At 37.3% G+C, this 144179-nt stretch overlaps 10 protein-coding genes, 3 long non-coding RNA genes and 2 pseudogenes across 47 annotated transcripts; 4 read left to right on the top strand and 11 right to left on the bottom strand.

The window, feature by feature from the left end:
- The first annotated feature begins 7609 nt into the window (after positions 1 to 7609).
- Positions 7610 to 22446, top strand: LOC103960388 (disease resistance protein Roq1). Of its 4 annotated transcripts, none has more exons than XR_007256597.1 (6): positions 7610 to 8303; positions 11954 to 12009; positions 18830 to 19937; positions 20438 to 20719; positions 20808 to 22309; positions 22340 to 22446. XR_007256597.1 is itself a non-coding variant. In XM_048579708.1 (6 exons), the coding sequence occupies exons 1-6, from the start codon at positions 7764 to 7766 to the stop codon at positions 22212 to 22214; spliced, it is 3324 nt and encodes a 1107-aa protein (XP_048435665.1). In that variant the 5' UTR covers positions 7610 to 7763; the 3' UTR covers positions 22215 to 22446. The 4 variants fall into 4 exon arrangements, 3 of the variants coding, with proteins under 3 accessions (XP_048435665.1, XP_048435663.1, XP_048435664.1); XM_048579708.1 differs by having other exon boundaries at positions 20808 to 20862; positions 20932 to 22446; XM_048579706.1 differs by having other exon boundaries at positions 20808 to 22446.
- LOC125475205 lies at positions 8398 to 14824 on the bottom strand. The gene is made up of 2 exons (XR_007256622.1): positions 14560 to 14824; positions 8398 to 11275 (listed from the first exon to the last, which is right to left on the bottom strand). It is a non-coding gene; the product is annotated as an uncharacterized LOC125475205 (long non-coding RNA).
- Positions 22080 to 27409, bottom strand: LOC108868176. 6 transcript variants are annotated; one of them, XR_007256618.1, is made up of 5 exons: positions 27128 to 27409; positions 26347 to 27028; positions 24287 to 26258; positions 22897 to 23471; positions 22080 to 22217 (listed from the first exon to the last, which is right to left on the bottom strand). It is a non-coding gene; the product is annotated as an uncharacterized LOC108868176 (long non-coding RNA). The 6 variants fall into 6 exon arrangements; XR_007256619.1 differs by lacking the exon at positions 22080 to 22217 and having other exon boundaries at positions 22709 to 23471; positions 24287 to 25607; positions 26071 to 26258; XR_007256615.1 differs by lacking the exon at positions 22080 to 22217 and having other exon boundaries at positions 22709 to 23471; positions 26347 to 26459; positions 26901 to 27028.
- Positions 27410 to 34264: 6855 nt separating this feature from the next.
- Positions 34265 to 41694, bottom strand: LOC103960389 (annotated as a pseudogene).
- On the bottom strand, positions 40172 to 43434 carry LOC125468117 (pentatricopeptide repeat-containing protein At1g06710, mitochondrial-like). Its single transcript, XM_048580012.1, has 5 exons — positions 42479 to 43434; positions 42096 to 42428; positions 41911 to 41975; positions 41536 to 41801; positions 40172 to 40388 (listed from the first exon to the last, which is right to left on the bottom strand). Exons 1-5 carry the CDS (start codon positions 43335 to 43337, stop codon positions 40172 to 40174), a joined length of 1740 nt encoding a protein of 579 aa, XP_048435969.1. The 5' UTR covers positions 43338 to 43434.
- Positions 43435 to 43820: 386 nt separating this feature from the next.
- On the bottom strand, positions 43821 to 44464 carry LOC125468049. Its single transcript, XM_048579723.1, has 2 exons — positions 44161 to 44464; positions 43821 to 43951 (listed from the first exon to the last, which is right to left on the bottom strand). Exons 1-2 carry the CDS (start codon positions 44462 to 44464, stop codon positions 43851 to 43853), a joined length of 405 nt encoding a protein of 134 aa, XP_048435680.1. The 3' UTR covers positions 43821 to 43850.
- Positions 44465 to 57432: 12968 nt separating this feature from the next.
- On the top strand, positions 57433 to 72413 carry LOC103953642 (disease resistance protein Roq1-like). 7 transcript variants are annotated; one of them, XM_048579702.1, is made up of 6 exons: positions 57433 to 58268; positions 61913 to 61968; positions 68789 to 69896; positions 70397 to 70678; positions 70767 to 70821; positions 70891 to 72413. In XM_048579702.1, exons 1-6 carry the CDS (start codon positions 57729 to 57731, stop codon positions 72171 to 72173), a joined length of 3324 nt encoding a protein of 1107 aa, XP_048435659.1. In that variant the 5' UTR covers positions 57433 to 57728; the 3' UTR covers positions 72174 to 72413. The 7 variants fall into 7 exon arrangements, 6 of the variants coding, with proteins under 6 accessions (XP_048435659.1, XP_048435657.1, XP_048435658.1 ...); XR_007256596.1 differs by having other exon boundaries at positions 57435 to 58268; positions 70767 to 72268; positions 72299 to 72413; XM_048579700.1 differs by having other exon boundaries at positions 57435 to 58268; positions 70767 to 72413.
- Positions 58363 to 64783, bottom strand: LOC125475204. The gene is made up of 2 exons (XR_007256621.1): positions 64519 to 64783; positions 58363 to 61234 (listed from the first exon to the last, which is right to left on the bottom strand). It is a non-coding gene; the product is annotated as an uncharacterized LOC125475204 (long non-coding RNA).
- A 254-nt stretch (positions 72414 to 72667) lies between the features above and the next one.
- Positions 72668 to 77541, bottom strand: LOC108868174. Of its 9 annotated transcripts, none has more exons than XR_007256601.1 (5): positions 77060 to 77529; positions 76833 to 76930; positions 76278 to 76390; positions 76002 to 76189; positions 72668 to 73419 (listed from the first exon to the last, which is right to left on the bottom strand). XR_007256601.1 is itself a non-coding variant. In XM_048579724.1 (3 exons), exons 1-3 carry the CDS (start codon positions 77151 to 77153, stop codon positions 73303 to 73305), a joined length of 399 nt encoding a protein of 132 aa, XP_048435681.1. In that variant the 5' UTR covers positions 77154 to 77514; the 3' UTR covers positions 72668 to 73302. The 9 variants fall into 9 exon arrangements, 2 of the variants coding, with proteins under 2 accessions (XP_048435681.1, XP_048435682.1); XR_007256600.1 differs by having other exon boundaries at positions 76833 to 76960; positions 77060 to 77528; XR_007256603.1 differs by lacking the exon at positions 76278 to 76390 and having other exon boundaries at positions 76002 to 76068; positions 76833 to 76960; positions 77060 to 77541.
- A 6349-nt stretch (positions 77542 to 83890) lies between these two features.
- LOC125475198 (disease resistance protein Roq1-like) lies at positions 83891 to 96342 on the top strand. Its single transcript, XM_048579699.1, has 4 exons — positions 83891 to 84624; positions 92342 to 93449; positions 93938 to 94237; positions 94323 to 96342. The coding sequence occupies exons 1-4, from the start codon at positions 84050 to 84052 to the stop codon at positions 95925 to 95927; spliced, it is 3588 nt and encodes a 1195-aa protein (XP_048435656.1). The 5' UTR covers positions 83891 to 84049; the 3' UTR covers positions 95928 to 96342.
- A 1484-nt stretch (positions 96343 to 97826) lies between these two features.
- Positions 97827 to 101016, bottom strand: LOC125475202. 11 transcript variants are annotated; one of them, XR_007256605.1, is made up of 5 exons: positions 100674 to 101016; positions 99893 to 100574; positions 99617 to 99804; positions 98471 to 98673; positions 97827 to 98055 (listed from the first exon to the last, which is right to left on the bottom strand). XR_007256605.1 is itself a non-coding variant. In XM_048579726.1 (5 exons), exons 2-5 carry the CDS (start codon positions 99898 to 99900, stop codon positions 97995 to 97997), a joined length of 339 nt encoding a protein of 112 aa, XP_048435683.1. In that variant the 5' UTR covers positions 99901 to 100574; positions 100674 to 101016; the 3' UTR covers positions 97827 to 97994. The 11 variants fall into 11 exon arrangements, 1 of the variants encoding a protein (XP_048435683.1); XR_007256613.1 differs by having other exon boundaries at positions 99617 to 99683; positions 100447 to 100574; positions 100674 to 101008; XM_048579726.1 differs by having other exon boundaries at positions 99617 to 99683.
- Positions 101017 to 107647: 6631 nt separating this feature from the next.
- Positions 107648 to 114755, bottom strand: LOC103960426 (annotated as a pseudogene).
- Positions 114471 to 117642, bottom strand: LOC125475298 (pentatricopeptide repeat-containing protein At1g06710, mitochondrial-like). Its single transcript, XM_048580011.1, is given in 5 exon segments — positions 114471 to 114482; positions 114612 to 114631; positions 114634 to 115635; positions 115638 to 117038; positions 117248 to 117642. Coding segments are annotated over 4 exon segments (1983 nt in total). The 5' UTR covers positions 116587 to 117038; positions 117248 to 117642.
- On the bottom strand, positions 116785 to 117551 carry LOC125475297 (pentatricopeptide repeat-containing protein At1g06710, mitochondrial-like). Its single transcript, XM_048580010.1, has 2 exons — positions 117134 to 117551; positions 116785 to 117038 (listed from the first exon to the last, which is right to left on the bottom strand). The coding sequence occupies exons 1-2, from the start codon at positions 117549 to 117551 to the stop codon at positions 116785 to 116787; spliced, it is 672 nt and encodes a 223-aa protein (XP_048435967.1).
- A 10315-nt stretch (positions 117643 to 127957) lies between the features above and the next one.
- Positions 127958 to 138602, top strand: LOC125475200 (disease resistance protein Roq1-like). Of its 3 annotated transcripts, XM_048579711.1 has the most exons (5): positions 127958 to 128120; positions 128370 to 128880; positions 135662 to 136769; positions 137270 to 137551; positions 137640 to 138602. In XM_048579711.1, exons 2-5 carry the CDS (start codon positions 128393 to 128395, stop codon positions 138486 to 138488), a joined length of 2727 nt encoding a protein of 908 aa, XP_048435668.1. In that variant the 5' UTR covers positions 127958 to 128120; positions 128370 to 128392; the 3' UTR covers positions 138489 to 138602. The 3 variants fall into 3 exon arrangements, with proteins under 3 accessions (XP_048435668.1, XP_048435669.1, XP_048435667.1); XM_048579712.1 differs by lacking the exon at positions 127958 to 128120 and having other exon boundaries at positions 128129 to 128880; positions 135926 to 136769; XM_048579710.1 differs by lacking the exon at positions 127958 to 128120 and having other exon boundaries at positions 128129 to 128880.
- The last annotated feature ends 5577 nt before the right edge of the window (positions 138603 to 144179 follow it).

Genomic DNA, 144179 nt, shown 5'->3' with positions numbered 1-144179 from the left:
CCTGTTCCGGAATTTACGGAACGAAAGGGCATTTTGGTAACTTTATTTTGTTGGGATAGATATTTGGTTTTGTTGCTTTTTGGTCTTAATTGGTATGCCAAAGGGCCCACACTTTTTGACTTTGTCTCCAGCCCAATTCCACTTTCCCTCTTCTCTCTATGTACTCGGTTCTCTCTCTCACTCTCTAACTCTCTCTCAAAATATCTCAACTCTCTCTTCTCTCTCATTTCCTTTCACTCCCTCCCTACCCATGAGCAACACCTACCCACACATGCTTAGATCGTGTTTAGGAGTGAGTTTGTTATGTTTCTAAGTAGTGTTTGTGGTTTATGGATGAAGAACCCTCGGGGAAGACACTCCCCAGTTTTCCGGTGAGGAACCCGAAGCTTGCAGGCCATTTTTTGGCCAAACCATGGTGAGTTAGCTGTCTTCGTCTCGTCGAGAAGTATGATTTTTTTTTTTTCGAATCACTTGATTTCATCGAGTATTGAAGAAGTTATGAACATTTAAAGTTTTCCCAGTTTTCCGGCGAGCACCGTCACTTTCGAGGTGTTTTCCAACCAAACCATGGTGAGTTAGCCGTCGTGCAAGGCATTCTCTTCATTTCGTTGAGTACTACAACTTTGATTTTTGAATCACTTGATTTGATTGAGTATTGAAGAAGTTATGAGTGTTTGAAGCCCTACCTAGAAACCAGCCAACCCTTGGCCTGAAACTAGGTCGACCCGACCCAATAACCCTAAAACCCGACCCGTGACCCAAGGGTCCAACCCATAAGCCCAGGCCCAAACCCATAAACCAATTACCCAAGCCCAAAACCTAAGCCCAAACCCAAGTCCATAAACCAAGGCCAACCCAGAAACCAAACCTAGGCCATAAACCCAGGACCGGATCTAACCCGTTGACTGTTGACCGTTGACTTCTTGGTCAACGTTGATTTTTTGTTGACTTTTTTATGGTTTCAACTAGGACCCCTCCTAGACTAATTTCGACGTCCTGAGTCCGTTTACGACGTCTATTTTCCCAAATTCAATGGTTGTAGTATATTTTTATTAATTGGTCCATTTATGTGCTTATGTGCATTTGTTAGTGGTGTTTCCATCCACCCTTGCTTGCACGGCTCTGTGCCAAAGGTGTAAGGTGAGTGAACCCCTTTTAAAATGCATGATTTCACTATTAGAAATGCATACATGAAAAGCTTGATTTTATGGCTACGTTTTTTAGTAAATTGGTTTCACTCTTTATGAATTATTATGCTTTATCGATTCTACGTTCTTTGTGGTATATATGATGGATAAATATATACTCACTTATGAACATGGTTTTATGATATTACGTTTTAGTTATTAAGCTCCGATCTGAGATTGATATATATATACATATATATATGTGTGTGTGTGTATATATATATATATATATATATTAGAAGTAGTATATTAATGTTTTTATGTGCTTATACAGTGGTCCTACCTACGGGCAAATGATATCTATATGTGGCTTCGGTTGGGTGATGTAGGGGTCTATGGGTCAAATGATATCTATACATGGCTTCAGTCCGGTGATGTAGGGGCCTAAGGGTCGAATGAAGAGTTCTATATGCCTATAGGCGAATGAAGGCCTTCGGGCAATTTTGACACCACTACTAAGCTCACTATATATGATATATGTTTTACGAAGGTTTTATGGCAAGCCAGGGTTTTCGGAAAACCTATTACTTATTATGCTATATGAGTTTTCATAAATCTTGGGGTTAGTACGTTGTTGAATAACTATGTTAGTACTACTTATATATCAACTTGGTCCACTCATGTTTTGTTTTGTGCCCTCTTTAGGACTTAGAATCAAGGCGTACAATCTCGGTGTCAAGACACTCTTGCGTCGGCATCTTCGAGTCTTCTCGGTGTAGGGCCTATTCATTTGTTCATTCAATTTTATATTATTTATTTTTAGTGTCTTGGATTAGTTGTATGCTCTGAACACGTTCCTCAAGTGCATAATCATTGTATTTAAATTTATAAGTTTTAATTAGGTTCGTTACTTCTCATGCATGTTAGTATGGATTCGTCACCTTCAGGTGTCGGCCAGCACGTACCTACCCTGGTGTTTGGAGGATATCACGGTCAGGCATGTCACCAGAGGTTCAAAAAATTCCATTGAAGGTCCTCTAAGAATCTTTTGAACGCATGGTACGAGACTCTTTTGTGTTCACAAGTATTCTATAAAATACTTGTATCGCATATCTCAGCAACACTCGAGATCCCTTAAATTAGGACCCCTGGATAGTACTAGATCGAACAACGGTTGGTGGTGTTCAAAGAGAATGAAAATGAGTGCCAAACAACCAACTATTTCCTTTCCTTTTCGAAGAAAAAACCAACTATTTCTAAAAGAGAAGTTTATTTGTCTCCTTCCTTTGAAAATAGTCATTGTTCATTGCTATTTACCAGTCAATCACAATTTAACATATCTCCGTCATTTAATATTAAGATGTAGTGATGCTTTTTTTACTAGTAAATGAAAGATCTTAATTTTTACTCTCGTAAATAACAAGTTCGATACCAATTATCTCGAAATAAAAGAAATATGTGTCTAAATCAACAATAAAGAATGATTTCTTTTATATGCCGAGCTTTTTTTTTTCTTTTGTCGAAAAACAAGAAATTTCATTGATGAGAAAAGCCGAATACAATTACATTAAACTAGCCCAGTAAGGTGGGGATAACTGAAGCCCGTTCAACAAAAAGGCAAAAAAAAAAAAAAAATCCTAATCTTCAACCACAGAGGCTGACTGTGTCGCCTCCTTCACCTCGCCAGTGACCACAAGGGTAGCCACCCAAAAAAAAAAAAAAAAAAAAAAAATTAATTCCGCATTGTATTCAATGAAGGTATTCTGGTGCAAAACAATTCAACGTGCAGCAAAAACCACCACACCAACAAATCCGGGCCACAAACACAAGTCCCTACAAGTAGAACAAAAAGCCAAAAACACAAGGTAAGCAATGGGGCTAAAGGTGCATTTAAACACCGTCAAGTTATGCAACACGCTTGGGCCCTATTTTTTCCTTTACGCAATTTCTCCCCACTTCGGACCACAGCCAGCCAGAGACCAACTCCACCGCATTTTCTTCGCCTCTAGTCGTCGTCTAGTCTACAGATAGATGCCCCACAAGTCACCTAAAATATAAGTTCATTATTACATCAATAAATAGTTGCATACTATTATTTTTGTCATGAAAGAAATGATTAATATTATTTTATAATCCTTAGTGCTTAGTACATCAATTAATTTGTCAAAATGTTGTTCGGCCTTAACAATCATTTCATCTGTCAATTAATTAAACTAACACCTTTTCAGGTTTATCATGTTTTCACAAAATCCCCAAATGTTTGAATTATAACACTAACGCCCTGAGATTCTAACTGGCTTTCACATAACCCTTTTAAGGCTGACATCACCTTGAAACATTTTCTTAAAGACAAATTTGCCTTGATTTTTAATTACTTTAAAAATAAAAACAATTTTTTTAAAAATCAATATTGGGGTTAGGGCCTCCCCTCCGCATTCACCGCAATATAATAAAAATTCTTAACATGTTTCACCTCCTCCCTAGCCATCCTCCCATGAAGCTACTCCTTCGTCTTGGTTTTTCGATCAATCAACCTCTCCACAAGCTTGGCCTCACTCTCCGCCATAAAAAATATGAAAACCACCGAATTCCCAAGAATCTTCCTCACAAAATGCAAGTTGTCGTTGGAAACCTTGAATTTTTTTATGCCGAATTCTAGAGAAGATCCAAGTCCATGGTAGAAGAAGAAAGATAACTATATTTCATTAATTTTCTTTTTATTTATTTTTAATTATAATGAGAGCAAATTTGACCAGAAGGAGTTATGTGAAAGTGAACTAAAACCTTAAGGGGAATTAGTGTTATGTTTCAAACGTGAGGGGGTTTTGTGAAACATAATAAACCTGAAGGGGTGTTAGTGTAATTAATTCTTTTTTTTTTTTTTTTTAACAAACAATATTATCTATCATAAAAAGAAGGAGGGGAATGGGTCAAACCTCACAATGAGTTACCAATAATATGATTCAATTTGCTTTTGGCAAGAATTGAATCTAAGACCTCTCACTTACAAGTTAAGAAGAATATCACTAGATCGTATGTTTGAAATTATTACAATAATTTAAAAGAGAAGAAATTCAAACCCGGGACGCATGAGTATAAACCAACACCCTTCTTCAAACCGTGCGTGAATGATACACAAAATTCAATGCTTATTATTGAGATCCTATATAGTATGCATCACTATGTAGATAATTTCTCTGGAAAAAAAAAAATCAACACATGATCTATGAAATCTGTTGCTGGCTACTGGCACATTTTGGCGATTATTGAATTTGTAGAGATATTAAAGCCGTATGTATCGCTTCTGAGAAAACAAGAAAGTCGTGTGTATGAAGTATCGAAAATAATTTTGTGGTTTGTTGCAAGTTTTGGTGATTGTTTATTGCGTCCTGGCCACCTTGTCAGTGGTGTTGGTGATTGTTTGTTACAAGTTGCAGCATGAAGCTGCTATATAATTTCTCAATACAAATTGAATAATATGATGTCCATCAATGTTTCATCAATTCATCATGGCATCCTAGACTAATAATGCACGGATTAGGATCTTATCTGGATCAATTTTTGTGGGGATCCAGATGATCAATTAATTTTGTCCGTTCATCGTACATCGTGTAGTTAGAAATTATTTTGAATTTTTTATTTAAAATTGAACACAAATAATACCTAAAGAAAACTAGAATATAATGTACGATAAACGAATACGATTGATTGATCATCTAGATTCCCACAAAGAGAATCCAAAGCGGATCCTCATCTAACGCACCAGCAAGTACGTCATCCAAATGCTACAGTAGTTCTTGTTGAGATCAGATTACATTACATGCTCTGCTGAAGATGAAATCGAGCAACAAAGTTGGCACATAAAACGCGTAAGGCCCGGAAGGAGAGCCTATTGGCTTACTGTGTGTTTGCCACTGCCATTCACCGTGACTAGTGAGTAGTCAGCTAGCTTTACTAAAAGGTATGAACTGATGATGTCGTTCCCTTAATTTGTCTTTCTTCATGTGTGAACCCGTTGAATTTTTGTCCGCGGAAGGTAAAGGTGCTTGAGTCGGGGCATTTTTCTTTCTTCTCTTTTAGAAAGTCTGAGCACCATAAGTCCTTAAATCAATCTCATTCATCTCAAATATCCCGTTCTCTTTCTTTTGATACATTATCAAGCGTTCGCTTCTTTCTCTTCTTTTTTATTCGCAAGTTATCTATTGTTAGTTCCTTAAGAGAAACACAAATAGATGGATTGTATCATGACTATCTTGAAGAAACTATATTATCTATACTAAAGAATGAGAAAGTAGATTAAAGCGCTTGCTTCTTTCTCTTCTTTTTTATTTGCAAGTTATCTATTGTTAGTTCCTTAAGAGAAACACAAACAGATGGAGTGCATCATGACTATCTTGAAGAAACTATATTATCTATACTAAAGGATGAGAAAATAGGTTAAATCTCACAATAGGCATAAAAACCATAGAACCGCGAAACCAAATTGAACCGCGACAAAATAAACCCTAAAAAATCGGGTTGACAAAAAAAAGTCAACGTAGGTTCAATAACGGAACTGAACCTTTCATACCGATTCTGATTCTAGTTTTCATGTTGATAAAACTACTTAGAACCGAAATGAACCATGAATATAAATAATTAATTAAATTTAATAGTTGCATACAGATATCATTAAATGAGTGGTAAAAAGTGAAAACCAAACTGGTGTGGCTGCATGGGAGCATTTCGCAATTAGGTTTTTCGCTTGCATGTTCACCTATTGAGATAAGGCACATAATTGATAATAGAAAAAATAAAAATAAATAAATAAATAAATAAAGGGGGTCATTTTCTATCCTAGGTCTCCAAATTTGGAATTCAGATTTCAATTTCATATTTTTCTTGGATAGAATGATCTTAAGGTGATTTGCATCCTGTTTTTTTATTTCCCTTTTTCCTGGGCATTTTTTAAATCGCTTGATAAGTTCCTTTTAGGCTTAAATTATTGTATTCGTACTAAACATTCTTACTACACAGTGGATGTATTTGTATTATGAATTTATATGTTCCTTTTTCTTTTTCTTTTGGCTTGGTGTCAAGGACATTTGCATTTTGATTTAGTATTTGAAAATGATATGTTTGTTTGTAACTTTTGTATAACCATTTTAAAAGTTGTATTTAAATGCAAGCATGCAAAAACCACAAAAAGAAAACAAGTCAACTTTGAATACCATTTTGATTTGATATTCAAATATTCGGAACTGTAAACCGGCATAAACCGAACAGTGTAAACCAAATTGTATGGTTTTGATAATAAATTTAAGCGAAACCATACCAAACCAAACCTTTGATATTTTCCAGTTCAAGTTCCTATTTGAGACTGAAACCACACCGTACCCACGCCTAAGCAATAATGTGGTTTGATTAATATTATTATATACTCTGTAGTGCTTAGTCCACATCAATTAATTTGTCAAAATGTTGTTTTTCCTTAACAATTATTTTATCCCTCATTTAAACACTATAAAAAATAGTAGTTATTTATTTTTAGCAAACGATATTATCTACACTAAGAGGGTCAGGGTGGATTAAACCTCACAATGGGCTAGTAATAATATGATTCAAATTCTCTTTTGGCAAGAATCGAATCTAAGATCTCTCACTTACAAGTGAAGAGGAATACTACTAAATCGTAGTACTAAATGGCGTAATATTCTTCTTTACTTGTAGGTGATTAAGGCGTAATTTTATGACCGACTTTCAAATATAGTGAATTTGATACTAATTTATTGTAACCAACTGATTGAGCGATTTGCTCAAATTTCCTCACCATAGTGCAGTTGTATTAAAAACCCCAATAATTTACATTGCTTCAGTCCACAAAATTGTGAAGAATTCTTTTTTTTTTTTTTAAAGAATTTATTATTATTAGGAGGAAGGGAAAGGGTTCAAAATTATTATAATAATTTAAAAGGGGAAAAATTTGAACCCGGATGCATGGGTTACACCAGCACTTTCTTCAAACACTGCGTGAATGATACACAACATACAGAGTGCTTATTATTGAAATCATGTATATTATAAATTACTCTGTTTTGGTGATTGATTGTTGCGTCCTAGCACCTTGTCAGTACAAATTGAATGATATGATGTCCATCCATGTTACATCAACCCATCGTGGCATCCTGAACTACTAGTGCACCAACTTCGCCCAAATGCTACAGTAGTCCTTGTTGAGATCAGATCACATTGGATGCTCTGCTGATCAAAAGATGAAATCGAGCAACAAAGTTTGTACGTAAAACGCGTAAGGCCCCCGTCGCGGGGCCCGTGGGGCCCGCGGGGGAGGAGGGGTGGTGTGTGTGTTTTGTTGATGATGATGTACCCTTAGTTTGTCTTTCTTCATGTGTGAACGCGTTGAAGCTTTCTACGCGGAAGGTAAAGGTGCTTCAGTTGGGGTTCTTCTTTTTCCTCTCTTCGATGATTTTCTAGGAAAGGCCTGAGCACCATAAAATTTTCAATAACTTAATAAATCTCATTCATCTCAAATATTCCGTTCTCTTTCTTTGACATATTATCAAGCGCTCGCCTCTTTCTCTTCTTTTTTACTCACAAGTTACAAGTCTATTGTTAGTTCCTTGAGAGAGACACAAACAGATGGATGGTATTGAAGCTAATATCACCCCTCGTCGAGAAAAAAGACACAAACAGATGGATGAGATTGAAGCTAATATCTCTCCTCGTCGAGAAAAGAGACACAAACAGATGGATGGTATTGAAGCTAATATCCCCCCTGTTCAGGAAAAGTATGATGTGTTTGTCAGTTTCAGAGGTGAGGACACCCGCCGTGGTATTACCAGCCATCTTCATGCTGCCTTACTTCAGAAGAAAATTGAAACCTACATAGATTACAGACTTCAGAAAGGAGAAGAAATCGGACCTGCCCTTCTAGAGGCAATCGAGAAATCCACGCATTCGGTGATCATTTTCTCACAAAACTATGCTTCTTCCACATGGTGTTTGGATGAGCTTGTGCATATACTCGAATGCAAGGAAAGACATGGCCAGAAGGTTATACCCGTATTCTATGACATCAATCCATCTGATGTACGAAAACAACACGGGAGTTATGCGGATGCATTTGCTCAACTTGAAAAACGTTTCAAGGACAGTATTGATAAGGTGCACAAGTGGAGGGTTGCTTTGAAGGCTGCAGCCGATCTGTCTGGGTTTGATTATTCAAACAATCACGGGTAAGTAACTCATTATTTAACTTGTATAAAATTATAAATTTTATTTAAACTTGTGAGAATTTGATTAGATTTGGTAAAGCATTACTCTATTTTAAACTTGGGGAGGGGTGGGGCACTGTAGCTTTGCTGCAATGCAATTGAGGGGAGATTTTGGTTTTAACAAGACTTCATGCCCGTCCGTTGCTACAGGTCGAAAAATTTGTCATGTAATTAAATCAAATCATAAAGAAGAGTGGAATTTTTCTTGTAATTTAGAGAACAACATCACATCAAAGTAACATGTAATGTAACGAATGGAACAAAATAGAACATTTTAATAGACGGTGCAATCACAAAATATAATGTCTTTGCATCAGAAACAGATATAGAATGCAGTTCAATTAGCTTTTCGAACTTATTACAACAACTCTATTTACACATATTTACAGCAACTCTATCTGCACATATATGTACAATCATATTTACTATTATTTTTACACAAATACTAATCAGCTTTTTCAAACCTCCTTGGTCAACACACAGTTTGTTTTGCCCTCATATGCATGCTTCTATGTTACAAATTAAAAAATAGAAGTTGTTAATGTAAATCTAGGACATTTTAGTGAAGATGACGGAATAAAAGTGTAATTATTGAAAAGAGACTCTTAATTGCTAAAAACAATTGAATACTCAAGTACATTTAATATTTAATAGGGAAGTGTTATTGACACTCTAAAAATCTCGTTCTACATTCTTCAAAAGTGTATTTTTCTTTCTAAATATAGAAAGTTTGGAGTGTAAAATGAGATTTTTGGAGTGCTAATAGCAATTCCCTATTTAATATAGGTTAAAAACAAATATATGTTGATGTACGAATTTAAGTGTACCGGGAGAAGAAAAATAAAATTTCTTTTGCTCATGAATAATTAAAACTGACACATGTTAAAGCGTACATATGAAAGAAAGTGGACTTTTCAAATTGTTCATATCACATTTTCTATTAAGCTAACCACAATAGACTTTTCTATCACAATTATCTGCATCCAAGTATGAATAAAGGTTAACTAATGTGATTATTTTCATCCTATTGTAAATGGTAATATAACTTTCATTTTGCTGAATTGTAAACTGGGAGAAAAATATGCATAAATGTTGAAAAAGATTTATAAGATCTTAAAAATGTAGAAAATGAGTAGCAATTACCCTTCCAACTCAACTGGTAAACGAGAAGGAGGAAAAAGTAAACCAATGACTGAGTTTTCATTTTTTGTGTCATTGCTCTTATCATATTTGAAGCAAGCAACCAAATAGCATATAATAATTCCAATTTCGATCCACCCATCACAATCCCTGACCTGAAACTAATTACAACTCTGCAGTATGTACTTCCTAAAGAATATGAACATATAATTGTCACGCCTCGATCCCGACATACGTCTAGGATCGACACGTGACATAGAGACGTAGCGAACATCTTAACATACGTACAAGATACCAAATGAAATACTAGAACTAATACCACGAAATAAACACGATAGTGAACTCTCCCCCACAAAATATATACAAATCTGTACATTCAAAATACACAACCCTCATTAGGGCCAAGACATGACCATAGGCGGTCAAAATATAAGTTCCAAAAGAAATAATACAAAGAAAGATAAAAGGGCAACCTAATCACTCTAAATCTTTGATCTTTGCACTGCTACCCCTATCGGCTTCTTGTAAATCTCCTCAGGCTTGTCACATGTATAATTAGTGCCTAGACTTTGCGTTAACGCACCATAGCAAGTCAGAAAAGCTATCTTTTGTATGTCATCATCTTGGATCCTCAAGTGATGATAACCAATCCGCAAATCGAGCTTACTAAAATATTGAGCACCTTGAAGTTGGTCAAACAAGTCATCAATCCTCGATTGCGGGTACTTATTTCGCACTCACTCTATATCCATATTAAGCTCACGATAATTGATGCGCAAACACATGATCTGTCTTTTTTCTTCACAAAGAGAATGGCAGCACCCTAAGGTGAAACATTAGGTCGAATTAAACCTTTATCCATTAACTTCTGTAACTGCGCTTTGAGCTCTCTGAGTTTCAAAGGCGCCGTACGATATGGAGCCTTAGAAATAGGTGTTGTCTCTAGCATAAAGTCAATAGTGAACTCAATCTCCCTTACTGGATGCAAGCCATGTAACTCTGCAAGAAATACGTTAGGGAATTCTCCAACTACTGGAATGGCATTAATTTCACTATTTCCTTGCTCAACGGGTATGACATGAGCCAAGAAATAGGTGTTGTCTCTAGCATAAAGTCAATAGTGAACTCAATCTCCCTTACTGGATGCAAGCCATGTAACTCTGCAAGAAATACGTTAGGGAATTCTCTAACTACTGGAATGGCATTAATTTCACTATTTCCTTGCTCAACGGGTATGACATGAGCCAAATAATCCTGACATCCGTATCTCATGAGTCGTCTAGCCTTGGCAACTGATTCCATTACTGGTGGTGGAACAGGTTTATGAACTTTAGCAAACTAAAACGGAGGCCTGTCAAGTGGTCGAACAATTATCACTTTCTAAAAACAATTGAAATTCGCGCGATATATCGATAGGTAATCCATGCCTATAATGACATCTAGATCTCGCATCAGAATAATCATCAAATCTGCTGACATCTCACCCTGATCCACCTAAGCCTCACAAGATCAAACTACTTGGTCAACAATATGAGGCCTCGAAAAATGAGAGGAAATGGAGTATGTCACATCCATCGTCTCAATAGGTTTACCCAAAGACTTAACAAAAGTACTTGATGTAAAAGAATTCTCAGCTCCAAGATCAAACAATGGCCTAGCAGGGAGCGAATCAAGATGAATAGTACTTGTGACTATGTTAAGCTCAGCCTCGGCCTCCAAAGTGGATAATGCACAAACCTTGCCAACTCCATTGCTCCAGGCCCTAACTCGCTGAAAACTTCTTCCAAGCTGTCTTGTCGCTTTATTGTCTGGTCATTTGCTGTACAATCCTCTATTGAACTAAGTCAGAAGGTGTAACATCCCACATCGTCCAGGGGAGTGATCCTTAAAGGTATATTCCTATCCCTACCTAGCACGAGGCCTTTTGGGAGCTCACTAGCTTCAGGTTCCATGGGAACTCCGAAGTTAAGCGAGTAGCGCACGAGAGCATTCCCAAGATGGGTGACCCATCGGGAAGTTCTCGTGTAAGTTCCCAAAAACAAAATCGTGAGGGTGTGGTCGGGGCCCAAAGCGGACAATATCGTGCTACGGTGGTGGAGCAGACCCGGGAAGTGGTCAGCCCCGGGCCGGGATGTGACAATTTGGTATCAGAGCTTAACCCTGACCGCGTGTGTGCCGACGAGGACGTTAGGCCCCTAAGGGGGGTGGATTGTGACATCCCACATCGCCCAGGGGAGTGATCCTTAAATGTATATTCTCATCCCTACCTAGCACGAGGCCTTTTGGGAGCTCACTGGCTTCGGGTTCCATGGGAACTCCGAAGTTAAGCGAGTGGCGCACGGGAGTTATGCGGATGCATTTGCTCAACTTGAAAAACGTTTCAAGGACAGTATTGATAAGGTGCACAAGTGGAGGGATGCTTTGAAGGCTGCAGCCGATCTGTCTGGGTTTGATTATTCAAACAATCACGGGTAAGTAACTCATTATTTAACTTGTATAAAATTATAAATTTTATTTAAACTTGTGAGAATTTGATTAGATTTGGTAAAGCATTACTCTATTTTAAACTTGGGGAGGGGTGGGGTACTGTAGCTTTGCTGCAATGCAATTGATGGGAGATTTTGGTTTTAACAAGACTTCATGCCCGTCCGTTGCTACAGGACGAAAAATTTGTCATGTAATTAAATCAAATCATAAAGAAGAGTGGAATTTGTAATTTAGAGAACAACTTCACATCAAAGTAACATGTAATGTAAAGAATGGAACAAAATAAAACATTTTATTAGACGGTGCAATCACAAAATATAATGTCTTTGCATAAGAAACAGATGTAAAATGCAGTTCAATTAGCTTTTCAAACTTATTACAACAACTCTATTTACACTTATTTACAGCAACTCTATCTGCATATATATGTACAATCATATTTACTATTATTTACAAAATAGAACATTTTAAAAAATAGAAGTTGTTAACGTAAATCTAAGACATTTTAGTGAAGATGACGGAATAAAAGTGTAATTATTGAAGAGAGACTCTTAATTGCTAAAAACAATTGAATACTCAAGTGCATTTAATATTTAATAGGGAAATGTTATTAACATTTTAAAAATCTTATTATTTAAGTGTACCGGAAGGAGAAAAATAAAATTTCTTTTGCTCATGAATAATTAAAACTGACATATGTTAAAGCGTACATATGAAAAGAAAGTGGACTTTTCAAATTGTTCATATCACATTTTCTATTAAGCTAACCACAATAGACTTTTCTATCACAATTATCTGCATCCAAGTATGAATAAAGGTTAACTAATGTGATTATTTTCATCCTATTGTAAAATGGTAATATAACTTTCATTTTGCTGAATTGTAAACTGGGAGAAAAATATGCATAAATGTTGAAAAAGATTTATAAGATCTTAAAAATGTAGAAAAGGTGTAGCAATTACCCTTCCAACTCAACTGGTAAACGAGAAGGAGGAAAAAGTAAACCAATGACTGGGTTTTCATTTTTTGTGTCACTGCTCTTATCATATTTGAAGCAAGCAACCAAATAGCATATAATAATTCCAATTTCGATCCACCCATCACAATCCCTGACCTGAAACTAATTACAACTCTGCAGTATGTACTTCCTAAAGAATATGAACATATAATTGTCACGCCTCGATCCCGACATACGTCTAGGATCGACACGTGACATAGAGACGTAGCGAACATCTTAACATACGTACAAGATACCAAATGAAATACTAGAACTAATACCACAAAATAAACACGATAGTGAACTCTCCCCCACAAAATATATACAAATCTGTACATTCAAAATACACAACCCTCATTAGGGCCAAGACATGACCATAGGCGGTCAAAATATAAGTTCCAAAAGAAATAATACAAAGAAAGATAAAGGGGCAACCTAATCACTCTAAATCTTTGATTTTTGCACTGCTACCCCCATCGGCTCCTTGTAAATCTCCTCAGGCTTGTCACATGTATAATCAGTGCCTAGACTTTGCGTTAACGCACCATAGCGAGTCAGAAAAGCTATCTTTTCTATGTCATCATCTTGGATCCTCAATTGATGATAACCAATCCGCAAATCGAGCTTACTAAAATATTGAGCACCTTGAAGTTGGTCAAACAAGTCATCAATCCTCGATTGCGGGTACTTATTTCGCACTCACTCTATATCCATATTAAGCTCACGATAATTGATGCGCAAACACATGATCTGTCTTTTTTCTTCACAAAGAGAATGGCAGCACCCTAAGGTGAAACATTAGGTCGAATTAAACCTTTATCCATTAACTTCTGTAACTGCGCTTTGAGCTCTCTGAGTTTCAAAGGCGCTATACGATATGGAGCCTTAGAAATAGGTGTTGTCTCTGGCATAAGGTCAATAGTGAACTCAATCTCCCTTATTGGAGGCAAGCCATGTAACTCTGCAAGAAATACGTTAGGGAATTCTCTAACTACTGGAACGGCATTAATTTCACTATTTCCTTGCTCAACGGGTATGACATGAGCCAAATAACCCTGACATTCGTATCTCATGAGTCGTCTAGCCTTGGCAACTGATACCATTACTAGTGGTGGAACAGGTTTATGAACTTTAGCAAACTAAAACGGAGGCCTGTCAAGTGGTCGAACGGTTATCACTTTCTAAAAACAATTGAAATTCGCGCGATATATCGATAGGTAATCCATGCCTATAATGACATCTAGATCTCGCATCAGAATAATCATCAAATCTGCTAACATCTCACCCTGATCCACCTAAGCCTCACAAGATCAAACTACTTGGTCAACAATATGAGGCCTCGAAAAATGAGAGGAAATGGAGTATGTCACATCCATCGTCTCAATAGGTTTACCCAAAGACTTAACAAAAGTACTTGATGTAAAAGAATTCTCAGCTCCAAGATCAAACAATGGCCTAGCAGGGAGCGAATCAAGATGATAGTACTTGTGACTATGTTAAGCTCAGCCTCGGCCTCCAAAGTGGATAATGCACAAACCTTGCCAACTCGCTGAGAACCCATTTGAGACGTCCCAACTCCATTGCTCTAGGCCCTAACTCGCTGTGAACTTCTTCCAAGCTGTCTGTCGCTTTATTGTCTGGTCATTTGCTGTACAATCCTTTACTGAACCAAGTCAGAAGGTGTAACATCCCACATCGCCCAGGGGAGTGATCCTTAAATGTATATTCCTATCCCTACCTAGCACGAGGCCTTTTGGGAGCTCACTGGCTTCGGGTTCCATGGGAACTCCGAAGTTAAGCGAGTAGCGTACGAGAGCATTCCCAAGATGGGTGACCCATCGGGAAGTTCTCGTGTGAGTTCCCAAAAACAAAATCGTGAGGGCGTGGTCGGGGCCCAAAGCGGACAATATCGTGCTACGGTGGTGGAACAGGCCCGGGAAGTGGTCCGCCCCGGGCCAGGATGTGACAATTTGTTATCAGAGCCTAACCCTGACCGCATGTGTGCCGACGAGGACGTCGGGCCCCTAAGGGGGGTGGATTGTGACATCCCACATCGCCCAGGGGAGTGATCCTTAAATGTATATTCTCATCCCTACCTAGCACAAGGCCTTTTGAGAGCTCACTGGCTTCGGGTTCCATGGGAACTCCGAAGTTAAGCGAGTAGCGCACGAGAGCATTCTCAGGATGGGTGCCCATCAGGAAGTTCTCGTGTGAGTTCCCAAAAACAAAACCGTGAGGGCGTGGTCGGGGCCCAAAGCGGACAATATCGTGCTACGGTGATGGAGCGGGCTCGAGAAGTGGTCCGTCCCGGGCAGGGATGTGACAGAAGGTGCTCTAGAAGGCCTACTCTACGCCGAATATGCTACTGAGCCCCCAGCACTAGTAGCAGGTCTACCAGCTCTGTTAGCAGTAGTCTGTGGGCAATCTTAAAATAGTGACCAGTCTTGCCGCACTGGTACAAGTCTTAGAACCATCTCTACATGTGTCATAGTGTCGACGTCCTCAGTGAGTACAAATCCATGGAAGTGTCTTCTGTGGCTGGTATCGAGATCCTCTAAAATAAATTTTTGAATGCCTTTCAGAAAAAGTTTGGGGTCCTGCGCTATGAGTACCTCCTCGAAAACGACTCTGAAGACTCACCTCAACAGAATGTTGAGAGCCTTCTCTAACTTAGCTTGGAAATCTCCATGAAAAGTACCCTGATTTTCTCTATGTGACAATCCATGAGAACCACCAAACGAGAATCTCTGGCATTTTTTGGATATACCCGAAAACGCATCAGATGACTGGCCCTCTGACCAGGCCCTCTTCCTTTGTTTTCCACTCGCTCGTGCCTCCATTCCTCATTAAGCTCTGTTGTGCATGCACGATCAATCGACTGAGCGAATAAAGGCAATCCCTAACAGATAACAGATTCCTTATACTAGGCTTGAATGCCATAATAAGTTTCTTCGTTTTCTTTTCCTCATAGAGGTGTTGAGAGAAACAGTAAAGTTAACTAAAACGGGCCACATGATCAGCAACTGTGGTGGTGCCCTGCTCAATAGTGGCGAAATCTACCTCCAGCTCATCCCAAAATGACTCTGAAAAATATTGCCCAAAGATGCAGTCTGAAATCACTCCTAAGTTAAGGGTCCTCCGACTACCAATAAAGAACGAGTGATATGATGCCACTCGTAAGCCTACCTGTTAACATATACACTGCAAGGTCTACCTACTCCTCAGGTGAGCATCACAAAACGGTGAAAACTCTGGCGATCCAATTGGTCCAAGACTCAGTCGTTCATATATCAGTACTACCATTGAATGAAAGCAGTTTATAAGTACGAAACTCTCCATATAGAGACTTCTCCCTACTAGAAGTCGCACGTACGTGAGCCTGCATCAACTGTGTCAAATCATCAATGGCCTAAAAAGCACCATCGGGTCCATCATAATCGTGGCTAGCCTTTTTAATCAATAGCAGAAGTGTCGAGGACATCATCCCCAAGCGGCCGAATAACACCATGTGGGGTCGTCATAATATATCTAGTGCATGGAAGAATTCAACATAAGCATATACACGAAATTAGAGAAACGAATCCACACGACCTAATTAAGGTCTAGTACCCAACCTACCCAAGGCTTCCTCACTCTAAGGTTAAGGTATGGGAACCTAAACCTAAGCTTTGATACCACCAAAAGTTGTCACACCCCGATCCCGACGTACGTCCAGGATTGACACATGACACAGGTACGTAGGGGACGTCTTAACTACTTACAAGATACTAAATGAAATACTAGAACTAATACCTCAAAATAAACATGATAGTGGGCTCTCCCCCTCAAAATATATACAAATTTGTACTCTCAAAATACACAACCCTCACTAGGGCCAAGACATGCCCATAGACACTTAAAATATAAATCACAAAAGAAATAATACAAGGAGGGATAAAGGAGTAACCTAATCGCTCCAAGTCTCTGATCTTTGCACTTCTACCCCACCGGTTCCTCATAATCTACTCAAGCCTGTCACATGTACAATCAGTGCTAAAGTCCACGTTAGCGCACCCTAGCATGAATATCAAGACGTCACGTACTATCGTCGCCTAGGTCGAGGTCCAATTTGGCCGAGAAGTGGCCTGAAATCACCCAAGACCATCGGAATCCTAAGATGAGTGTTCTTCGAACCCCGAAACTCCAACCAATGCTTAGGCCTTGTTTTTAGGTTCAAGGACGGTCTATTGGTGGCGCTGGTCGAAAGAACAAGCTTCAGAAACGGCCAATCGCCATCGAATATTCACGGACCCGTTAGTGGAGTTTTTCGTGAAACCAAGGCAAAAATCTCGTCGAGCTTGTGGTGGAAGGTCGAGAAAAGCCAAACAAAATTGACAGAAATCACGCCGAAAATTGCAGAGGGTTCGAGTCAGAAGTCGGGTCACGAAGGGGGAATGGGTCATGCTAGGTTCCCTCCTCTCTTCTCTGATTGGTCACCTCACTATCACTCGCTCTCTCTCCAATTAGCCATTCCCCTAAATTAATGGGAGCTTCTAGTTATATATTAAACATTTTTATTTTATTTTCTTAATCGAACTTCAAGTGTCCGTAACATCTTCGTTATCACTCCAATTTGCGAACGGTTTTCGCCCACGCGCTCATGGAATTGAGTTTGATTCTAAAACACAAATTGTGACCTCGAAAGGTCTACAAATTTTGAAAGATTAATTACAAAAAGTCCTACCTTGTAACTATACAATTCAAATTCTAAAATTGACGGAATTAGAATAAAATAAAAATAATGTAAATACGAAATATGGAATTAAATAATAAAATGCATAATTAATAATGAAATTCTAGGAACGAAATTTCACATATACAATAAAGCAGCATGTTTGGTGAAATTTAGGGTTGTTTAATTGAACACCCAAAACGTTCAATCTTATACAAATGAATAGTGTTGCGACCTATAACCCATTCAAACATTCAATAAAGCAGCTCCCTCTCTTTCTCTCTATGTAACCCTTCCACTTACTGAATCACAAGTCTCGTACGAACAGGTCATACTTGCCCATGTTCACGGCTCCATCTCTCCTTCTCTCTCTGTAACACTTTCCTCAATCTCACCGACTGCAACCCGCACCTCTACCTATTCTAAAATGATAATTGCCTAGCCACCTTTTACCTCAGACCGTTGGATCTAAAATCCGGATGGGCATTACGGTCATTTGACATCTAATCAGGCCTTCCTCCTTAGCCACCCATAACAAAGCCCACTTTAGGCCCAAACACACCAATCATACCCCCGCGTATAGGAATTTTTTTCTCAAAGGATAGAAATTCTTTAAATAAATCAAAATCCCCAATTGAAATTGCCCTATAGCTTAGCTACAAGGCCACCCCTCCCAACTTTAGGCTAGGGTAATTACGAAATTGCCATTGCTTTGTGGGTTTGGGGAGGGGTGGCCTTGTTCCTTGGCCAAGCATATAATTAGTTGTAGTTCATTTAAACGTATCTGATTTCTCTTTAGGGTTAATGATTTCATTAGTGGGACAAGTTCATTTTCTTCAAAAAGATAGTGGGTTGAATGCTATAATACGCAAGCTTACTTAGTTGTATTGTTGTTTACCTAAAAACAAATGTATTTCTATTTTAATATTGCTTTAATTTTATTTTGAGGAGAAAATACACAAGATTTCTTTTCTTGCACAAATATACGGTGTTAAAACTTTTAGTATATTTCTTTTTTTACGTGACAACTTTTGCGACTAGCCTTTAAGGCTAACTATTGTTTTTTTCTACATAATCATACATGTATATATGCCAGGACGGAGGCAGATCTAATTAAGAATGTTGTCGATCAAATTTGGACAAACTTGAATTGTGAATCATCATGTGATTTAGATGGCTTGGTTGGAATTGAAAGCCGCATTCAACAAATTGAATTGCGACTGGGCATTGACTCAAAGGACGCTTGCATCACTATAGGTATTTGGGGCATGGGTGGTATTGGCAAGACCACCCTTGCTGAAACTGTATTTCACAAACTCTCTTCTAAATTCAAAGCTTCTTGTTTTCTTAAAAATGTCAAGGAGAAATCAGAACAACCAGATGGACTAGATTGCTTGCAAAAGAAACTTCTAAGTGACATTTTCAAGGGAGAAAGTCTATCCATAGAATCAACTATTGTTCGAAGGAGGCTTAGCCGCACAGAGGTCCTCATTGTTATTGATGATGTGAGTAGTCCAATGCAAATGCAACGTTTAGCTGGTGATCTTCAACGGTATGGCACTGGAAGTAGAATCATTATCACAAGTAGAGATAAGGACACACTTAGACAAATTGTTGAAGAGGAGAATATCTACGAAGTTGAGGTATTAAAATCGGATGACGCTTTTCAGCTCTTCTGTTTGCATGCTTTCAAGAATAACACTACTCGTAGAACAGATTATGAGGAGTTATCAAAAAAGATCGTGGATTATGCCAGAGGCGTTCCCTTAGATCTTATAGTTCTGGGGTCCTTATTTTTCAATTGCCAGAGTAAAGAAGAATGGGAAGATGAATTCAACAAATTAAAACGATTTCCTAGACAAGATATCCAGAAAGTGTTGAGAATAAGTTACAATAGATTGGAAGAAAATGAGAAGCAGATATTTTTGGATATAGCATGTTTTCATAAAGGGAAGGAAGTGAGTGAGGTAGAACGAATGTTACATGTTCGTGGATTCTTTGCAACATCGGGAATTAGAAATCTCCATGATAGATCTCTCATATCAATTTATTCAGACAAATGGGTAAGGAAAGTCATAGAGATGCATGATTCACTACAAGAAATGGGAAGGACAATTGTTCAAGAACAATGTATTGAAGATCCTGGTAAACGGAGTAGGTTGTTCACGAATGAGGAAATCTATCGTGTACTGAATAGTAACATGGTAAGAGCCAAATGCATTCAATGCTTTCTTTTCTTTTCTGTTTTTTTAAAGAAAAAATAAATAGCAAATCTGAGAAGATAACACAACAAAATAAAACTCATTTATAAAAAGAAGTCAGATTCTTAAAATATTAATTTTATTGAATTTTATTGCAAAAATGCTATTCTTAATATTTATTTATACCATTATTTGGATCATCTCTCTAATAGAGATGAGACCTCCATGCAATGACGGATCCTATCTTTATTAGAAAGATAGTACAAGTGATGGTACAACTAAGTGATAAGAAAACTCTACTATTTTTTTATTGTGATAGGAAGTCTATGTAGTCTTTGTTATTTTATTAAAATTAGCTTTGATATTTTACTAGAAACTTGTACATCATTACCATCGTAAATACTCTAGATTATTCTATAACTTTGTTGAATTCTTTTTCTAAACAAGCATTACATTTTAACATGTTGAAAATATATACATTTAAACTTTGTTCTTATTGTCAGGAAAGTCCAATTGTTGAAGCCATATTCCTTAAATGGCATAAGAGTGAAGAGCGACGACCATGGAACTTCAAATTGATGTCAAACCTAAGAATGCTATTTGTGCATAATTCTCAAATAATTGACTTCAAACCCACCACTTCTGTAGACCTTCCCGATGCTCTTCGCTACCTTGACTGGTTAGGATATCCACTAGAATCTTTGCCGTCAAAATTTTCGCCGGAAAATCTAGTTGAGCTTCATATGCCATGGAGCCGAGTTAAGAAGCTCTGGAAAGAAGACCAGGTATATTATATGCCTATTCTAACTCTTGTATAAAATTTAGTGTAGAAATCATATTAATTCTTGATATTTCTCTCTACTCTTGTTACAGAGACTTGTCAACTTACAAGTGCTCGATCTGCATGGCTCTATAGATCTAACTGAAGTTCCAAATCTCTCTGGGAGTCTAAAAATTGTGGACATAAATCTCTCTGGCTGTGGAAGTTTGGTTGAAATTCCAGAGATGCCAGGAAATATTAAATACTTGGATTTATCTTACACTGGTATAAAGGAGTTGACCCAGTCAGTTTGGTCTCACGAAAAAATTTCTTACTTGAATATAAGTCATTGCGGAGACCTTGAGAAACTTCCAAGCAACATGTGTAAGCTGAAAGTCTCTGGTTCTTTTAATCTAGATGGGTGCACATCTCTTGCCGAGTTTTCTGAGCTTCCGAGGGATATAACTAAATTATCATTGATTGATTGCAACAAACTTGTGAGTCTACCAACCAACATTTGTAAGTTGAAATATCTCAAGGAACTCAATCTCTCCGGCTGCTCTAAACTTGAAAACTTTCCAAAGATCTTGGAGCCAGTGGAACATTTGGAGTCTTTAAATTTAAGTGGAACAACGGTTCAAGAGCTACACTCATCAATCGAGTTTCTCCATGCTCTCAAAATACTTGATCTACATGGTTGCAAAAGGCTTTCAAGCATTCCAAAGAGCATTTGTAAGTTGAAATATCTCGAGAAACTCGATCTCTCTTGGTGCCCCAAACTTGAAAACTTCCCAGAGATCTTGGAGCCAATGGAACATTTGGAGTCTTTAAATTTAAGTGGAACAACGGTTCAAGAGCTACACTCATCAATCGAGTTTCTCCATGCTCTCAAAATACTTGATCTACATCGTTGCGAAGGGCTTTCAAGTATTCCAAAGAGCATTTGTAAGTTGAAATATCTCGAGGAACTCGATCTCTCTTGGTGCCCCAAACTTGAAAACTTCCCAAAGATCTTGGAGCCAATGGAACATTTGAAGTCTTTAAATTTAAGTGGAACAATGGTTCAAGAGCTACACTCATCAATCGAATTTCTCCATGCTCTCAAAATACTTGATCTACATCGTTGCGAAGGGCTTTCAAGTATTCCAAAGAGCATTTGTAAGTTGAAATATCTCGAGGAACTCGATCTCTCTTGGTGCCCCAAACTTGAAAACTTCCCAGAGATCTTGGAGCCAATGGAACATTTGAAGTCTTTAAATTTAAGTGGAACAATGGTTCAAGAGCTACACTCATCAATCGAATTTCTCCATGCTCTCAAAATACTTGATCTACATCGTTGCGAAGGGCTTTCAAGTATTCCAAAGAGCATTTGTAAGTTGAAATATCTCGAGGAACTCGATCTCTCTTGGTGCCCCAAACTTGAAAACTTCCCAAAGATCTTGGAGCCAATGGAACATTTGAAGTCTTTAAATTTATGGGGAACAGCGGTCACTGCTCCAGCGCGAAACGCGTTTTTATAACCACTGACAGATGTAAACAAGATCATAAAGTTAAGGGGTAGGGCAACTTATAGCTCCCAAAAGTCATGTTCATGGTCATACTATATAGGCTCATAACTGTAACCATGGACAGTGTTCATGCCTGCACTATCAGCTCGAAATGTCATATGCAATAACGACATGTTCTCTTTCAAGATAATGTGGCATGATGGATGGGTACTCATTCTATCAATCAAGATTGCACATTCACACATGACTCAATTTAATTGTATTTATGGATGTTTGTATGTCAATTGGCCAGCAAAAAATTACACCCAATTACAAATAAAATTTTATATCTACAAAGTACCCATGGCATACGTAAGTTTTTACATCTAAATACGAACACATTATGCAAAGGACGAACATCCAGCGGCAAAGCATCTCGCAGAAAAATATGCTTGATCTAGCCTGTTATGTTGAGGAATTCAAGCTAAACTCCAACAACTAAAACATTGTCAATCATCCACCACCCAGAAGAGGAAAAATAAACAACTTTAACTCCGGGATAGGGATAGTACAAGTTTTGCAAAGATACATCAGTTCAGTTAACAGCTAACATGAAGAGAAACAAACTGAAGAAAAGAGCTTCAATAAGCACATATATGGCACCTGTGCCTGTAAAACACAAGCCAAAAGATGAATAAAAAGAAAATAGGACTACCTCTTGGTCGTCCCTATTTCAGAAATAGGTCGCGGGTTTGTGCACCAGTGATCTTCCCATCTGTATGCGTCAACTTTCACAAAAATATTGGTGTACTTCTGAACATCAGTTTGCGTCAAACTAAGCCATGATATATGAGACTGACTAGAAGCAGAGTTCCCAGCACTGGATGAAACTCTAGTAGCACTAGTCTGAGACCTGCTGGTTTGCTTTTGCAAATGACCGGGCCTGCTGAGGCTGGCTACCAACCTGGGTACTTGGGCTAGCTGAAGACTGGGTCCCAACAAATACTGGTACAATGGCTGATGAGATAAGTACGTTGCCAGGAGGAAAATTCTGCTTTGGTTAAGATGGGGTTGCAGAAAACACATCATCTCCAAACGATGAGTCGGGTGTTGCTGCAAGATTTATCTTGGGTGCAGGTATTCTAGCTTCAGCCGGGCCATATCATGCTGCCTTCACCATTTCTGGCGTAAGTTCTCTCTTACTTGTGCCACAGTGACAATTCTAAGGGCATTGTAAAACTCTGCCTGACCAAGGAAACTAGTCTGCCCCGGGTCTGCACGTGCCGAAATCTGCCAATAAATGTAAGCAACCAATATTAAACTAAAACATATCCTCGTCCAAAACAAAAACTAGAACATATCCAAACTTCTGTTACAAAAAGATAATGAGAAAGTGCACTCATATAATCAATCTTTAACATATTATGCCCCCGGTTATCATTTGATTTGGAAATTCCTTCAGCAAAACAAATATAAAGCTCCAAGAACCTATTTGTCAATGTGGTCATGACCCAAGAACATTTCCCTTGTATGCTACAATCCTAACTATTCCGTAGTCATCTTATGCTGTAGGTTTTCACTACTACACAATTGTAATGTAATAAACAATTCTTGGGTCATATAAGTTTATAACACATTTCTAAAGTCTGCTTACCACCTGAGGTCGAAAGAATACACCAAAAAGTAAATTAATGACCTGATAACACAACTATCTCAAATTCACTAACTGTTGTATTAAGTCCTTCATCTTCTTATTTTCTACCATTTGAACATCAATTCCGCATTATACTACGATCGGGAGGGGCTAATTCAAACCCCTACGGTAAAATAAGAACAGCCCTGACGCAAAATAAAAATCTCAGCTTAGATCAGCGAATTACAACATCCCAAGCTCACATTAATCACTTCAACTACAATTAGACTAAAAGTTCAAAATCAATCTGATTTGGAACACATTTCCACCAGCATAAATCCCGATCAACCACTATAATTACACAAATATAATCATACACACTACAATATACATCCACTTATACATATAAATATATATAATATATATATACACACAAGCATATACATGTAGAGAGAGAGTAACTGCGCCAGACCTGTTTGGGGAGACCGGAGCCCTGGAAGAAAGCGACTGCTTCATTGCCACTAATCTGGCCATTGCGTTCCAAACTGGCTCGTCGAAAATACGCATTGAAGAGATCCACTTTTGTCGATTGGTTCTACACCGATGCAATCGCCACCGTCGGATTGCGATTCGCGGAAAATTAGACCATGGAATCAATCGAGACCTCCACGCGCTCAGGCTGCCGTACACGTGAGTAGCGCCTGGAAGAATCAGAAAACCACGAATTCGAAGGACAAAAGTTTCGATGCCTTAGAAAACGACGACGTACAACAGGGATTTGGTAGCCCTAAACCCTAAACTTTCAATATGTTAAATGTCTTATGCTTCTAAAACCAAAACCAGTATGCAATCTGACATGTGTATGAGGAAATTAGCATCATTGAGTGCTTGTTCCTAGGACACAACTGGGGGTGTTTATTCCTACCAATAATGTGACCGTATGCCAGATTTTAGGCCAGGCTTATTCCAGTTCCTCCTACAGATGTCAGATTGCATGCTGAGTTCAATCTGAGAAACATAAGATGCCTTCAAGTCACCAACCAACTGTTTGAAAGTTTTAGATTGCCGTTACAAAGTAAAGAGAACAGTCCATATGAAAAAACCTTTGAGTAGTTTCCTTGCTTGCACATGCCAACAAGTCTTTGAGTAGCCCTTATGAAAAAACGCCAACATAGATGGGAAGAAGAAGAAAAGGCATGCGCAAGCAAGTGAACAACGAGCATACATGGCTGATAAGCCCACGACCGCTCCTGAGGGTAGCTGGAGTAGGCGGGGCAGTCTAGGACCCCACTTCGGAGGGGTTCCCAAATTATACATACATACATATGTATATATATATATATATATGGGGATAATGTTAGGGATATCAAAATTTTAAAGGAGTTTTAATGAAACACTCCCGGTATTGTTCACTTTAACGAAAAATGACAATTTTACTCTAACAAGTCACTCCCGGCACTATTCACTTACAACACCTTTTTATCCTTTTAATTAAAACTCAAAGTTTTAAAGCCTTTTTCATTAGTTATCCAAAATTTTAAACCAAATTTGAAAATCAAATGATATGTCACCAATATGAAATACGCACGTTAATCAACACTTACGTGATAATCTAATCATCAACAACCACATATTTGGTTTGCAAATTGGTTTAATATTTTGGTTTCCCTATCATTACCTTATATATAAACTAATATTACAAACTTTGTCCATTCAAATAAGAAGTTTACCGACTTTGAGCCATTGATTATTTGCTTATAGAATTTTGTTAACCATACCAGTTACCATTGCCTCTGCAAAAAGAAGTTTTTCAAAATTAACGTTGATCAAATCTTTTCTTCAATCAACTATGTCACAAGAACTATTGAATGAGTAAGCTATTTTATGAATTACAAAAAGAATTGGTTGATTAGATTGTGTAAACTTAATTAGTACATTTGCGTCATAAAAAGCAAAACGTGTAATATTTAAGTAATGTTTGTATATCTTTCTTCAATTTATCATTGGTCTTACTCTAAAAACTAATTGTATAAACTACCATGTGAAGTTGCATTCCATAACATATATTTAGAGTTGCTGGTGACCCAACAAACCCAACAATGCTCGGGTATTCCATAACTTTTACACACGTTAATTTAGTTTCATATCTAATGTTTAAGAATCATTTTGATACCCATAAACACAATGTATGAGTTATCAAAGCTTCTTCAAATCACAAAGAAAGAACTATGCACAAGTGGGAGAGTACAAGTGCACCTTAAATGCTTCCTTGATAGCCATATCGACTAAATATTCCTCGGTCAAGATTTTAAGCTCATCCACCCTGCATCACAAACAAATGTAGACAACCATTAACAAACCTACTCCACTTTTGTTCATGGCCAGCGATTCTTCAAAAATGATGCCCACGCATCCTATTCCAAACCGCAGTGCCAAGGCAACTCCTGTATCATGAGTTTGTCTCATCAACTTAGCGTTGTAACAAAGCATCCTTTTTAAATGTGTACAATTATATGCTGAAGAAGTACTTACGAAATCATGGGAAAGGCACTTTTCAACAACCATGCTGGAAATAAAATGTTATCTAATTGGCAGCAACCCAGGATTGGTTAATTGCCACTACCCAGTTCCAGCTGCTGCAAATACTGCAATAGCTTTTAGCAAATCAGGCTTTGGCCGGTAACTGGCCTCAAATTCTTGCGAGCTCGTTTCATCAACCGAACATAGAGGATCACATGATCAAGAACTTAGAGTTCAACTCCTAATAATATGCTAAAAGGTGATTCAAAACTTTCAAGTTTCGACAATTCAGTTTTCAAACAGCATCTAATAGGCAATCCATGAGAAACCCATGTCTTAACCTATTAGGCAATTCCATTCCCATGAACTAATTACTAAAATTATGTGCAGGTGCAACTGATACATTTCAAATACTCATATTAACGACTTGATCAAACGGGCTTTCAAAGTGCTAATTTTCACAAGTTTATCCGAGTATATTAAACTTTTCAGGAATTACACAATTCAAATTTAGACAAAGTTTGCCAAAATTAACCAAAAAATATGGCAAAAATAGCAAAACTAACAACTGGGCACGGTTAAAAACGAGAGCTCCTGCTCCTCTTCCTTATCGCCACCAATATTGTTGGCACCGCCGCTGCGATTCTCCGCCAACATCTATCTGCTGCTAGCGTAAAACTCTAAGCTTTAATCGCTAGCGGAGTGCAGAAAAATCAATTCAAAAAGAAAATCCTAGAAATCACTTATGTTGTTATTGAATAAGAAAAGAGAGAAGATGATTCTAGTGCCTTACGAAATTTTCGATTGCGCTTCAGGATCTCCGATTGTGGTCCATAATTTCCGATGATTCTCCCAAAATCTCTGATTGGATGGATTAGGGCTCTCATTTTTCAGTCGAATATGAAAGATGAGAAGGTGGAGGGAGAGAAGAATGAAAGGCGCGCACGTTCTTTTTCGTCTGAAAAATAAAGCGCCTAATTGAAAACTTAAAACAACATTTAGGCGCTATATTATTATCAGCGACACCATTTGCGACGCATTTAAAAATCCTTGGATCCCTTACATCAGGACCCATTCTGGATACACCAATGGATGGTGCCATAGAGTAATTTTTCGGTGTACCCGGCACACCAAATTTTTTTGGTGTACCCTCACTCATAATGGTGAGGGTACACCAAAAAAATTTGGTGCACCCTCACTTTTTGTACACCAAAAAAATTCTAATGAGTGAGGGTACACCAAAAAAATTTGGTGTACCCGGTACACCTAAAAATTTTCCGGTGCCATGGTGGTGTTCAAAAAAAATAAAAATTGGGTAAAGTACAAAAAACTACCTTGGTGTCATGATATTTTCATATCTTATTTTTTAAAATTGATAATGTCATATCTCATCTTACGAATTTGTGCCAATGTCAGTTTTTCTGTTACTTTTTCTGTTAAATGCTAACGTGGCTAGAAACGGGATCCATTTTTATTAAAACAATAATTAAATATTAAAAAATTAAAAAAAAAAACAATAAACCAAAAAAAAAACCAATCAACCCGTGTGCCCCCCCCCCCCCAAAAACCCAGATCCCCTTCTCTGAGTTATCCCCCACCCAACCCTCTATCTCATCTTTCGCCTATCTCTCTTCTCTTTCCCTGCAACCTGCATCCCTAAAATCCCAAAACCCATAAACCATTCCCACCTGAGTGATCACCGTCGGCGAGCTCTCAATCCTTTGAGCCGACGATCGCGATTAACCACCTCCGCCACTCCCGCTGGCGTTAGAGCTCTCCTTCTGGCACCACAGGTGCTTCTGGTTCCCCCACTTCAAATACCAAGTCAAGTTGAAATTGTGCAAAGGCTTCGCCCTCTCAAAACCCATCGCGATGGACTTCACCTCCATTCTCTTTTCCTCATCCGACCCGCCTATATACACCATTTATTGGAAACTCATACCAAAGAGAGCCACTCTCAGATCACAACTCTCTCTCTCTCTATTTCTCGCACCTCCTCTGATTTTCTCGGAAAATCTGGGAATTTTCTAGGAAAAACAGAGAGTTTTTCTATTGGGATTGTTGTTGTTGTTATTATTGTTTTGTTTTTCTCTCGCAAATCGCCGGAGGGAAAACTCTGGGGGCGAAGAGGAGAAGGGAATGTTGTTGTGGAGGTTGTGGCTAGAGTCAGGGTTTGGGGGCGATTGGGGGTCGTGGCTGTCATTGCTAGAGTCAATGACAGAGGTAGGGTTCTCATCGGTGGGATCGGAGAGAAAGGTTGGGGGGGGGACGGGTGGGAAAGATTTTTGGGTTTTGGGATTTTAGGGATGCATGTTGCAGGGAGAGAGAAGAGAGAGAGAGAGAGAGGAGAGAGAGAGGGTTGGGTGGGAGAGAACTCAGATAAGGGGATCTAGGTTTTTGGGGAGGGGGGACACGGGTTGATGGGTTTTTTTTTTTTAATTTTTAATATTTAATTAATTTTTAAAATATTTAATTAATTTTTTAATAAAAAATGGGTCCCGTATCTGGCCACGTCAACATTTAACAGAAAAAATGACGGAGGTCTGACATTGGCACAAATTCATAAGATGAGGTATGACATTTTCAATTTTAAAAGATGAGGTATGAAAGTGTCATGACACCAATAGTTGAGGTAGTTTTTTGTATTTTACCCATGAAAATTTGATGCCCAACAACCAACTATTTATTTTCCTTTTAAAAGAAAAACCAACTATTTCTCAAAGAAAAAAAATATATGTCTTACTTTGTAAACAGTCATTTTTATTTACCTACTCACAGTTAAACATATCTTTGCCATTTAGTATTACAGTTTAATGATATTTTTCTTATTAATAATTAAATGATCTTAACTTTTGCTCTCATAAATAACAAGTTTGAAACAAATTATCTCAAAAATAAATAAATAAAATAAATAAAAAATAAAAATAAATAAATAAAAAGGAAAGGAAGAAATGTGTCTAAATCTAGAATAAAGAGTGACTTCTGCTATAAGCCAAGCTTTTTCTTCTTCTTTTGTCGAAAAATAAGAAATTTTATTGAATGAAAAATGTCTAATACAATTACATTAAACAAGCCCAATAAGGTGGGGATAACTAAAGCCCATTCAACAAAAAGGTAGAGAAAAAAAATCCTAATCTTCAACTCGCAAAAGCCGACCATTGGCGTCGCCATCACCTTGTTCACAACCACAAAGGTAGCCACCCGAATAAAATCAACTATGCATTAAATTCGATGAAGGTATAACAGCGCAAAACAATTGAACATGCAACAAAACCGTCACACCAAAGAAAAGCCAACAGATGTCGACCGCCAACACAAGCCCATGCAAGGAGAACAAAAAAACCAAAACAAATGGGAAGCAGATGGGGCTAAGGAGGCACCTAAACACCGTCGCTTTGGGAAAAGTTGCAACAAGCTCAGCCCTTGATTTCATAGATGGATATTAAATCCCTAGCATATTATCTTTCACTCTAATTTCATGAGTGCGTCTGGAATCCTACTAATACTCAATGTATGGATGCCACTAAGTGCGTCTGGATCTTTACATTTTGTTAAGTCTAAGTGTGTCTAGATCTCTACATTCTGTACAATTCCATCGGGTTCATCTGGAACCTTACATTTTGTTAGGTTCCGAGTGTGTTTAGATGCATTATGCGATTCTATTGGATGCGTCTAGAACGTTCATCTTATGGATTCTATAGAGTGAGTCTGGAATCCTACTTCTTATCTTGTATGTCAATTCTATCTAATTCCATGAGTGCGTCTGGAAGGCGAAACATTATGATTTATGTTAGTTCTTGTGTATTTGATCTATTTGATTTCATGAGATCTCGAATGTAGAATGTTTGCGAGTGTGTTGCTCCTATTATTTTAATGTATGTATGAAAGGAAAGCTGGTTGATTGTCTGTAAGGATTCTTCAATTAATTTTGTGAGTTAAGATATTTTATATATGCAAGGGATTGTCCATGTTTTATAAATGAGATCAATTGACTTTTCAATCACATGCGTTTACTATCATTCACACCATCTTTATAGCTTATTTGGGTTTTTGTTTTTTGCGATGTACTATTACCACTGTGTAGAGAGCCATTTTGAAGGTTCATAAATGTTGATATGTACAAGGTGTCTTGAGTAGCAATGCTAGGAAATGAATTAGGATTCTCTCTCATCCTCTTCCCAACCCCTTTCATCTCCTCCTCTCACATTATCTATTTTGTCTTTCTCATTCTATAAAAAATTAATATAAGATGTTGACGTGGTTTAACCGTGACCATTCAAATAGGAGGGAGAGAAGGCGAGAGAAGGGAAGAGAAAAAAAGAGGAGAGAGAATCCTACTCCCTGAGAAATTGAGCGCTTGGAGTGGTTAGGTTAACCTTTTACCTTACTGTCATAGTTTGCAGACTTTTTGCATTGTATGTAAGTGGGATAGACCTTACCAATATGTAAATTATGTTTTAAGTGTTTTGGTTGTATAAGTTATACAGTTACGTCTTAAAATTATGTGTCAATCCTAGACCTATCTTGAAATCGGGACATGACATTGTATCAAAAAGAACGTTAGACCATCTTCAAAGGAGATGTCAAATATGTCAAATAGGATAAAAAGACATTCAAGTGTTCTCCAATGGATATGTCATATATTATGTGGCATATGAGTCATTTGACTCCTTACTCTCTAGTTGCCATTTTTTTACATCAAACAAAGAAAGAGTCAAATAATTTAATTTAAATTTTTAATGCAGAGTCATGTTAACAACCAATAGAATAAAAACTAAAACTAATTTTGATTATTTTTTTAATAGTTAATATAACACTAGGCCCAATAAAATAATAAAATAAATATTTGACACATGCATTCGAAAAAAAAAGGATTTAGTACTTGTATTCAATTTGCCACATCAGTCATCAAATAAAATTTTGACATATTATATTTGACATCTCCTTTGAAGATACTCTTAGGAAGGTGTAGTCAAATTTGGATTTGATAGGACTTGATAGTATTTTAATAAGACTTTAAAATCCGGGTTTAGTCAATTAGATTTTAAAAGATTTTGAAATCCATGTATAGTCAAATTAATATTTTAAATGATTTTAAAGAATACATCCAAATTCATAGGTAGTCGATTATGATTTTAAAAAGTCCACAAGAGTCCAGGTGCAATGAAAAATTATATCAAAGATTTGCAAGGATTTTAGTGAATGATGGATTTTGATGGATTTGAGAGTGGGTGGTATAGATACCAAACACCTTAAATAATTCAAGCTCCACCCATAAGATTTCATTTCTCCTCTATTAAGGTCATCTCCAACCAAATGGTCCAGAGGACCGAAAATAGCCTGAAAATCGCCTCCAACCGAGGGCCAGGCCGGAGGGCTCGTGGGCCCCATAGAATCTAAAAGGGCCCAAGGGCTGACCCAATCCAGCTAGCCAGCTTGCTCGGGGCTAGCCAGAAATTTAAGAATTGTTGTCGGATATAACCGACAACATTGTTATTATTCTTGTCGGTTATATCCGATAGTATCCGACAACATTGTTATTAATCTTGTCGGTTATATCTGATAGGAATTCTTAAACAAATTTTTTAATCTAACGGCTAGCTGACGTCAACTAACTGTTATTTTTGAATTTTTTTTTTACAGTTTTTTTTTTATTTACAAATTTTTTTTCCTATAACTTCTATTTTTTAATTCTTTTTTTTTTTATAATCTCTATTTTACAAAATTTGTTTCATATTTTTTTTAAATTCCATTTTTTTCCTATAACTTCTATTTTACAAAATTTGTTTCATATTTTTTTTAAATTCCATTTTTTTCCTATAACTTTTATTTTACAAAATTTGTTTCATATTTTTTTTTAAATTCTCTTTTTTTTCCTATAACTTCTTAAGTCATTGTACAACATTAAATTAAATTAAGTAACATGAAACAACATTAAACAATGTGAAAAAACATTAAATAACATTAACCAACATAAAAAAAAACAGTAAACAACATGAAACTTAAACAACATTTTTTAAAACATTTAACAACATAAAACTTAAACGCGTACTCCATGCTTCTTCTGGCCCAAAGATGTGCAACAAGATCTTGTCGTAAGTACTTGTTTGTGGCACGGGAACGTATCATTTCATAGCCCCTCATGTACTTATTTACAGAGATACTACCAGTTCTTGGATTGAAAGGCAAATTAGGCCTATCATATATTTATAGAGATACTACCAGCCCACTCGCCTCCTCACTTTGCATCGCTGTCAGTGTCACGGTCGAGGGAAGGAGTAAATCAAGATCTAATGGTTAAAACATTCGGAGTAACATCTAAGAATTTTTGTTCCATCGACAGTCTTAACTAGATATTGGAGCTGTCGCATCCCGACCCGGGGTCCACCACATCCCAGGCCCGACCCGGAATGTCCACTAGGATCTCGAATCGAGCTATGCTAGCCGACACGCCTTGATTTCGGTCAGGGTGTATCAGGAGCAGTGGGGTTCCTCTGTATTTTTACTACAAGAGAACCTTGGCTTCCAGTTCCATTGTGACAGTGCAGAGATGACTCACACTAGTCTTACTCTTACAGATAGATTTGCAGTTTCATCAATTTCATAACCTTACCCTTTTTACATTTCATTGGCACCACAGATGAATTAGAGCATGACACCGACAGAGATCAAAGAGAACCCACAATTGAATACTCGAAGATAAACAACTCGCCACTCTAAGGAATCCACCAAAGAGATAAGAGTTTATGGATAGGAAGAAAAACACTCTTCACTAAACCAAGTTTAAAAGTAATTCTTAATTTCTGAATAATTGTATTTCCATACGTAAGTAGTGGTTTTACATAGTTAGGCATGGAACAACCTTCTACCTTCCATGAAGAGGTTACTAAGCATAAACTTAATGTAAGACTAATCATGAACTTAAATGAAAATATGAACCATTTTAAAATTAAATATGATGAATGCACCATGATAATTAGACGAGTCCAAATTCGGTGTCAAAGCATCTTGAAGAGATGCTGCAAAATAACCAAAATTCTATTTTTTGGAAAAACGATATAGTATCTACACTAAGAAGGGTGGAGGAGTAATGTGGTTTAAATTAAAGAGTCAAATTAAAAATAAAAATAAATAAATAAATAAATAAAACACATAACTTCATAAAAGAATCTCTCTTATGGCAAACTGAACAGTCACTTTTTAAATTTATAGAGTACATGTTCATCAGCTAAATATTAAAAAAATAATAAGACTCTAGCCTTGAGTTAGGAGAAAAAAAAGAGAAAGAAGATTGTTTTAGAAAATAAGTGGGTTGAGTTTGAATTGTTAACAGTAAAATATTCAAAGTTCGTTAAAATATAGAGTGTTGCTATAAATGAAAAGTTGAGTTGAGTAGCTAAATTAATTTTTTTAACATTGTTTATTATCTTGTTTAACGAAAATTTAGAGCTTCTCTTGGATATGCTCTTAAACAATGTAATCCAAGAATTATACTGCAGAACTCTAATCATTCATGATTAGTTATTACAAATGATAAAAAAAGAGAGTATAAAATTAAGAGCATGAAGCATTGAGATTAAGAGCTCGTTTGGAAGTGTTTTTAAAATAACCTATAACAAAAACACTTAAAAGTACAAAAAATGTTTCATATATATAATACAAAAAATAAAAAATAAAAACAAAAACAGTTAACAAACATACTTGACGATATCACATATTGTATTTCGGGCTTGTCTTCAATAATTGGAGACTACTGAGTAGTCCGGAAAATGAATGACAAAGATGAAAAAGATTTCTTAAAGTAACCCTTCACGCTTATTTCCTAGACTACTAAGCGGTCCGGAACTATTGAACAAAATTGTTGTATTTCACTTTGCTACAGGAGAGAAAAAGGCACAAGGAACAGCGAAAAAGAGAAGAAAAGATCAGGAAAAAGCAAAAAATGGGTTTATCAGGAAATGTCTTAACAAACAAGGGTTTCACATCACTGTACAAATTCTAAATTCTAATCAATCAGTGGCTTATTCCAACTTTAAACTTGGTTTATCAAACTAACCTACACACAAAAAATGGTTAAAAACAAAGAGTTCGTAAACTGCAACCTCAGAGCACTCTTTCTGCTTTTAACTTCTGAGAAAATCACATTGCCAACACTGATGGACAGCCCTTCGCCAAAAGGATCAAAAATAAGAATCCAGATATCCGTACGTATGCCTTCTGTTATACTGTAGCAAGCTGGCGTATGTTCGGTCCCAGATTCCTATATACAGAGACTCATCATCAGGACTCATTGATGCACCGGATATCTCCCCAAAGAAATCAATCTCTTGCCGCCCTTTGTAATCTGCCTTTGTGCTATATATATGCACAAAATATGCAGGTTCCACGACCACCATGAACTGACCATCTGATGAAAAGCGAATTGACCTAGCAGCACCAAAGTTATTCTTCAGAACGGCAACTGGCAATGAAAGATTTCTTATGTCCCAGACTCGGGAAGTCTTGTCCTGGTTTCCGGTGGCAAATATGCGACCATCAGGATGCCATGCTGACGCAAAAGAGTAATCCAGATGACCAAAGACCTTAGCAATAGTCTGGAATGACCAAAAAAAAAAAAAAAAAAAAAAAAAAAAAAAACAGAGTTGTATATAGTTAGAAAATGGTTCCCATCTTTGAAAATAAAACCTGGAAAATGTTTTTAGATGTAAATTGGGAATTTAGAAGCACAACTGCTCTGCTAACACGAAGTTAAGGTGTACTAAAAAATAAACAAAAAGTAGACATCTCCACGCTGAACAATTATAAAAACAACTGTGTAAGCAAAAATCTGTTATCGTATTAAAGATTACACTTGTATTGGTATTTTTCCACCATTAACCATTTCCTCAAAGTCTACATGTCTCGCGTTCAATTTTCAAACAGTTTACCTCATCTTGTTAGCAATAATATTGCCATGGAAAAAAATGCGACAAAATAAGTTGCAGACAAGAGTATCATGATCAGGAAAAAGATCTTGGTACCTTCCCATTCTGCAAATCCATGAGCAATGCATCTACTTGATCACCAACAACCGCAACAAGCCAACAATCTGGGCTTATTGATGTATGCTGCAAAAAAGGTCAGCTCCACGTTAGAAAAAGAGTTATGGGAGGAATAACCACAGAAACCAACACATTAAGCAATTGCGGATCACTTCCAGTTTAAGCAATTGCAGATCACTTGCAGTTTACAAGCACTTAAGTATATTGCACTCTTCTATTTCAAAGAGGTAATTTGTTTGAAGTCTGCAAAATATTTTCAATACTAGGATTGGCTCAATCAACATTTTGTGCTTTTAAGGAGACGGTCAATGAAGAAAAATTTTGGCAAGTGGTAGCGACCTTAGTTGGAGAGGAAAATTGTTCCTATGTCATTAGCTGAAAAGGAAAATTGCTTCAATTTATCTATAAAAGAACGAAATGTCCATCAAGCTAAACCAAAATATGAAATTAGTCTGTGACCTACACCAGTCACCATTTTCCTTTTATTTTAAAAATTGTCCTTGTCCTCAGCACAAACAATTGAACAAAATAAAACTGATTTGAAAGCTTGACTTCCTAGTTGACATCTCAACAATTTCCAAATATATCAGAAATAATACTCTTCAATGCACAACTTAGCCTTCTAATATTAATATCTAGGGAGGTTGGAGTCAATGAAAATCACAGAAAGTGAAAATGTAAAGACAAATATGTAGATTCTTAGTATAGAAATAGAAAAAGGCGGGTAAGTTTATCTGACCGAAACCATCAATATGAATTAAGTTCTTAGGATGACTCACATTCACTGGCCAAGGGAAACGAAAGTGATTCAAAAGCTGAAACTTCTCCATGTCATATTCTCTTATGCCACAGTCATTATTGGATGCCATGAAATGCATTCCACCCCTGGAAAAGCGTTTCTATATCAAGTTGTGTTTTCTTAAAAGAAAAAATTCAGACGAACAGATTTTCAGAACTAGCTAAAATACCCCAATCTATCGTATATTTGTGATGGCTTACTCCTTGTTTATCAAGAGACTGCAGATAAAGACAGAAAAATATGATTTAATACTTAACTGAACATTAACCAGAAAAATAATCCTTTAACAGACTAAAGCGCTAGTTTGCATCTGATAATGACAAATATAGAATTACAAGAAACAAATTACATCCAACAAGAAATGAGCGCCTAAAATGCCATCAGTAGCTACCACATCAGTTGAATTTAATCATTTCATTAACAAACCATTGCGGAAACCAAAGATATGAATGCACAGACTAGGTCAAACCATTCTTACTAGTAGTACAACAAAAGAGCAACAAAACCACTTTCCTTATCCAAAAACTGAGCTCAGTGCGGATCCTAGTACACCGTATTAGTTATGCACTTTCCTAATCTAATTCCTAACCAGCATTCGTTCCAGGTTCAAGTCCGGAAGGTGTCCCTTAAGTTGCCTATCCAAGAACAGCTTCCATTACCCTCAACCTCAAGACTATTCCAAAAAGTTTTCACATACTTCAACAAACACTTACTGGCACACTGTCACTGATATCCAATATTAGTCGGTTCTTACATTTCATTTAACTTAAATTCAGTCAAACATTTTACAAGATATTTAGACAATTCCCTGTCCATACTAGAATCTCAGCTTCTACATGCAACAATCTTGTGTACAAAATGGTACTCACACTCAATACAACGTGTAAAAAATAAATATTAACCACCCCTTTCACAAAAGTTAATAATATTATTACAAAATTCATTTTTGTTTTCCTAGGTAGAAAGTATTAATTTCAAGAAAGAAATTACAAGCACCACACAACATAGCTCATAATATAAAAACCAAGCTATTCATGTCCGACTCCCCTGAAAGCCGCTATTGCCAGTTGTTCTGATTGGTAAAGGACAAACGAAACTGGTGTTAAAACTCTGGTAGCGAGGTCATATCTCTACCCCAAAAAAGAAGTAATTTTCCAAGATCAAATACGGTAACCAAATTTCCAGCTAGCTAATGGCATTAGCTCTTTTCTTGACAAGTCAATGGCAAAGCAAAATCATCAGAATGGCAGGATCCCAGACAAGTCTAATTGTCAGATTTACCAAACAATACGTCTAATGTGGAAATACTTAACTCTCATCAAACAGCCATGCACTGTCAACATGCTATTGAGATGTAAACATTAGAAACTCACTTTACAAGTAAGCTCTCCTTAAAAGCCACCAGCAACAAGAAAATTGTCCTTGACTGCCAGTGTGCTTATCTGAGTCTGCATAAAACCCTCCAATAAACTTCCTGCATGTTTCTGCAAGACCATAGAACTTGGCAAACTTAAACTATGGACATAAGTAGAGGACAAATAGCAATTACAAGGAACACTTCAACGTATGTAAAATAATTGGGAGGGGGAAGGAGAGAGCATAAACCAACAAAAGCTGAAAAAAAATGAAAAACAATCCATTTGATTACTTTATTTTCTTTCAAAGAAACTAGATCATACAAATTATGTACAGGAGGTTGTACTACCTCTGTTGGGGCAACATGTCCTGCAAAATTGAGAACATTAGACAAATTCCCAGATAGAGAGGACCAATGCATGACTGAAAAGTTGGACATGAGGTAGACATCATGCTTTGAAGTGGCCCAAACCAAATTTCTCAGCTGCATGTAAAAATCAATAAAGAATGTCAAGTAGGATATAAAGGTAAACTTCATGAACATTATCGTGCAAAAGTTTTATGAACATTAGCTTGCGAAAACAGCTAAAAGGAGTGGATAACTTTATCTTGTTAGAATAAAAAAAAGTATCATTTAACTAAAGCAAAATTATCTAAGGCAATAAGTTCATACACACAAAACCCATGAATGAGAGAGAGAGAGAGAGAGCGGGATTAGTGGTGAAGTATACCTTCAAAAAATGTAAAACTAATAAACAGTTATGGCATTGCAGGTCCACAAACCTGGAAATAAAGGATTGTAGGTTTAACCAGTCCTGTATTATGGAAGAAGTCATAGTAGTTTCCACCTTTCTGCATTTGTTTGCACTCCTGGTCAAAGTTAACACATATTATCAGTGACGTCTGCTAACTTCAATAGTGACTTGCTAATTGGGGAAATGAAATGAAATGAAGAAAATGCTCGAGAACAAGAAGAAAACCTTGTCCACAGCTTCCCCAGATAAAGGGATGTTCTCATAATTCCTGTACTTTTCTAGCCTCGTCAATCTGTATTTTTCCCTTGTTATGTTCAATCTGTCCCATGGAATACCTTCAATGTCCTTTCCCTTTCTCGCTTGTGCAGATGACGTATCTGACACTTTGGTAAGCTGCTCAAACTCAAGAACAAGGGATTTCAAGTCCATTTAGTACAACAGGAAAAAACAAAGGATTGAACAATGGGAGCCAAGAGTTGATGGAAACAAACCATGTCATACTCGTCAAGACCCATATCTCCACCTTGATTTTCTTCCTCCACATCCTCGACAAAATCAGACATGTCCCCTTCATCCACCATATAATTGAACTGATAGCCCTGCCGGTAAGACATGCTCTATCTGCATTCAAGTTCACAATTTCAACATCTTCAATACAATTCCAGCACACTTAATAATCACCAAACACACCCAGACATACTTTTCTGGCATCATTGTCATTATGAGGAAGTTTGACTGGAGCTTCTCGCATCTGTATAATGCCTGCAATTTGAAATTAGACACCCTATGAGATCTTGCGGAGAATTTCCAAACGCAGCTCTGATCACATAATCCTTATTACACTCAATTCACAACTCATAAGTAATTGCTGTAAGAGTAACTAGGCAAAATAAGTTCAAGCTCATACAGAAATTTCATCCTGTAAACTGTTTTTCGAATAATACTGTTTTGTTTTCATGCATATCCTAGATACCAACAAAACTGTGAAATGGATATTTTAATAACACTACTACCTTGACATGATTGATTGGAAATCAAATACAACTTCCTGTGAACTCAATTCCACGTCACCAACCTGCTCACTCAACGAGCAACAACAGCAGTAAGTAATAGAGCTGCGCAATATCATTCTTGCCATGTTGAAGTAGCAAATAACATAGTGAATTATCTGTACCTAGTACATAAGTATGTGAACAACGATGCATTTAAACAAGTGCAGAGATATGAATAATAAAAACCTGAATTTCTGACCTTCTGATGATTTACCATGAAAATGGCTTTGGAGCAGTAAATAAATTCTAGCAGCAGAGACCTGCTGCATATTCTCATTAAGCAACATCATCTGAAAGCCTTGGTGCAGAACATCGAAACTGTGTCATATGGATACAATTTAGGAAATGTGAGTTGATACTGCAAAATCACAATTTTCCAAAAACTAGATATGAAGACCACAAGGAATATTACAATCAAGTAAGATCCTAACGAATTGTTTTGTTTTCATATTAACTTATTTAACATCTTAAAATGCCCACCAAGATGCCCTTTTTCAATCCTACCCCCCATTTCTTCTATAGAAATTTTACAAATAACCCCTTCTACTCTTGCTTGTATCCCTTGTGTATCCATTGTATATGGCTCACACATATCCATCCCATACCCAAAAATAAAAATTTCCAAGAAATTAACAAGATACAGGTTTGGAATATCTGATATCCATCAAGGCATCATGGGGATGTATTGGTATTGGATCCTGCATTCTCAAGATTTTTGGGGTAACCATGCTATGAAATTATATAAGATGACATACCTCCTTTGAATAGGTAGGAGATAAAAGTTCTAGTTTTCTTGAATTTCTAGCCGCTTTACAAAGTGGAGTAAAAATGTAGTCACTTCATTAAGCAAGCAACAGTCATTCGCATCCTCATGTTGCATATACTTGCACACGGACTCTGATAGAAATGCGCTCCACTCCTCAACAGAACCGTCAACCAGGTCACCAGGTCCAGTGAGTCATCAGATGGTGCATGAGTAACAAACAATGATGGTCTAGAAAACACACTAATTTCTGTCAGATGTCTCTTCTTGCATATGCCAATGGATATCCTGTGCAAATAATTGAGATATATAAGAACAATAAAAAACAAAAACAAATAATTTACAGTGACAAGCAGAGGCAATTAGATATCCGCAGCACCAACTGTTTCACACAGATCATTAAATAGAAATTTTGGGATAAAAAAAAAATTGTTCTGTTTTTTTATTTAAAAAAAAAGGAAAAAAAGAAGCCAACGTAAGAACTAGAGAGCAGAAGCAATCCTACTGGTTACTACTGTGGTATCAAAGATCTGTGTGATCATTATCTTTCAAAGATCTTTCCAAAATGAATCTAAAATTCTGGACTAACCTCTAAATGCTACAGAAAGGATCTTTACAAACCTTAAAAAAAGCACAAAAGACAACTTATGGTAGATACTGTAAATTTACAGCTTGAGGCAGCTCAATCACATACTGCAGCAAAGTAAGATAGGTCATCCACAACAAATCAGAAGGCACTTATGCGAAATGCTACCGAGACAGTAAGGCAAAGTTGAGAGATAAGAACAAAACTGCTCCTGAACAGACAAGTCGGCCAAACCATTCAACATAAGATACACAAACAAACAATTCATTCAAGTAGTTGTCCATGAGTTCCAATATTGTCACATTTTCTTAATTCATTCCTTTAAATAGTCAATAATGGCTTAATGGTCCATGCACAGATGTAAAATGCATGGCCACTCATAAAATTTACATGCTGATACAGAAACAAATAGACTTGTTACCGTGCTTCCTTAATTGTGCATGTGCTCACACAACACAAAGTGTCACATTAAATTCAACACTTCTCAAAATTAAAACCAGTATAGAAGAAGTAGTTCAACGTTTTATCTATGCAATATTTCTTAAATGCAAATTAGATGTTCTCTATGCACAATTCTTTATGAGCACTGGATTGAGGTTTATTTGGTTAGGGTTTGATTTTGGGACTTAGGGATAGAAAGGTAAAGGCCTAAGAAATAAAAGCCATAGGAATTTTTTTTTTTTTTCATTTTCTAGGGCATTAAATGTATCATATTCCCACCTAAAAGATAGAACCAAATAAAGAAAAGAAATGATTGAAAATATACATAAAGAGGAAAAAGACATTTTCATGTAAAAGAAATAGTTGAAAACTACAGTATGGAAGAAAAGACGAATTAGAGAGACAAACCATGTGGCATATGCTATCTGTAGTTGAAGAGCTTCATCCCAATTGTTAGCTTTAATAAGCCCTTTAATAAGATGAAAGAATGTATCCAGCTCTGGAAAACCACCATGCCTCATCATGTCTGCAAACATCTCCAGTGCCTTACCAACCTTATTTGCATGTGAAAGACTCTCAATCAATGAAGTGTACATATTCTTGTTCACAGATGTAAATGGTGAAGATGACGAAATCTCTTTAAGCAGCTCAAGAGCCACTTCCAACCTTCCAGCCTTTACAAAGAACTTCGTATATGTGAGTAATAGGCACTGTGTCACATTCACTCATCTCATTTAAAAGCCCAAGAGAGGTCATGAACTCTCTAATGTAACCTACAATAACATTACGGTAGCCTACCATATGCTTAGGCCAATGTGTTTGTTTCATTTCATCCAAAAGCTTATGAGCTTCATCCAGTAGTCCAGTTGAACAGCAATGATTTATCAAAACCCCGTAGGAGATAAAATTTGGAGCACAACCCTCAGAGCTCATTTGTTTAAAAAGCTCAACACACTTTTCGATATTACCTGCTTTCCCAAAGCCATCTATCATTGCGGTATAAGTCACAACATTCGGATAACACCCCTTTTCTTCCATCATCAGCATAAGCTTATAGGCTTCATCTGTTTTTCCAACTTTACACAGGGCATCAATCATCTCTGTGTAGATAACAACATTTGGTGCACATGAGTGTTCTAACATTTTGGACAAGACTTTTGAAGCGAGATCCAGTCTTTTATCCTTAAACAACCTATCAATCAAAGAACTGTACGTATACACATTTGGACTGTACCCTTGCTCTGACATCTTAGCAAACACCTCTTGTGCTTCATCTAGCTTCCCATACTTGCAAAATCCATCTACAAGAGCATCATAAATAATATGGTTAGGTTCACAACCTTCTTCTGACATAGCATGCAATAAATCACGGGCCTCTTTAACCTTGTGTGCTTTGCATAAACCATCCACCAAAGCCCCACATCAACATCAGGGACGTCCACATTACCTCTCATTCTCTCATATATCTGGCAAGCCTTTTCAATTCTACCAGCTTTACAATGACCATCAATTAAAGCAGTATAAGTAATAACATTAGGACTGCAACCTTCAGTCAACATCATCTCAAAGAGTTGATCAGCACCAGAGACCTTCTTTGCTTTAAGGTATGCATGTATAAGAGCAGTATATGTCACCACGTTTGGAGCACAACCATTTTGTATCATTTCATTAAACCAGCTCTGAGATTGTTCAATAAGACCAGCTTTACAAAAACTATCAATTAAAATAGTATAGGTATAGACATCAGGAACAATACTATTCCTTTTCATTTCTTTAAACAACAAAAATGCTTGTTCTACCTTGGAGGCATTACACAAAAAGCCAATAACATTAGCATACGTATTAGTGTCAGGAACAAAACCCCTGTTCATCATTTCGCTGACAACCTTATAGGCTTTCTCAAATTTTCCGGCACCGCAAAGACACCATGCAAAATTGCTCACATTGACCTTACTTAGCATAACCCCTGCATCAAGCATCTCACCATAAGCTTTTTCAGACAAATCTAACTTATTTGGGCTTGGTAATTCCTTGTTTCCACATATACCATCAATCAAGATATTGTAAACCACGTAGCCTGTCTGGCACTCACATCTTACCATTTTCTTAAGTAACTTATGAGCATAAGAGTAATCTCCGGACCTACAATAAGCATGTACAAGAGAACTAAATATCTGAGGGCTTGGAATACGACCTTCTGTGATCATCATACTAAGAATTCTCTTGCACCTACCGAGCTGTCTTTTCTTCAAACACCCACAAAGCAAAGTCCTATAGGTCACAACATTAGGAATGCAAGAATCGCATCACATTCCGTTCAAAAAATCCTTAGCTTCCTCAAAAAGTGAAGCTTCACACAACCCAGATATCATCTTCGTGTAAAGAATAGTATTGGGCGCAAACTCTTCCTTCTCAACCAATGCGAGAGCTTCCTTCCACCTCCCAGCTTTGCAAAGGGTGTAAACAAATGAACCAAATGTATACTCCTCCATCTTAAACCCTGAATCCAACATCTCCACATGGACCAAGTGTGCTGTGTCCAACTTATCTGCTTCTAGAACCACTTGAACTAAAGCATTGTAAGTTGCTTGAGTTGGCTTGTATCCGATATCCTTAAGCCTCCCCAGCTCTTCCAAAGCTACATTCCACAACCCATTTTGGCAGTACTTCCGAATCAACACATTAAGCAACTTCCTAAGCACCTCTCTATCATCACCCTTAATTTATTGCAGAAAATGATCCGCTACCCTCTTATTACCACACTCCAATAACTCTAACAACGGGTTGTACACGGGAGCAGTGTGACTATACCCAATTTGTTTACCTGCACATATGAAAAATTTCACACCCAATTCAGGATTTTGTATAAGCTTCAACACCCCCACCACCAGAGTTTCATTCAGAGTATCCCTAAACTGCCTAAGAAACTTCTGGGTTCATCAAACTCATCATTATTATTCCTGATAGCATTAGAAATCAAAATGGCATTGTTAGAAAACTTAGCTGATTCAAATTTTGGTATCGAAGACCCACCACCAGCACTGGTATCCAACACCGAATCGGGCAGAGAGGCGAATTCCTCTGCTGAAATAGACTCAACTCCAGAACTCTCCGGCTTGAACAAATAGTTGGGATCGAACAGACCATCGAGATTGTCCTGCCAAGAAGTGCAAAGTAATCTGGGAAAGCAAAGCTTTAGACTTTGGTGGGAGGATTTGAATGGAGAAGGGAATGGTTGTGATGGGTTTGTGGAGAAAAATGGGTTGGACTTCAGAGGGGACGGAGATATGGCGGAAATTGATTGCCAGAGGAGAGTTTTCAACCGCCTTGTGCTCATTTTTGAGCTGCGAGAAGCTTGGAGCGGGTGATTGTTTTCAGGGTTTATGCTGGGGTTTTGTTTTCAGGCCGGGTTTAAAACTGGTTTTGAAAAGACTAAAAAGCGCATTTACCTGTATTTGGAAGCAAAACACTGTGTCTTTAAAATTGACTGCATCTTTCAAGAAATATTTAAGTTTTTTTTTTTTAAGATTTAATAGCATTTTACTAAGAATTGTTTCAAAAAATATTTTCAGTCATTTTAAAAGCATATACAAATAAGCTCTTTAAGTGCTTTATTTAAAAGCACTTAAATATTTAACGGTTAACAACATTTTGCACGGTAGAGCATTTCCAACCGTTTTCTAAATGTAACTCTTCAAATATAAGTTTGTTGAACTATGTTGCAGTTTGACAACTAAAATTTGTTCATTCACAATTTTACTCCAACTGACTCCACACATTTTATAGTATTTTTAGGAGCTTTTGTAGTGTAATTACCATTTCTAAGAAAAACTTAAAAAAAAAAAAGGATATTTTTAGTTTAGGTACCAATTGAAAAATCAATCCAATCATCTTATAAATATCACTGTACTTCAAAATAATGGAATGATTGCTACTCAATCTCACTAAATTTTTTGGTAACTAGTAGCCGGCAAACCAACTTTCAGGTGACTTTTAGGGTAACCCTTGACTTTTTCGGTGATCGATTGGTCAACTATCCAGTGACTAGTGACCAGTAGATCAATTCTAAACCATTTTGAAAGAAAATATGATTTCAAAATGTCTTCAATAGGATTTGAACTTAAAACTATAAAATAAAACTATCAACAGACCAAAGTCGGATCGGATCAAACTTAATTCATATCCAGATCCATGTATAATCAAATTAATGGATTCAAATCATTAGATCTAACTTGTTAATCCATGTCCCATTTAGTATCGAATCAGATCAGATTAAGACATAGCAAAGATTAGAATATCATTAGCAACCTCATTCTTTTATTATATATTTTTTTATTTTTGAGTTTTATCACAAATGATACTTTATGTTTTGTCAATGCATCAATTTGGTCCCTTATATTTCAAACTCATCAATTTCGTCATTTATCTGTTACTCCATTTCATCAGTGTGATGTGTGGGACCCATAGGGGCCTATAAAGCCAATCATAATGATGCCATATGGACTAATCCTTCGTGTATTTTTTTTTTTTTTTGAACAAACGATATTCTCTATACTAAAGGGGTGGGGAAGTGGGCTAGCCATAATAATGTTGTTCAAATTCACCGTTGGCAAGAATCAAACATAAGACTTCTCAATTACAAATGAAGTTGAATACCACTAAACTGTAATACTAAGTGACTAATCCTACTTTTTTAAACATAATTTAAAATTCTGAAACAATGAACAACCACTCTCACTCCCTGTATCCACTTGTAAAGCCAATCATAAGGCATTCTAGTTTTGACAAACAAAAAAGTTGGAATTTTCAAATGCTAGTGTTTTTATCCCAAATGGTCCATTATATTATGTCAACTTATTAGTTTGGTCCTTTATGTTCTAAACTCATCAATTTCGTTCTTCATCTCTTGCTTTGGTCGTCAATGTTGTCATTCCATCTTACCTTGTTAATGAAATCCAGGAGTGTATGATGGGGCACCCATATGAGGCCCACAAAGCCAATTACGTAATGCCAAGTGGATTATGTGTAAAACAACAAATAATATAAATAAATAAAGATATAAACCCGGCCAAAATGAATTTAGGATACATTTTAAATGCAAATTCATTTGAATTTTAAGTAAGTAATAAAATCCTACATCGTCACTTAAAACAAAAATTATTGACATTGTGCGCTGGTCCCAATTTAAATATGACCGTTGTCTAAATGTGCCACATGGACAAATATTTTGAGGAATATCACATGTTATTGCCAGTCTACATACACCACATGGACAAATACTATAAGAGATATTGACATGTTACTGCCAATCTGCATACACCACATGGACAAATACTATAAGAGATATTGACGTGTTACTGCCAATCCGCATATAACACGTGTGCCTTAAACGTATTTGATGGTAATTCTATATAAATCTATTCGATGTTATTGCCAATCCACGCACATTCAGTCTTCCTCAAATCACTATGCATTGCAATTCATATTGCTTTGTAATCACTCTTGTTCTTTGCTTTTATGTTCGACCTTTGTGCCATTCTCGACATCTTGCCAAATTGGCTTGAGCTCCTTGAGCCATGAGGCTTGTTCAAATCCAATCACTGCAATCGGGTTCTAGGTTGGTAGAACAAGTTGTCTGAGGCAAGGGGTTTTTGCGGCTGCGTAGATCAAATGGTCATCGATTACAAACACACAGAAATGGAAAACCAAGGAAGATTAATTCCCCAGCCGAGACGTGAAGCACTCTTCAATATTCCTTTCAGTGTTTCGCTTGATTGATCATCGGACCAAGTACACAATCTTCGAGGAGCATTGGAGAAGTTGAACTTTGGCAGAGTCAGGTCAAGCTGCATTCCAAGGAGCTTCAGACCCGAGTTAGAGGTACGAAATCTAGAAAATATAAAGTGATGAATATTTTTAACAGCATATCATAGTCCATGTTTGCACAATTTTTAGCTCTGGATCTCTGTCATTTCAAAAGAGATTGTACCTCTACAATGACAGCTTGTCGATCCAAGTAGCTTAAAATTGGTGGTTCTCAACATAAATATATCTTGTCGTAGACTCGTAGAGAGTGTATCTTGGTGCTCTTTTGTTGTGGTTCTTAAGACTTTGTGACGACACATGCATGAAAGAAATGAGACAGGTTCTTATCGAGGGTATTTTAGGACTTAAAATTACAGAAAACTCCTTTGCTTTGTAACGGCAATCTAAACTTTCAATTTGTTGATTGGATACTTGAAGTGTTTATGTTTATGAAACTAAACCTTGCATGCAGTCTGAAATGTGTACGAGGAAACATAATGAAACTAGCAGGACTCCTCTCAATTGTGTTCTAAGAGCACACAATTGGGTGTTTATTCCTTCCAATAATGTGCCCATATGACACAATTGGGAGTAATACTAAGCACCATGACGCTAGGTTAATTCTAGTTCCTCCTACAGAAGTCAGATTGTATGTAGGCTTCAATCTAAGAAACATAAGACACTTCAAGTCTTCAAGTCTCCACCAACATATAGGAAGTTTTAGATTGCCGTTACAAAGCAAAGAGAGTTTTCTATAATTTCAAGCCTGGAACACCCTCTATAAGAACCTATCTCATTTCTTCCACGTATCATCACATAGTCCTCAGAGCTACAAAAAAATAGCACCAAGATATACTCTCTTAAGACTTGTAGCTCATAAGACTTGTGATGACACATGGAAGAAATGAGAAAGGTTCTTATAGAGGGTATCCTAGGACTTGAAATTGCAGAAAACTCATTTTGCTTTGTAACGACAATCTAAAACTTCCAATATGTTGGCGGGAGACTTGAAGTGTCTTATGTTTTTTAAACTGAAACCTGCATGCAGTCTAACATGTGTATGAGGAAATGGAATGAACCTAGCATCATGAGTGATTACTCCTCTCAATGGGCAAATATTGAGGACACAATTGGGTGCTTATCCCTACTAATAATGTGCCCATATGACATACTTGGGGGTCAGAATAAACATCCATGAGGCTAAGCTTTTCCAATTCCTCCTACAGATGTCAGATTGCATGCAGGGTTCAATCTGAGAAACATAAGATGTTTCAAGTCTCCAACCAACGATTTGAAAGTTTTAAATTGCCGTTACAAAGCAAAGAGAGTTCTCTGTAATTTCAAGTCTAAGGACATCCTCTTTTAGAACCTATCTCATTTCTTCCACGTCACTGTCATCACATAATCGTAAGAGACATAACAAAAGAGCATCAAGAAACACTCCGTGATCAGATGTATTTATGTTGATCATAATTCGAGCCACCAAATTTTAGCTACTTGGATGTACAAGTTGTCATTATTCAGGAACAATCTCTTCTACAATGGCAGAGGTCTAAAGTTTGAAACTGTGCGAATATGGACTACGCTATCCTCGTGCGAATATTCATCACTTCTAAATTATCTGAATTTGATATCCGTTTCTCGGGTTTGTAGGTCATGGAATGCAGCTTGCTGCAATCCAACCCATGGAAAAAAGCTTGACCTGATTGTGATCAAGATTATTTTGTTGCCTGAACATGCCAACAAGCCTTTGAGTAGTCCGTGAGAAGAAAGGCCAACATAGATGGAAAGAAGAAGAAAAGGCATGCTCAAGCAAATAAACAATGAGCATACAGTGGGTATGATATTCGAGTCTCCAATGTCCTTGGTGCATATATGCAGAATGGAATTGACTGAGAAAGCTGAGGCATTGCATCTGCACACATTGGAGAGAGACTGTCAACCAGATTATAAGACATGGGAGTTCCTTATGGAAGGAAGGTTGACAAGCCATAACATAACAAGGCCATTGAAGCGATGAAAAAGGAGTTTAGTATGTTGCAAGATTGTCATTGGAGACTATCGGACAATACTGTAATGGCCTTTGCTGATTATTTCGAAAAGCATGGGAACATTGAGGATGCCAATTGGTATACCAGATTGTGCATCGAAACAAATCCATTTTATGTTGTCACTAAAAAATTATGCACTGAAAAAATTCTTTTTAGATTGTGCACTGAAAGAAATCCTAAGAAATCCATGAAAGAAATCCTTACAAATTCATAGAAATCTATAATAAATATACTTGCAAATCTGCCAAAATCCATATGGGATTGTAAAGCCTATTAAAATCCTTCAAAATCTGTCACTTAAATAAAGTCCTTTAAAATCCTCTGAAATGCAAATTGACTATAGGGCCATGAACTTGGTGGCTCTTTTTTGTTTTTTTTTTTTTTTTTTTTCCGATAGTTTGTGTGTTTCTTGTTCCACTGCAATTGTCCTTTTGGGCACGTTATTTTGTTGCCTTATTTTTTCGTGGTGATAAAATTGACTTTAGTGCCAAGGACTCAGTAGTTTTTTTTTTTTTTTTTTTTCAAAGGAATTTATAGTTTGTGTGTTTCTTATCCACTTCAATTGTCTTTTTTGGGCACATTATTTTGTTGCCTTATTTTTCGTGGTGATAAAAAGTGAAACACAATACAACTATACTTGGTGGTAATGGTGGATGCACATAGGGACTAGGGTGGTACCATGACTCACCAAATGTAACAACCCGTTTCGGAATTTATGGAACGGAAGGGCATTTTGGTAACTTTATTTTGTTGGGCTAGATGTTTGGTTTTGTTGCTTTTTGGTCTTAATTGGTATGCCAAAGGGCCCACACTTTTTGACTTTGTCTCCGGCCCAATTCCACTTTCCCTCTCTTCTCTCTATATGCTCGGTTCTCTCTCTCACTCTCTAACTCTCTCTCAAAATATCTCAACTCTCTCGCTTCTCTCTCATTTCCTTTCACTCCCTCCCTACCCATGAGCAACACCCACCCACACACGCTTAGATCATGTTTAGGAGTGAGTTTGTGATGTTTTCTAAGTAGTGTTTGTGGTTTATGGATGAAGAACCCTCGAGGAAGGCACTCCCTAGTTTTCCGATGAGGAACCCGAAGCTTGTAGGCCATTTTTTGGCCAAACCATGGGGAGTTAGTTGTTGAGAAAAGTACCATTTTCTTCGTCTCGTCGAGAACTATGATTTTTTTAGTTTTTTTCCAAATCACTTAATTTCGTCAAGTATTGAAGAAGTTATGAACGTTTAAAGTTTTCCCAGTTTTCTGGCGAGCACCATCACTTTTGAGGCGTTTTCCGACCAAACCACGGTGAGTTAGCCGTCGTGCAAGGCATTCTCTTCATTTTGTTGAGTACTACAACTTTGGTTTTGAATCACTTGATTTGGTTGAGTATCGAAGAAGTTATGAGCCTTTGAAGCCCTAACTAGAAACCAGCCAACCCTTGGCCTGAAACTAGGTTGACCAGACCCAATAACCCTAAAACCCGACCCGTGACCCAAGGGTCCGACCCATAAGCCCAGGCCCCAAACCCATAAACCAATTACCCAAGACCAGAACCCAATCCCAAACCCAAGTCCAGAAACCAAGCTCAACCCAGAAACCAAACCTGGGCCATAAACCTAGGACCGGATCTGACCCGTTGACTGTTGACCCGACCCGTTGACCGATGACCCAACCCATTGACTGTTGACCGTTGACTTCTCGGGTTTCGATTGGGACCCCTCCTAGACTAATTTCGACATGCTGAGTCCGTTTACGACGTCCATTTTCCCAAATTCAATGGTTATAGTATAGTTTTATTAATTGGTTCATTTATGTGCTTAGGTGTGTTTGTTAGTGGCGTTTCCATCCACCCTTGCTTGCATGGCTCTGCGCCAAAGGTGTAAGGTGAGTGAACCCCTTTTAAAATGCATGATTTCACTATTGGAAATGCATACATGAAAAGCATGATTTTATGGCTACGTTTTTTAGTAAATTGGTTTCACTCTTTATGAATTATTATGCTTTATCGATTCTACGTTCTTTGTGGTATATATGATGGATGACTATATACTCACTTATGAATGTGGTTTTACGATATTACGTTTCAGTTATTGAGTTTCGATCTGAGATTGATATATATATTTATTTATTAGAAATAGTATGTTAATGTTTTCATGTGCTTATACAATGGTCTTGCCTACAGGCAAATGATATCTATATGTGGCTTCGGTTGGGTAATGTAGGGGTCTAAGGGTCAAATGATATCTATATGTAGGGGCCTGCGGGTCGAATGAAGGCCTATGGGTGAATGAAGAGTTCTATATGCCTATAGGCGAATGAAGGCCTTCGGGCGATTTTTATACCACTACTAAGCACACTATATATGATATATGTTTTACGAAGGTTTTATGGCATGCTAGGGTTTTCGGAAAACCGATTACTTATTATGCTATATGAGTTTTCATAAACCTTAGGGGTTAGTACGTTGTTGAATAACTATTTTAGTACTACTTATATATCAATTTGGTCCACTCATGTTTTGTTTTGCGCCCCTTCAAGACTTAGAATCGAGGCGTACAATCTCGGTGTCAAGAACTCCTGCATCGGCATCTTCGAGTCTTCTCGATGTAGGGCCTATTCATTTGTTCATTCAATTTTATATTATTAATTTTTAGTGTCTTGGATTAGTTGTATGCTCTGAACACATTCCTCAAGTGCATAATCATTGTATTTAAATTTATAAGTTTTAATTAGGTTCATTACTTCTCATGCATGTTAGTATGGATTCGTCACCTTCAGGTGTCGCCAGCACGTACCTACCCTGGTGTTTGGAGGATATCAGGGTCAAGCGTGTCACCAGAGGTCCGAAAAATTCCATTGAAGGTCCTCTAAGAATCTTTTGAACGCATGGTACGGGACTCTTTTGTGTCCACAAGTATTCTATAAAATACTTGTATCGCATATCTCAGCAACACTCGAGATCCCTTAAATTAGGACCCCCGGATAGTACTGGATCCAACAACAATTGGTGGTGTTCAAAGAAAATGAAAATGAGTGCCCAACAACCAACTATTTCCTTTCCTTTTTCAAAGAAAAAACCAACTATTTCTGAAAGAGAAGATTATTTGTCTCCTTCCCTTGAAAATAGTCATTGTTCATTGCTATTTACCAGTCAATCACAATTTAACATATCTCCGTTATTTAATATTATGATGTAGTGATGCTTTTTTTACTAGTAAATGAAAGATCTTAATTTTTACTCTCGTAAGTAACAAGTTCGATACAAATTATCTCGAAATAAAAGAAATATGTGTCTAAATCAAGAATAAAGAATGATTTCCTTCATATGCCGAGCTTTTTTTTTTCTTTTGTCGAAAAACAAGAAATTTCATTGATGAGAAAAGCCGAATACAATTACATTAAACTAGCCCAGTAAGATGGGGATAACCGAAGCCCATTCAACAAAAAGGCAAAAAAAAAAAAATCCTAATCTTCAACGACAAAGGCTGACCATTGCCGCCTCCTTCACCTCGCGAGTGACCACAAGGGTAGCCATCCAAAAAAATAAAATAAAATAAATTCCGCGTTGTATTCAATGAAGGTATTCTGGTGCAAAACAATTCAACGTGGAGCAAAAACCACCACACCAAAGAATAGCCAACAAATCCGGGCCACAAACACAAGTCCCTACAAGTAGAACAAAAAGCCGAAAACACAAGTAAGCAATGGGGCTAAAGGTGCCTTTAAACACTGTCACTTTATGCAACACGCTTGGGCCCTATTTTTTCCTTTACGCAATTTCTCACCACTTCGGACCACAGCCAGCCAGAGACCAACTCCACCACATTTTCTTCGCCTCTAGTCGTCGTCTAGTCTATAGATAGATGCCCCACAAGTCACCTAAAACATAAATTCATGATTACATCAATAAATAGTTGGATACTATTATTTTTGTCATGAAAGAAATGATTAATATTATTTTATAATCCTTAGGGCTTAGTACATCAATTAATTTGTCAAAATGTTGTTCGGCCTTAACAATCATTTCATCTGTCAATTAATTAAACTAACACCTTTTCAGGTTTATCATGTTTTCACAAAACCCCCTAACGTTTGAATTATAACACTAACACCTATTGAGATTCTAATTGGCTTTCACATAACTCCTTTAGGGCTGACATCACCTTAAAACATTTTCTTAAAGAAAAATTTGCCCTGATTTTTAATTACTTTAAAAATAAAAACAACTTTTTTAAAAATCAATATTGGGGTTAGGGCCTCCCCTCCGCATTCACCACAATATAATAAAAATTCTTAACATGGTTCACCTCCTCCCTAGCCGTCCTCTCATGAAGCTACTCATTCGTCTTGGTTTTTTGATCAATCAGCCTATCCACAAGTTTGGCCTCACTCTCCGCCATAAAAAATATGGAAACCACCGAATTCCCAAGAATCTTTCTCACGAAATGCAAGTTGTCGTTGGAAACCTTGAATTTTTTTTATGCTGAATTCTAGAGAAGATCCAAGTCCATGGTAGAAAAAGAAAGATAACTATATTTCATTAATTTTCTTTTTATTTATTTTTTAATTATAGTGAGAGCAAATTTGACCAGAAGGAGTTATGTGAAAGTGAACTAAAACCTTAAGGGGTATTAGTGTTATGTTTCAAACGTGAGGGGTTTTGTGAAACATAATAAACCTGAAGGGGTGTTAGTGTAATTAATTCTTTTTTTTTTTTTCTTTTAACAAACAATATTATCTATCATAAAAAGAAGGAGGGACATGGATCAAACCTCACAATGATTTACCAATAATATGGTTCAATTTACCTTTGGTGATAATCGAATCTAAGACCTCTTACTTACAAGTCAAGAAGGATATCACTAGAACGTATGTTTGAAATTATTACAATAATTTAAAAGAGAAGAAATTTGAACCCGGGACGCATGAGTATAAACCAACACCCTTCTTTAAACAGTGCGTGAATGATACACAAAATTCAATGCTTATTATCGAGATCCTATATGGTATGCATCACTATGTAGATATTATCTCTTAAAAAAAAAAAAAAAAAAAATCAACACATGATCTATGAAATCTGTTGCTGGCTACTGTCACATTTTGGCGATTGTTGAATTTGTAAAGATATTAAAGCCGTATGTATCGCTTCTGAGAAAACAAGAAAGTCGTGTTTATGATGTATCGAAAATAATTTTGTGGTTTGTTGCAAGTTTTGGTGATTGTTTATTGCGTCCTGGTCACCTTGTCAGTGGTGTTGGTGATTGTTTGTTACAAGTTGGAGCATGAAGCTGCTATATAATTTCTCAATACAAATTGAATAATATGATGTCCATCAATGTTTCATCAATTCATCGTGGCATCCTACACTAATAATGCACGGATTAGGATCTTATCTGGATCATTTTTGTGAGAATCCAGATGATCAATCAATTTTATCTGTTCATCGTACATCGTGCAGTTAAAAATTATTTTGAATTTTTTATTTAAAATTGAACACAAATAATATCTAAAGAAAACTAGAATACAATGTACGATAAACGGACACGATTGATTGATCATCTAGATTCCCACAAAGAGAATCCGAAGCGAATCCTCATCTAACGCTCCAGCAAGTACGTCATCCAAATGCTACAGTAGTTCTTGTTGAGATCAGATTGCATTAGATGCTCTGCCGAAGATGAAATCGAGCAACAAAGTTGGCACATAAAACGCGTAAGGCCCGGAAGGGGAGCCTGTTGGCTTACCGTGTGTTTGCCACTACCATTCACTGTGACTTGTGAGTAGTCAGCTAGCTTTAATAAAAGGTATGAACTGATGATGTTGTTCCCTTAATTTGTCTTTCTTCATGTGTGAAGTTTGAACCCGTTGAATTTTTGTCAGCGGAAGGTAAAGGTGCTTGAGTCGGGGCATTTTTCTTTCTTCTCTGTGATGATTTTCTAAGAAAGTCTGAGCACCATAAATTTGTTAATAAACTTAAATCAATCTCATTCATCTCAAATATCCCGTTCTCTTTCTTTTGATACGTTATCAAGCGTTCGCTTCTTTCTCTTCTTTTTTATTCGCAAGTTATCTATTGTTAGTTCCTTGAGAGAAACACAAACAGATGGATTGTATCATGACTATCTTGAAGAAACTTTATTATCTATACTAAAGGATGAGAAAGTGGGTTAAAGCGCTCGCTTCTTTCTCTTCTTTTTTATTTGCAAGTTATCTATTGTTAGTTCCTTAAGAGAAACACAAACAGATGGAGTGTATCATGACTATCTTGAAGAAACTATATTATCTATACTAAAAGATGAGAAAGTGGGTTAAATCTAACAATAGGCATAAAAACCGTAGAACCGCGAAACCAAATTGAACCGCGACAAAATAAACCCTAAAAAATCGGGTTGACAAAAAAAAAAGTCAACGTAGGTTCAATAACGGAACTGAACCATTCATACCAATTCTGATTCTAGTTTTCATGTTGATAGAACTGTTTAGAACCGAACTGAACCATGAATAGAAATAATTAATTAAATTTAATAGTTGCATACAATTATCACTAAATGAGTGGTGAAAAGTGAAAACTAAACTGGTTTCAACTAGTGCGGCTGCATGGGAGCATTTCTCAATTAGGTTTTTCACTTGCATGTTCACCTATTGAGATAAGGCACATAATTGATAAAAAAGAAAAAAATAAAAAATAAATAAATAAAAAAGGAGTCATTTTCTATCGTAGGTCTCCAAATTTGAAATTCAGATTTCAATTTCATATTTTTCTTGGATAGAATTATCTTAAGGTGATTTGCATCCTGTTTTTTTTTTTTTTTTCCCTTTTTCCTGGGCATTTTTGAAATTGCTTGATAAGTTCCTTTTAGGCTTAAATTATTGTATTCGTACTAAACATTCTTACTGCATAGTGGATGTATTTGTATTATGAATTTATATGTTCTTTTTTTTTTTTGGCTTGGTGTCAAGGACATTTGCATTTTGATTTAGTATTTGAAAATGATATGTTTGTTTGTAACTTTTGTATAACCATTTTAAAAGTCGTATTTAAATGCAAGCATGCAAAAACCACAAAAAGAAAACAAGTCAACTTTGAATACCATTTTGACTTGATATTCAAATATTCGGAACCGTAAACCGACATGAACTGAACAGTGTAAACCAAATCGTACGGTTTTGGTAATAAATTTAAGCGGAACCATACCAAACCAAACCAAACCTTTGATATTTTCCAGTTCAAGTTCCTATTTGAGACTGGAACCACACCGTACCCACGCCTAAGCAATAATGTGGTTTGATTAATATTATTATATACTCCTTAGTGCTTAGTCCACATCAATTAATTTGTCAAAATGTTGTTTTTCCTTAGCAATTATTTTATCCCTCATTTAATCACTATAAAAAATAGTAGTCTTTTATTTTTAGCAAACGATATTATCTACACTAAAAGGGTCGGGGTGGACTAAGCCTCACAATGGGTTAGCAATAATATGATTCAAATTCTCTTTTGGCAAGAATCGAATCTAAGATCTCTCACTTACAAGTGAAGAGGAATACCACTAAATCGTAGTACTAAATGACATAATATTCTTCTTTACTTGTAGGTGATTAAGTGCGTAATTTTATGACCGACTTTCAGATGTAGTGAATTTGATACTAATTGACTGTAACCAACTGATTGAGCGATTTGCTCAAATTTCCTCACCATAGTGTAGTTGTATTAAAAAACCCAATAATTTACATTGCTTCAGTCCACAAAATTGTGAAGAATTCTTTTTTCTATTTTTTTTTAAAGAATTTATTATTATTAAGAGGAGGGGGAAAGGTACAAAATTATTCAAAATTATTACAATAATTTAAGAGATGAGGGATTAGAACCCGAATCCATGGATTAAACCATCACTGTCTTCAAACAGTGCGTGAATGACACAACACATATAGAGTGCTTGTTATCGAAATCATGTATATTATAAATTACTCTATAAATATTATTTCTCAAAAAAAAAATCAATGTAAGCTATGAAAGCGTATGATGCATGGAAAATAATTTCGCGGGTTGTTGCAAGTTTTGGTGATTGAACGTTGCGTCCTGGCACCTTGTCACTGGTGTCGGTGATTGTTTGTTGCAAATTGGAGCATGAAACCGCTATATAATTTCTCAATACAAATTGAATGATATGATGTCCATCCATGTTACATCAACCCATCGTGGCATCCTGAACTAATAGCGCACCAACTTCACCCATATGCTACAGTAGTCCTTGTTGAGATCAGATTACATTGGATGCTCTGCTGATCAAAAGATGTAATCGAGCAACAAAGTTTGTACATAAAACGCGTGAGGTCCCCCGGGGGGGGTGGCGCCGGGGCCCATTGGCTTACTGTGTGTTTGCCACTATTATGCATTGTGATTTGTGAGTAGTCAGCTACTAAAAGGTATTCTTTCTTCATGTGTGAACGCGTTGAAGCTTTCTACGCGGAACTGATGATGATGTTCCCTTCTTTCTTCATGTGTGAACGCGTTGAAGCTTTCTACGCGGAAGGTAAAGGTGCTTCAGTTGGGGTTCTTCTTTTTCCTCTCTTCGATGATTTTCTAGGAAAGGCTGAGCACCATAAAATTTTCAATAACTTAATAAATCTCATTCATCTCAAATATTCCGTTCTCTTTCTTTGACATATTATCAAGCGCTCGCCTCTTTCTCTTCTTTTTTACTCACAAGTTACAAGTCTATTGTTAGTTCCTTGAGAGAGACACAAACAGATGGATGGTATTGAAGCTAATATCACCCCTCGTCGAGAAAAAAGACACAAACAGATGGATGAGATTGAAGCTAATATCTCTCCTCGTCGAGAAAAGAGACACAAACAGATGGATGGTATTGAAGCTAATATCCCCCCTGTTCAGGAAAAGTATGATGTGTTTGTCAGTTTCAGAGGTGAGGACACCCGCCGTGGTATTACCAGCCATCTTCATGCTGCCTTACTTCAGAAGAAAATTGAAACCTACATAGATTACAGACTTCAGAAAGGAGAAGAAATCGGACCTGCCCTTCTAGAGGCAATCGAGAAATCCACGCATTCGGTGATCATTTTCTCACAAAACTATGCTTCTTCCACATGGTGTTTGGATGAGCTTGTGCATATACTCGAATGCAAGGAAAGACATGGCCAGAAGGTTATACCCGTATTCTATGACATCAATCCATCTGATGTACGAAAACAACACGGGAGTTATGCGGATGCATTTGCTCAACTTGAAAAACGTTTCAAGGACAGTATTGATAAGGTGCACAAGTGGAGGGTTGCTTTGAAGGCTGCAGCCGATCTGTCTGGGTTTGATTATTCAAACAATCACGGGTAAGTAACTCATTATTTAACTTGTATAAAATTATAAATTTTATTTAAACTTGTGAGAATTTGATTAGATTTGGTAAAGCATTACTCTATTTTAAACTTGGGGAGGGGTGGGGCACTGTAGCTTTGCTGCAATGCAATTGAGGGGAGATTTTGGTTTTAACAAGACTTCATGCCCGTCCGTTGCTACAGGTCGAAAAATTTGTCATGTAATTAAATCAAATCATAAAGAAGAGTGGAATTTTTCTTGTAATTTAGAAAACAACATCACATCAAAGTAACATGTAATGTAAAGAATGGAACAAAATAGAACATTTTAATAGACGGTGCAATCACAAAATATAATGTCTTTGCATTAGAAATAGAATGCAGTTCAAATAGCTTTTCAAACTTATTACAACAACTCTATTTACACATATTTACAGCAACTCTATCTGCACATATATGTACAATCATATTTACTATTATTTTTACACAAATACTAATCAGCTTTTTCAAACTTCCTTGGTCAACACACAGTTTGTTTTGCCCTCATATGCATGCTTCTATGTTACAAATTAAAAAATAGAAGTTGTTAATGTAAATCTAGGACATTTTAGTGAAGATGACGGAATAAAAGTGTAATTATTGAAAAGAGACTCTTAATTGCTAAAAACAATTGAATACTCAAGTACATTTAATATTTAATAGGGAAGTGTTATTGACACTCTAAAAATCTCGTTCTACATTCTTCAAAAGTGTATTTTTCTTTCTAAATATAGAAAGTTTGGAGTGTAAAATGAGATTTTTGGAGTGCTAATAGCAATTCCCTATTTAATATAGGTTAAAAACAAATATATGTTGATGTACGAATTTAAGTGTACCGGGAGAAGAAAAATAAAATTTCTTTTGCTCATGAATAATTAAAACTGACACATGTTAAAGCGTACATATGAAAGAAAGTGGACTTTTCAAATTGTTCATATCACATTTTCTATTAAGCTAACCACAATAGACTTTTCTATCACAATTATCTGCATCCAAGTATGAATAAAGGTTAACTAATGTGATTATTTTCATCCTATTGTAAATGGTAATATAACTTTCATTTTGCTGAATTGTAAACTGGGAGAAAAATATGCATAAATGTTGAAAAAGATTTATAAGATCTTAAAAATGTAGAAAATGAGTAGCAATTACCCTTCCAACTCAACTGGTAAACGAGAAGGAGGAAAAAGTAAACCAATGACTGAGTTTTCATTTTTTGTGTCATTGCTCTTATCATATTTGAAGCAAGCAACCAAATAGCATATAATAATTCCAATTTCGATCCACCCATCACAATCCCTGACCTGAAACTAATTACAACTCTGCAGTATGTACTTCCTAAAGAATATGAACATATAATTGTCACGCCTCGATCCCGACATACGTCTAGGATCGACACGTGACATAGAGACGTAGCGAACATCTTAACATACGTACAAGATACCAAATGAAATACTAGAACTAATACCACGAAATAAACACGATAGTGAACTCTCCCCCACAAAATATATACAAATCTGTACATTCAAAATACACAACCCTCATTAGGGCCAAGACATGACCATAGGCGGTCAAAATATAAGTTCCAAAAGAAATAATACAAAGAAAGATAAAAGGGCAACCTAATCACTCTAAATCTTTGATCTTTGCACTGCTACCCCTATCGGCTTCTTGTAAATCTCCTCAGGCTTGTCACATGTATAATTAGTGCCTAGACTTTGCGTTAACGCACCATAGCAAGTCAGAAAAGCTATCTTTTGTATGTCATCATCTTGGATCCTCAAGTGATGATAACCAATCCGCAAATCGAGCTTACTAAAATATTGAGCACCTTGAAGTTGGTCAAACAAGTCATCAATCCTCGATTGCGGGTACTTATTTCGCACTCACTCTATATCCATATTAAGCTCACGATAATTGATGCGCAAACACATGATCTGTCTTTTTTCTTCACAAAGAGAATGGCAGCACCCTAAGGTGAAACATTAGGTCGAATTAAACCTTTATCCATTAACTTCTGTAACTGCGCTTTGAGCTCTCTGAGTTTCAAAGGCGCCGTACGATATGGAGCCTTAGAAATAGGTGTTGTCTCTAGCATAAAGTCAATAGTGAACTCAATCTCCCTTACTGGATGCAAGCCATGTAACTCTGCAAGAAATACGTTAGGGAATTCTCCAACTACTGGAATGGCATTAATTTCACTATTTCCTTGCTCAACGGGTATGACATGAGCCAAGAAATAGGTGTTGTCTCTAGCATAAAGTCAATAGTGAACTCAATCTCCCTTACTGGATGCAAGCCATGTAACTCTGCAAGAAATACGTTAGGGAATTCTCTAACTACTGGAATGGCATTAATTTCACTATTTCCTTGCTCAACGGGTATGACATGAGCCAAATAATCCTGACATCCGTATCTCATGAGTCGTCTAGCCTTGGCAACTGATTCCATTACTGGTGGTGGAACAGGTTTATGAACTTTAGCAAACTAAAACGGAGGCCTGTCAAGTGGTCGAACAATTATCACTTTCTAAAAACAATTGAAATTCGCGCGATATATCGATAGGTAATCCATGCCTATAATGACATCTAGATCTCGCATCAGAATAATCATCAAATCTGCTGACATCTCACCCTGATCCACCTAAGCCTCACAAGATCAAACTACTTGGTCAACAATATGAGGCCTCGAAAAATGAGAGGAAATGGAGTATGTCACATCCATCGTCTCAATAGGTTTACCCAAAGACTTAACAAAAGTACTTGATGTAAAAGAATTCTCAGCTCCAAGATCAAACAATGGCCTAGCAGGGAGCGAATCAAGATGAATAGTACTTGTGACTATGTTAAGCTCAGCCTCGGCCTCCAAAGTGGATAATGCACAAACCTTGCCAACTCCATTGCTCCAGGCCCTAACTCGCTGAAAACTTCTTCCAAGCTGTCTTGTCGCTTTATTGTCTGGTCATTTGCTGTACAATCCTCTATTGAACTAAGTCAGAAGGTGTAACATCCCACATCGCCCAGGGGAGTGATCCTTAAAGGTATATTCCTATCCCTACCTAGCACGAGGCCTTTTGGGAGCTCACTAGCTTCAGGTTCCATGGGAACTCCGAAGTTAAGCGAGTAGCGCACGAGAGCATTCCCAAGATGGGTGACCCATCGGGAAGTTCTCGTGTAAGTTCCCAAAAACAAAATCGTGAGGGTGTGGTCGGGGCCCAAAGCGGACAATATCGTGCTACGGTGGTGGAGCAGACCCGGGAAGTGGTCAGCCCCGGGCCGGGATGTGACAATTTGGTATCAGAGCTTAACCCTGACCGCGTGTGTGCCGACGAGGACGTTAGGCCCCTAAGGGGGGTGGATTGTGACATCCCACATCGCCCAGGGGAGTGATCCTTAAATGTATATTCTCATCCCTACCTAGCACGAGGCCTTTTGGGAGCTCACTGGCTTCGGGTTCCATGGGAACTCCGAAGTTAAGCGAGTGGCGCACGGGAGTTATGCGGATGCATTTGCTCAACTTGAAAAACGTTTCAAGGACAGTATTGATAAGGTGCACAAGTGGAGGGATGCTTTGAAGGCTGCAGCCGATCTGTCTGGGTTTGATTATTCAAACAATCACGGGTAAGTAACTCATTATTTAACTTGTATAAAATTATAAATTTTATTTAAACTTGTGAGAATTTGATTAGATTTGGTAAAGCATTACTCTATTTTAAACTTGGGGAGGGGTGGGGTACTGTAGCTTTGCTGCAATGCAATTGATGGGAGATTTTGGTTTTAACAAGACTTCATGCCCGTCCGTTGCTACAGGACGAAAAATTTGTCATGTAATTAAATCAAATCATAAAGAAGAGTGGAATTTGTAATTTAGAGAACAACTTCACATCAAAGTAACATGTAATGTAAAGAATGGAACAAAATAAAACATTTTATTAGACGGTGCAATCACAAAATATAATGTCTTTGCATAAGAAACAGATGTAAAATGCAGTTCAATTAGCTTTTCAAACTTATTACAACAACTCTATTTACACTTATTTACAGCAACTCTATCTGCATATATATGTACAATCATATTTACTATTATTTACAAAATAGAACATTTTAAAAAATAGAAGTTGTTAACGTAAATCTAAGACATTTTAGTGAAGATGACGGAATAAAAGTGTAATTATTGAAGAGAGACTCTTAATTGCTAAAAACAATTGAATACTCAAGTGCATTTAATATTTAATAGGGAAATGTTATTAACATTTTAAAAATCTTATTATTTAAGTGTACCGGAAGGAGAAAAATAAAATTTCTTTTGCTCATGAATAATTAAAACTGACATATGTTAAAGCGTACATATGAAAAGAAAGTGGACTTTTCAAATTGTTCATATCACATTTTCTATTAAGCTAACCACAATAGACTTTTCTATCACAATTATCTGCATCCAAGTATGAATAAAGGTTAACTAATGTGATTATTTTCATCCTATTGTAAAATGGTAATATAACTTTCATTTTGCTGAATTGTAAACTGGGAGAAGAATATGCATAAATGTTGAAAAAGATTTATAAGATCTTAAAAATGTAGAAAAGGTGTAGCAATTACCCTTCCAACTCAACTGGTAAACGAGAAGGAGGAAAAAGTAAACCAATGACTGGGTTTTCATTTTTTGTGTCACTGCTCTTATCATATTTGAAGCAAGCAACCAAATAGCATATAATAATTCCAATTTCGATCCACCCATCACAATCCCTGACCTGAAACTAATTACAACTCTGCAGTATGTACTTCCTAAAGAATATGAACATATAATTGTCACGCCTCGATCCCGACATACGTCTAGGATCGACACGTGACATAGAGACGTAGCGAACATCTTAACATACGTACAAGATACCAAATGAAATACTAGAACTAATACCACAAAATAAACACGATAGTGAACTCTCCCCCACAAAATATATACAAATCTGTACATTCAAAATACACAACCCTCATTAGGGCCAAGACATGACCATAGGCGGTCAAAATATAAGTTCCAAAAGAAATAATACAAAGAAAGATAAAGGGGCAACCTAATCACTCTAAATCTTTGATTTTTGCACTGCTACCCCCATCGGCTCCTTGTAAATCTCCTCAGGCTTGTCACATGTATAATCAGTGCCTAGACTTTGCGTTAACGCACCATAGCGAGTCAGAAAAGCTATCTTTTCTATGTCATCATCTTGGATCCTCAATTGATGATAACCAATCCGCAAATCGAGCTTACTAAAATATTGAGCACCTTGAAGTTGGTCAAACAAGTCATCAATCCTCGATTGCGGGTACTTATTTCGCACTCACTCTATATCCATATTAAGCTCACGATAATTGATGCGCAAACACATGATCTGTCTTTTTTCTTCACAAAGAGAATGGCAGCACCCTAAGGTGAAACATTAGGTCGAATTAAACCTTTATCCATTAACTTCTGTAACTGCGCTTTGAGCTCTCTGAGTTTCAAAGGCGCTATACGATATGGAGCCTTAGAAATAGGTGTTGTCTCTGGCATAAGGTCAATAGTGAACTCAATCTCCCTTATTGGAGGCAAGCCATGTAACTCTGCAAGAAATACGTTAGGGAATTCTCTAACTACTGGAACGGCATTAATTTCACTATTTCCTTGCTCAACGGGTATGACATTAGCCAAATAACCCTGACATCCGTATCTCATGAGTCGTCTAGCCTTGGCAACTGATACCATTACTAGTGGTGGAACAGGTTTATGAACTTTAGCAAACTAAAACGGAGGCCTGTCAAGTGGTCGAACGGTTATCACTTTCTAAAAACAATTGAAATTCGCGCGATATATCGATAGGTAATCCATGCCTATAATGACATCTAGATCTCGCATCAGAATAATCATCAAATCTGCTAACATCTCACCCTGATCCACCTAAGCCTCACAAGATCAAACTACTTGGTCAACAATATGCGGCCTCGAAAAATGAGAGGAAATGGAGTATGTCACATCCATCGTCTCAATAGGTTTACCCAAAGACTTAACAAAAGTACTTGATGTAAAAGAATTCTCAGCTCCAAGATCAAACAATGGCCTAGCAGGGAGCGAATCAAGATGATAGTACTTGTGACTATGTTAAGCTCAGCCTCGGCCTCCAAAGTGGATAATGCACAAACCTTGCCAACTCGCTGAGAACCCATTTGAGACGTCCCAACTCCATTGCTCTAGGCCCTAACTCGCTGTGAACTTCTTCCAAGCTGTCTGTCGCTTTATTGTCTGGTCATTTGCTGTACAATCCTTTACTGAACCAAGTCAGAAGGTGTAACATCCCACATCGCCCAGGGGAGTGATCCTTAAATGTATATTCCTATCCCTACCTAGCACGAGGCCTTTTGGGAGCTCACTGGCTTCGGGTTCCATGGGAACTCCGAAGTTAAGCGAGTAGCGTACGAGAGCATTCCCAAGATGGGTGACCCATCGGGAAGTTCTCGTGTGAGTTCCCAAAAACAAAATCGTGAGGGCGTGGTCGGGGCCCAAAGCGGACAATATCGTGCTACGGTGGTGGAACAGGCCCGGGAAGTGGTCCGCCCCGGGCCAGGATGTGACAATTTGGTATCAGAGCCTAACCCTGACCGCATGTGTGCCGACGAGGACGTCGAGCCCCTAAGGGGGGTGGATTGTGACATCCCACATCGCCCAGGGGAGTGATCCTTAAATGTATATTCTCATCCCTACCTAGCACAAGGCCTTTTGAGAGCTCACTGGCTTCGGGTTCCATGGGAACTCCGAAGTTAAGCGAGTAGCGCACGAGAGCATTCTCAGGATGGGTGCCCATCAGGAAGTTCTCGTGTGAGTTCCCAAAAACAAAACCGTGAGGGCGTGGTCGGGGCCCAAAGCGGACAATATCGTGCTACGGTGATGGAGCGGGCTCGAGAAGTGGTCCGTCCCGGGCATGGATGTGACAGAAGGTGCTCTAGAAGGCCTACTCTACGCCGAATATGCTACTGAGCCCCCAGCACTAGTAGCAGGTCTACCAGCTCTGTTAGCAGTAGTCTGTGGGCAATCTTAAAATAGTGACCAGTCTTGCCGCACTGGTACAAGTCTTAGAACCATCTCTACATGTGTCATAGTGTCGACGTCCTCAGTGAGTACAAATCCATGGAAGTGTCTTCTGTGGCTGGTATCGAGATCCTCTAAAATAAATTTTTGAATGCCTTTCAGAAAAAGTTTGGGGTCCTGCGCTATGAGTACCTCCTCGAAAACGACTCTGAAGACTCACCTCAACAGAATGTTGAGAGCCTTCTCTAACTTAGCTTGGAAATCTCCATGAAAAGTACCCTGATTTTCTCTATGTGACAATCCATGAGAACCACCAAACGAGAATCTCTGGCATTTTTTGGATATACCCGAAAACGCATCAGATGACTGGCCCTCTGACCAGGCCCTCTTCCTTTGTTTTCCACTCGCTCGTGCCTCCATTCCTCATTAAGCTCTGTTGTGCATGCACGATCAATCGACTGAGCGAATAAAGGCAATCCCTAACAGATAACAGATTCCTTATACTAGGCTTGAATGCCATAATAAGTTTCTTCGTTTTCTTTTCCTCATAGAGGTGTTGAGAGAAACAGTAAAGTTAACTAAAACGGGCCACATGATCAGCAACTGTGGTGGTGCCCTGCTCAATAGTGGCGAAATCTACCTCCAGCTCATCCTAAAATGACTCTGAAAAATATTGCCCAAAGATGCAGTCTGAAATCACTCCTAAGTTAAGGGTCCTCCGACTACCAATAAAGAACGAGTGATATGATGCCACTCGTAAGCCTACCTGTTAACATATACACTGCAAGGTCTACCTACTCCTCAGGTGAGCATCACAAAACGGTGAAAACTCTGGCGATCCAATTGGTCCAAGACTCAGTCGTTCATATATCAGTACTACCATTGAATGAAAGCAGTTTATAAGTACGAAACTCTCCATATAGAGACTTCTCCCTACTAGAAGTCGCACGTACGTGAGCCTGCATCAACTGTGTCAAATCATCAATGGCCTAAAAAGCACCATCGGGTCCATCATAATCGTGGCTAGCCTTTTTAATCAATAGCAGAAGTGTCGAGGACATCATCCCCAAGCGGCCGAATAACACCATGTGGGGTCGTCATAATATATCTAGTGCATGGAAGAATTCAACATAAGCATATACACGAAATTAGAGAAACGAATCCACACGACCTAATTAAGGTATAGTACCCAACCTACCCAAGGCTTCCTCACTCTAAGGTTAAGGTATGGGAACCTAAACCTAAGCTTTGATACCACCAAAAGTTGTCACACCCCGATCCCGACGTACGTCCAGGATTGACACATGACACAGGTACGTAGGGGACGTCTTAACTACTTACAAGATACTAAATGAAATACTAGAACTAATACCTCAAAATAAACATGATAGTGGGCTCTCCCCCTCAAAATATATACAAATTTGTACTCTCAAAATACACAACCCTCACTAGGGCCAAGACATGCCCATAGACACTTAAAATATAAATCACAAAAGAAATAATACAAGGAGGGATAAAGGAGCAACCTAATCGCTCCAAGTCTCTGATCTTTGCACTTCTACCCCACCGGTTCCTCATAATCTACTCAAGCCTGTCACATGTACAATCAGTGCTAAAGTCCACGTTAGCGCACCCTAGCATGAATATCAAGACGTCACGTACTATCGTCGCCTAGGTCGAGGTCCAATTTGGCCGAGAAGTGGCCTGAAATCACCCAAGACCATCGGAATCCTAAGATGAGTGTTCTTCGAACCCCGAAACTCCAACCAATGCTTAGGCCTTGTTTTTAGGTTCAAGGACGGTCTATTGGTGGCGCTGGTCGAAAGAACAAGCTTCAGAAACGGCCAATCGCCATCGAATATTCACGGACCCGTTAGTGGAGTTTTTCGTGAAACCAAGGCAAAAATCTCGTCGAGCTTGTGGTGGAAGGTCGAGAAAAGCCAAACAAAATTGACAGAAATCACGCCGAAAATTGCAGAGGGTTCGAGTCAGAAGTCGGGTCACGAAGGGGGAATGGGTCATGCTAGGTTCCCTCCTCTCTTCTCTGATTGGTCACCTCACTGTCACTCGCTCTCTCTCCAATTAGCCATTCCCCTAAATTAATGGGAGCTTCTAGTTATATATTAAACATTTTTATTTTATTTTCTTAATCGAACTTCAAGTGTCCGTAACATCTTCGTTATCACTCCAATTTGCGAACGGTTTTCGCCCACGCGCTCATGGAATTGAGTTTGATTCTAAAACACAAATTGTGACCTCGAAAGGTCTACAAATTTTGAAAGATTAATTACAAAAAGTCCTACCTTGTAACTATACAATTCAAATTCTAAAATTGACAGAATTAGAATAAAATAAAAATAATGTAAATACGAAATATGGAATTAAATAATAAAATGCATAATTAATAATGAAATTCTAGGAACGGAATTTCACATATACAATAAAGCAGCATGTTTGGTGAAATTGAGGGTTGTTTAATTGAACACCCAAAACGTTCAATCTTATACAAATGAATAGTGTTGCGACCTATAACCCATTCAAACATTCAATAAAGCAGCTCCCTCTCTTTCTCTCTATGTAACCCTTCCACTTACTGAATCACAAGTCTCGTACGAACAGGTCATACTTGCCCATGTTCACGGCTCCATCTCTCCTTCTCTCTCTGTAACACTTTCCTCAATCTCACCGACTGCAACCCGCACCTCTACCTATTCTAAAATGATAATTGCCTAGCCACCTTTTACCTCAGACCGTTGGATCTAAAATCCGGATGGGCATTACGGTCATTTGACATCTAATCAGGCCTTCCTCCTTAGCCACCCATAACAAAGCCCACTTTAGGCCCAAACACACCAATCATACCCCCGCGTATAGGAATTTTTTTCTCAAAGGATAGAAATTCTTTAAATAAATCAAAATCCCCAATTGAAATTGCCCTATAGCTTAGCTACAAGGCCACCCCTCCCAACTTTAGGCTAGGGTAATTACGAAATTGCCATTGCTTTGTGGGTTTGGGGAGGGGTGGCCTTGTTCCTTGGCCAAGCATATAATTAGTTGTAGTTCATTTAAACGTATCTGATTTCTCTTTAGGGTTAATGATTTCATTAGTGGGACAAGTTCATTTTCTTCAAAAAGATAGTGGGTTGAATGCTATAATACGCAAGCTTACTTAGTTGTATTGTTGTTTACCTAAAAACAAATGTTTTTCTATTTTAATATTGCTTTAATTTTATTTTGAGGAGAAAATACACAAGATTTCTTTTCTTGCACAAATATACGGTGTTAAAACTTTTAGTATATTTCTTTTTTTACGTGACAACTTTTGCGACTAGCCTTTAAGGCTAACTATTGTTTTTTTCTACATAATCATACATGTATATATGCCAGGACGGAGGCAGATCTAATTAAGAATGTTGTCGATCAAATTTGGACAAACTTGAATTGTGAATCATCATGTGATTTAGATGGCTTGGTTGGAATTGAAAGCCGCATTCAACAAATTGAATTGCGACTGGGCATTGACTCAAAGGACGCTTGCATCACTATAGGTATTTGGGGCATGGGTGGTATTGGCAAGACCACCCTTGCTGAAACTGTATTTCACAAACTCTCTTCTAAATTCAAAGCTTCTTGTTTTCTTAAAAATGTCAGGGAGAAATCAGAACAACCAGATGGACTAGATTGCTTGCAAAAGAAACTTCTAAGTGACATTTTCAAGGGAGAAAGTCTATCCATAGAATCAACTATTGTTCGAAGGAGGCTTAGCCGCACAGAGGTCCTCATTGTTATTGATGATGTGAGTAGTCCAATGCAAATGCAACGTTTAGCTGGTGATCTTCAACGGTATGGCACTGGAAGTAGAATCATTATCACAAGTAGAGATAAGGACACACTTAGACAAATTGTTGAAGAGGAGAATATCTACGAAGTTGAGGTATTAAAATCGGATGACGCTTTTCAGCTCTTCTGTTTGCATGCTTTCAAGAATAACACTACTCGTAGAACAGATTATGAGGAGTTATCAAAAAAGATCGTGGATTATGCCAGAGGCGTTCCCTTAGATCTTATAGTTCTGGGGTCCTTATTTTTCAATTGCCAGAGTAAAGAAGAATGGGAAGATGAATTCAACAAATTAAAACGATTTCCTAGACAAGATATCCAGAAAGTGTTGAGAATAAGTTACAATAGATTGGAAGAAAATGAGAAGCAGATATTTTTGGATATAGCATGTTTTCATAAAGGGAAGGAAGTGAGTGAGGTAGAACGAATGTTACATGTTCGTGGATTCTTTGCAACATCGGGAATTAGAAATCTCCATGATAGATCTCTCATATCAATTTATTCAGACAAATGGGTAAGGAAAGTCATAGAGATGCATGATTCACTACAAGAAATGGGAAGGACAATTGTTCAAGAACAATGTATTGAAGATCCTGGTAAACGGAGTAGGTTGTTCACGAATGAGGAAATCTATCGTGTACTGAATAGTAACATGGTAAGAGCCAAATGCATTCAATGCTTTCTTTTCTTTTCTGTTTTTTTAAAGAAAAAATAAATAGCAAATCTGAGAAGATAACACAACAAAATAAAACTCATTTATAAAAAGAAGTCAGATTCTTAAAATATTAATTTTATTGAATTTTATTGCAAAAATGCTATTCTTAATATTTATTTATACCATTATTTGGATCATCTCTCTAATAGAGATGAGACCTCCATGCAATGACGGATCCTATCTTTATTAGAAAGATAGTACAAGTGATGGTACAACTAAGTGATAAGAAAACTCTACTATTTTTTTATTGTGATAGGAAGTCTATGTAGTCTTTGTTATTTTATTAAAATTAGCTTTGATATTTTACTAGAAACTTGTACATCATTACCATCGTAAATACTCTAGATTATTCTATAACTTTGTTGAATTCTTTTTCTAAATAAGCATTACATTTTAACATGTTGAAAATATATACATTTAAACTTTGTTCTTATTGTCAGGAAAGTCCAATTGTTGAAGCCATATTCCTTAAATGGCATAAGAGTGAAGAGCGACGACCATGGAACTTCAAATTGATGTCAAACCTAAGAATGCTATTTGTGCATAATTCTCAAATAATTGACTTCAAACCCACCACTTCTGTAGACCTTCCCGATGCTCTTCGCTACCTTGACTGGTTAGGATATCCACTAGAATCTTTGCCGTCAAAATTTTCGCCGGAAAATCTAGTTGAGCTTCATATGCCATGGAGCCGAGTTAAGAAGCTCTGGAAAGAAGACCAGGTATATTATATGCCTATTCTAACTCTTGTATAAAATTTAGTGTAGAAATCATATTAATTCTTGATATTTCTCTCTACTCTTGTTACAGAGACTTGTCAACTTACAAGTGCTCGATCTGCATGGCTCTATAGATCTAACTGAAGTTCCAAATCTCTCTGGGAGTCTAAAAATTGTGGACATAAATCTCTCTGGCTGTGGAAGTTTGGTTGAAATTCCAGAGATGCCAGGAAATATTAAATACTTGGATTTATCTTACACTGGTATAAAGGAGTTGACCCAGCCAGTTTGGTCTCACGAAAAAATTTCTTACTTGAATATAAGTCATTGCGGAGACCTTGAGAAACTTCCAAGCAACATGTGTAAGCTGAAAGTCTCTGGTTCTTTTAATCTAGATGGGTGCACATCTCTTGCCGAGTTTTCTGAGCTTCCGAGGGATATAACTAAATTATCATTGATTGATTGCAACAAACTTGTGAGTCTACCAACCAACATTTGTAAGTTGAAATATCTCAAGGAACTCAATCTCTCCGGCTGCTCTAAACTTGAAAACTTTCCAAAGATCTTGGAGCCAGTGGAACATTTGGAGTCTTTAAATTTAAGTGGAACAACGGTTCAAGAGCTACACTCATCAATCGAGTTTCTCCATGCTCTCAAAATACTTGATCTACATGGTTGCAAAAGGCTTTCAAGCATTCCAAAGAGCATTTGTAAGTTGAAATATCTCGAGAAACTCGATCTCTCTTGGTGCCCCAAACTTGAAAACTTCCCAGAGATCTTGGAGCCAATGGAACATTTGGAGTCTTTAAATTTAAGTGGAACAACGGTTCAAGAGCTACACTCATCAATCGAGTTTCTCCATGCTCTCAAAATACTTGATCTACATCGTTGCGAAGGGCTTTCAAGTATTCCAAAGAGCATTTGTAAGTTGAAATATCTCGAGGAACTCGATCTCTCTTGGTGCCCCAAACTTGAAAACTTCCCAAAGATCTTGGAGCCAATGGAACATTTGAAGTCTTTAAATTTAAGTGGAACAATGGTTCAAGAGCTACACTCATCAATCGAATTTCTCCATGCTCTCAAAATACTTGATCTACATCGTTGCGAAGGGCTTTCAAGTATTCCAAAGAGCATTTGTAAGTTGAAATATCTCGAGGAACTCGATCTCTCTTGGTGCCCCAAACTTGAAAACTTCCCAGAGATCTTGGAGCCAATGGAACATTTGAAGTCTTTAAATTTAAGTGGAACAATGGTTCAAGAGCTACACTCATCAATCGAATTTCTCCATGCTCTCAAAATACTTGATCTACATCGTTGCGAAGGGCTTTCAAGTATTCCAAAGAGCATTTGTAAGTTGAAATATCTCGAGGAACTCGATCTCTCTTGGTGCCCCAAACTTGAAAACTTCCCAAAGATCTTGGAGCCAATGGAACATTTGAAGTCTTTAAATTTATGGGGAACAGCGGTCACTGCTCCAGCGCGAAACGCGTTTTTATAACCACTGACAGATGTAAACAAGATCATAAAGTTAAGGGGTAGGGCAACTTATAGCTCCCAAAAGTCATGTTCATGGTCATACTATATAGGCTCATAACTGTAACCATGGACAGTGGTCATGCCTGCACTATCAGCTCGAAATGTCATATGCAATAACGACATGTTCTCTTTCAAGATAATGTGGCATGATGGATGGGTACTCATTCTATCAATCAAGATTGCACATTCACACATGACTCAATTTAATTGTATTTATGGATGTTTGTATGTCAATTGGCCAGCAAAAAATTACACCCAATTACAAATAAAATTTTATATCTACAAAGTACCCATGGCATACGTAAGTTTTTACATCTAAATACGAACACATTATGCAAAGGACGAACATCCAGCGGCAAAGCATCTCGCAGAAAAATATGCTTGATCTAGCCTGTTATGTTGAGGAATTCAAGCTAAACTCCAACAACTAAAACATTGTCAATCATCCACCACCCAGAAGAGGAAAAATAAACAACTTTAACTCCGGGATAGGGATAGTACAAGTTTTGCAAAGATACATCAGTTCAGTTAACAGCTAACATGAAGAGAAACAAACTGAAGAAAAGAGCTTCAATAAGCACATATATGGCACCTGTGCCTGTAAAACACAAGCCAAAAGATGAATAAAAAGAAAATAGGACTACCTCTTGGTCGTCCCTATTTCAGAAATAGGTCGCGGGTTTGTGCACCAGTGATCTTCCCATCTGTATGCGTCAACTTTCACAAAAATATTGGTGTACTTCTGAACATCAGTTTGCGTCAAACTAAGCCATGATATATGAGACTGACTAGAAGCAGAGTTCCCAGCACTGGATGAAACTCTAGTAGCACCTGCTGGTTTGCTTTTGCAAATGACTGGGCCTGCTGAGGCTGGCTACCAACCTGGGTACTTGGGCAAGCTGAAGACTGGGTCCCAACAAATACTGGCACAATGGCTGATGAGATAAGTACGTTGCCAGGAGGAAAATTCTGCTTTGGTTAAGATGGGGTTGCAGAAAACACATCATCTCCAAACGATGAGTCGGGTGTTGCTGCAAGATTTATCTTGGGTGCAAGTATTCTAGCTTCAGCCGGGCCATATCATGCTGCCTTCACCATTTCTGGCGTAAGTTCTCTCTTACTTGTGCCACAGTGACAATTCTAAGGGCATTGTAAAACTCTGCCTGACCAAGGAAACTAGTCTGCCCCGGGTCTGCACGTGCCCAAATCTGCCAATAAATATAAGCAACCAATATTAAACTAAAACATATCCTCGTCCAAAACAAAAACTAGAACATATCCAAACTTCTGTTACAAAAAGATAATGAGAAAGTGCACTCATATAATCAATCTTTAACATATTATGCCCCCGGTTATCATTTGATTTGGAAATTCCTTCAGCAAAACAAATATAAAGCTCCAAGAACCTATTTGTCAATGTGGTCATGACCCAAGAACATTTCCCTTGTATGCTACAATCCTAACTATTCCGTAGTCATCTTATGCTGCAGGTTTTCACTACTACACAATTGTAATGTAATAAACAATTCTTGGGTCATATAAGTTTATAACACATTTCTAAAGTCTGCTTACCAACTGAGGTCGAAAGAATACACCAAAAAGTAAATTAATGACCTGATAACACAACTATCTCAAATTCACTAACTGTTGTATTAAGTCCTTCATCTTCTTATTTTCTACCATTTGAACATCAATTCCGCATTATACTACGATCGGGAGGGGGCTAATTCAAACCCCTCGGGTAAAATAAGAACAGCCCTGACGCAAAATAAAAATCTCAGCTTAGATCAGCGAATTACAACATCCCAAGCTCACATTAACCACTTCAACTACAATTAGACTAAAAATTCAAAATCAATCTGATTTGGAACACATTTCCACCAGCATAAATCCCGATCAACCACTATAATTACACAAATATAATCATACACACTACAATATACATCCACTTATACATATAAATATATATAATATATATACACACAAGCATATACATGTAGAGAGAAACTGCGCAAGACCTGTTTGGGGAGACCGGAGCCCTGGAAGAAAGCGACTGCTTCATTGCCACTAATCTGGCCATTGCGTTCCAAACTGGCTCGTCGAAAATACACATTGAAGAGATCCACTTTTGTCGATTGGTTCTACGCCGACGCAATCGCCACCGTCGGATTGCGATTCGCGGAAAATTAGACCAAGGAATCAATCGAGACCTCCACGCGCTCAGGCTGCCGTACACGTGAGTAACGCCTGGAAGAATCAGAAAACCACGAACTCGAAGGACAAAGGTTTCGATGCCTTAGAAAACGACGACGTACAACAGGGATTTGGTAGCCCTAAACGCTAAACTTTCAATATGTTAAATGTCTTATGCTTCTAAAACCAAAACCAGTATGCAATCTGACATGCGTATGAGGAAATTAGCATCATTGAGTGCTTGTTCCTAGGACACAACTGGGGGTGTTTATTCCTACCAATAATGTGACCGTATGACAGATTTTAGGCTAGGCTTATTCCAGTTCCTCCTACAGATGTCAGATTGCATGCTGAGTTCAATCTGAGAAACATAAGATGCCTTCAAGTCACCAACCAACTGTTTGAAAGTTTTAGATTGCCGTTACGAAGTAAAGAGAACAGTCCATATGAAAAAACCTTTGAGTAGTTTCCTTGCTTGCACATGCCAACAAGCCTTTGAGTAGCCCCTATGAAAAAACGCCAACATAGATGGGAGGAAGAAGAAAAGGCATGCGCAAGCAAGTGAACAATGAGCATACATGGCTGATAAGCCCACGACCGCTCCTGAGGGTAGCCGGAGTAGGCGGGGCAGTCTAGGACCCCACTTCGGAGGGGATCCCTAATTATACATACATACATATATATATATGGGGATAATGTTAGGGATATCAAAATTTTAAAGGAGTTTTAATGAAACACTCCCGGTATTGTTCACTTTAATGAAAAATGACAATTTTACTCTAAAAAGTCACTCCCGGCACTATTCACTTACAACACCTTTTTATCCTTTTAATTAAAACTCAAAGTTTTAAAGCCCTTTTCATTAGTTGTCCAAAATTTTAAACCAAATTTGAAAATCAAATGATGTGTCACCAATATGAAAGACGCACGTTAATCAACACTTAAGTGATAATCCAATTATCAACAACCACATATTTGGTTTGCAAATTGGTTTAATATTTTGGTTTCCCTAGCATTACCTTATATATAAACTAATATTACAAACTTTGTCCATTCAAATAAGAAGTTTACCGACTTTGAGCCATTGATTATTTGCTTATAGAATTTTGTTAACCATACCAGTTACCATTGCCTCTGCAAAAAGAAGTTTTTCAAAATTAACGTTCATCAAATCTTTTCTTCGATCAACTATGTCACAAGAACTATTGAATGAGTTAGCTATTTTATGAATTACAAAAAGAATTGGTTGATTAGATTGTGTAAACTTAATTAGTACATTTGCGTCATAAAAAGCAAAACGTGTAATATTTAAGTAATGTTTGTATATCTTTCTTCAATTTATCATTGGTCTTACTCTAAAAACTAATTGTATAAACTACCATGTGAAGTTGCATTCCATAACATATATTTAGAGTTGCTGGTGACCCAACAAACCCAACAATGCTCGGGTATTCCATAACTTTTATACACGTTAATTTAGTTTCATATCTAATGTTTAAGAATCATTTTGATACCCATAAACACAATGTATGAGTTATCAAAGCTTCTTCAAATCACAAAGAAAGAACTATGCACAAGTGGGAGAGTACAAGTGCACCTTAAATGCTTCCTTGATAGCCATATCGACTAAAAATTCCTCGGTCAAGATTTTAAGCTCATCCACCCTGCACCACAAACAAATGTAGACAACCATTAACAAACCTACTCCACTTTTGTTCATGGCCAGCGATTCTTCAAAAATGATGCCCACGCATCCTATTCCAAACCGCAGTGCCAAGGCAACTCCTGTATCATGAGTTTGTCTCATCAACTTAGCGTTGTAACAAAGCATCCTTTTTAAATGTGTACAATTATATGCTGAAGAAGTACTTACGAAATCATGGGAAAGGCACTTTTCAACAACCATGCTGGAAATAAAATGTTATCTAATTGGCAGCAACCCAGGATTGGTTAATTGCCACCACCCAGTTCCAGCTGCTGCAAATACTGCAATAGCTTTTAGCAAATCAGGCTTTGGCCGGTAACTGGCCTCAAATTCTTGCGAGCTCGTTTCATCAACCGAACATAAAGGATCACATGATCAAGAACTTAGAGTTCAACTCCTAATAATATGTTAAAAGGTGATTCAAAACTTTCAAGTTTCGACAATTCAGTTTTCAAACAGCATCTAATAGGCAATCCATGAGAAACCCATGTCTTAACCTATTAGGCAATTCCATTCCCATGAACTAATTACTAAAATTATGTGCAGGTGCAACTGATACATTTCAAATACTCAAATCAACGACTTGATCAAACGGGCTTTCAAAGTGCTAATTTTCACAAGTTTATCCGAGTATATTAAACTTTTCAGGAATTACACAATTCAAATTTAGACAAAGTTTGCCAAAATTAACCAAAAAAATATGGCAAAAATAGCAAAACTAACAACTGGGCACGGTTAAAAACGAGAGCTCCTGCTCCTCTTCCTTATCGCCACCAATATTGTTGGCACCGCCGCTGCCATTCTCCGACAACATCTATCTGCTGCTAGCGTGAAACTTTAAGCTTTAATCACTAGCGGAGTGCAGAAAAATCAATTCAAAAAGAAAATCCTAGAAATCACTTATGTTGTTATGGAATAAGAAAAGAGAGAAGATGATTCTAGTGCCTTACGAAATTTTCGATTGCGCTTCAGGATCTCCGATTGTGGTCCATAATTTCCGATGATTCTCCCAAAATCTCTGATTGGATGGATTAGGGCTCTCATTTTTCAGTCGAATATGAAAGATGAGAAGGTGGAGGGAGAGAAGAATGAAAGGCGCGCCCGTTCTTTTTCGTCTGAAAAATAAAGCGCCTAATTGAAAACTTAAAACAACATTTAGGCGCTATATTATTATCAGCGACACCATTTGCGACGCATTTAAAAATCCTTGGATCCCTTACATCAGGACCCCTGGATAATTCTGGATACACCAATGGATGGTGCCATGGTGGTGTTCAAAGAAAATGAAAATTGGGTAAAGTACGAAAAACTACTTAGTGTCACGATATTTTCATACCTTATTTTTTTAAATTGATAATGTTATATCTTATCTTACGAATTTGTGCCAATATGTCAGTTTTTCTGTTAATTTTTTTGTTAAATGCTGACATAGCTAAAAACGGGACCCATTTTTATTAAAACAATAATTAAATATTAAAAAATTAAAAAAAAAACAATAAACAATAAACCAAAAAAAAAAACAATCAACCCGTGTGCCCCCTCCCCAAAAACCCAGATCCCCTTCTCTGAGTTCTCCCCCACCCAACCCTCTATCTCATCTTTCGCCTCTCTCTCTTCTCGCTCCCTACAACCTGCATCCCTAAAATTCCAAAACTCAGAAACCATTCCCACCTGAGTCGTCACCGTCGGCGAGCTCTCAATCCTTTGAGCCGACGATCGCCGATTAACCCCAAACCTTTCCCCGCCACTCCCGCTAGCGTCAGAGCTCTCCTTCTGGCACCACATGTGCTTCTGGTTCCCCCACTTCAAATACCAAGTCAAATTGTAATATCCCAAAAGGCAAATATAATCTACATGCAGATTATACAGAAACAAATAGACTCGTTACTGTGCTTCCTTAATTGTGCATGTGCTCACACAACACAAAATGTCACATTAAATTCAACAATTTTCAATATTAAAACCATTAACATAGAAGAAGTAGTTCAATGTTTTATCTATTCATTATTTCTTAAATGCAAATTAGATGTTCTCCGTGCAATTCTTAGTTTGAGCACTGGATTGAGGTTTATTTGGTAAAGGCCTAAGAAATAAAAACCACAGGAATTTTTTTTTCATTTTCTAGGGCATTAAATGTATCATATTCACACCTAAAAAATGGAAGCAAAGAAAAGAAAAGAAATGGTTGAAAATGTACATAAAGAGAAAAAAGAAATTTTTATGTAAAAGAAATAGTTGAAAACTACATTATGGAAGAGAAGACGAATTAGAGAGACAAACCATGTGGCATATGCTATCTGATAGTTGAAGAGCTTCATCCCACTTGTTAGCTTTAATAAGCCCTTTAATAAGATGAAAGAATGTATCCAGCTCTGGAAAACCACCATGCCTTATCATGTCTGCAAACATCTCCAGTGCCTTATTATTTGCATGTGAAAGACTCTCAGTCAATGAAATGTACATATTCTTGTTCACAGATGTAAACGGTGAAGATGATGAAATCTCTTCAAGCAGCTCAAGAGCCACTTCCAACCTTCCAGCCTTTGCAAAATTATCAATCAGAACTTTGTATATGTGAGTAATTGGCACTGTGTCACATTCACTCATCTCATTTAAAAGCCCAAGAGAGGTCATGAACTCTCGATTGTAACCTTCAATAACTTTACGGTAGCCTGCCATATGCTTAGGCCAATGTGTTTGTTTCATTTCATCCAAAAGCTTATGAGCTTCATCCAGTAGTCCAGTTCAACAGCAATGATTTATCAAAACCCCATAGGTGACAAAATTTGGAGCACAACCCTTAGAGCTCATTTGTTTAAAAAGCTCAAGACACTTTTCGATATTACCTGCTTTCCCAATGCCATCTATCATTGCAGTGTAAGTCACAACATTTGGATAACACCCTTTTTCTTCCATCGTCAGCATAAGCTTATAGGCTTCATCTGTTTTCCCAACTTTACACAGGGCATCAATCATCTCTGTGTAGATAACATCTGGTGCACACGAGTTTTCTAACATTTTGGACAAGACTTTTAAAGCGAGATCCAGTCTTTTATCCTTAAACGGTCTATCAATCAAAGAACTGTACGTATACACATTTGGACTGTACCCTTGCTCTGACATCTTAGCAAACACCTCTTGTGCTTCATCTAGCTTCCCATACTTGCAAAATCCTTCTATAAGAGCATAAAAAATAATATGGTTCAGTCACGGGCCTCCTTAACCTTGTGTGCTATGCATAAACCATCCACCAAAGCCCCATAAGTATAGACATTAGGTTCTCTAATACTCTGATCATCACTCCCAAAATACTTATCAACATCAGGGATGTCCACATTACCTCTCATTCTCTCATATATCTGGCAAGCCTTTTCAATTCTACCAGCTTTACAATGACCATCAATTAAAGCAGTATAAGTAACAACATTAGGATTGCAACCTTCAATCAACATCATCTCAAACAGTTGATCTGCATCAGACACCTTCTTTGCATTAAGGTACACATGTATAAGAGCAGTATATGTCACCACGTTTGGAGCACAACCATTTTGTATCATTTCATTAAACCAGCTCCGAGATTGTTCAAAAGGCCAGCTTTACAAAAACTATCAATTAAAATAGTATAGGTATAGACGTCAGGAACAATACTATTCCTTTTCATTTCTTTAAACAACAAAAATGCTTGTTCTACCTTGGAGGCATTACACAAAAAGCCAATAGCATTAGCTTCCCGATCCATGTAGGCTTTCTCGATCCATGTACGATTAGCATCAGATTTGGATTAGATGGGACTAAGACCTAGAAATAGGGATGATAATTCTAACCGTTAAACCCGATAACCGTGAATAACCATCTGAATAGAACGGATTTGGATATGGAAGTTTGGGTATATTTTGGATATGGGGAAAAACCGTTTATATTATTCGGTTATGGTTTTGGATATGGTTATAGGGATCCCCAAACCGTATCCATAACCGAATCCGACCCGAATAGTAAACAATATAATTCATATATAATATAATAGTATAATATATATATATGTATGTAGTTGTATATCCATTATTCTCCGAACCATTACCTTGAGAATACACAAGTTGCATTTTGTAGGAAAGTAAAGTTTTGAAGTGCTTATGAGAGATATCAAAGACAAGCCAACATCATCAATGTTTTAATTTTTATACTCAACAAAATCCATTCATTGGATCATTTTATACATCAAATGTTTAATAATGAAATTAATACCTACAAACTTATAATGTCTCAACTAAACGAATATATTTTTTGTATTGACGAAGATGGATATACCCATTATGATACACCCTGACCTGGAATGTCCACCTAGACTCCGAATCAAGCTGTGCTAGCCGTCATCAAGAGGGTGACGAAGCCATAAAGTGTAGTGATGTGGAAAAGTGTAGTGATGTGAAAAACAAGGGTGAGTGGGCCTAAAAATAAAGTTTTGTAAAAACCTTTTTGAAAACATAATAACCCCTCACCGTAAAACAAGTATAGTTTCCAAATATAAATATTACGTTTAGTAAGAAAATATTTACTGAGCCTGCAACATCTTGAGAACTCAAAATGTCAGTAAAATTCGTAAAGAAGCATATAACTTCTAGAAATCACCAAATCTTGAAGAAATAAATATATCACATCGAGTGCTCATCGACACAAGCTGACACACGAGTTCATGCAAAGGTATTTTGACATGAATAGGATTAGGTGTAATAAGGATTTACGCTCTAGTACTACAATCACGTGAAGACTGGCGCTACAAGCATCACATACGATTCCTAATTGCCTATAGCAATCTAGGACAGGACTGGCACCTACAATGGATCCAAAGTGAGCGTGTGGTGCAATGTGAACATACACGTGAAAGACTAGCCCTAGCCCAGGCGAGTACTAACACCAGTGCAGCACACAATGAGCAGATAACGTAAATATGATTATGCCACAGTAAATTGATAATTTGATAATTCTAATCAATACAATGATATTCATTACCGTAAATTCAATTTAAGGCATAAATAAGACTATGCATACATGTACATCCCGTAGGGTGTTGTATAATTTCATAATTTCCTTTAATACGCTAATTCTTATACATGTCACGATAATCTACGCATATTGTAGAAAACTCTTTATGAAATGTGTAAATGGAAACTAACAAATATATACACACACACACACACACTATAGAAAAGAAAAAACCCACTCACAGATACCGACAAAGACATAGCCGTTCGAACTAGGAAAGTCAAAGTCTCCGATAGTAATTGCACCTAAGTACAACATTGGAACCCGTTAGTAAAACTTGATTTAAATGTTTGAATTTGGGAAAACGGGGTGCGGATTTAAAATCAGAGAGTCGAAATACGCTAAAGAGAGTCCATGGAAATTTTCGTAAAAAGTCAACAGTCAACCCTAAAAAGTCAATTAAGATGTCCCGGTGATCAACTACGTTAAAACTTTGGAATTTAACTTTGGTATTTTATGAGTGCGTTTGCGATGTGTAATGTTGTGAGTCAAGCCTATGTTGTTCTCCTCACTTTTTTTACTTATTCCTCCCCCCCCCCCCAAAAAAAAAATTCTCCCTCAGTAATTTGTCCCCAGTTTGGACCCGCCAAATAATTTCTTTCCAGTTTGGACCACAGCCGGCCTCAGACCAACTCCACCGCGTTTTCTAGGTCAAAAGTAATCACAAGTTAACTAAAATATAATTCGTGATTACATCAATAAATAGTTGCGTACTATTATTTTTGTCATGAAAGACACAATTAATATTATTATATACTCCTTATTGCTTAGCCCACATCAATTGATTTGTCAAAATGCTCTTCGGCCTTAACAATTATTTTATCTGTAGGTGATTAAGTGCGTAATTTTATGACCGACTATTAAATACTAACTTATTGTAGCCCACTGATTAAGAGATTCGCTCAAACTTTTGAAGCATGGGTATAGACAAACACCTGTCTTCAAACACTGCATGAATGATACAAATTTCAATGCTTATTATCGGGATCAGTATATTATAAATCACTTCGTAAATATTATCTCTGAAAATAAAAAATAAAAAAAATTCAACATGAGCTATGAAATATGTTGCTGGCTACTGGCCCATTTTCATGATTATTGAATTTGTTGAGATACTAAAGCCGTATGCATCGCTCCAGAGAAAAAACAAGCGTGCGGTGCAATGTGAACATACACGTGAAAGACTAACCCTGACTCGAGCGAGTACTAACACCAGTGCAGCACACAATTAGCAGATAACGTAAATATGATTATGCCACAGTAAATTGATAATTTGATAATTCTAATCAATACAATGATATTCATTACCGTAAATTCAATTTAAGGTATAAATAAGACTACGCATACATGTGCATCAAGTAGGGTGTTGTATAATTTCATAATTTCCGTTAATACGCTAATTCTTATACACGTCACGATAATCTAGGCATATTGTAGAAAACTCTTTATGAAATGCGTAAATGGAAACTACACACACACACACTATAGAAAAGAAAAATCCCACTCATAGATACCGGTGAAGACATAGCCATTCGAACTAGGAAAGTCGAAGTCTCCAATAGTAATTGCACCTAAGTACAACATATGGACCCATTAGTAAAACTTGATTAAAATGTTTGAATTTGGGAAAACGGGGTGCGGATTTAAAATCAGAGAGTCGAAATACACTAAGGAGAGTCTAGGGAAATTTTCGTAAAAAGTCAACGGTCAACCTTAAAAAGTCAATCGAGGCGTCTCGATGATTAACTACGTTAAAACTTTGGAATTTAACTTTGGTATTTCATGAGTGCGTTTGTGATGTGTAACGTTGTGAGTCAAGCCTTTGTTGTTCTCCTCATTTTTTTACTTATTTACCCCTCCCCCCCCCCCCCCCCCCAACCCCCTCCCCAAAAAAAAAAAAAAATTCTCCCCCACTAATTTGTCCCCAGTTTGGACCACCCGGCCAAATAATTTCTTTCCAGTTTCGACCACAGCCGGCCACAGACCAACTCCACCGCATTTTCTGGGTCAAAAGTAATCACAAGTTAACTAAAATATAATTCGTGATTACATCAATAAATAGTTGCGTACTATTATTTTTTTCATGAAAGACACAATTAATATTATTATATAATTCTTATTGCTTAGCCCACATCAATTAATTTGTCAAAATGTTGTTCGGCCTCAACAATTAATTTATCTGTAGGTGATTAAGTACGTAATTTTATGACCGACTTTTAGATACTAACTTATTGTAGCCCACTGATTAAGAGATTCGCTCAAACTTTTGAAGCATGGGTATAGACGAACACCCTTCTTCAAACACTGCATGAATGATATAAAGTTCAATGCTTATTATCAGGATCAATATATTATAAATCACTTCGTAAATACTATCTCTGGAAAAAAAAAAAATTTCAACATGAGCTATGAAATCTGTTGCCGGCTACTGGCCCATTTTCGTGATTATTGAATTTGTTGAGATACTAAAGCCGTATGCATCGCTCCAGAGAAAAAAACAAAAGCCATGTGTTGCGTCCTGGCATCTCGTCACTGACGTTGGTGATTGTTTATTGCAAGTTTAAGCATGAAGCTACTACATAATTTCTCAATAAATTGAATAATATTATGTCCATCAATGTTTCATCAACCCTAGCGGGCAGCCCTTGGCCTTACCTGTTGTCTTGGCTTTGAACGCGTTGAATTTTTGTACGCGGAAGATAAAGGTGCTTGAGTTGGGGTTTTTTTATTTCTTCTCTTTAACGATTTTCTAAGAAAGCCTGAGCGTCATAAAATTTTCAATAACCTAAATATCCCTTTTTCTTTCTTTCATATATTATCAATCGCTTGCTTCTTTCTCTTCTTTTTTACTCACAATTTACAACTCTATTGTTAGTACCTTGAGAGAAACACAAAAACAGATGGAGTGTATCATGACGATCTTGCAGATTTGCTGCAGATGGTTAACATTTTCTTCTCCGTCATCTGCTGCTGCTGGAGATGATGATGATGATGGTATTGTAGCTAATATCCCCCCTCGTCGGGAAAAGTATGATGTGTTTATCAGTTTCAGAGGTGAGGACACCCGCCGTGGTATTACCAGCCATCTTCATGCTGCCTTACTTCAGAAGAAAATTGAAACCTACATAGATTACAGACTTCAGAAAGGAGAAGAAATCGGACCTGCCCTTCTAGAGGCAATCGAGAAATCCACGCATTCGGTGATCATTTTCTCACAAAACTATGCTTCTTCCACATGGTGTTTGGATGAGCTTGTGCATACACTCGAATGCAAGGAAAGATATGGCCAGAAGGTTATACCCGTATTCTATGACATCAATCCATCTGATGTACGAAAACAACACGGGAGTTATGCGGATGCATTTGCTCAACTTGAAAAACGTTTCAAGGACAGTATTGATACGGTGCACAAGTGGAGGGTTGCTTTGAAGGCTGCAGCCGATCTGTCTGGGTTTGATTATTCAAACAATCACGGGTAAGTAACTCATTATTTAACTTGTATAAAATTATAAATTTTCTTTAAACTTGTGAGAATTTGATTAGATTTTGCTGCAATGCAATGCAATGTAGCTTTGCTGCAATGCAATTGCGGGGAGATTTTGGTTTTAACAAGACTTCATGCCCGTCCGTTGCTACAGGTCGAAAAATTTGTCATGTAATTAAATCAAATCATAAAGAAGATTTTAATAGACGGTACAATCACAAAATATAATGTCTTTGCATAAAAAACAGATGTAGAATGCAGTTCAATTAGCTTTTCAAACTTATTACAACAACTCTTTTTACACATATTTACAGCAACTCTATCTGCACATATATGTACAATCATATTTACTATTATTTTTACACAAATACTAATCAGCTTTTTCAAACTTCCTTGGTCAACACAGAGAGTTTGTTTTGCCCTCATATGCATGCTTCTATGTTACAAATTAAAAAATAGAAGTTGTTAATGTAAATCTAAGACATTTTAGTGAAGATGACGGAATAAAAGTGTAATTATTGAAGAGAGACTCTTAATTGCTAAAAACAATTGAATACTCAAGTGCATTTAATATTTAATAAGGAAGTGTTATTGACACTCTAAAAATCTCATTCTACATTCTTCAAAAGTATATTTTTCTTTCCAAATATAGAAAGTTTGAAGTGTAGAATGAGATTTTTAGAGTGCTAATAACAATTCCCTATTTAATATAGATTAAACACAAATATATGTTGATGTACGAATTTAAATGTACCAGGAGGAGAAAAATAGAATTTCTTTTGCTCATGAATAATTAAAACTGACATATGTTAAAGCGTACATATGAAAAGAAAGTGGACTTTTCAAATTGTTCATATCACATTTTCTATTAAGCTAACCACAATAGACTTTTCTATCACAATTATCTGCATCCAAGTATGAATAAAGGTTAACTAATGTGATTATTTTCATCCTATTGTAAATGGTAATATAACTTTCATTTTGCTGAATTGTAAACTGGGAGAAAAATATGCATAAATGTTGAAAAAGATTTATAAGATCTTAAAAATGTAGAAAATGAGTAGCAATTGCCCTTCCAACTCAACTGGTAAACGACAAGGAGGAAAACGTAAACCAATGACTGGGTTTTCATTTTTTGTGTCACTGCTCTTATCATATTTGAAGCAAGCAACCAAATAGCATATAATAATTCCAATTTCGATCCACCCATCACAATCCCTGACCTGAAACTAATTACAACTCTGGAGTATGTACTTCCTAAAGAATATGAACATATAATTGTCACGCCTCGATCCCGACATACGTCCAGGATCGACACGTGACACAGAGACGTAGCGAACATCTTAACATACGTATAAGATACCAAATGAAATATTGGAACTAATACCACAAAATAAACACGATAGTGGACTCTTCCCCACAAAATATATACAATTATATACATTCAAAATACACAACCCTCATTAGGGCCAAGACATGACCATAGGCGGTCAAAATATAAGTTCCAAAAGAAATAATACAAAGAAAGATAAAGGAGCAACCTAATCACTCTAAATCTTTGATCTTTGCACTGCTACTCCCATCGGCTCCTTGTAAATCTCCTCAGGCTTGTCACATGTATAATCAGTGCCTAGAGTTTGCATTAACGCACCATAGCGAGTCAGAAAAGCTATCTTTTCTATGTCATCATCTTGGATCCTCAATTGATGATAACCAATCTGCAAATCGAGCTTACTAAAATATTGAGCACCTTGAAGTTGGTCAAACAAGTCATCAATCCTCAATTGCGGGTACTTATTTCGCACTCACTCTATATCCATATTAAGCTCACGATAATTGATGCGCAAACACATGATCTGTCTTTTTTCTTCACAAAGAGATTGGCAGCACCCTAAGGTGAAACATTAGGTCGAATTAAACCTTTATCCAATAACTTCTGTAACTGCGCTTTGAGCTCTCTGAGTTTCAAAGGCGCCATACGATATGGAGCCTTAGAAATAGGTGTTGTCTCTGGCATAAGGTCAATAGTGAACTCAATCTCCCTTACTGGAGGCAAGCCATGTAACTCTGCAAGAAATACGTTAGGGAATTCTCTAACTACTGGAATGGCATTAATTTCACTATTTCCTTGCTCAACGGGTATGACATGAGCCAAATAACCTTGATATCTGTGTCTCATGAGTCGTCTAGCCTTGGCAACTAATACCATTACTGGTGGTGGAACAGGTTTATGAACTTTAGCAAACTAAAACGGAGGCCTGTCAAGTGGTCGAAAGGTTATCACTTTCTAAAAACAATCGAAATTCGCTCAATATATCGATAGGTAATCCATGCCCATAATGACATCTAGATCTCGCATTAGAATAATCATCAAATCTGTTGGCATCTCACCCTGATCCACCTAAGCCTCACAAGATCAAACTACTTGGTCAACAATATGAGGCCTCGAAAAATGAGAGGAAATGGAGTATGTCACATCCATCGTCTTAATAAGTTTACCCAAAGACTTAACAAAAGTACTTGATGTAAAAGAATTCTCAGCTCCAAGATCAAACAATGGCCTAGCAGGGAGCGAATCAAGATGAATAGTACTTGTGACTATGTTAAGCTCAGCCTTGGCCTCCAAAGTGGATAGTGCACAAACCTTACCAACTCGCTGAGAACCTATTTGAGACGTCCCAACTCCATTGCTCTAGGCCCTAACTCGCTGAGAACCTCTTCTAAGCTGTCTGTCGCTTTATTGTCTGGTCATTTGCTGCACAATCCTCTACTGAACCAAGTTAGAAGGTGCTCTAGAAGGCCTACTCTACACCGAATATGCTACTGAGCCCCCAGCACTAGTAGCGGGTCTACCAACTCTACTAGCAGTAGTCTGTGGGCAATCTTAAAATAGTGACCAGTCTCGCCGCCCTGGTACAAGTCTTAGAACCATTTCTACATGCGTCATAGTGTCGACGTCCTCAGTGAGTACAAATCCATGGAAGTGTCTTCTGTGGTTGGTATCGAGATCCTTTAAAATAAATTTTTGAATGCCTTTCAGAAAAAGTTTGGGGTCCGCTCACGTATGCGCCATGAGAACCTCCTCGAAAACGGCTCTAAGGACTCACCTCAACAGAATGTTGAGAGCCTTCTCTAACTTAGCTTGGAAATCTCCATGAAAAGTACCCTGATTTTCTCTATGTGACAATCCATGAGAACCACCAAACGAGAATCTCTGGCATTTTTTGGATATACCCGAAAACGCATCAGATGACTGACTCTTTGACCAGGCCCTCTTCCTTTGTTTTCCACTCGCTCGTGCCTTCATTCCTCATTAAGCTCTGTTGTGCATGCACAATCAATCGCCTGAGCGAATAAAGGCAATCCCTAAACAAATAACAGATTCCTTATACTAGGCTTAAATGCCATAATAAGTTTCTTCGTTTTCTTTTCCTCATAGAGTTGTTGAGAGAAACAATGAAGTTAAGTAAAACGGGCCACATGATCAGCAACTGTGGTGGTGCCCTGCTCAATAGTGGCGAAATCTGCCTCCAACCCATCCCAAAATGACTCTGAAAAATATTGCCCAAAGAATGCAGTCTGAAATCGCTCCCAAGTTAAGGGTCCTCCGACTACCAATAAAGAACGAGTGATATGCCGCCACTCGTAAGCCTACCTGTTAACATATACACTGCAAGGTCTACCTACTCCTCAGGTGAACATCGCAGAACGGTGAAAACTCTGGCGATCCAATTGGTCCAGGACTCAGTCGTCCACATATCAATACTACCATCGAATGAAAGCAGTTTATAAGTATGAAACTCTCCATATAGAGACTTCTCCCTACTAGAAGTCGCACGTACGTGAGCCTGCGTCAACTGTGTCAAATCATCAATGGCCTAAAAAACACCATTGGGTCCATCATAATCGTGGCTAGCCTTTTAATCAATAGCAGAAGTGTCAAGGACATCATCCCCAAAAGGCTGAACAACACCATGTGGGGTCGTCATAATATATCTAATGCATAGAAGAATTCAACATAAGCATATACACGAAATTTGAGAAACGAATCCACACGACCTAATTAAGGTCTAGTACCCAACCTACCCAAGGCTTCCTCACTCTAAGGTTAAGGTATGGGAACCTAAACCTAAGCTTTGATACCACCAAAAGTTGTCACACCCCGATCCCGACGTACGTCCAGGATCGACAAGTGACACAGGTACGTAGGGGACGTCTTAATTACTTACAAGATACAAAATGAAATACTAGAACTAATACCTCAAAATAAACATGATAGTGGGCTCTCCCCCACAAAATATATACAAATCTGTACTCTCAAAATACACAACCCTCACTAGGGCCAAGACATGCCCATAGACGCTCAAAATATAAATCACAAAAGAAATAATACAATGAGGGATAAAGGAGTAACCTAATCGCTCCAAGTCTCTGATCTTTGCACTTCTACCCCACCGGTTCCTCATAATCTACTCAAGCCTGTCACATGTACAATCAGTGCTAAAGTCCACGTTAGCGCACCCTAGCATGAATATCAAGACGTCACGTACTATCGTCGCCTAGGTCGAGGTCCAATTTGGCCGAGAAGTGCCCTGAAATCACCCAAGACCATCGGAATCCTAAAATGAGTGTTCTTCGAACCCCGAAACCCCAACCAATGCTTGGGCCTTGTTTGTAGGTTCAAGGACAGTCTATTGGTGGCGCTGGCCGAAGGAACAAGCTTCAAAAACGGCCAATCGCCATCAAATATTCACGGACCCGTTAGTGGAGTTCTTCGTGAAACCGAGGCAAAAATCTCGTCGAGCTTGTGGTGGAAGGTCGAGAAAAGCCAAAAAAAATTGACAGAAATCACGCCGAAAATTGCAGAAGGTTCGAGTCAGAAGCCGGGTCACGAAGGGGGAATGGGTCATACAACTTTTGCGACTAGCCTTTAAAACAAATGTATGGAAATCTGCCTCCAGCTCATCCCAAAATGACTGAAAAATATTGCCCAAAGAATGCAGTCTGAAATTGCTCCCAAGTTAAGGGTCATTCAACTACCAATAAAGAACGAATGATCTGCCGCCACTCGTAAGCCTGCCTGTTAACATATACGCTGCAAGGTCTATCTACTCCTCAAGTTAGCATCGCAGAACGGTGAAAACTCTGGCGATCTAATTGGTCCAGGACTCAGTCGTCCACGTATCAGTATTACCATCGAATGAAGGCAATTTATGAGTATGAAACTCTCCATATAGAGACTTCTCTCTACTAGAAGTCGCACGTACATGAGCCTGCGTCAACTGTGTCAAATCATCAATGGCCTGAAAAACACCGTCGGGTCCATCATAATCGTGGCTAGCCTTTTAATCAATAACAGAAGTGCCCTCATTGAGGACATCATCCCCAAGCGGCCGAACAACACCATGTGGGGTCGTCATAGTATATCTGGTGCATAGAAGAATTCAACATAAGCATATACACGAAATTTGAGAAACGAATCCACACGACCTAATTAAGGTCCAGTACCCAACCTACCCAAGGCTTCCTTACTCTAAGGTTAAGGTATGGAAACTTAAACCTAAGCTTTGATACCACCAAAAGTTGTCACACCTCGATCCCGACGTACGTCCAGGATGAACACGTGACACAGGTACGTAGGGGACATCTTAACTACGTACAAGATACAAAATAAATTACTAGAACTAATACCTCAAAATAAACATGATAATGGGCTCTCCCCCACAAAATATATACAAATCTGTACTCTCAAAATACACAACCCTCACTAGGGCCAAGACATGCCCATAGACGCTCAAAATATAAATCACAAAAGAAATAATACAAGGAAGGATAAAGGAGTAACCTAATCGTTCCAAGTCTCGGATCTTTGCACTTCTACCCCACCGGCTCCTCATAATCTACTCAGGCCTGTCACATGTACAATTAGTGCCTAAAGTCCACGTTAGTGCACCCTAGCATGAATATCAAGACATCACGTACTATCGTCGCCTAGGTCGAGGTCCAATTTGGCCGAGAAGTGGCCTGAAATCACCCAAGACCATCGGAATCCTAAAATGAGTGTTCTTCGAACCCCGAAACCCCAACCAATGCTGGGGCCTTGTTTGTAGGTTCAAGGACAGTCTATTGATGGCGGTGGTCGAAGGAACAAGCTTCAGAAACGGCTAATCGCCATCGAATATTCACGGACCCATTAGTGGAGTTTTTCATGAAACCGAGGCAAAAATCTCATCGAGCTTGTGGTGGAAGGTCGAGAAAAGCCAAAAAAATTGATAGAAATCACGACGAAAATTGCAGAGGGTTCGAGTCAGAAGTCGGGTCATGAAGGGGGAATGGGTCATGCTAGATTCTCTCCTCTCTTCTCTGATTGATCACCTCACTATCACTCGCTCTCTCTCTAATTAGCCCTTCCCCTAAATTAATGGGAGCTTCTAGTTATATATTAAACATTTTTATTTTATTTTCTTAATCGAACTTCAAATGTCCATAACATCTTCGTTATCACTCCAATTTGCGAACGGCTTTCGCCCACGCGCTCGTGGAATTGAGTTTGATTCGAAAACACTAATTGTGACCTCGAAAGGTCTACAAATTTTGAATGATTAATTACAAAAAGTCATACCTTGTAACTATAAAATTCAAATTCTAAAATTGACGGAATTAGAATAAAATAAAAATAATGTAAATACGAAATACGGAATTAACTAATGAAATGCATAATTAATAATGAAATTCTAAGAACAGAATTTCACATATACAATAAAGCAGCATGTTTGGTGAAATTTAGGGTCGTTTAATTGAACACCCAAAGCATTCAATCTTATACAAATGAATAGTGTTGCAACCTATAACCCATTCAAACATTCAATAAAGCAGCTCCCTCTCTTTCTCTCTATGTAACCCTTCCACTTACCGAATCGCAAATCTCGTACGAACAGGTCATACTTGCCCATGTTCACGGCTCCATCTCTCCTTCTCTCTCTGTAACACTTTCCTCAATCTCACCCACTGCAACCCGCACCTCTACCTATTCTAAAATGATGATTGCCTACCCACCTTTTACCTCAGACCGTCGGATCTAAAATCTGGATGGGTATTATGGTCATTTGCACATCGAATCAGGCCTTCCTCGTTAGCCATCCACAACAAAGCCCACTTTAGGCCAAAACACACCAATCATACCCCCGCGTATAGGAATTTTTTTTTCAAAGGATAGAAATTCTGTTAATAAATCAAAATCCCCAATTGAAATTGCCCTATAGCTTAGCTACAATGCCACCCCTCCCAACTTTAGGCTAGGGTAATTACGAAATTGCCATTTTTTTGTGGGTTTGGGGAGGGTGGCCTTGTTCCTTGGCCAAGCATGTAATTAGTTGTAGTTCATTTAAACGTATCTGATTTCTCTTTAGGGTTAATGATTTCATTAGTGGGACAAGTTCATTTTCTTCAAAAAGATATTGGGTTGAATGCTATAATACGCAAGTTTACTTAGTTGTATTGTTGTTTACCTAAAAACAAATGTATTTCTATTTTAATATTGCTTTAATTTTATTTTGAGGAGAGAATACACAAGATTTCTTTTCTTGCACAAATATACGGTGTTAAAACTTTTAGTATATTTCTTTATTTACGTGACAACTTTTGCGACTAGCCTTTAAGGCTAACTATTGTTTTTTTTTCTACACAATCATACATGTATATATGCCAGGACGGAGGCAGATCTAATTAAGAATGTTGTCGATCAAATTTGGACAAACTTGAATTATGAATCATCATGTGATTTAGATGGCCTGGTTGGAATTGAAAGCCGCATTCAGCAAATTGAACTGCGACTGGGCATTGACTCAAAGGACGCTTGCATCACTATAGGTATTTGGGGCATGGGTGGTATTGGCAAGACCACCCTTGCTGAAACTGTATTTCACAAACTCTCTTCTAAATTCGAAGCTTCTTGTTTTCTTAAAAATGTCAGGGAGAAATCAGAACAACCAGATGGGCTAGATTGCTTGCAAAAGAAACTTCTAAGTGACATTTTCAAGGGAGAAAGTATATCCATAGAATCAACTATTGTTCGAAGGAGGCTTAGCCGCACAAAGGTCCTCATTGTTATTGATGATGTGAGTAGTCCACTGCAAATGCAACGTTTAGCTGGTGATCTTCAACGGTATGGCACTGGAAGTAGAATCATTATCACAAGTAGAGATAAGGACACACTTAAACAAATTGTTGAAGAGGAGAATATCTACGAAGTTAAGGTATTAAAATCAAATGACGCTCTTCAGCTCTTCTGTTTGCATGCTTTCAAGAATAACACTACTCGTAGAACATATTATGAGGAGTTGTCAAAAAAGATCGTGGATTATGCCAGAGGCGTTCCCTTAGATCTTATAGTTCTGGGGTCCTTGTTCTTCAATTGCCAGAGCAAAGAAGACTGGGAAGATGAATTCAACAAATTGAAACGATTTCCTAGACAAGATATCCAGAAAGTGTTGAGAATAAGTTACAATAGATTGGAAGAAAATGAGAAGCAGATATTTCTGGATATAGCATGTTTTCATAAAGGGAAGAAAGTGAATGAGGTAGAACGAATGTTACATGTTCGTGGATTCTTTGCGATATCGGGAATTAGAAATCTCTGTGATAGGTCTCTCATATCAATTTATTCAGACAAATGGGAAAGGAAAGTCATAAAGATGCACGATTCGCTACAAGAAATGGGAAGGACAATTGTTCAGGAACAATGTATTGAAGATCCTGGTAAACGGAGTAGGTTGTTCACGAATGAGGAAATCTATCGTGTACTGAATGGTAACATGGTAAGAGCCAAATGCATTCAATGCTTTCTTTTCTTTTCTTTTTTTAAAAGAAAAAATAAATAGCAAACTTGAGAAGATAACACAACAAAATAAAACTCATTTATAAAAAGAAGTCAGATTCTTAAAATATTAATTTGATTGAATTTTATTGCAAAAATGCTATTCTTAATATTTATTTGTATCATCTTTCTAATAGAGATGAGACCCCCATGCAATGACGGGTCCTACCCCTATTAGAAAGATAGTACAAGTGATGGTACAACTAAGTGATAAGAATAACTCTACTATTTTTTAATTGTGATAGGAAGTCTATGTAGTCTTTGTTATTTTATTAAAATTATCTTGGATATTTTACTAGAAACTTGTACATCATTACCATCGCAAATACTCTAGATTATTCTATAACTTTGTTGAATTCTTTTTCCAAATAAGCATTACATTTTAACATGTTGAAAATATATACATTTAAACTTTGTTCTTATTGTCAGGAAAGTCCAATTGTTGAAGCCCTATTCCTTAAATGGCATAAGAGTGAAGAGCGACGACCATGGAACTTCAAACTGATGTCAAACCTGAGAATGCTATTTGTGCATCCTTTTCCTATATTTGACATCATATCCACCGCTCCTGTAGAACTTCCTGCTTCTGTAGACCTTCCCGATTCTCTTCGCTACCTTGACTGGTTAGGATATCCAATGGAATCTTTGCCGTCAAAATTCTCGCCGGAAAATCTAGTTGAGCTTCATATGCCATGGAGCCGAGTTAAGAAGCTCTGGAAAGATGACCAGGTATATTATATGCCTATTCTAACTCTTGTATAAAATTTAGTGTAGAAATTATATTAATTCTTTTTTCTCTCTACTCTTGTTACAGAGACTTGTCAACTTACAAGTGCTCGATCTGCATGGCTCTATAGATCTAACTGAAGTTCCAAATCTCTCTGGGAGTCTAAAAATTGTGGACATACATCTCTCTGGCTGTGGAAGTTTGGTTGAAATTCCAAAGATGCCAGGAAATATTAAATACTTGGATTTATCTTACACTGGTATAAAGGAGTTGCCCCAATCAGTTTGGTCTCACGAAAAAATTTCTCACTTGAATATAAGTCATTGCGGAGACCTTGAGAAACTTCCAAGCAACATGTGTAAGCTGAAAGTCTCTGGTTCTTTTAATCTAGATGGCTGCACATCTCTTGCCGAGTTTTCTGAGCTTCCGAGGGATATAACTAAATTATCATTGATTGATTGCAAGAGACTTGTGAGTCTACCAACCAGCATTTGTAAGTTGAAATATCTCAAGGAACTCAATCTCTCCGGCTGCTCTAAACTTGAAAACTTTCCAAAGATCTTGGAGCCAATGGAACATTTGGAGTCTTTAAATTTAAGTGGAACAACGGTTCAAGAGCTACACTCAGCAATCGAGTTTCTCCATGCTCTCAAAATACTTGATCTACATGGTTGCGAAAGGCTTTCAAGCATTCCAAAGAGCATTTGTAAGTTGAAATATCTCGAGAAACTCGATCTCTCTTGGTGCCCCAAACTTGAAAACTTCCCAAAGATCTTGGAGCCAATGGAACATTTGGAGTCTTTAAATTTAAGTGGAACAACGGTTCAAGAGCTACACTCATCAATCGAGTTTCTCCATGCTCTAAAAATACTTGATCTACATTGTTGCGAAAGGCTTTCAAGTATTCCAAAGAGCATTTGTAAGTTGAAATATCTCGAGAAACTTGGTCTCTCTTGGTGCCCCAAACTTGAAAACTTTCCAAAGATCTTGGAGCCAATGGAACATTTGGAGTCTTTAAATTTAAGTGAAACAACGGTTCAAGACCTACACTCATCAATCGAGTTTCTCCATGCTCTCAAAATACTTGATCTACATGGTTGCAAAAGGCTTTCAAGCATTCCAAAGAGCATTTGTAAGTTGAAATATCTCGAGGAACTCGATCTCTCTAGGTGCCCCAAACTTGAAAACTTCCCAGAGATCTTGGAGCCAATGGAACATTTGAAGTCTTTAAATTTAAGTGGAACAACGGTTCAAGAGCTACACTCATCAATCGAATTTCTCCATGCTCTCAAAATACTTGATCTACATCATTGCGAAGGGCTTTCAAGTATTCCAAAGAGCATTTGTAAGTTGAAATATCTCGAGGAACTCGATCTCTCTTGGTGCCCCAAACTTGAAAACTTCCCAGAGATCTTGGAGCCAATGGAACATTTGAAGTCTTTATATTTAAGTGGAACAACGGTTCAAGAGCTACACTCATCAATCGAATTTCTCCATGCTCTCAAAATACTTGATCTACATCGTTGCGAAGGGCTTTCAAGTGTTCCAAAGAGCATTTGTAAGTTGAAATATCTCGAGGAACTCGATCTCTCTTGGTGCCCCAAACTTGAAAACTTCCTAGAGATCTTGGAGCCAATGGAACATTTGGAGTCTTTAAATTTATGGGGAACAGCGGTCACTGCTCCAGCGTGAAACGCGTTTCTCCCCGTGCTCCAATATATTTCATGTTCTTCCAGCGAAGGAAAAGATTTCGGTTAAGTAGAACATTGGTTGAACAGCTGTCAAAAATCCCTTTTTAAAACCACTAAGATGTAAACAAGATCATAAAGTTAAAGGGTAGGGCAACTTATAGCTTCCAAAAGTCATGTTCATGGTCATACCATATAGGCTCATAACTGTAACCATGGACAGTGTTCATGCCTGCACTATCAGCTCGAAATGTCATATGCAATAACGACATTTCTCTTTCAAGATAATGTGGCATGATGGATGGGTAATCATTCTATCAATCAAGATTGCACATTCACACATGACTCAATTTAATTGTATTTATGGATGTTTGTATGTCAATTGGCCAGCAAAAAATTACACCCAATTACAAATAAAATTTTATATCTACAAAGTACCCATGGCATACGTAAGTTTTTACATCTAAATACGAACACATTATGCAAAGGACGAACATCCAGCAGCAAAGCATCTCGCAGAAAAATATGCTTGATCTAGCCTGTTATGTTGAGGAATTCAAGCTAAACTCCAACAACTAAAACATTGTCAATCATCCACCACCCAGAAGAGGAAAAATAAACAACCTTAACTCCGGGATAGGGATGGTACAAGTTTTGCAAAGATGCATCAGTTCAGTTAACAGCTAACATGAAGAGAAATAAACTGAAGAAAAGAGCTTCAATAAGCACATTTATGGCACCTGTGCCTGTAAAACACAAGCCAAAAGATGAATAAAAAGAAAATAGGACTACCTCTTGGTCGTCCCTATTTCAGAAATAGGTCGGGGGTTTGTGCACCAGTGATCTTCCCATCTGTATGCGTCAACTTTCACAAAAATATTGGTGTACTTCTGAACATCAGTTTGCGTCAAACTAAGCCATGATATATGAGACTGACTAGAAGCAGAGTTCCCAGCACTGGATGAAACTCTAGTAGCACTAGTCTGAGACCTGCTGGTTTGCTTTTGCAAATGACTGGGCCTGCTGAGGCTGGCTACCAACGTGGGTACTTGGGCTAGCTGAAGACTGGGTCCCAACAAATACTGGCACAATGGCTGATGAGATAAGTACGTTGCCAGGAGGAAAATTCCGCTTTGGTTAAGATGGGGTTGCAGAAAACACATCATCTCCAAACGATGAGTCGGGTGTTGCTGCAAGATTTATCTTGGGTGCAGGTATTCTAGCTTCAGCCGGGCCATATCATGCTGCCTTCACCATTTCTGGCGTAAGTTCTCTCTTACTTGTGCCACAGTGACAATTCTAAGGGCATTGTAAAACTCTGCCTGACCAAGGAAACTAGTCTGCCCCGGGTCTGCACGTGCCCAGCTGCAGGTTTTCACTACTACACAATTGTAATGTAATAAACAATTCTTGGGTCATATAAGTTTATAACACATTTCTAAAGTCTGCTTACCACCTAAGGTCGAAGGAATACACCAAAAAGTAAATTAATGACCTGATAACACAACTATCTCAAATTCACTAACCTTAGTATTAAGTCCTTCATCTTCTAATTTTCTACCATTTGAACATCAATTCCGTATTATACTACGATCGGGAGGGGCTAATTCAAACCCCTCGGGTAAAATAAGAACAGCCCCAACACAAAATAAAAATCTCAACTTAGATCAGCGAATTACAACATCCCAAGCTCACATTAACCACTTCAACTACAATTAGACTAAAATTCAAAATCAATCTGATTTGGAACACATTTCCACCAGCATAAATCCCGATCAACCACTATAATTACACAAATATAATCATACACACTACAATATACATCCACTTATACATATAAATATATATAATATATATACACACAAGCATATACATGTAGAGAGAGAGAGTAACTGCGCAAGGCCTGTTTGGGGAGACCGGAGCCCTGGAAGAAAGCGACTGCTTCATTGCCACTAATCTGGCCATTGCATTCCAAACTGGCTCGTCGAAAATACGCATTGAAGAGATCCACTTTTGTCGATTGGTTCTACGCCGACGCAATCGCCACCGTCGGATTGCGATTCGCGAAAAATTAGACCATGGAATCAATCGAGACCTCCACGCGCTCAGGCTGCCGTACACGTGAGTAGCGCCTGGAAGAATCAGAAAACCACGAATTCAAAGGACAAAGGTTTCGATGCCTTAGAAAACGACGACGTACAACAGGGATTTGGTAGCCCTAAACCCTAAATTTTCAATATGTTGGCTGGAAACTTTAAATGTCTTATGCTTCTAAAACCAAAACCAGTATGCAATCTGACATGCGTATGAGGAAATTATCATCATTGAGTGCTTGTTCCTAGGACACAACTGGGGGTGTTTATTCCTACCAATAATGTGACCGTATGACGGATTTTAGGCTAGGCTTATTCCAGTTCCTCCTACAGATGTCAGATTGCAAGCTGAGTTCAATCTGAGAAACATAAGATGCCTTCAAGTCACCAACCAACTGTTTGAAAGTTTTAGATTGCCGTTACAAAGTAAAGAGAGCAGTCCATATGAAAAAACCTTTGAGTAGTTTTTCTTGCTTGCACATGCCAACAAGCCTTTGAGTAGCCCTTATGAAAAAGCGCCAACATAGATGGGAGGAAGAAGAAAAGGCATGCGCAAGCAAGTGAACAATGAGCATACATGGCTGATAAGCCCACGACCGCTCCTGAGGGTAGCCGGAGTAGGCGAGGCAGTCTAGGACGCCACTTCGGAGGGGTTCCCTGATTATACATACATACATACATATATATATATGGGGATAATGTTAGGGATATCAAAATTTTAAAAGAGTTTTAATGAAACACTCCCGGTATTGTTCACTTTAACGAAAAATGACAATTTTACTCTAAAAAGTCACTCCCGGCACTATTCACTTACAACACCTTTTTATCCTTTTAATTAAAACTCAAAGTTTTAAAGCCCTTTTCATTAGTTGTCCAAAATTTTAAACCAAATTTGAAAATCAAATGATATGTCACCAATATGAAATACGCACGTCAATCAACACTTAAGTGATAATCCAATCATCAACAACCACATATTTGGTTTGCAAATTGGTTTAATATTTTGGTTTCCCTATCATTACCTTATATATAAACTAATATTACAAACTTTGTCCATTCAAATAAGAAGTTTACCGACTTTGAGCCATTGATTATTTGCTTACAGAATTTTGTTAACCATACCAGTTACCATTGCCTCTGCAAAAAGAAGTTTTTCAAAATTAACGTTGATCAAATCTTTTCTTCGATCAACTATGTCACAAGAACTATTGAATGAGTTAGCTATTTTATGAATTACAAAAAGAATTGGTTGATTAGATTGTGTAAACTTAATTAGTACATTTGCATCATAAAAAGCAAGACGTGTAATATTTAAGTAATGTTTATATATCTTTCTTCAATTTGTCATTGGTCTTACTCTAAAAACTAATTGTATAAACTACCATGTGAAGTTGCATTCCATAACATATAATTAGAGTTGCTGGTGACCCAACAAACCCAACAATGCTCGGGTATTCCATAACTTTTATACACGTTAATTTAGTTTCATATCTAATGTTTAAGAATCATTTTGATACCCATAAACACAATGTATGAGTTATCAAAGCTTCTTCAAATCACAAAGAAAGAACTATGCACAAGTGGGAGAGTACAAGTGCACCTTAAATGCTTCCTTGATAGCCATATCGACTAAATATTCCTCGGTCAAGATTTTAAGCTCATCCACCCTGCACCACAAACAAATGTAGACAAACATTAACAAACCTACTCCACTTTTGTTCATGGCCAGCGATTCTTCAAAAATGATGCCCACGCATCCTATTCCAAACCGCCGTGCCAAGGCAACTCCTGTATCATGAGTTTGTCTCATCAACTTAGCGTTGTAACAAAGCATCCTTTTTAAATGTGTACAATTATATGCTGAAGAAGTACTTACGAAATCATGGGAAAGGCACCTTTCAACAACCATGCTGGAAATAAAATGTTATCTAATTGGCAGCAACCCAGGATTGGTTAATTGCCACTACCCAGTTCCAGCTGCTGCAAATACTGCAATAGCTTTTAGCAAATCAGGCTTTGGCCGGTAACCGGCCTCAAATTCTTGCGAGCTCATTTCATCAACCGAACATAAAGGATCACATGATCAAAAACTTAGAGTTCAACTCCTAATAATATGCTAAAAGGTGATTCAAAACTTTCAAGTTTCGACAATTCAGTTTTCAAACAGCATCTAATAGGCAATCCATGAGAAACCCATGTCTTAACCTATTAGGCAATTCCATTCCCATGAACTAATTACTAAAATTATGTGCAGGTGCAACTGATACATTTCAAATACTCATATTAACGACTTGATCAAAGGGCCTTTCAAAGTTGCTAATTTTCACAAGTTTATCCGAGTATATTAAACTTTTCAGGAATTACACAATTCAAATTTAGACAAAGTTTGCCAAAATTAACCAAAAAAATGGCAAAAATAGCAAAACTAACAACTGGGCACGGTTAAAAACGAGAGCTCCTGCTCCTCTTCCTTATCGCCACCAATATTGTTGGCACCGCCGCTGCCATTCTCCGCCAACATCTATCTGCTGCTAGCGTAAAACTTTAAGCTTTAATCGCTAGCGGAGTGCAGAAAAATCAATTCAAAAAGAAAATCCTAGAAATCACTTATGTTGTTATTGAATAAGAAAAGAGAGAAGATGATTCTAGTGCCTTACGAAATATTCGATTGCGCTTCAGGATCTCCGATTGTGGTCCATAATTTCCGATGATTCTCCCAAAATCTCTGATTGGATGGATTAGGGCTCTCATTTTTCAGTCGAATATGAAAGAGGAGAAGGTGGAGGGAGGGAAGAATGAAAGGCGCGCCCGTTCTTTTTCGTCTGAAAAATAAAGCGCCTAATTGAAAACTTAATACATTTAGGCGCTATATTATTATCAGCGACACCATTTGCGACGCATTTAAAAATCCTTGGATCCCTTACATGACCCCTGGATAATTCTGGATACACCAATGGATGGTGCCATGGTGGTGTTCAAAGGAAATGAAAATTGGGTAAAGTATAAAAAACTACTTTAGTGTCACGATATTTCATACCTTATTTTTTTTTAAATTGATAATGTCATACCTCATTTTACGAATTTGTGCCAATGTCAGATCTCCGTCAGTTTTTCTATTAATTTTTCTGTTAAATACTGACGCGGCTAGAAGCGGGACTCATTTTTATTAAAAAAATAATTAAATATTAAAAGATTAAAAAATAAACAATAAACAATAAACCAAAAAAAAACCAATCAACCCATGTGCCCCCTCCCCAAAAACCCAAATCCCCTTCTCTGAGTTCTCCCCCACCCAACCCTCTATCTCATCTTTCGCCTCTCTCTCTTCTTCTCCCTGCAACCTGCATCCCTAAAATCCCAAAACCCAGAAACCATTCCCACCTGAGTCATCACCGTCGGCGAGCTCTCAATCCTTTGAGCCGACGATCGTCGATTAACCCCAAACCTTTCCCCGCCACTCCCGCTAGCGTTAGAGCTCTCCTTCTGGCACCACAGGTGCTTTTGGTTCCCCCACTTCAAATACCAAGTCAAGTTGAAATTGTGCAGAGGCTTCGCCCTTTCAGAACCTATTGCGATGGACTTCACCTCCACTCTCTTTTCCTCATCCGACCCGCCTATATACACCATTTATCGAAAACTCATACCAAAGAGAGCCACTCTCATACCACAACTCTCTCTCTCTCTCTATTTCTCGCACCTCCTCTGACTTTCTCGGAAAATCTCAGAATTTTCTGGGAAAAACGGAGAGTTTTTCTATTGGGATTGTTGTTGTTGTTATTATTGTTTTGTTTTTCTCTTGCAAATCACCAGAGGGAAAACTTTGGGGGCGAGGAGGAGAAGGGAATGTTGTTGTGGAGGTTGTGGCTAGAGTTAGGGTTTGGGGGTGATTGGGGGTCGTGGCTGTCATTGCTAAAGTCAACGACAAAGGTAGGGTTGTTGTCGGTGGGATCGGAGAGAAAGGTTGGGGGGGGACGGGTGGGAAAGATTTCTGGATTTTGGGATTTTAGGGATGCAGGTTGCAGGGAGAGAGGAGAGAAAGAGGGTTGGGTGGGAGAGAACTCAGATAAGTGGATCTGGGTTTTTGGGGAGGGGGGACACGAGTTGATGGGTTTTTTTTGTTTTTTTTTTTTAATTTTTAATATTTAATTAATTTTTTAAAATATTTAATTAATTTTTTAATAAAAAATGGGTCCCGTATCTGGCCACGTCAGCATTTAACAGAAAAACTGACGAAAGTCTAACATTGACACAAATTCGTAAGATGAGGTATGACATTGTCAATTTTAAAAGATGAGGTATGAAAGTGTCATGACACCAATAGTTGAGGTAGTTTTTTGTATTTTACCCATGAAAATTTGATGCCCAACAACCAACTATTTTATTTTCCTTTTAAAAGAAAAACCAACTATTTCTCAAAGAAAAAAAATATATGTCTTACTTTGTAAACAGTCATTTTTATTTACCTACTCACAGTTAAACATATCTTTGCCATTTAGTATTACAGTTTAATGATATTTTTCTTATTAATAATTAAATGATCTTAACTTTTGCTCTCATAAATAACAAGTTTGAAACAAATTATCTCAAAAATAAATAAATAAAATAAATAAAAAATAAAAATAAATAAATAAAAAGGAAAGGAAGAAATGTGTCTAAATCTAGAATAAAGAGTGACTTCTGCTATAAGCCAAGCTTTTTCTTCTTCTTTTGTCGAAAAATAAGAAATTTTATTGAATGAAAAATGTCTAATACAATTACATTAAACAAGCCCAATAAGGTGGGGATAACTAAAGCCCATTCAACAAAAAGGTAGAGAAAAAAAATCCTAATCTTCAACTCGCAAAAGCCGACCATTGGCGTCGCCATCACCTTGTTCACAACCACAAAGGTAGCCACCCGAATAAAATCAACTATGCATTAAATTCGATGAAGGTATAACAGCGCAAAACAATTGAACATGCAACAAAACCGTCACACCAAAGAAAAGCCAACAGATGTCGACCGCCAACACAAGCCCATGCAAGGAGAACAAAAAAACCAAAACAAATGGGAAGCAGATGGGGCTAAGGAGGCACCTAAACACCGTCGCTTTGGGAAAAGTTGCAACAAGCTCAGCCCTTGATTTCATAGATGGATATTAAATCCCTAGCATATTATCTTTCACTCTAATTTCATGAGTGCGTCTGGAATCCTACTAATACTCAATGTATGGATGCCACTAAGTGCGTCTGGATCTTTACATTTTGTTAAGTCTAAGTGTGTCTAGATCTCTACATTCTGTACAATTCCATCGGGTTCATCTGGAACCTTACATTTTGTTAGGTTCCGAGTGTGTTTAGATGCATTATGCGATTCTATTGGATGCGTCTAGAACGTTCATCTTATGGATTCTATAGAGTGAGTCTGGAATCCTACTTCTTATCTTGTATGTCAATTCTATCTGATTCCATGAGTGCGTCTGGAAGGCGAAACATTATGATTTATGTTAGTTCTTGTGTATTTGATCTATTTGATTTCATGAGATCTCGAATGTAGAATGTTTGCGAGTGTGTTGCTCCTATTATTTTAATGTATGTATGAAAGGAAAGCTGGTTGATTGTCTGTAAGGATTCTTCAATTAATTTTGTGAGTTAAGATATTTTATATATGCAAGGGATTGTCCATGTTTTATAAATGAGATCAATTGACTTTTCAATCACATGCGTTTACTATCATTCACACCATCTTTATAGCTTATTTGGGTTTTTGTTTTTTGCGATGTACTATTACCACTGTGTAGAGAGCCATTTTGAAGGTTCATAAATGTTGATATGTACAAGGTGTCTTGAGTAGCAATGCTAGGAAATGAATTAGGATTCTCTCTCATCCTCTTCCCAACCCCTTTCATCTCCTCCTCTCACATTATCTATTTTGTCTTTCTCATTCTATAAAAAATTAATATAAGATGTTGACGTGGTTTAACCGTGACCATTCAAATAGGAGGGAGAGAAGGGAAGAGAAAAAAAGAGGAGAGAGAATCCTACTCCCTGAGAAATTGAGCGCTTGGAGTGGTTAGGTTAACCTTTTACCTTACTGTCATATTTTGCAGACTTTTTGCATTGTATGTAAGTGGGATAGACCTTACCAATATGTAAATTATGTTTTAAGTGTTTTGGTTGTATAAGTTATACAGTTACGTCTTAAAATTATGTGTCAATCCTAGACCTATCTTGAAATCGGGACATGACATTGTATCAAAAAGAACGTTAGACCATCTTCAAAGGAGATGTCAAATATGTCAAATAGGATAAAAAGACATTCAAGTGTTCTCCAATGGATATGTCATATATTATGTGGCATATGAGTCATTTGACTCCTTACTTTCTAGTTGCCATTTTTTTACATCAAACAAAGAAAGAGTCAAATAATTTAATTTAAATTTTTAATGCAGAGTCATGTTAACAACCAATAGAATAAAAACTAAAACTAATTTTGATTATTTTTTTAATAGTTAATATAACACTAGGCCCAATAAAATAATAAAATAAATATTTGACACATGCATTCGAAAAAAAAGGATTTAGTACTTGTATTCAATTTGCCACATCAGTCATCAAATAAAATTTTGACATATTATATTTGACATCTCCTTTGAAGATACTCTTAGGAAGGTGTAGTCAAATTTGGATTTGATAGGACTTGATAGTATTTTAATAAGACTTTAAAATCTGGGTTTAGTCAATTAGATTTTAAAAGATTTTGAAATCCATGTATAGTCAAATTAATATTTTAAATGATTTTAAAGAATACATCCAAATTCATAGGTAGTCGATTATGATTTTAAAAAGTCCACAAGAGTCCAGGTGCAATGAAAAATTATATCAAAGATTTGCAAGGATTGTAGTGAATGATGGATTTTGATGGATTTGAGAGTGGGTGGTATAGATACCAAACACCTTAAATAATTCAAGCTCCACCCATAAGATTTCATTTCTCCTCTATTAAGGTCATCTCCAACCAAATGGTCCAGAGGACCGAAAATAGCCTGAAAATCGCCTCCAACCGAGGGCCAGGCCGGAGGGCTCGTGGGCCCCATAGAATCTAAAAGGGCCCAAGGGCTGACCCAATCCAGCTAGCCAGCTTGCTCGGGGCTAGCCAGAAATTTAAGAATTGTTGTCGGATATAACCGACAACATTGTTATTATTCTTGTCGGTTATATCCGATAGTATCCGACAACATTGTTATTAATCTTGTCGGTTATATCTGATAGGAATTCTTAAACAAATTTTTTAATCTAACGGCTAGCTGACGTCAACTAACTGTTATTTTTGAATTTTTTTTTACATTTTTTTTTTATTTACAAATTTTTTTTCCTATAACTTCTATTTTTTAATTCTTTTTTTTTTATAATCTCTATTTTACAAAATTTGTTTCATATTTTTTTTAAATTCCATTTTTTTCCTATAACTTCTATTTTACAAAATTTGTTTCATATTTTTTTTAAATTCCATTTTTTTCCTATAACTTTTATTTTACAAAATTTGTTTCATATTTTTTTTTAAATTCTCTTTTTTTTCCTATAACTTCTTAAGTCATTGTACAACATTAAATTAAATTAAGTAACATGAAACAACATTAAACAATATGAAAAAACATTAAATAACATTAACCAACATAAAAAAAAACAGTAAACAACATGAAACTTAAACAACATTTTTTAAAACATTTAACAACATAAAACTTAAACGCGTACTCCATGCTTCTTCTGGCCCAAAGATGTGCAACAAGATCTTGTCGTAAGTACTTGTTTGTGGCACGGGAACGTATCATTTCATAGCCCCTCATGTACTTATTTACAGAGATACTACCAGTTCTTGGATTGAAAGGCAAATTAGGCCTATCATATATTTATAGAGATACTACCAGCCCACTCGCCTCCTCACTTTGCATCGCTGTCAGTGTCACGGTCGATGGAAGGAGTAAATCAAGATCTAATGGTTAAAACATTCGGAGTAACATCTAAGAATTTTTGTTCCATCGACAGTCTTAACTAGATATTGGAGCTGTCGCATCCCGACCCGGGGTCCACCACATCCCAGGCCCGACCCGGAATGTCCACTAGGATCTCGAATCGAGCTATGCTAGCCGACACGCCTTGATTTCGGTCAGGGTGTATCAGGAGCAGTGGGGTTCCTCTGTATTTTTACTACAAGAGAACCTTGGCTTCCAGTTCCATTGTGACAGTGCAGAGATGACTCACACTAGTCTTACTCTTACAGATAGATTTGCAGTTTCATCAATTTCATAACCTTACCCTTTTTACATTTCATTGGCACCACAGATGAATTAGAGCATGACACCGACAGAGATCAAAGAGAACCCACAATTGAATACTCGAAGATAAACAACTCGCCACTCTAAGGAATCCACCAAAGAGATAAGAGTTTATGGATAGGAAGAAAAACACTCTTCACTAAACCAAGTTTAAAAGTAATTCTTAATTTCTGAATAATTGTATTTCCATACGTAAGTAGTGGTTTTACATAGTTAGGCATGGAACAACCTTCTACCTTCCATGAAGAGGTTACTAAGCATAAACTTAATGTAAGACTAATCATGAACTTAAATGAAAATATGAACCATTTTAAAATTAAATATGATGAATGCACCATGATAATTAGACGAGTCCAAATTCGGTGTCAAAGCATCTTGAAGAGATGCTGCAAAATAACCAAAATTCTATTTTTTGGAAAAACGATATAGTATCTACACTAAGAAGGGTGGAGGAGTAATGTGGTTTAAATTAAAGAGTCAAATTAAAAATAAAAATAAATAAATAAATAAATAAAACACATAACTTCATAAAAGAATCTCTCTTATGGCAAACTGAACAGTCACTTTTTAAATTTATAGAGTACATGTTCATCAGCTAAATATTAAAAAAATAATAAGACTCTAGCCTTGAGTTAGGAGAAAAAAAAGAGAAAGAAGATTGTTTTAGAAAATAAGTGGGTTGAGTTTGAATTGTTAACAGTAAAATATTCAAAGTTCGTTAAAATATAGAGTGTTGCTATAAATGAAAAGTTGAGTTGAGTAGCTAAATTAATTTTTTTAACATTGTTTATTATCTTGTTTAACGAAAATTTAGAGCTTCTCTTGGATATGCTCTTAAACAATGCAATCCAAGAATTATACTGTAGAACTCTAATCATTCATGATTAGTTATTACAAATGATAAAAAAAGAGAGTATAAAATTAAGAGCATGAAGCATTGAGATTAAGAGCTCGTTTGGAAGTGTTTTTAAAATAACCTATAACAAAAACACTTAAAAGTACAAAAAATGTTTCATATATATAATACAAAAAATAAAAAATAAAAACAAAAACAGTTAACAAACATACTTGACGATATCACATATTGTATTTCGGGCTTGTCTTCAATAATTGGAGACTACTGAGTAGTCCGGAAAATGAATGACAAAGATGAAAAAGATTTCTTAAAGTAACCCTTCACGCTTATTTCCTAGACTACTAAGCGGTCCGGAACTATTGAACAAAATTGTTGTATTTCACTTTGCTACAGGAGAGAAAAAGGCACAAGGAACAGCGAAAAAGAGAAGAAGAAAAGATTAGGAAAAAGCAAAAAATGGGTTTATCAGGAAATGTTTTAACAAACAAGGGTTTCACATCGCTGTACAAATTCTAAATTCTAATCAATCAGTGGCTTATTCCAACTTTAAACTTGGTTTATCAAACTAACCTACACACAAAAAATAGTTAAAAACAAACAGTTCGTAAACTGCAACCTCAGAGCACTCTTTCTGCTTTTAACTTCTGAGAAAATCACATTGCCAACACTGATGGACAGCCCTTCGCCAAAGGGATCAAAAATAAGAATCCAGATATCCGTACGTATGCCTTCTGTTATACTGTAGCAAGCTGGCGTATGTTCGGTCCCAGATTCCTATATACAGAGACTCATCATCGGGACTCATTGATGCACCGGATATCTCCCCAAAGAAATCAATCTCTTGCCGCCCTTTGTAATCTGCCTTTGTGCTATATATATGCACAAAATATGCAGGTTCCACGACCACCATGAACTGACCATCTGATGAAAAGCGAATTGACCTAGCAGCACCAAAGTTATTCTTCAGAACGGCAACTGGCAATGAAAGATTTCTCATGTCCCAGACTCGGGAAGTCTTGTCCTGGTTTCCGGTGGCAAATATGCGACCATCAGGATGCCATGCTGACGCAAAAGAGTAATCCAGATGACCAACGACCTTAGCAATAGTCTGAAATGACAAAAAAAAAAAAAAAAAAAAAAAAAAAAAAAAGAAAAGCAAAGTTGTATATAGTTAGTAAACTGTTCCCATCTTTGAAAATAAAACCTGGAAAATGCTTTTACGTGTAAATTTGGAATTTAGAAGCACAACTGCTCTGCTAACACGAAGTTAAGGTATACTAAAAAATAAACAAAAAGTAGACATCTCCACGCTGAACAATTATAAAAACAACTGTGTAAGCAAAAATCTGTTATCGTATTTTTCCACCATTAACCATTTCCTCAAAGTCTACATGTCTCGCGTTCAATTTTCAAACAGTTTACCTCATCTTATTAGCAAAAATATTTCTACGGAAAGAAACGCAACAAAATAAGTTGCAGACAAGAGTATCATGATCAGAAAAAAGATCCTTCCCATTCTGCGAATCCATGAGCAATGCATCTACATGATCACCAACAACCGCAACAAGCCTACAATCTGGGCTTATTGATGTATGCTGCAAATAAGGTCAGCTCCACGTTAAGAAAAGGAGTTATGGGAGGAATAACCACAGAAACCAACACATTAATTCCAGTTTAAGCAATTGCAGATCACTTCCAGTTTACAAGCACTTAAGTATATTGCACTCTTCTATTTCAAAGAGGTAATTTGTTTGAAGTCTGCAAAATATTTTCAATACTAGGATTGGCTCAATCAACATTTTGTGCTTTTAAGGAGACGGTCAATGAAGAAAAATTTGGCAAGTGGCATCGACCTTAGTTGGAGAGGAAAATTGTTCCTATGTCATTAGCTGAAAAGGAAAATTGCTTCAATTTATCTATAAAAGAACCAAATGTCCATCAAGCTAAACCAAAATATGAAATTAGTCTGCGACCTACACCAGTCACCAATTTCCTTTTATTTTAAAAATTGTCCTTGTCCTCAGCACAACCAATTGAACAAAATAAAACTGATTTGAAAGCTTGACTTCCTAGTTGACATCTCAACAATTTCCAAATATATCAGAAATAATACTCTTCAATGCACAACTTAGCCTTCTAATATTAATATCTAGGGAGGTTGGAGTCAATGAAACTCACAGAAAGTGAAAGTGTAAAGACAAATATGTAGATTCTTAGTATAGAAATAGAAAAAGGTGGGTAAGTTTATCTGACCGAAACCATCCATATCAATTAAGTTCTTAGGATGACTCACATTCACTGGCCAAGGGAAACGAAAGTGATTCAAAAGCTGAAACTTCTCCATGTCATATTCTCTTATGCCGCAGTCATTATTGGATGCCATGAAATGCATTCCACCCCTGAAAAAGCGTTTCTATATCAAGTTGTGTTTTATTAAAAGAAAAAATTCAGACGAACAGATTTTCAGAACTAGCTAAAATACCCCAATCTATCGTATATTTATGATGGCTTACTCCTTGTTTATCAAGAGACTGCAGATAAAGACAGAAAAATATGATTTAATACTTAACTGAACATTAACCATACTTAACTCAACATTAACCAGAAAAATAATCCTTCAACAGACTAAAGCGCTAGTTTGCATCTGATAATGACAAATATAGAATTACAAGAAACAAATTACATCCAACAAGAAATGAGCGCCTAAAATGCCATCAGTAGCTACCACATCGGTTGAATTTAATCATTTCATTAACAAACCATTGCGGAAACCAAAGATATGAATGCACGGACTAGGTCAAACCATTCTTACTAGTAGTACAACAAAAGAGCAACAAAACCACTTTCCTTATCCAAAAACTGAGCTCAGTGCGGATCCTAGTACACCGGATTAGTTATGCACTTTCCTAATCTAATTCCTAACCAGCATTTGTTCCAGGTTCAAGTCCAGAAGGTGTCTCTTAAGTTGCCTATCCAAGAACAGCTTCCATTACCCTCAACCTCAAGACTATTCCAAAAAGTTTTCACATACTTCAACAAACACTTACTGGCACACTGTCACTGATATCCAATATTAGTCGGTTCTTACATTTCATTTAACTTAAATTCAGTCAAACATTTTACAAGATATTTAGAAAATTCCCTGTCCATACTAGAATCTCAGCTTCTACATGCAACAATCTTGTGTACAAAATGGTACTCACACTCAATACAACGTGTAAAAAATAAATATTAACCACCCCTTTCACAAAAGTTAATAATATTATTACAAAATTCATTTTTGTTTTCCTAGGTAGAAAGTATTAATTTCAAGACAGAAATTACAAGCACCACACAACATAGCTCATAATATAAAAACCAAGCTATTCATGTCTGACTCCCCTGAAAGCCGCTATTGCCAGTTGTTCTGATTGGTAAAGGACAAACAAAACTGGAGTTAAAACTCTGGTAGCGAGGTCATATCTCTACCCCAAAAAGAAGTAATTTTCCAAGATCAAATACGGTAACCAAATTTCCAGCCAGCTAATGGCATTCGCTCTTTTCTTGACAAGTCAATGGCAAAGCAAAATCATCAGAATGGCAGGATCCCAGACAAGTCTAATTGTCAGATTTACCAAACAATACGTCTAATGTGGAAATACTTAACTCTCATCAAACAGCCATGCACTGTCAACACGCTATTGAGATGTAAACATTAGAAACTCACTTTACAAGTAAACTCTCCTTAAAAGCCACCAGCAACAAGAAAATTGTCCTTGACTGCCAGTGTGCTTATCTGAGTCTGCATAAAACCCTCCAATAAACTTCCTGCATGTTTCTGCAAGACCATAGAACTTGGCAATCTTAAACTATGGACATAAGTAGAGGACAAATAGCAATTATAAGGAACACTTCAACGTAAGTAACATAATTGGGAGGGGGAAGGAGAGAGCATAAACCAACAAAAGCTGAAAAAAAATGAAAAACAATCCATTTGATTACTTTATTTTCTTTCAAAGAAACTAGATCATACAAATTATGTACAGGAGGTTGTACTACCTCTGTTGGGGCAACATGTCCTGCAAAATTGAGAACCTCAGACAAATTCCAAACCTGGAAATAAAGGATTGTAGGTTTAACCAGTCTTGTATTATGGAATAAGTCATAGTAATTTCCACCTTGCTGCATTTGTTTGCACTCCTGGTCAAAGTTAACACATATTATCAGTGACGTCTGCTAACTTCAATAGTGACTTGCTAATTGGGGAAATGAAATGAAATGAAGAAAATGCTCGAGAACAAGAAGAAAACCTTGTCCACAGCTTCCCCAGATAAAGGGATGTTCTCATAATTCCTGTACTGTTCTAGCCTCGTCAATCTGTATTTTTCCCTTGTTATCTTCAATCTGTCCCATGGAATACCTTGAATGTCCTTTCCCTTTCTCGCTTGTGCAGATGACGTATCTGACACTTTGGTAAGCTGCTCAAATTCAAGAACAAGGGATTTCAAGTCCATTTAGTACAACAGGAAAAAAAAAGGATTGAACAATGGGAGCCAAGAGTTGATGGAAACAAACCATGTCATACTCATCAAGACCCATATCTCCACCTTGATTTTCTTCCTCCACATCCTTGACAAAATCAGACATGTCCCCTCCATCCGCCATATAATCGAACTGATAGCCCTGCTGGTAAGACATGCTCTATCTGCATTCAAGTTCACAATTTCAACATCTTCGATACAATTCCAGCACACTTACTAATCACCGAACACACCCAGACATACTTTTCTGGCATCTTTGTCATTATGAGGAAGTTTGACTGGAGCTTCTCGCATCTGTATAATGCCTGCAATTTGAAATTAGACACCCTATGAGATCTTGTGGAGAATTTCCAAACGCAGCTCTGATCACATAATCCTTATTACACTCAATTCATAACTCATAAGTAATTGCTGTAAGAGTAACTAGGCAAAATAAGTTCAAGCTCATACAGAAATTTCATCCTGTAAACTGTTTTTCGAACAATACTGTTTTGTTTTCATGCATATCCTAGATACCAACAAAACTATGAAATGGATATTTTAATAACACTACTACCTTGATATGATTGATTGGAAATCAAATACAACTTCCCGTGAACTCAATTCCACGTCACCAACCTGCTCACTCAACGAGCAACAACAGCAGTAAGTAATAGAGCTGCGCAATATCATTCTTGCCATGTTGAAGTAGCAAATAACATAGTGAATTATCTGTACCTAGTACATAAGTATGTGAACAACGATGCATTTAAACAAGTGCAGAGATATGAATAATAAAAACCTGAATTTCTGACCTTCTGATGATTCACCATGAAAATGGCTTTGGAGCAGTAAAAAAATTCTAGCAGCAGAGACCTGCTGCATATTCTCATTAAGCAGCATCATCTGAAAGCCTTGGTGCAGAACATCGAAACTGTGTCGTATGGATACAATTTAGGAAATGTGAGTTGATACTGCAAAATCACAATTTTCCAAAAACTAGATATGAAGACCACAAGGAATATTACAATCAAATAAGATTCTAACGAATTGTTTTGTTTTCATATTAACTTATTTAACATCTTAAAATGCCCACCAAGATGCCCTTTTTCAATCCTACCCCCCCATTTCTTCTATAGAAATTTTACAAATAACCCCTTGTACTCTTGCTTGTATCCCTTGTGTATCCATCGTATATGCCTCACACATATCCATCCCATACCCAAAAATCAAAATTTCCAAGAAATTAACAAGATACAGATTTGGAATATCTGATATCCATGAAGGCATCATGGAGATATATTGGTATTGGATCCTGCATTCTCAAGATTTTGGGGTAACCATGCTATGAAATTATATAAGATGACATACCTCCTCTGAATAGGTAGGAGATAAAAGTTCTAGTTTTCTTGAATTTCTAGCCGCTTCACAAAGTGGAGTAAAAATGTAGTCCCTTCATTAAGCAAGCAACATTCATTCACATCCTCATGTTGCATATACTTGCACACGGACTCTGATAGAAATGCACTCCACTCCTCAACAGAACCGTCAACCAGGTCACCAGGTCCAGTGAGTCATCAGATGGTGCATGAGTAACAAACAATGATGGTCTAGAAAACACCCTAATTTCTGTCAGATGTCTATTCTTGCATATGCCAATGGATATCCTGTGCAAATAATTGAGATATATAAGAACAATAAAAAACAAAAACAAATAATTTACAGTGACAAGCAGAGGCAATTAGATATCCGCAGCACCAACTGTTTCAGATTACAGCTTCCCATACTATTGAAGTTTGCACCAAACAAGCATAGATTACCTCTTGATAATAGTTTTAAAAATTGATAAAACAAAATAAATAAAGCATATCATCTAAAGTCATTAAATAGAAATTTTGGGATAAAAAAAAAATTGTTCTGTTTTTTTAAAAAAAAAAAAAAAAGGAAAAAAAGAAGCCAACGTAAGAACTAGAGAGCAGAAGCAATCCTACTGGTTACTACTGTGGTATCAAAGATCTGTGTGATCATTATGTTTCAAAGATCTTTCCAAAATGAATCTAAAATTCTGGACTAACCTCTAAATGCTACAGAAAGGGTCTTTACAAGCCTTAAAAAAGCACAAAAGACAACTTATAGGTAGATACTGTAAATTTACAGCTTGAGGCAGCTCAATCACATACTGCAGCATAGTAAGATAGGTCATCCACAACAAATCAGAAGGCACTTATGCGAAATGCTACCGAGACAGTAAGGCAAAGTTGAGAGATAAGAACAAAAATGCTCCTGAACAGACAAGTTGGCCAAACCATTCAACATAAGATACACAAACAAACAATTCATTCAAGTAGTTGTCCATGAGTTCCAATATTGTCACATTTTCTTAATTCATTCCTTTAAATAGTCAATAATGGCTTAAAGGTCCATGCACAGATGTAAAATGCATGGCCACTCATAAAATTTACATGCTGATACAGAAACAAATAGACTTGTTACCGTGCTTCCTTAATTGTGCATGTGCTCACACAACACAAAATGTCACATTAAATTCAACACTTCTCAAAATTAAAACCAGTATAGAAGTAGTTCAATGTTTTATCGATGCAATATTTCTTAAATGCAAATTAGATGTTCTCTATGCACAATTCTTTATGAGCACTGGATTGAGGTTTATTTGGTTAGGGTTTGATTGTGGGGCTTAGGGATATAAAGGTAAAGGCCTAAGAAATAAAAGCCATAGGAATTTTTTATTTTTATTTTTTTGTCATTTTCTAGGGCATTAAATGTATCATATTCCCACCTAAAAGATAGAACCAAATAAAGAAAAGAAATGATTGAAAATATACATAAAGAGGAAAAAGACATTTTCATGTAATAGAAATAGTTGAAAACTACAGTATGGAAGAAAAGACGAATTAGAGAGACAAACCATGTGGCATATGCTATCTGTAGTTGAAGAGCTTCGTCCCAATTGTTAGCTTTAATAAGCCCTTTAATAAGATGAAAGAATGTATCCAGCTCTGGAAAACCACCATGCCTCATCATGTCTGCAAACATCTCCAGTGCCTTACCGACCTTATTTGCATGTGAAAGACTCTCAATCAATGAAGTGTACATATTCTTGTTCACAGATGTAAACGGTGAAGATGACGAAATCTCTTTAAGCAGCTCAAGAGCCACTTCCAACATTCCAGCCTTTACAAAATTATCAATCAGAACTTCGTATATGTGAGTAATTGGCACTGTGTCACATTCACTCATCTCATTTGAAAGCCCAAGAGAGGTCATGAACTCTCTATTGTAACCTTCAATAACATTACAGTAGCCTACCATATGCTTAGGCCAATGTGTTTGTTTCATTTCATCCAAAAGCTTATGAGCTTCATCCAGTAGTCCAGTTGAACAGCAATGATTTATCAAAACCCCATAGGAGATAAAATTTGGAGCACAACCCTCAGAGCTCATTTGTTTAAAAAGCTCAACACACTTTTCGATATTACCTGCTTTCCCAAAGCCATCTATCATTGCGGTATAAGTCACAACATTCGGATAACACCCTTTTTCTTCCATCATCAGCATAAGCTTATAGGCTTCATCTGTTTTTCCAACTTTACACAGGGCATCAATCATCTCTGTGTAGATAACAACATTTGGTGCACAAGAGTGTTCTAACATTTTGGACAAGACTTTTGAAGCGAGATCCAGTCTTTTATCCTTAAACAACCTATCAATCAAAGAACTGTACGTATACACATTTGGACTGTACCCTTGCTCTGACATCTTAGCAAACACCTCTTGTGCTTCATCTAGCTTCCCATGCTTGCAAAATCCATCTATAAGAGCATCATAACTAATATGGTTAGGTTCACAACCTTCTTCTGACATAGCATGCAATAAATCACGGGCCTCTTTAACCTTGTGTGCTTTGCATAAACCATCCACCAAAGCCCCACATCAACATCAGGGACGTCCACATTACCTCTCATTCTCTCATATATCTGGCAAGCCTTTTCAATTCTACCAGCTTTACAATGACCATCAATTAAAGCAGTATAAGTAATAACATTAGGACTGCAACCTTCAGCCAACATCATCTCAAAGAGTTGATCAGCATCAGACACCTTCTTTGCTTTAAGGTATGCATGTATAAGAGCAGTATATGTCACCACGTTTGGAGCACAACCATTTCGTATCATTTCATTAAACCAGCTCCGAGATTGTTCAATAAGACCAGCTTTACAAAAACTATCAATTAAAATAGTATAGGTATAGACATCAGGAACAATACTATTCCTTTTCATTTCTTTAAACAACAAAAATGCTTGTTCTACCTTGGAGGCATTACACAAAAAGCCAATAACATTAGCATACGTATTAGTGTCAGGAACAAAACCCCTGTTCATCATTTCGCTGACAACCTTATAGGCTTTCTCAAATTTTCCGGCACCGCAAAGACACCATGCAAAATTGCTCACATTGACCTTACTTAGCATAACCCCTGCATCAAGCATCTCACCATAAGCTTTTTCAGACAAATCTAACATATTTGGGCTTGGTAATTCCTTGTTTCCACATATACCATCAATCAAGATATTGTAAACCACGTAGCCTGTCTGGCACTCACATCTTACCATTTTCTTAAGTAACTTATGAGCATAAGAGTGATCTCCGGACCTACAATAAGCATGTACAAGAGAACTAAATATCTGAGGGCTTGGAATACGACCTTCTGTGATCATCCTACTAAGAATTCTCTTGCACCTACCGAGCTGTCTTTTCTTCAAACACCCACAAAGCAAAGTCCTATAGGTCACAACATTAGGAATGCAAGAATCGCATCGCATTCTGTTCAAAAAATCCTTAGCTTCCTCAACAAGTGAAGCTTCGCACAACCCAGATATCATGTTCGTCTAAAGAATAGTATTGGGCACAAACTCTTCCGTCTCAACCAATGCAAGAGCTTCCTTCCACCTCCCAGCTTTGCAAAGGGTGTGAACAAATGAACCAAATGTATACTCATCCATCTTAAACCCTGAATCCAACATCTCCACATGGACCAAGTGTGCTGTGTCCAACTTATCTGCTTCTAGAACCACTTGAACTTAAGCATTGTAAGTTGCTTGAGTTGGCTTGTATCCGATATCCTTAAGCCTCCCCAGCTCTTCCAAAGCTACATTCCACAACCCATTTTGGCAGTACTTCCGAATCAACACATTAAGCAACTTCCTAAGCACCTCTCTATCATCACCCTTAATTTCTTGCAGAAAATGTTCCGCTACCCTCTTATTACCACACTCCAATAACTCTAACAGCGCGTTGTACACAGGAGCAGTGTGACTATACCCAATTTGTTTACCTGCACATATGAAAAATTTCACACCCAATTCAGGATTTTGTATAAGCTTCAACACCTCCACCACCAGAGTTTCATTCAGATTATCCCTAAACTGCCTAAGAAACTTCTGGGTTCATCAAACTCATCATTATTATTCCTGATAGCATTCGAAATCAAAATGGCATTGTTAGAAAACTTAGCTGATTCAAATTTTGGTATCGAAGACCCACCACCAGCACTGGTATCCAACACCGAATCGCGCAGAGAGGCGAATTCCTCTGCTGAAATAGACTCAACTCCAGAACTCTCCGGCTTGAACAAATAGTTGGGATCGAACAGACCATCGAGATTGTCCTGCCAAGAAGTGCAAAGTAATCTGGGAAAGCAAAGCTTTAGACATTGGTGGGAGGATTTGAATGGAGAAGGGAATGGTTGTGATGGGTTTGTGGAGAAAAATGGGTTGGACTTCAGAGGGGACGGAGATATGGCGGAAATTGATTGCCAGAGGAGAGTTTTCAACCGCCTTCTGCTCATTTTTGAGCTGCGAGAAGCTTGGAGCAGGGGATTGTTTTCAGGGTTTATGCTGGGGTTTTGTTTTCAGGCCGGGTTTAAAACTCGTTTTGAAAAAGACTAAAAAGCGCTTTTAGCTGTATTTGGAAGCAAAACACTGTGTGTCTTTGACTGAAATTGGTTTTAGAGAAATTTCTGATGCTTCTTCCAAGAAATATTTAAGTTTTTTTTTCAAGATTTACTGGCATTTTACTAAGAATTGTTTCAAAAAATATTTTCAGATATATTAAAAACACATCCAAATAAGCTTTTCAAGTGTTTTTATTTAAAAATGTAACTCTTCAAATATAAGTTTGTTGAACTATGTCGCAGTTTGACAACTAAAATTTGTTCATTCACAATTTTACTCCAACTGACTCCACACATTTTATAGTATTTTTAGGAGCTTTGTAGTGTAATTACCATTTCTAAGAAAAACTTCAAAAAAAAAAAAAAAAGGATATTTTTAGGTTGGGTACCAATTGAAAAATCAATCCAATCATCTTATAAATATCACTGTACTTCAGAATAATGGAATGATTGCTACTCAATCTCACTAAATTTTTTGGTAACTAGTGGCCGGCCAACCAACTTTCAGGTGACTTTTATGGCAATCCTTGACTTTTTCGATGATCGATTGGTCAACTCTCTAATGAATGATGACCAGTAGATCAATCCTAAACCATTTTGAAAGAAAACATGATTTCAAAATGTCTTTAATAGGATTTGAACTCAAAACTACAAAATAAAATTATCAACAAACCGAATTCGGATCGGATCAAACTTAATTCATATCCAGATCCATTTATAATCAAAATAATGGATTCAAATCATTAGATCTAACTTGTCAATCCATGTCCCATTTAGCATCGAATCAGATCAAATTAAGACCTAGCAAAGTTAGAATATCATTAGCAACCTCATTCTTTTATTATATATTTTTTTATTTTTGAGTTTTATCACAAATGGTACTTTATGTTTTGTCAATGCATCAATTTGGTCCCTTATATTTCAAACTCATTTATCTGTTACTCCAATTCATCAGTGTGATGTGTGGGACCCATAGGGGCCTATAAAGCCAATCATAATGATGCCATATGGACTAATCCTTCGTTTTTTTTTTTTCTTTTTTTTTTTTTTTCTGAACAAACACTATTCTCTATACTAAAGGGGTGAGTTAGTGGGCTAGCCATAATAATGTTGTTCGAATTCACCGTTGGCAAAAATCAAACCTAAAACTTCTCAATTACAAATGAAGCTGAATACCACTAAACTGTAATACTAAGTGACTAATCCTTCTTCTTTTTTAAATAATTTAAAATTCTAAAATAATAAACAACCACTCTCACTCCTTGTATCCACTTGTAAAGCCAATCATAAGGCATTCTAGTTTTGACAAACAAAAAAGTTGGAATTTTCAAATGCTAGTGTTTTTATCCCAAATGGTCCATTATATTATGTCAACTTATTAGTTTGGTCCTTTATGTTCTAAACTCATCAATTTCGTTCTTCATCTCCTGCTTTGGTCGTCAATGTTGTCATTCCATCTTACCTTGTTAATGAAATCCGGTAGTGTATGATGGGGCAACCATGTAAGGCCCACAAAGCCAATTACGTAATGTCAAGTGGATTATGTGTAAAACAACAAATAATATAAATAAAAAAAGATATAAACCCGGCCAAAATGAATTTAGGATACTTTTTAAATGCAAATTCATTTGAATTTTAAATAAGTAATAAAATCCTACAACGTCACTTAAAACAAAAATTATTGACATTGTGCGTTGGTCCCAATTTAAATATGATCGTTGTCTAAATGTGTCACATGGACAAATATTTTGAGAAATATCACATGTTATTGCTAATCTGCATACACCACATGGACAAATACTATAAGAGATATTGACGTGTTATTGCCAATCTGCATACACCACATGGACAAATACTATAAGAGATATTGACGTGTTACTGCCAATTCGCATATAACACGTGTGCCTTAAACGTATTTGATGGTAATTCTATATAAATCTATTCGATGTTATTGCCAATCCACGCACATTCAGGCTTCCTCAAATCACTATGCATTGCAATTCATATTGCTTTGTAATCACTCTTGTTCTTTGCTTTTATGTTCGACCTTTGTGCCATTCTCGACATCTTGCCAAATTGGCTTGAGCTCCTTGAGCCATGAGGCTTGTTCAAATCCAATCACTGCAATTGGGTTCTAGGTTGGTAGAACAAGTTGTCTGAGGCAAGGGGTTTTTGCGGCTGCGTAGATCAAATGGTCATCGATTACAAACACAGAGAAATGGAAAACCAAGGAAGATAAATTCCCCAGCCGAGACGTGAAGCACTCTTCAATATTCCTTTCAGTGTTTCGCTTGATTGATCATCGGACCAAGTACACAATCTTCGAGGAGCATTGGAGAAGTTGAACTTTGGCACAGTCAGGTCAAGCTTTTTCCAATGGATTGTCTTGCAGCAAGCTGCATTCCAAGGAGCTTCAGACCCGAGTAAGAGGCATGAAATCTAGAAAATATAAAGTGATGAATATTTTTAACAGCATATCATAGTCCATGTTTGCACAATTTTTAGCTCTGGATCTCTGTCATTTCGAAAGAGATTGTACCTCTACAATGACAGCTTGTCGATCCAAGTAGCTAAAAATTGGTGGCTCTCAACATAAATATATCTTGTCGTAGACTCGTAGAGAGTGTATCTTGGTGCTCTTTTGTTGTGGTTCTTAAGACTTTGACGACACATGCATGAAAGAAATGAGACAGGTTCTTATCGAGGGTATTTTAGGACTTAAAATTACAGAAAACTCCTTTGCTTTGTAACGGCAATCTAAACTTTCAATTTGTTGATTGGATACTTGAAGTGTTTATGTTTATGAAACTAAACCTTGCATGCAGTCTGACATGTGTACGAGGAAACATAATGAAACTAGCGGGACTCCTCTCAATTGTGTTCTAAGAGCACATATTTAGGACACAGTTGGGTTTTTATTCCTTCCAATAATGTGCCCATATGACACAATTGGGAGTAATAATAAGCACCATGACGCTAGGTTAATTCTAGTTCCTCATACAGAAGTCAGATTGCATGTAGGGTTCAGTCTAAGAAACATAAGAATGAAAATGGCTCCTTCTTTAGTAAGATTATATGAACAAATGCCTGAACCAAAATATGTTATTGCTATGGGAGCATGCACAATTACAGGGGGGATGTTCAGTACCGATTCTTATAGTACTGTTCGGGGAGTTGATAAGCTAATTCCTGTGGATGTCTATTTGCCGGGCTGTCCACCTAAACCGGAGGCCGTTATAGATGCTATAACAAAACTTCGTAAGAAAATTTCTCGAGAAATCTATGAAGATCGAATTAGATCTCAACAGGAAAATCGGTGTTTTACTACCAGCCATAAGTTTCGTGTTGGACACAAGTCTTCAAGTCTCCACCAACACATAGGAAGTTTTAGATTGCCGTTACAAAGCAAAGAGAGTTTTCTATAATTTCAAGCCTGGAACACCCTCTATAAGAACCTATCTCATTTCTTCCATGTATCATCACATAGTCCTCAGAGCTACAAAAAAATAGCACCAAGATATACTCTCTTAAGACTTGTAGCTCATAAGACTTGTGATGACACATGGAAGAAATGAGAAGGGTTCTTATAGAGGGTATCCTAGGACTTGAAATTGCAGAAAACTCATTTTGCTTTGTAACGACAATCTAAAACTTTCAATATGTTGGCTGGAGACTTGAAGTGTCTTATGTTTTTTAAACTGAAACCTGAATGCAGTCTGACATGTGTATGAGGAAATGGAATGAACCTAGCATCATGAGTGATTACTCCTCTCAATGAGCAAATATTGAGGACACAATTGGGTGCTTATCCCTACCAATAATGTGCCCATATGACATACTTGGGGGTCATAATAAACATCCATGAGGCTAAGCTTTTCCAATTCCTCCTACAGATGTCAGATTGCATGCAGGGTTCAATCTGAGAAACATAAGATGCTTCAAGTCTCCAACCAACGATTTGAAAGTTTTAAATTGCCGTTACAAAGCAAAGAGAGTTCTCTGTAATTTCAAGTCTAAGGACATCCTCTTTTAGAACCTATCTCATTTCTTCCACGTCATTGTCATCACATAATCTTAAGAGACATAACAAAAGAGCACCAAGAAACACTCCGTGATAAGATGTATTTATGTTGATCATAATTCGAGCCACCAAATTTTAGCTACTTGGATGTACAAGTTGTCATTATTCAGGACCAATCTCTTCTACAATGGCAGAGGTCTAAAGTTTGAAAGTGTGCTAATATGGACTACACTATCCTCGTGCGAATATTCATCACTTCTAAATTATCTGAATTTGATATCCGTTTCTCGGGTTTGTAGGTCATGGAATGCAGCTTGCTGCAATCCAGCCCATGGAAAAAAGCTTGCCCTGATTGTGATCAATATTATTTTGTTGCTTGGACATGCCAACAAGCCTTTGAGTAGTCCGTATGAAGAAAGGCCAACATAGATGGAAAGAAGAAGAAAAGGCATGCTCAAGCAAATAAACAACGAGCATACAGCGGGTATGATATTCGAGTCTCCAATGTCCTTGGTGCATATATGCAGAATGGAATTGACTGAGAAAGCTGAGGCATTGCATCTGCACACATTGGAGAGAGACTGTCAACCAGATTATAACACATGGGAGTTCCTTATGGAAGGAAGGTTGACAAGCCATAACATAACAAGGCCATTGAAGCGATGAAAAAGGGGTTTAGTATGTTGCAAGATTGTCATTGGAGACCATCGGACAATACTGTAATGGCCTTGGCTGATTATTTCGAAAAGCATGGGAACATTGAGGATGCCAATTGGTATACCAGATTGTGCATCGAAACAAATCCGTTTTATGTTGTCACTAAAAAATTATGCATTGAAAAAATTCTTTTTAGATTGTGCACCGAAACAAATCCTAAGAAATCCATGAAAGAAATCTTTACAAATTCATAGAAATCTATAATAAACATACTTGCAAATCTGCCAAAATCCATATAGGATTGTAAAGCCCATTAAAATCCTTTAAAATCTGTCATTTAAAGAAAGTCCTTTAAAATCTTCTAAAATACAAATTGACTATAGTGCCATGAACTTGGTGGCTTTTTTTTTTTTTTTTTTTTTTTTTTTTTTTTTTCTATACTTTGTGTGTTTCTTGTTCCACTACAATTGTCATTTTGGGCACGTTATTTTGTTGGCTTATTTTTTCGTGGTGATAAAATTGACTATAGCGCCAAGGACTCAGTAGTTTTTTTTTTTTTTTTTTCAAAGGAATTTATAGTTTGTGTGTTTCTTATCCACTACAATTGTCTTTTTTGGGCACGTTATTTTGTTGCCTTATTTTTCGTGGTGATAAAAAGAGAAACACAATACAACTATACTTGGTGGTAATGGTGGATGCACATAGGGAATATGGTGGTACCATGACTCACCAGATGTAACAACCCGTTCCGGAATTTATGGAACGGAAGGGCATTTTGGTAACCTTAATTTGTTGGGCTAGATATTTGGTTTTGTTGCTTTTTGGTCTTAATTGGTATGCCAAAGGGCCCACACTTTTTGACTTTGTCTCCAGCCCAATTCCATTTTCCCTCTCCTCTCTCTATGTACCCGGTTCTCTCTCTCACTCTCTCTCAAAATATCTCAGCTCTCTTGCTTCTCTCTCATTTCCTTTCACTCCCTCCCTACCCATGAGCAACACCCACCCACACACGCTTAGATCGTGTTTAGGAGTGAGTTTGTGATGTTTCTAAGTAGTGTTTGTGGTTTATGGATGAAAAGCCCTCGAGGAAGACACTCCCCAGTTTTCCGATGAGGAACCCGAAGCTTGTAGGCCATTTTTAGGCCAAATCATGGGGAGTTAGCTGTTGAGAAAAGTACCATTCTCTTCATCTCGTCAAGAAGTATGATTTTTTTTTTCGAATCACTTAATTTCGTCGAGTATTGAAGAAGTTATGAACGTTTAAAGTTTTCCCAGTTTTTCGGCAAGCACCGTCACTTTTGAGGCGTTTTCCGACCAAACCACGGTGAGTTAGCCATCGTGCAAGGTATTATCTTCATTTTGTTGAGTACTACAACTTTGGTTTTGAATCACTTGATTTGGTTGAGTATCGAAGAAGTTATGAGCCTTTGAAGCCCTACCTAGAAACCGGCCAACCCTTGGCCTGAAACTAGGTCGACCAGACCTAATAACCCTAAAACCTGACCCGTGACCTAAGGGTCCGACCCATAAGCCCAGGCCCAAACCCATAAACCAATTACCTAAGCCCAAACCCAAGTCCAGAAACCAAGCCCAACCCAGAAACCAAACCCGGGCCATAAACCTAGGACAGGATCTGACCCTTTGACTGTTGACCCAACTCGTTGATCGATGACCCAACCCATTGACTGTTGACCGTTGACTTCTCAGGTTTCGACTGGGACCCCTCCTAGACTAATTTCAACGTCTCGAGTCTGTTTACGACGTCCATTTTCCCAAATTCAATGGTTATAGTATAGTTTTATTAATTGGTCCATTTATGTGCTTAGGTGCATTTGTTAGTGGCGTTTCCATCCACCCTTGCTTGCACGGCTCTACGCCAAAAGTGTAAGGTGAGTGAACCCCTTTTAAAATGCATACATGAAAAGCATGATTTTATGGCTACGTTTTTTAGTAAATTGGTTTCACTCTTTTATGAATTATTATGCTTTATCAATTCTACGTTCTTTGTGGTATATATGATGGATGAATATATACTCACTTATGAACGTGGTTTTACGATATTACGTTTCAGTTATTGAGTTTCGATCTGAGATTGATATATATATATATATATATATATATATATATTAGAAATGGTATGTTAATGTTTTTATGTGCTTATACAATGGTCCTGCCTACGGGCAAATGATATCTATATGTGGTTCGGTTGGGTGATGTAAGGGTCTACGGGTCAAATGATATCTACACGTGGCTTCGGTCGAGTGATGTAGGGGCTTGCAGGTCGAATGAAGGCATATGGGCGAATGAAGAGTTCTATATGCCTACAGGCGAATAAAGGCCTTCGGGCAATTTTGATACCACTACTAAGCACACTATATATGATATATGTTTTACGAAGGTTTTATGGCATGCTAGGGTTTTCGGAAAACCTATTACTTATTATGCTATATGAGTTTTCATAAACCTTGGGGGTTAGTACGTTGTTGAATAACTATGTTAGTACTACTTATATATCAACTTAGTCCACTCATGTTTTGTTTTGCGCCCCCTTCAGGACTTAGAATCGAGGCATACAATCTCGGTGTCAAGACACTCTTGCATCGGTTTCTTCGAGTCTTTTCGGTGTATGGCCTATTCATTTGTTCATTCAATTTTATATTATTTATTTTTAGTGTCTTGGATTAGTTGTATGCTCTGAACACGTTCCTCAAGTGCATAATCATTGTATTTAAATTTATAAGTTTTAATTAGGATCGTTACTTCTCATGCATGTTAGTATGGATTCATCACCTTCAGGTGTCGGCCAACACGTACCTACCTTGGTGTTTGGAGGATATCAGGGTCAAGCGTGTCACCAGAGGTCCGAAAAATTCCATTGAAGGTCCTCTAAGAATCTTTTGAACGCATGGTACGGGACTCTTTTGTGTCCACAAGTATTCTATAAAATACTTGTATCGCATATCTTAGCAACACTCGAGATCCCTTAAATTAGGACCCCCGGATAGTACTGGATCCAACAACAATTGGTGGTGTTCAAAGAAAATGAAAATGAGTGCCCAACAACGAACTATTTCCTTTCCTTTTTCAAAGAAAAAACCAACTATTTCTAAAAGAGAAGTTTATTTGTCTCCTTCCTTTGAAAATAGTCATTGTTCATTGCTATTTACCAGTCAATCACAATTTAACATCTCTGTCATTTAATATTACGATGTAGTGACGCTTTTTTTACTAGTAAATGAAAGATCTTAATTTTTTATCTCGTAAATAACAAGTTCGATGCAAATTATCTCGAAATAAAAGAAATATGTGTCTAAATCAAGAATAAAGAATGATTTCTTTTATATGCCGAGCTTTTTTTTTTCTTTTGTCCAAAAACAAGAAATTTCATTGATGAGAAAAGCCGAATACAATTACATTAAACTAGCCCAGTAAGGTGGGGATAACTGAAGCCCATTCAACAAAAAGGCAAAAAAAAGAAAAAAAAAATCCTAATCTTCAACCACAAAGGCTGACCGTTGTCGCCTCCTTCACCTCGCCAGTGACCACAAGGGTTGCCACCCAAAAAAAAAAAAAACATAATTCCGCGTTGTATTCAATGAAGGTATTCTGGTGCAAAACAATTCAACGTGCAGCAAAAACCACCACACCAAAGAATAGCCAACAAATCCGGGCCACAAACACAAGTCCCTACAAGTAGAACAAAAAGCCGAAAACACGAGGTAAAGGTGCATTTAAACACTGTCACTTTATGCATCACGCTTGGGCCCTATTTTTTCCTTTACGCAATTTCTCCCCACTTCGGACCACAGCCAGCCAGAGACCAACTCCACCGCATTTTCTTCGCCTCTAGTCGTCGTCTAGTCTATAGATAGATGCCCCACAAGTCACCTAAAACATAAATTCATGATTACATCAATAAATAGTTGGATACTATTATTTTTGTCATGAAACAAATGATTAATATTATTTTATAATCCTTAGTGCTTAGTACATCAATTAATTTGTCAAAATGTTGTTCGACCTTAACAATCATTTCATCTGTCAATTAATTAAACTAACATCTTTTCAGGTTTATCTTGTTTTTACAAAACCCCTTCACGTTTGAATCATAACACTAACATCCCTTGAGGTTCTAACTGGCTTTCACATAACCCTTTTAGGGTTGACATCACCTTAAAACATTTTCTTAAAGACAAATTTGCCCTGATTTTTAGTTACTTTAAAAATAAAAACAACTTTTTTAAAAATCAATATTGGGGTTAGGGCCTCCCCTCCGCATTCACCACAATATAATAAAAATTCTTAACATGTTCCACCTCCTCCCTAGCCGTCCTCCCATGAATCTACTCATTCGTCTTGGTTTTTCGATCAATCAACCTCTCCACAAGTTTGGCCTCACTCTCCGCCATAAAAAATATGAAAACCACCGAATTCCCAAGAATCTTCCTCACAAAATGCAATTTGTCGTTGGAAACCTTGAATTTTTTTTATGTTGAATTCTAGAGAAGATCCAAGTCCATGGTAGAAAAAGAAAGATAACTATATTTCATTAATTTTCTTTTTATTTATTTTTTAATTATAATGAGAGAAAATTTGACCAGAAGGAGTTATGTGAAAGTGAACTAAAACCTTAAGGGGTATTAGTGTTATGTTTCAAACGTGAGGGGTTTTGTGAAACTTAATAAACCTGAAGGGGTGTTAGTGTAATTAATTTTTTTTTCTTTTAACAAACAATATTATCTATCATAAAAAGAAGGAGGGACATGGGTCAAACCTCACAATGAGTTACCAATAATATGATTCAATTTACCTTAGGTGATAATCGAATCTAAGACCTCTCACTTACAAGTTAAGAAGGATATCACTAGAACGTATGTTTGAAATTATTACAATAATTTAAAAGAGAAGAAATTCGAACCCGGGACGCATGAGTATAAACCAACACCCTTCTTCAAACAGTGCGTGAATGATACACAAAATTCAATGCTTATTATCGAGATCCTATATAGTATGCATCACTATGTAGATATTATCTCTAGAAAAAAAAAAAAATCAACACATGATCTATGAAATCTGTTGCTAGCTATTGGCACATTTTGGCGATTATTGAATTTGTAGAGATATTAAAGCCGTATGTATCGCTTCTGAGAAAACAAGAAAGTCATGTGTATGATGTATCGAAAATAATTTTGTGGTTTGTTGCAAGTTTTGGTGATTGTTTATTGCGTCCTGGCCACCTTGTCAGTGGTGTCGGTGATTGTTTGTTACAAGTTGGAGCATGAAGCTGCTATATAATTTCTCAAACAAATTGAATAATATGATGTCCATCAATGTTTCATCAATTCATCGTGGCATCCTAGACTAATAATGCACGGATTAGGATTTTATATGGATCAATTTTTGTGGGGATCCAGATGATCAATCAATTTTACCCGTCAATCATACATCGTGTAGTTAGAAATTATTTTGAATTTTTTATTAAAATTGAACACAAATAATACCTAAAGAAAACTAGAATACAATGTATGATAAACGGACACGATTGATTGATCATCTAAATTCCCACAAAGAGAATCCGAAGCGGATCCTCATCTACCGCGCCAGCAAGTACGTCATCCAAATGCTACGAGATCAGATTACATTAGATGCTCTGCTGAAGATGAAATCGAGCAACAAAGTCGGCACATAAAACGCGTAAGGCCCGGAAGCGGAGCCTATTGGCTTACTCTGTGTTTGCCACTACCATTCATTGTGACTTGTGAGTCGTCAGCTAGCTTTACTAAAAGGTATGAACTGATGATGTTGTTCCCTTAATTTGTCTTTCTTCATCATGTGTGAACGCGTTGAAGCTTTCTACGCGGAAGGTAAAGGTGCTTCAGTTTCTTCTTTTTCCTCTCTTCGATGATTTTCTAGGAAAGCCTGAGCACCATAAAATTTTCAATAACTTAATAAATCTCATTCATCTCAAATATTCCGTTATCTTTCTTTGCCTCTTTCTCTTCTTTTTTACTCACAAGTTACAAGTCCATTGTTAGTTCCTTGAGAGAGACACAAACAGATGGATGGTATTGAAGCTAATATCCCCCCTGGTCAGGAAAAGTATGATGTGTTTGTCAGTTTCAGAGGTGAGGACACCCGCCGTGGTATTACCAGCCATCTTCATGCTGCCTTACTTCAGAAGAAAATTGAAACCTACATAGATTACAGACTTCAGAAAGGAGAAGAAATCGGACCTGCCCTTCTAGAGGCAATCGAGAAATCCACGCATTCGGTGATCATTTTCTCACAAAACTATGCTTCTTCCACATGGTGTTTGGATGAGCTTGTGCATACACTCGAATGCAAGGAAAGATATGGCCAGAAGGTTATACCCGTATTCTATGACATCAATCCATCTGATGTACGAAAACAACACGGGAGTTATGCGGATGCATTTGCTCAACTTGAAAAACGTTTCAAGGACAGTATTGATAAGGTGCACAAGTGGAGGGATGCTTTGAAGGCTGCAGCCGATCTGTCTGGGTTTGATTATTCAAACAATCACGGGTAAGTAACTCATTATTTAACTTGTATAAAATTATAAATCTTCTTTAAACTTGTGAGAATTTGATTAGATTTGGTAAAGCATTACTCTATTTTAAACTTGGGGAGGGGTGGGGCACTTTAGCTTTGCTGCAATGCAATTGAGGGGAGATTTTGGTTTTAACAAGACTTCATGCCCGTCCGTTGCTACGGGTCAGAAAAATTTGTCATGTAATTAAATCAAATCATAAAGAAGAGTGGAATTTGTAATTTAGAGAACAACATCACATCAAAGTAACATGTAATGTAAAGAATGGAACAAAATAAAACATTTTATTAGACGGTGCAATCACAAAATATAATGTCTTTGCATAAGAAACAGATGTAAAATGCAGTTCAATTAGCTTTTCAAACTTATTACAACAACTCTATTTACACATATTTACAGCAACTCTATCTGCACATATATGTACAATCATATTTACTATTATTTACAAAATAGAACATTTTAAAAAATAGAAGTTGTTAATGTAAATCTAAGACATTTTAGTGAAGATGACGGAATAAAAGTGTAATTATTGAAGAGAGACTCTTAATTGCTAAAAACAATTGAATACTCAAGTGCATTTAATATTTAATAGAGAAATGTTATTAACATTTTAAAAATCTTATTATTTAAGTGTACCGGAAGGAGAAAAATAAAATTTCTTTTGCTCATGAATAATTAAAACTGACATATGTTAAAGCGTACATATGAAAAGAAAGTGGACTTTTCAAATTGTTCATATCACATTTTCTATTAAGCTAACCACAATAGACTTTTCTATCACAAATATCTGCATCCAAGTATGAATAAAGGTTAACTAATGTGATTATTTTCATCCTATTGTAAAATGGTAATATAACTTTCATTTTGCTGAATTGTAAACTGGGAGAAAAATATGCATAAATGTTGAAAAAGATTTATAAGATCTTAAAAATGTAGAAAATGAGTAGCAATTACCCTTCCAACTCAACTGGTAAACAAGAAGGAGGAAAAAGTAAACCAATGACTGGGTTTTCATTTTTTGTGTCACTGCTCTTATCATATTTGAAGCAAGCAACCAAATAGCATATAATAATTCCAATTTCGATCCACCCATCACAATCCCTGACCTGAAACTAATTACAACTCTGCAGTATGTACTTCCTAAAGAATATGAACGTATAATTGTCACGCCTCGATCCCGACATACGTCTAGGATCAACACGTGACATAGAGACGTAGCGAACATCTTAACATACGTACAAGATACCAAATGAAATACTAGAACTAATACCACAAAATAAACACAATAGTGAACTCTCCCCCACAAAATATATACAAATCTGTACATTCAAAATACACAACCCTCATTAGGGCCAAGACATGACCATAGGCGGTCAAAATATAAGTTCCAAAAGAAATAATACAAAGAAAGATAAAGGGGCAACCTAATCACTCTAAATCTTTGATCTTTGCACTGCTACCCCCATCGGCTCCTTGTAAATCTCCTCAGGCTTGTCACATGTATAATCAGTGCCTAGACTTTGCGTTAACGCACCATAGCGAGTCAGAAAAGCTATCTTTTGTATGTCATCATCTTGGATCCTCAATTGATGATAACCAATCCGCAAATCGAGCTTACTAAAATATTGAGCACCTTGAAGTTGGTCAAACAAGTCATCAATCCTCGATTGTGGGTACTTATTTCGCACTCACTCTATATCCATATTAAGCTCACGATAATTGATGCGCAAACACATGATTTGTCTTTTTTCTTCACAAAGAGAATGGCAGCACCCTAAGGTGAAACATTAGGTCGAATTAAACCTTTATCCATTAACTTCTGTAACTGCGCTTTGAGCTCTCTGAGTTTCAAAGGCGCTATACGATATGGAGCCTTAGAAATAGGTGTTGTCTCTGGCATAAAGTCAATAGTGAACTCAATCTCCCTTACTGGAGGCAAGCCATGTAACTCTGCAAGAAATACGTTAGGGAATTCTCTAACTACTGGAATGGCATTAATTTCACTATTTCCTTGCTCAACGGGTATGACATGAGCCAAATAACCCTGACATCCGTATCTCATGAGTCGTCTAGCCTTGGCAACTGATACCATTACTGGTGGTGGAACAGGTTTATGAACTTTAGCAAACTAAAACGGAGGCCTGTCAAGTGGTCGAACAGTTATCACTTTCTAAAAACAATTGAAATTCGCGCGATATATCGATAGGTAATCCATGCCTATAATGACATCTAGATCTCGCATCAGAATAATCATCAAATCTGCTGACATCTCACCCTGATCCACCTAAGCCTCACAAGATCAAACTACTTGGTCAACAATATGAGGCCTCGAAAAATGAGAGGAAATGGAGTATGTCACATCCATCGTCTCAATAGGTTTACCCAAAGACTTAACAAAAGTACTTGATGTAAAAGAATTCTCAGCTCCAAGATCAAACAATGGCCTAGCAGGGAGCGAATCAAGATGAATAGTACTTGTGACTATGTTAAGCTCAGCCTCGGCCTCCAAAGTGGATAATGCACAAACCTTGCCAACTCGCTGAGAACCCATTTGAGATGTCCCAACTCCATTGCTCTAGACCCTAACTCGCTGAAAACTTCTTCCAAGCTGTCTTGTCGCTTTATTGTCTGGTCATTTGCTGTGCAATCCTCTATTGAACTAAGTCATAAGGTGTAACATCCCACATCGCCCAGGGGAGTGATCCTTAAATGTATATTCCTATCCCTACCTAGCACGAGGCCTTTTGGGAGCTCACTGGCTTCGGGTTCCATGGGAACTCCGAAGTTAAGCGAGTAGCGCACGAGAGCATTCCCAAGATGGGTGACCCATCGGGAAGTTCTCGTGTGAGTTCCCAAAAACAAAATCGTGAGGGCGTGGTCGGGGCCCAAAGCGGACAATATCGTGCTACGGTGGTGGAGTAGGCCCGGGAAGTGGTCAGCCCCGGGCCGGGATGTGACAATTTGGTATCAGAGCTTAACCCTGACCGCGTGTGTGCCGACGAGGAAGTTGGGCCCCTAAGGGGGGTGGATTGTGACATCCCACATCGCCCAGGGGAGTGATCCTTAAATGTATATTCTCATCCCTACCTAACACGAGGCCTTTTGGGAGCTCACTGGCTTCGGGTTCCATGGGAACTCCGATGTTAAGCGAGTAGCGCACGAGAGCATTCCCAGGATGGGTGACCTATCGAGAAGTTCTCGTGTGAGTTCCCAAAAACAAAACCGTGAGGGCGTGGTCGGGGCCTAAAGCGGACAATATCGTGCTACAGTGGTGGAGCGGGCCCGGGAAGTGGTCCGTCCCGGGCCGGGATGTGACAGAAGGTGCTCTAGAAGGCCTACTATACGCCGAATATGCTACTGAGCCCCCAGCACTAGTAGCAGGTCTACCAGCTCTGTTAGCAGTAGTCTGTGGGCAATCTTAAAATAGTGACTAGTCTTGCCGCACTGGTACAAGTCTTAGAACCATCTCTACATGCGTCATAGTGTCGGCGTCCTCAGTGAGTACAAATCCATGGAAGTGTCTTCTGTGGCTGGTATCGAGATCCTCTAAAATAAATTTTTGAATGCCTTTCAGAAAAAGTTTGGGGTCCGCTCATGTATGCGCTATGAGTACCTCCTCGAAAACGACTCTAAAGACTCACTTCAACAGAATGTTGAGAGCCTTCTCTAACTTAGCTTGGAAATCTCCATGAAAAGTACCCTGATTTTCTCTATGTGACAATCCATGAGAACCACCAAACGAGAATCTCTGGCATTTTTTGGATATACCCAAAAACGCATCAGATAATTGCCCCTCTGACCAGGCCCTCTTCCTTTGTTTTCCACTCGCTCGTATTCCTCATTAAGCTCTGTTGTGCATGCACGATCAATCGCCTGAGCGAATAAAGGCAATCCTTAAACAGATAACAGATTCCTTATACTAGGCTTGAATGCCATAATAAGTTTCTTCGTTTTCTTTTCCTCATATAGGTGTTGAGAGAAACAGTAAAGTTAAGTAAAACGGGCCACATGATCAGCAACTGTGGTGGTGCCATGCTCAATAGTGGCGAAATCTGCCTCCAGCTCATCCCAAAATGACTCTGAAAAATATTGCCCCAAGATGCAGTCTGAAATCACTCCCAAGTTAAGGGTCCTCCGACTACCAATAAAGAACGAGTGATATGTTGCCGCTCGTAAGCCTACCTGTTAACATATACGCTGCAAGGTCTACCTACTCCTCAGGTAAGCATCGCAAAACGGTGAAAACTCTGGCGATCCAATTGGTCCAGGACTCAGTCGTTCATATATCAGTACTACCATCGAATGAAAGTAGTTTATAAGTACGAAACTCTCTATATAGAGACTTCTCCCTACTAGAAGTCGCACGTACGTGAGCCTGCATCAACTGTGTCAAATCATCAATGGCCTAAAAAGCACCATCGGGTCTATCATAATCGTGGCTAGCCTTTTTAATCAATAGCAGAAGTGTCGGGGACATCATCCCCAAGCGGCCGAACAACACCATGTGGGGTCGTCATAATATATCTAGTGCATAGAAGAATTCAACATAAGCATATACACGAAATTAGAGAAACGAATCCACACGACCTAATTAAGGTCTAGTACCCAACCTACCCAAGGCTTCCTCATTCTAAGGTTAAGGTATGGGAACCTAAACCTAAGCTTTGATACCACCAAAAGTTGTCACACCCTGATCCTGACGTACGTCCAGGATTGACACATGACACAGGTACGTAGGGGACGTCTTAACTACTTATAAGATACAAAATGAAATACTAGAACTAATACCTCAAAATAAACATGATAGTGGGCTCTCCCCCTCAAAATATATACAAATTTGTACTCTCAAAATACACAACCCTCACTAGGGCCAAGACATGCCCATAGACACTCAAAATATAAATCACAAAAGAAATAATACAAGGAGGGATAAAGGAGTAACCTAATCGCTACAAGTCTCTGATCTTTGCACTTCTACCCCACGGGTTCCTCATAATCTACTCAAGCCTGTCACATGTACAATCAGTGCTAAAGTCCACGTTAGCGCACCCTAGCATGAATATCAAGACGTCACGTACTATCGTCGCCTAGGTCGAGCTCCAATTTGGCCGAGAAGTGGCCTGAAATCACCCAAGACTATCGGAATCCTAAGATGAGTGTTCTTCGAACCCCGAAACTCCAACCAATGCTTGGGCCTTGTTTCTAGGTTCAAGGACAGTCTATTGGTGGCGCTGGTTGAAGGAACAAGCTTCAGAAACAGCCAATCGTCATCGAATATTCACGGACCCGTTAGTGGAGTTTTTCGTGAAACCAAGGCAAAAATCTCATTGAGCTTGTGGTGGAAGGTCGAGAAAAGCCAAACAAAATTGACAGAAACCACGCCGAAAATTGCAGAGGGTTCGAGTCAGAAGTCAGGTCACGAAGGGGGAATGGGTCATGCTAGGTTCCCTCCTCTCTTCTCTGATTGGTCACCTCACTATCACTCGCTCTCTCTCCAATTAGCCCTTCCCCTAAATTAATGGGAGCTTCTAGTTATATATTAAACATTTTTTTTTTATTTTCTTAATCGAACTTCAAATGTCCGTAACATCTTCGTTATCACTCCAATTTGCGAACGACTTTCGCCCACACGCTCATGGAATTGAGTGATTCTAAAACACTAATTGTGACCTCGAAAGGTCTACAAATTTTGAAAGATTAATTACAAAAAGTCATACCTTGTAACTATACAATTCAAATTCCAAAATTGACGGAATTAGAATAAAATAAAAATAATGTAAATACGAAATATGGAATTAAATAATAAAATGCATAATTAATAATGAAATTCTAGGAACGGAATTTCACATATACAATCAAGCAGCATGTTTGGTGAAATTTAGGGTCGTTTAATTGAACACCCAAAACATTCAATCTTATACAAATGAATAGTGTTGCAACCTATAACCCATTCAGACATTCAATAAAGCAGCTCCCTCTCTTTCTCTCTATGTAACCCTTCCACTTACCGAATCGCAAATCTTGTACGAACAGGTCATGTTTGCCCATGTTCACGGCTCCATCTCACCGACTACAACCCGCACCTCCACCTATTCTAAAATGATAATTGCCTACCCACCTTTTACCTCAGACCGTTGGATCTAAAATCTGGATGGGCATTACGGTCATTTGACATCGAATCAGGCCTTCCTCCTTAGCCACCCATAACAAAGCCCACTTTAGGCCCAAACACACCAATCATACCCCCCCCCCCGGCGTGTAGGAAATTTTTTTTTTTTTCCAAGGATAGAAATTCTGTAAATAAATCAAAATCCCCAATTGAAATTGCCCTATAGCTTAGCTACAATACCACCCCTCCCAACTTTAGGCTAGGGTAATTACGAAATTCCCATTTTTTAGTGGGTTTGGGGAGGGGTGGCCCTGTTCCTTGGCCAAGCATGTAATTAGTTGTAGTTCATTTAAATGTATCCGATTTATCTTTAGGGTTAACGATTTCATTAGTGGGATAAGTTCATTTTCTTCAAAAAGATAGTGGGTTGAATGCTATAATATGCAAGCTTACTTAGTTGTATTGTTGTTTACCTAAAAACAAATGTATTTCTATTTTAATATTGCTTTAATTTTATTTTGAAGAGAGAACACGCAAGATTTCTTTTCTTGCACAAATATACGGTGTTAAAACTTTTAGTATATTTACTAGCCTTTAAGGCTAACTATTGTTTTTTTTCTACATAATCATACATGTATATATGCCAGGACGGAGGCAGATCTAATTAAGAATGTTGTCGATCAAATTTGGACAAACTTGAATTGTGAATCATCATGTGATTTAGATGGCCTGGTTGGAATTGAAAGCCGCATTCAGCAAATTGAATTGCGACTGGGCATTGACTCAAAGGACGCTTGCATCACTATAGGTATTTGGGGCATGGGTGGTATTGGCAAGACCACCCTTGCTGAAACTGTATTTCACAAACTCTCTTCTAAATTCGAAGCTTCTTGTTTCCTTAAAAACGTCAGGGAGAAATCAGAACAACCAGATGGACTAGATTGCTTGCAAAAGAAACTTCTAAGTGATATTTTCAAGGGAGAAAGTCTATCCATAGAATCAACTATTGTTCGAAGGAGGCTTAGCCGCACAAAGGTCCTCATTGTTATTGATGATGTGAGTAGTCCAATGCAAATGCAACGTTTAGCTGGTGATCTTCAACGGTATGGCACTGGAAGTAGAATCATTATCACAAGTAGAGATAAGGACACACTTAGACAAATTGTTGAAGAGGAGAATATCTACGAAGTTGAGGTATTAAAATCGGATGACGCTCTTCAGCTCTTCTGTGTGCATGCTTTCAAGAATAACACTACTCGTAGAACAGATTATGAGGAGTTATCAAAAAAGATCGTGGATTATGCCAGAGGCGTTCCCTTAGACCTTATAGTTCTGGGGTCCTTGTTCTTCAATTGCCAGAGTAAAGAAGAATGGGAAGATGAATTCAACAAATTAAAACGATTTCCTAGACAAGATATCCAGAAAGTGTTGAGAATAAGTTACAATAGATTGGAAGAAAATGAGAAGCAGATATTTCTGGATATAGCATGTTTTCATAAAGGGAAGGAAGTGAATGAGGTAGAACGAATGTTACATGTTCGTGGATTCTTTGCAATATCGGGAATTAGAAATCTCCGTGATAGATCTCTCATATCAATTTATTCAGACAAATGGGTAAGGAAAGTCATAGAGATGCATGATTCGCTACAAGAAATGGGAAGGACAATTGTTCAAGAACAATGTATTGAAGATCCTGGTAAACGGAGTAGGTTGTTCACGAATGAGGAAATCTATCGTGTACTGAATAGTAACATGGTAATAGCCAAATTCATTCAATGCTTTCTTTTCTTTTCTTTTTTTTAAAGAAAAAATAAATAGCAAACGTGAGAAGATAACACAACAAAATAAAACTCATTTATAAAAAGAAGTCAGATTCTTAAAATATTAATTTTATTGAATTTTATTGCAAAAATGCTATTCTTAATATTTATTTATACCATTATTTGGATCATCTCTCTAATAGAGATGAGACCTCCATGCAATGACGGATCCTACCTCTATTAGAAAGATAGTACAAGTGATGGTACAACTAAGTGATAAGAATAACTCTACTATTTTTTTATTGTGATAGGAAGTCTATGTAGTCTTTGTTATTTTATTAATATTATCTTGGATATTTTACTAGAAACTTGTACATCATTACCATCGCAAATACTCTAGATTATTCTTTAACTTTGTTGAATTCTTTTTCCAAATAAGCATTACATTTTAACATGTTGAAAATATATACATTTAAACTTTGTTCTTATTGTCAGGAAAGTCCAATTGTTGAAGCCATATTCCTTAAATGGCATAAGAGTGAAGAGCGACGACCATGGAACTTCAAATTGATGTCAAACCTAAGAATGCTATTTGTGCATAATTCTCAAATAATTGACTTCAAACCCGCCACTTCTGTAGACCTTCCCGATTCTCTTCGCTACCTTGACTGGTTAGGATATCCACTGGAATCTTTGCCGTCAAAATTTTCGCCGGAAAATCTAGTTGAGCTTCATATGCCATGGAGCCGAGTTAAGAAGCTCTGGAAAGAAGACCAGGTATATTATATGCCTATTCTAACTCTTGTATAAAATTTAGTGTAGAAATCATATTAATTCTTGATATTTCTCTCTACTCTTGTTACAGAGACTTGTCAACTTACAAGTGCTCGATCTGCATGGCTCTATAGATCTAACTGAAGTTCCAAATCTCTCTGGGAGTCTAAAAATTGTGGACATAAATCTCTCTGGCTGTGGAAGTTTGGTTGAAATTTCAGAGATGCCAGGAAATATTAAATACTTGGATTTATCTTACACTGGTATAAAGGAGTTGCCCCAGTCAGTTTGGTCTCACGAAAAAATTTCTTACTTGAATATAAGTCATTGCGGAGACCTTGAGAAACTTCCAAGCAACATGTGTAAGCTGAAAGTCTCTGGTTCTTTTAATCTAGATGGCTGCACATCTCTTGCCGAGTTTTCTGAGCTTCCGAGGGATATAACTAAATTATCATTGATTGATTGCAAGAGACTTGTGAGTCTACCAACCAACATTTGTAAGTTGAAATATCTCAAGGAACTCAATCTCTCCGGCTGCTCTAAACTTGAAAACTTTCCAAAGATCTTGGAGCCAATGGAACATTTGGAGTCTTTAAATTTAAGTGGAACAACGGTTCAAGAGCTACACTCATCAATCGAGTTTCTCCATGCTCTCAAAATACTTGATCTACATGGTTGCAAAAGGCTTTCAAGTATTCCAAAGAGCATTTGTAAGTTGAAATATCTCGAGAAACTCAATCTCTCTCGGTGCCCCAAACTTGAAAACTTCCCAGAGATCTTGGAGCCAATGGAACATTTGAAGTTTTTAATTTTATGGGGAACAGCGGTCACTCCTCCAGCGCGAAATGCGTTTCTCCCCGTGCTCCAATATATTTCATGTTCTTCCAGCGCCGCTGCCATTCTCCGCCAACATCTATCTGCTGCTAGCGTAGAACTTTAAGCTTTAATCGCTAGCGGAGTGCAGAAAAATCAATTCAAAAAGAAAATCCTAGAAATCACTTATGTTGTTATGGAATAAGAAAAGAGAGAAAGATGATTCTAGTGCCTTACGAAATTTTCGATTGCGCTTCAGGATCTCCGATTGTGGTCCATAATTTCCGATGATTCTCCCAAAATCTCTGATTGGATGGATTAGGGCTCTCATTTTTCAGTCGAATATGAAAGATAAAGCGCCTAATTGAAAACTTAAAACAACATTTAGGCGCTATATTATTATCAGCGACACCATTTGCGACGCATTTAAAAATCCTTGGATCCCTTACATCAGGACCCCTGGATAATTCTGGATACACCAATGGATGGTGCCATGGTGGTGTTCAAAGAAAATGAAAATTGAGTATAGTACAAAAAACTACCTTGGTGTCGCGATTTTTTCATATCTCATTTTTTAAAATTGATAATGTCATATCTCATCTTACGAATTTGTGCCAATCTCAATTTTTTTTGTTACTTTTTCTGTTAAATGCTGACGTGGCTAGAAACGGGACCCATTTTTATTAAAAAATAATTAAATATTAAAAAATTAAAAAAATAAACAATAATCAATAAACCATAAAAAAACCAATCAACCCGTGTGCCCCCTCCCCAAAAACCCAGATCCCCTTCTCTGAGTTCTCCCCCACCCAACCCTCTATCTCATCTTTCGCCTCTTTCTCTTCTCTCTCTCTGCAACCTGCATCCCTAAAATCCCAAAACCCAGAAACCATTCCCACCTAAGTCATCACCGTCGGCGAGCTCTCAATCCTTTAAGTCGACGATCGCCGATTAACCCCAAACCTTTCCCCGCCACTCTCGCTGGCGTCAGAGCTCTCCTTCTGGCACCATAGGTGCTTCTGGTTCCCCCACTTCAAATACCAAGTCAAGTTGAAATTGTGGAGAGGCTTCGCCCTCTCAGAACCCATCGCGATGGACTTCACCTCCACTCTTTTTTCCTCATCTGACCCGCCTATATACACCATTTATCGGAAACTCATACCAAAGAGAGCCACTCTCAGATCACAACTCTCTCTCTCTCTCTATTTCTTGCACCTCCTCTGATTTTCTCGGAAAATCTCGGAATTTTCTAGGAAAAACGGAGAGTTTTTCTATTGGGATTGTTGTTGTTGTTGTTATTGTTTTGTTGTTCTCTCGCAGATCGCCGGAGGGAAAACTCCGGGGGCGAGGAGGAGAAGAGAATGTTGTTGTGGAGGTTGTGGCTAGAGTTAGGGTTTGGGGGCGATTGGGGATCGTGGCTGTCATTGCTAGAGTCAACGACAGAGGTAGGGTTGTCATCGGTGGGATCGGAGAGAAAGGTTGGGGGGGGACGGGTGGGAAAGATTTCTGGGTTTTGGGATTTTAGGGATGCAGGTTGTAGGGAGAGAGAAGAGAGAGAGGCGAGAGAGAGAGAGAGAGGAGAGAGAGGGGGGTTAGGTGGGAGAGAACTCAGATAAGGGGATCTGGGTTTTTGGGGATGGGGGACACGGGTTGATGGGTTTTTTTTGTTTTTTTTTTTAAATTTTTAATATTTGATTAATTTTTAAAAATATTTAATTAATGTTTTATTAAAAAATAGGTCATGTATCTAGCCACGTCAGCATGTAACAGAAAAACTAACAGATGTCTGACATTGGCACAAATTCGTAAGAAGAGGTATGACATTGTCAATTTTAAAAGATGAGGTATGAAAATGTCGTGACACCAATAGTTGAGGTAGTTTTTTGTACTTTACCCATGAAAATTTGATGCCCAACAACCAACTATTTATTTTCCTTTTAAAAGAAAAACCAACTATTTCTCAAAGAAAAAAAATATATGTCTCGCTTTGTAAACAGTCATTTTTATTTACCTACTCACAGTTAAACATATCTTTGTCTTTTAGTATTTCAGTTTAATGATATTTTTCTTATTAATAGTTAAATGATCTTAACTTTCGCTCTCATAAATAACAAGTTTGAAACAAATTATCTCAAAAAAAAAAAAAAAAAAAAAGGAAGAAATGTGTCTAAATCTAGAATAAAGAGTGACTTCTGCTATAAGCCAAGCTTTTTCTTCTTCTTTTGTCGAAAAATAAGAAATTTTATTGAATGAAAAATGTGTAATACAATTACATTAAACAAGCCCAATAAGGTGGCGATAACTAAAGCCCATTCAACAAAAAGGTAGAAAAAAAAATTCCTAATCTTCAACTCGCAAAAGCCGACCATTGGCATCGCCACCACCTTGTTCACAACCACAAAGGTAGCCACCCAAATAAAATCAACTATGCATTAAATTCGATGAAGGTATAACAGCGCAAAACAATTGAACATGCAACAAAACCGTCACACCAAAGAAAAGCCAACAGATGTCGACCGCCAACACAAGCCCATGCAAGGAGAACAAAAAAACCAAAACAAATGGGAAGCAGATGGGGCTAAGGAGGCACCTAAACACCATCGCTTTGGGAAAAGTTGCAACAAGCTCAGCCCTTGATTTCATAGATGGATATTAAATCCCTAGCATATTATCTTTCACTCTAATTTCATGAGTGCGTCTGGAATCCTACTAATACTCTATGTATGGATGCCACTGAGTGCATCTGAATCTTTACATTTTGTTAAGTCTGAGTGTGTCTAGATCCCTACATTCTGTACAATTCCATCGGGTTCATCTGGAACCTTACATTTTGTTAGGTTCCAAGTGTGTTTAGATGCATTATGCGATTCTATTGGATGTGTCTAGAACGTTCATCTTATGGATTCTATAGAGTGAGTCTGGAATCCTACTTCTTATCTTGTATGTCAATTCTATCTGATTCCATGAGTGCGTCTGGAAGGCGAAACATTATGATTTATGTTAGTTCTTGTGTATTTGATCTATTCGATTTCATGAGATCTCGAATGTAGAATGTTTGTGAGTGTGTTGCTCCTATTATTTTAATGTATGTATGAAAGGAAAGCTGGTTGATTGTCTGTAAGGATTCTTCAATTAATTTTGTGAGTTAAGATATTTTATATATGCAAGGGATTGTCCATATTTTATAAATGAGATCAATTGACTTTTCAATCACATGCGTTTACTGTCATTCACACCATCTTTATAGCTTATTTGGGTTTTTGCTTTTTGCGATGTACTGATGCGAGAATTATACGCACACAAATTAAACCCTCTTTTTGACAATTGTAGTGAAGTGTAAGTAGGGATCGTTCTGGACCGGGGATTAGGAGGGATTGTTAACCACTTGGATTTGACTTCAAAAACGTAAAAACAAGTTTAAAACACTATACTAAACTCGAAGAATGCAAAACTAAAAGTAAGAAAGATTAAGACTAAAACTTAAACAAAATATGGGGGGGGGGGATTTAGGTTTGGACGAGATTAAACTAAAGTGGATAGATTGCAAAAAAAACAAATTGTAAATACGAAATTGACGGAAATGAATGGATGGGAAAGCTAGCTAAGGGGTTCATCTCCACACATGTTATACTTGCATACAAACCGATTTCTAATTGCTTTTCAATAAACCATGAATTCTCAACGCCCCGGGTTAATTAGGTCCGCTTAAATTAACCGTCAAGTTTTCCTTAAGTTAATGAATTGGATGATTGCATACGACAATCCAAAGCATTCCTCACAAGTTCCCTACATGAATTGCATAATAGAGATACAAGCAAGAATCATTAAGCATCATGAAAACTATAAGTGTTGACGAGGCATTCGTTACTATGATTGCATGAAACTTATGCCAAGAATATGTTTAACGCGATTGTTTATAAGCAACCTCCACTACTTGTGAATATAAGTTCATAACTATTACGTGAAACTCACTTATATTCTAGCGTCAAATTCATGCATGAAAATTAAGCGTTCATTCTTAATAAACATACATAAATAGGTTATCAATCAAACAGTTAAACAAATTGAATTCATAACTTATGAAACGTAATTAAAAGTAATCAAATCAGATTACAAACATAAACATAGTTTCGAATCACCCCCTAGCTAAAGGGGGTTTAGTTCCTCATAACTTTGAAATCAAAGAAACACCTAAACATTCCAACAACTCAAAACTTGAATTGTATGAACGTTTAAGCACTCTTTTCTTCCATTTCTCATACGTACAAAACAAAGAGAATTAAAATGAAACTTTGAAATCAAAGAAACACCTAAACATTCCAACAACTCAAAACTTGAATTGTATGAACGTTTAGGCACTCTTCTCTTCCTCGTTGTTGTAGCACAAGGTTTAAGGATAGGTTGGTTGGGGGGATGGAAGTGTTGGGGAATTATGGAAATGGATGAGGATTGGTGGAAATGGAAGATGGTTTTTGGATTCTAAGGGAGAAAGGAATGTGTTTGTGGTGTGTTGTTGTGTTGTGAATGAGATGAGATGATTTGAATGAATGGGAATGCAAGGGTATTTATAGGAGGAGTGGAGGGAACATATGGATGTTTGTTTAAGCATTTGTGTGAAGGAATGATGAAGAATTGCATGTGGAATTAAAGAATGAGTGGTGGTGTAATGATGAAGTGAATGCATGTGGAATTAAAGAGGGAGAATGTGGTGAAATGATGAAGTAGGAAGGTGGAAATGCATGTGAGATGTTGGAAAAGAATTGGGAATGTGCAATGGTTGCAATGATGAAGAATAAAGGGTGCATGTGAGTGAATGTGTATATGTTTAAATGGTTGAAATGTGTAGATGATTATGAGTATGATAAGTGATAAGTGAATGATATGTTAAGTGATAAGTGAATGATATGTGGTGAGTGATAAGTAAATGATATGTTAAGTGATAAATGAATGATATGTGGTGAGTGATAAGTAAATGGTTTGATAAGTGATAAATGAATGATAGTGATAAGTGATTGATATGATAAGTGATAAATGAATGATATGATAATTGAATGATATGTTAAGTGAATGATATGATAAGTGAATGCTTTAAGTGTTTAAAAATAGGGAACAAAACCCTTCCTTGCATGGCAAGGAACGGAGACACAAGGAAACACACGACAATGTCCTAAGGTTGCAAGGAATGTTGTTTTTGTATTCTAAAATGCGTAGGAGTCTTCAATGATGCTTAAATATGAGGTCTTTTAGGATTTAACTTTCCTACTTCAAGTCTTTAATTTCGTCCATCCTCTTGGCTCCAAGCATATGATATCCATTCCAATCTCTAATTTGCTCCAAAAGGCTCCAAAAGGCATCCTTTTGCATACCTTGCCCTTAGAACCTGAAAACACACAAAAGAAGCATAAAGGACTAAAATAACTAGAGAAACATAACGTAAATGCACGAGAACAAGCCATTTAAGTCGCATGAATATGCTCCTATCATGTACTATTACCACAATGTAGAGAGCCATTTTGAAGGTTCATAAGTGTTGATATGTACGAGGTGTCTTGAGTAGCAATGCTAGGAAATGAATTAGGATTCTCTCTCATCCTCTTCCCAACCTTTTTCATCCCCTCCTCTCACATTATCTATTTTGTCTTTCTCATTCTATAAAAAATTAATATAAGATGTTGACGTGATTTAACCGTGACCGTTCAAATAGGAGGGGAGAGAAGGGGAGAGAAAAAAAGAGGATATAGAATCCTACTCCCTGAGAAATTGAGCGCTTAGAGTGGTTAAGTTAACCTTTTACCTTACTGTCATATTTTGCAAACTT

Source organism: the organism of the source record quoted next, unplaced genomic scaffold, assembly GCF_019419815.1.
Source record: "Pyrus x bretschneideri cultivar Hongxiangsu unplaced genomic scaffold, Pyrus_bretschneideri_v1 Contig14, whole genome shotgun sequence".
NCBI classification, from domain to species: domain Eukaryota; kingdom Viridiplantae; phylum Streptophyta; class Magnoliopsida; order Rosales; family Rosaceae; genus Pyrus; species Pyrus x bretschneideri.
The sequence above is the reverse complement of the archived record's forward strand: the minus strand, read 5'-3'. Positions and strand labels throughout refer to the sequence as shown.

Excerpts from the sequence above, each read along its gene's own strand:
- LOC108868174 (XM_048579724.1), bottom strand. The coding sequence starts at position 77,153 with ATGAGAGCCCTAATCCATCCAATCAGAGATTTTGGGAGAATCATCGGA. Across the intron at positions 76,190-77,059 it reads GAAGCGCAATCGAAAATTTC|GAGTTGCCTTGGCACTGCGG; the intron begins GTAAGGCACTAG and ends CTCATGATACAG. Across the intron at positions 73,420-76,001 it reads CTATCAAGGAAGCATTTAAG|ATTTGGGCACGTGCAGACCC; the intron begins GTGCACTTGTAC and ends ATTTATTGGCAG.
- LOC125468117 (XM_048580012.1), bottom strand. The coding sequence starts at position 43,337 with ATGATGATCACAGAAGGTCGTATTCCAAGCCCTCAGATATTTAGTTCT. Across the intron at positions 42,429-42,478 it reads CGTGATTTATTGCATGCTAT|ATGGATTTTGCAAGTATGGG; the intron begins GTCAGAAGAAGG and ends ATGCTCTTGTAG. Across the intron at positions 40,389-41,535 it reads CAGATAGCATATGCCACATG|GATATCCATTGGCATATGCA; the intron begins GTTTGTCTCTCT and ends TTATTTGCACAG.
- LOC125475200 (XM_048579711.1), top strand. The coding sequence starts at position 128,393 with ATGGATGGTATTGAAGCTAATATCCCCCCTGGTCAGGAAAAGTATGAT. Across the intron at positions 128,881-135,661 it reads GATTATTCAAACAATCACGG|GACGGAGGCAGATCTAATTA; the intron begins GTAAGTAACTCA and ends TATATATGCCAG. Across the intron at positions 137,552-137,639 it reads AGCTCTGGAAAGAAGACCAG|AGACTTGTCAACTTACAAGT; the intron begins GTATATTATATG and ends CTCTTGTTACAG.
- LOC125468049 (XM_048579723.1), bottom strand. The coding sequence starts at position 44,464 with ATGAGCACAAGGCGGTTGAAAACTCTCCTCTGGCAATCAATTTCCGCC. Across the intron at positions 43,952-44,160 it reads GTTGGATACCAGTGCTGGTG|GTAAACAAATTGGGTATAGT; the intron begins GTGGGTCTTCGA and ends TCATATGTGCAG.
- LOC103953642 (XM_048579700.1), top strand. The coding sequence starts at position 57,729 with ATGGATGGTATTGAAGCTAATATCACCCCTCGTCGAGAAAAAAGACAC. Across the intron at positions 58,269-61,912 it reads ATAAGGTGCACAAGTGGAGG|GATGCTTTGAAGGCTGCAGC; the intron begins GTTGCTTTGAAG and ends CACAAGTGGAGG. Across the intron at positions 61,969-68,788 it reads GATTATTCAAACAATCACGG|GACGGAGGCAGATCTAATTA; the intron begins GTAAGTAACTCA and ends TATATATGCCAG.
- LOC103960388 (XM_048579706.1), top strand. The coding sequence starts at position 7,764 with ATGGATGGTATTGAAGCTAATATCACCCCTCGTCGAGAAAAAAGACAC. Across the intron at positions 19,938-20,437 it reads GTGTACTGAATAGTAACATG|GAAAGTCCAATTGTTGAAGC; the intron begins GTAAGAGCCAAA and ends TCTTATTGTCAG. Across the intron at positions 20,720-20,807 it reads AGCTCTGGAAAGAAGACCAG|AGACTTGTCAACTTACAAGT; the intron begins GTATATTATATG and ends CTCTTGTTACAG.
- LOC125475198 (XM_048579699.1), top strand. The coding sequence starts at position 84,050 with ATGGAGTGTATCATGACGATCTTGCAGATTTGCTGCAGATGGTTAACA. Across the intron at positions 93,450-93,937 it reads GTGTACTGAATGGTAACATG|GAAAGTCCAATTGTTGAAGC; the intron begins GTAAGAGCCAAA and ends TCTTATTGTCAG. Across the intron at positions 94,238-94,322 it reads AGCTCTGGAAAGATGACCAG|AGACTTGTCAACTTACAAGT; the intron begins GTATATTATATG and ends CTCTTGTTACAG.
- LOC125475202 (XM_048579726.1), bottom strand. Across the intron at positions 98,674-99,616 it reads CTATCAAGGAAGCATTTAAG|GGAACCCCTCCGAAGTGGCG; the intron begins GTGCACTTGTAC and ends ATGTATAATCAG. Across the intron at positions 98,056-98,470 it reads GCAAGAAAAACTACTCAAAG|GCGCTACTCACGTGTACGGC; the intron begins GTTTTTTCATAT and ends TGATTCTTCCAG.
- LOC125475297 (XM_048580010.1), bottom strand. The coding sequence starts at position 117,551 with ATGAGCAGAAGGCGGTTGAAAACTCTCCTCTGGCAATCAATTTCCGCC. Across the intron at positions 117,039-117,133 it reads TGAACCCAGAAGTTTCTTAG|GTAAACAAATTGGGTATAGT; the intron begins GCAGTTTAGGGA and ends TCATATGTGCAG.